The sequence below is a fragment of the Aquarana catesbeiana genome, linkage group LG09 (genome assembly GCF_042186555.1).
Source record: "Aquarana catesbeiana isolate 2022-GZ linkage group LG09, ASM4218655v1, whole genome shotgun sequence".
Taxonomy (NCBI): Eukaryota; Metazoa; Chordata; class Amphibia; order Anura; family Ranidae; genus Aquarana; species Aquarana catesbeiana.
In genome coordinates this window covers 150,474,122-150,576,621 of record NC_133332.1, presented here as the reverse complement: position 1 = coordinate 150,576,621, position 102,500 = coordinate 150,474,122, and the positions used below count along the sequence as shown (strand labels likewise).

At 45.5% G+C, this 102,500-nt stretch overlaps 3 protein-coding genes across 4 annotated transcripts in view; 2 read left to right on the top strand and 1 right to left on the bottom strand.

The window, feature by feature from the left end:
• Nucleotides 1–2,410: 2,410 nt before the first annotated feature.
• Nucleotides 2,411–13,132, top strand: LOC141108062 (protein EOLA1-like). The gene is made up of 2 exons (XM_073599272.1): nt 2,411–2,846; nt 11,009–13,132. Exons 1-2 carry the CDS (start codon nt 2,594–2,596, stop codon nt 11,218–11,220), a joined length of 465 nt encoding a protein of 154 aa, XP_073455373.1. The 5' UTR covers nt 2,411–2,593; the 3' UTR covers nt 11,221–13,132.
• A 6,883-nt stretch (nt 13,133–20,015) lies between these two features.
• Nucleotides 20,016–81,581, bottom strand: TMEM185A (transmembrane protein 185A). Its single transcript, XM_073599271.1, has 7 exons — nt 81,349–81,581; nt 78,412–78,588; nt 61,135–61,345; nt 40,628–40,711; nt 40,313–40,489; nt 39,428–39,551; nt 20,016–22,104 (listed from the first exon to the last, which is right to left on the bottom strand). Exons 1-7 carry the CDS (start codon nt 81,384–81,386, stop codon nt 21,860–21,862), a joined length of 1,056 nt encoding a protein of 351 aa, XP_073455372.1. The 5' UTR covers nt 81,387–81,581; the 3' UTR covers nt 20,016–21,859.
• Nucleotides 81,582–90,499: 8,918 nt separating this feature from the next.
• Nucleotides 90,500–102,500, top strand: part of IDS (iduronate 2-sulfatase) — a 73,785-nt gene continuing 61,784 nt past the window's right edge. The window contains exon 1 of one of the 2 annotated variants that reach the window (XM_073599270.1): nt 90,500–90,686. In XM_073599270.1, coding sequence (XP_073455371.1) covers nt 90,596–90,686 — 91 coding nt within the window. In that variant the 5' untranslated portion in view covers nt 90,500–90,595. Of the gene's footprint in view, nt 90,687–90,737; nt 90,883–102,500 lie in introns of those variants that run through there. The other variant, XM_073599269.1, reaches the window with a different exon arrangement.

Genomic DNA, 102,500 nt, shown 5'->3' with positions numbered 1-102,500 from the left:
GCACCTACATTGACATCTGCGCACCACTGCGGGTGTCAATGTAAAGGTAATGACACCCCCAGATCATTTCACAGATCGCAGTGCGAACTATGTAATGGTGCAGGAATCGGATCGCATGGGTGTTCACACCCATGCGATCCGATTCCAGTGCGGACCAAATAAAGGGTCCTGTACCATTTTGGTGCAAATGCAATATGATTTAGGGCCAGTTCCCACTGCTGCGGTGTCCGAGATCGGATGTGATTCGCACCGCAGTGCAAAATCACATCCGATCTCTGTGCGATGCGATTTCAGCCATACAGATAGTATTGCTAAATTTGCATTGCCCTCGGACCAAACTCTTACAGGACCCTTTTTTTGGTCCACAGCAGAATCGGATTGCATGGGTGTTCACACCCATGCGATTCGATTACTGTCCGAGTTTGCAGATCGCACTGCGATATGCGAACTGATTTGGGGGTGTTAACTTTTAGGCCCAGTTCACACTTGTGCGATGCCGGACATCGCACAGGCATCGCATGTTTTTGCAGCACACTGCCATTCACATTACATGCAATGTCTGTGCGGTGCGATATCAGCTGTACAGATAGTATGGCTGATATCGCACCGCATTCGGTGCAAACACGCACAGGACCCTTTTTTCTGTTCGGACCAGAATCGGATCGCATGTGTGTTCACACATATGCGATCCGATTCATGTCCGAACTGTCAGTTCGCAGTGCGATATGCAAGCTGATCTGGGGGTGTCCTTAACAATGTATTGACACTCCCCAGCGATTCGCATATGGCAGTGTGAACTGACATGCGAGTCGGTGCGATGCGGGAACCCGCAGTGGATTCGCAGTGTTCTCGCATCGCACCAGTTTATCAATTTTTATGTTTATCTATAATGAAATATATTTTATTTTAATTTATTAATAAATATTTATACTTGTATACTTTATTAAAATTATTTTTTTAATGATTATAAATGTATTTTGCATTTATATGAATGGTGTATAGCTGCATTACATATGTGCATTACATTCATTTACTATACACCATTCACATTTAAATAGGGACATGTATGATCTTTAAATATTGATAAAAACAATGTTTTTTTTATAATTAGGTTAATGTATATTGTGTAGGGGGAATTTAACTTTATTATTTTATTAATATGTTGGGGAATAATGTGTGCTGATTTGTGTTAAACTTTTGTATTTTATGGTTCCTCATACTGTAATCCCGCTATATCACACGAGATTACAGTGAGAGGAGCCATTCTCAGGAGTTCCCGGCGTTTGTAGATCGCTCCTCAACTCAACATGAGAAGCGATCTACACACTTTCATAAACAGGCACTCAGAGGAGAGCGATCTCCTCTGAGAATGCCTGAGAACTGAAAAGCGGTATTTTACCGCACTTTCATAAAAGGACACCTAAGTGCCCTGTATTGAAGTGGTTAAAAATACTAATTTCCTGCCTTTGATCCAATACGTTGACCCAATGACTAGGAAGAAATATTCACATAAGGACTTTTCTTATCTGACTCAAAAGTACCATAGCTCCCAACCGTCCCTGATTTCGAGGGACTGTCCCTGATTTGAAGCAATGTCCCTCATCCTCTGTCCCTCATTTTGGTCTGATCTATATAGATGTATATAAAATGCACTTTTTATCTATCAAAAAGTGATTCCAAGTGCTAAACCTTTCATCTGATTTTTAAATTGCTGCATTTGTAAATTCCAAAAGCCCAAATAAAGGAATAATAGTGGTAAAAAAACATTTGTGGGTTTAACCAATCTTGTTTTTTGTGTACAATTCTCCTTTAAGGGGGTGTGGCAAGGGGTGTGTCCTATGCCTGCATACTTTTGCTGATAGGTGTCCCTCATTGCCATCTTAAAAAGTTGAGAGGTATGAAGTACACAAGACAGCAGGTCAGTAATATTAAATATAGTCAGACAAGAAGCATTTTCAACAGATGGCCAGCAATGACAACATCTCTGTTTCTCACAATAAACTGGATCCAAACTTAAAAGAAATACAAAAAAAGACAATAATTCTAAGTCTCTGCTGCCAAACAAATGCAATGACCCTGACCGCATTATGGTAATATACGGCCCGGTTAGGTCTCCAACCCCCATACATAATGATGCAAGCACTGGGAAGTCATGATTAAGGTCCACTTCAAAAGGATCATTGGCTCCTTACAAATCTAACACACCAGGATGAATATCCTTATTCTAGAAAATGAGAGTTATTTTGAGTACAGATTAATACAATTTAGATAAAATGTCTGGAAATAGAGAGCCTTAGGCTGGTGTTAAAGTTTTAAGAATTGAACCTCATGTCTGTTCTATATAATGCTCACATTCCTTGGGTAATAAAGTTTTCTTGTTCAATACAAAAGCAGAGGGAATTTTGGGAAATGTAGTTTCTGCTGATCCCATTCTTAGCCCGCAGATGGCTCTGCAGCGGCAGCCCGTCTCTTCCGGCTATAGCGTGTTCAGGGTAAATTGCTCCATATAGTGTTACAGTGTTAGAGCAGAAGTTTTATAAACTTGTGTACAAACACATAATAATCCTATCGAGCGGGACAGACGCGGCAGGTCATGCAGCTCGGCTGTCTGTCTTTCCGGCAACCCTATGCTGGTTTGCTTTTGAACGGGGTGAAAACTGTGGAAACGCGCTGGCGCCCTCTGCTGGCCGATCATCAGAACAACACTCTAGCCATACACATAGCAGTGAAGGACTGGGATGGCCAGGACTGGAGGGACATTCTGCAGGACAGACTGGGGATGCCCACTGCTCGTGTGCAGCAACTCTTAGATAAAGGGGAGCAGTTTGGCAGGGGAGTCATTGCTGGTATGTATTCCGGTTTTATTTGAACTGCTACCTGATTATCCTTTTTGTACTCCTAATACAAATAGAACCTGTAGGGTAAAGTCTTGCAAGAGTAAAGATGGGTGGAAAAAAAATTACCACTGGAGAAAAAAAAATCTGTTTTGCTTCCAGGTCATGTGACTTAAAGCCTAGGCATTGGAGTGACAGCTGTTTGCATACAGCCGCCTGTACAGATAAGTGACAGGCTGCGCTTGTGCTGGTGTGAGAGCATATCCAAGTGTCTGTATGTAGACAGGGACAGATGATTATCCCTGGAATAAACATTCTGCTCAGATGTGCAATGACACGCATAGAGCTGCAGGCTGTCATTGATTTGTGCAGAACGCTGTATGCAAACATCTGTCACTCCTAGCTGCATAAACCTATGCCTTCTTCATACTGTACAGCCCTCCGCGCCCATGAGAATGAGGCCCCAGCCATATCCAGGGATCTGCGGATCGAAATAAGGGAAATGGAAAAATACAACAATAAAAAGCTGACACAGATTTTAGCATTCTGCTACTTAGGTTTAACCACCTCCAATCCAGGTCATTTCTGACATTTCTTTTATACATGTAAAAATCTGCATTTTGTTACACATATATACACAGAGGCCCTGGAGAATAAAATGGTTGTTGTTGCAATTTGTTATGTTGCACGATATTTGTGCAGCAGGTTATCGAACGGAAATTTTCAGGAGACAATACATTTGAATTATATTTAGTGCACACAAACATAATATAATACCCAATTTTTTGGTAAAATATAAAATATTATGTTACGCCAAGTAAATAGATATCTAACAATGTTGTGCTTTAAAATTGCATACGCAATTTTTTATGACAACTAAAAATCTCCATAAGTGATGCTTTAAAAGACAGGGGTGCATTAATTAATTTATTTTTTGCTTTATTATTTATTTTATTTAAATGTATTTGTTTTACAATGCACCTCTTGTTTTTATTTTTTTTATTAAAAAATGGGCCATGACAGGTGTTTTTTATGGAGAGATCTTGAGTGTATTGGACCCCATATCTTTCCTCTGCCCTCCAAAGCATCTGATCAAACTGAAATCAGTTTGATCGGGTGCTTTACAAGCTGGTAATGGCTTGTAAACAAACAAACTGTAAGTGACAAAATCCTTGTCGCTTTCAGTTTCTGATGTCACAGTGGGTTAGGAACAATGGAAGTTCTTCTCACTCTGTGTAGTGAATCCGGTGTGGCTGGTTTCATCTATATTGCCCCCCCCCCCCAGCAGGACAAAAGAGCCTGGTAAAAGGGGTGGTGGGAGGGGGACCACCTTCTGCTGCCTGTAAAAGTAATGACATGGCTGAGCCACTCGGATCACTTTTACATGAAAGCCCATCAACTGCTCTAAAAAGTGATACCACCACCACCATCATGGCTGCAGCTATGATCGTAATATCACCATTCCCGTCCGAGGAAGTATTTGTACATATGGCAGACAGGAAGAGGTTAAAAGAGCATTATTACTTATGTCTGTATCAGTAATTATTATTATATAGGATTTATATAGCGCCAACAGTTTGCGCAGTGCTTTACAATATAAAGGGTGACAATACACCAACAGTACAATTCACAACAAGAGGATTAGAGGGGCCCTGCCCCTGCAAGCTTACAATCTAAAAGGGAGGGCATGAGCTCATGCTTGTTCAGACACAAAGTCAAACCCATCAGATCTACCCTGCTGGGAAGCTGTCAAATTCGATAGCCAATCATAGTTGGCATAGGCATTCCCCATGCCGCAGACACATTTATACACACCCCTTGCCTATGTGCACATGTGGGGCGAGAAATACCTCCATCGCCTATGATTGGCTGTCGGCTTTGACAGCTTCCCAGTGAGACAACTCAGGCAGGTTCGCACTCCTATCCAAATATGCCTGAGCTCATCCTTCGTCAATGCTGCGGTTAGTGCGGTTCACCCCTAATTCCTGCCCCGTGAACAACCTTTTTACCAGACAGGAAGTGAGGAAATCTCTCCAACACAACCTTCGATTGCAGTAAAACCTGACAGGAGTTCTAATCTTTTCACACTCTATCTAAAATAAAAAAATAAAAATGTTTTGACTACTACACTTTGAGAGGATCAGCTGCTTTCCTGAAGAACTTTCCTTCCAGCAGAGATTACATGATCAAATGCCTAATCTTCTGGTCACATTAGTAGAGCAGGGAGCCAATAGCAACATTTTCTCCAGGATTGGGATTTTAGTCCAATTTCTTTTTTCTCATTCCCAGCAATATAGAAACATACTGTAGCTTTCTGCATGGAAAACTCTATATATACTCAACCAATGAATAGTGGGCACAATAAAGCGCCCGCATCATGGGATTGTGGTCGCCAAAAAAGAAAATTAATTATAAAGTTTTTTAATTTGAAAAAAAAAAAAAAATCTAAAAAAAAAAAAAAAAAGAGGGGGCGGGCTGGTCACGAGGCAAGGAGCGGGAAAAACGTTTTTTCCTCAGACTGAGAGGCTATATAAGCCTCTGCATGACAGACCCGCTCACACTTGCCCTGAGGCGGCTTAAGCTTGAGCTCCGCTGCGCTAACTTGGCTGGCTTGGGCTGTCTCTGGGCATGAAGTCCCTAGTAAGAAGAGTCCTTGAAAGGGCTGAAGCGGAAGGAGGTGACGAATGGCTCCAGCGGTGTTTAGCTCTCTCAGAAACGGACACTCCTGTGGGTAATGTAGCGGAACAGCGAGCTATGGAGCCGCTCTGTGAATCTCGGACAGCTGCCTCTGACTCAGCACAGCGCTCACAGGCTCACAGCATTCAGCGGAGCTTACCCTCACATCGTTCTTTTTTAGAAACAGCAGCGGTGAGTGAAGATAGAATTGTGGCTATAACTGAGCAAGCGGAGTCAGTGCAAGGGGTTAGAAGAAGCAACAGGCGGGGGAAAAGAAGTAGGAGAGTTTTATCCCCTTCTCCAAGCCTCAATAGCCGAGGCAGGGGCAGAACACACATCATCCACACCACTCAGGGAAACTCAGCCCAGGAATGAAGCAGCTTTGCCTAGTTTAACAGATGTTTCTCCGGACTCTCCCCCTGCAAGCCTGGCTTTACCTACAATACAGGAGTCGCCACAGTATGCTGGTAGTCAGTCCAGGCAGATACCTCAGTCAAATGTGGCATCACTTGCATCCAGGCCAGCCAGGCTGGATGCTGTGAGAGCCCCTCTGTCTCTTTCCTCCCTTACAGGTGATATTAGTCAAGCAGCGCCAGGTATACAAATTCCAGTCAGATGCAGTCATTCTGAATACAGTCCAGTCGGTAAATTTCTCAAAAGGAATTAATTAACCAATTACTAGTTTCATTAAATAAATTTAATGAGCATATATTTACTAATAATCCTACATCTGTGCCCACAAATTTATCTCCTTCTCCAGTAGGGCTGCAACTAACGATTATTTTCATAATCGATTAGTTGGCCGATTATTGTTTGGATTAATCGATTAATCGGTTAATAAACTTAAAAAAAGTGTGGTGTATAATTTACGGTAGTTAATACGTAAAGTTTTAAAATAAAGGCAATTTATTCTTAAATATCTCTATGCAGTGGTAAATATAAATATAAATAACCAACTATATGGTTAGAGAGCAAAATATCTAATCCACTCAGAGAATAACAGACAGAAGAGATTGTATATACTATTAGAGGTGATATAATGTATATACTATTAGAAGAGAGATACTGTATATGCTATTAGAGGATATATACTGTACATACTATTAAAGGGTGAATCTGGTAAATATCATCAGACTCAGATATCAAATTTTTTTTATTTTAAAAACAATGTCAAACTTAAAAAAAAAGTAATTTTAACGAAATAGAAATAGAAATAGAAAACTTCTTGGTGAAAGGAATTTTCAAACAGTGTATGTGGTTTTCGTTCAGAAATTAAATTCATTTTAAAAACAGAATGTTAAAAACAAGTGAAAATTTCAAACATTCTTTCATTCAGCGAATGTACAAAGATTTTTTTGTCTCTATATTCTTGTCTGAAAATTGATCGGTGTGGCCAGCATAAGGCTCGGTTCACACCTATGCAGTTTGCTTTTGATCTGTTTATGCAGTGTTTTTTGCTGTGCTTTTTGATTTTTGCACATGTGATTTTGCTGCGATTTGCGTTTTTTTGCTTTTTTTTTTTTGGCCAATTTGTTGTTGGGCAATTAAAAAACACAAATTGCTGCAAAATTGCATTACATGCTTTTCTGCAGCTTCTCCATTGAAGTATATTGAACCAAAAAAAGCACAATTTTGCATTAAACAAAAGTCCCTGACCCTTTCCAAATAAGCAGCGCCTGAAAAAAGCATAGATGTGAATGTGTCCCATAGGAAACCATGTAAATGAACTGTAGGGCGTTTCTGCAAAAAACACATAGATGTGAACCAGGTCTAAGACGTTTATTAACATAATGGGGTAAAAAAAAACTAAAATTAGCCCTTTATAGTACAAAAAAGCAGATAATCACTACTGTAAGGGGCGAATTTTTGGATTTATTATCTTTATTACCTATTGCGAAAGATTTCATAAAAACGGATAAAAGATCTGAGGATAGTATGGAGGATAGACGCCGTCCTGTTTCTAGATCCTTTTTTAATTGGCTGCAGGCATTTTGTATATTCTCTGCAATAATGGGGAAGAAGCATCCAGAGAAATGTACTGGGCTTTTTCAACATTTGGAACATATTCTGGAAGCTTATAAAAGTTTTGGTGGTTTGGGATGGTTTAGTTATGATGAATCTTTCCGTCCAAAAATTGCAATATATCATAATTTAAAATGGGGTAACAAAGATGTGGGGCTATGGATAAACTTAATTATCCCACAGAAGCCCATATATACAAGACCACAGCCCTAGTCAAACTTGACCTCAAATGCGTTAGCATCAGTTTATAAAAAAGGAACATGTTACGCATTTAATGAAAATCAATGCAAATGGTTGAATTCATGTCGTTATCGTCATGAATGTTCTTTTTGTTTTGGTAGCCACCCAGTCTCAAGATGTTCTAAAAGAACATCTAGCAATCAAGTCCTCAGGGATCATACAAAAGGCCTGCACGCCTGTGAGGCTAGTCGAAATGCATCCATGGTTAATGTTATACCTGGACAAGGTGAAAGCTCAATTACTAATTGAAGGTTTTTCAACAGGTTTTAAACTCCCTATTTTACAGGTCCAGGCTGTCATTTATCAAAAAATTTAAAATCAGTTTCCCTCCATACTGAAATAGTTAGGGATAAATTAATAAAAGAAATTGCAGCCAATAGGATTGCTGGCCCCTTTATCTCACCACCGTTTATTAATTTTCGAGTTTCCCGTTAGGTTTAGTACCTAAAAAAGAGCCGAATTCCTACAGGCTCATTCACCATCTATCGTTTCCTGTGGGTCAATCTCTAAATGACGAAATTGATCCATTATCGACTTCGGTCAAGTATGCTACGTTCGATGATGCTATCCAAATTATTCAAAAGTTTGGTCGGGGTGCTTTATTAGCAAAAGCAGACATCCAATCAGCTTTTAGATTATTGCCCATTGCCCCGGAATCTTACAATTCACTGGGTTTTTGTTTGGAAGGTTATTTTTTCTGTGATAAATGCCTTCCAATGGGCTGCTCATTGTCCTGCTATTATTTCGAAGTTTTTGCTTCTTTTCTTCAGTGGGTACTACAATTTGAATCTGGTCATACTGGAATTATTCATTATCTACATGACTTCCTGTTCATTGGCCCACCAAATTCTTTAATATGCACCTTAGTCCTCAGGTTATTTTTCCTTTTAACAAAACACTTCAACATTAGCAATTGAAAAAAATACTTTTCCATCTCCAATCATTGAATGTTTAGGCATTAAGATTGATACGCACTTATTCCAGTTTGAATTACCTGCTCAAAAAATGTATAGGTTACAATCCTTCATTTCATTCTTCCTGCGCAGAAAAAAGATCTTATTAAATATTTCTAGAAGGATATCTTTGGCTATGTCAGGCTTCAAATCCCCTTTTTCCCACATTAGGTTGACTTGTGCTCTTAAAGAGGATTTACTGGTACGGTCCCAATTTCTACAAGAATTTAATGGCAGATCTTTTTTCCAGGAAGACTTTGTTTTCGCAGCAGATTTAGAATTATTCACAGACGCTGCTGGTTCTCAAGGTTTTGCTGCGATTTTTCGTTTCACATTGGTGTTCGGGCTCATGGCCCCCCCTTTGGATTGCTAACAAATTTACAAAGAACATAGTTTTGCTGGAACTCTTTCCAGTTTTAGTTGCTTTGGAAATTTGGGGTGATCAGCTAGCTAACAAAAGAATTATTATCAATACAGATAATAGAGGTGTATTATTTGCTTTAAACTGCCTTTCTTCAAAATCTGTATTAGTCAAAAAACTCTTGCGTTATTTAGTTCTATTATGCTTAAAATTAAACATTTGGAATAAGGCGAAACATATACCAGGCAATCTTAATGTCATCGCTGATGCCTTATCTCGATTCCAGATGGCTCGCTTCAGACAGCTATTACCTCATGCAGATCTGGTTGGGCACCATTGCCCAAGTTATCTTTGGGATTTAATTTAAATCCAGTAATTCAGGTAATAAAGCATTTGATCGCTCCTAAAACATGGACTGATTATTCAGTTGCATGGGAAAGGTGGCTGAATTTCAATAAAGAATTGGGCTCTACGGGTCTACCGCCTTCTGAGAGTTTAATTTTAGCATTTCTGTGTTCATTAATTCAATCGGAATTTTCCTTTTAACCACATTAATAAAATATTAGCTGGAGTCTCTTTTTTTCTTGAAGCTGAATAATTTTCCAGCTTGTAACAGTTTCTTTTCTGTTAGACAAGCTTTAAAGGATTTACGGAAGAAAAACTTGACTCCAGATAGGCGCAGGCCAATTACTGTGGAATTATTATCAAAGCTGTGTTTGGCTACTCCTTTTGTTTGCATCTCAGAGTATGAGGCTATATTATTTCATGCTGCTTTTGTTTTGATGTTTTTTGCTTTTTGGCTTTTCGTATATCTGAGATGTTACCAAATAACAAACACAGTTTAGAAGGTTTGTTTTTATCAGAAGTGTCTTTTTCGGAAGATAAGGTCCTTGTTTTTGTCAGAAAATCCAAAACGGATAGATCAGGTAAAGGTCAATGGCTCAATCTATTTGCTTTTGGGGACTCCATCCCCTGTCCTTTATTAATTAAAAAAAAATACCTTGCTGTCAGACCAGTTTCAGGTCAGCAATTTTTTGTTCATTATGATTCCTCTCCTATGTCAAAATTTTCAGTTTTCAGCAGTATTAAGAAGTTGTTTTTCTTATTTAGGCCTTTCGCTTTTTAAATTTTCTACTCATTCTTTCAGAATTGGAGCTGCTACAGAAGCTGCAAGATTGGGTTTGAGTGATGAGGTCATTATGAGATTGGGTAGATGGGAGTCTAGTAGATTTAACATTTACATCCGACCTAACTTGTCTCTTTGATTCTAGGTGCCAAATCTTGCATATGGATATTTGGCCATTCATACATTTATTGGGCTCATAAGAGAGCCTCACAGCGTTGTTATGGTTCCAACCTATCTTTACCTTCCGATTTAAGAGTAATGTTTCCAAATACTTGTGTTGTTTTCTCTGAGATGGTCTCTCGCTTACATTGGTTGTACTCTAAGGACAACAGACCATTGGAAAAGATAAGACGGAGAATTAATCATTCAATTGAAAAATTTTTACCATCAATTGGGGGGATTACCTTCCGTCACATAGATTTGGAAGGAGGTTTTCCCAGTCTTTACAGACAAGATGGCGTACATCTTTCAGATGTTGGTCTTGACATTTTCAAATTAGGTCTTCAAAATTGCATCGAACAATTGTTTTCAAAACCCGGCTGGTGGGGACTTGGTTTTATTTAAATGATTTATTTATAGCTCGAGTCCTATGACTGAGCGAGTTAGAATTGGTTTGAATTTGAAAGAATATTTATTGATATTTCATTATTTATTTGAATAAAGTTATTTGTTTTAATTCTAACACCAATAAAGGTGCTGCGGCCATTTTCAACACCAACCTGTTGTAGTGTACTTATTTATGAATATACAGTGTGACCTACAATCCCATGTATTTGTTCTCCTCTTCTATAAACAGGTCTTATTGACATCGGAGATACCTGGCAATGTACAGATGATGTGCCCACTGAAGACACCCTGGAACTTGAAAAAAAAGCTCTGCTGATTGGCCTACAAGGGAAATACCTGACTGCTGTTTCCAACCCCAGGTGGTTATTGGAACCAATTCCAGCGAGAGGCGGCAAAGACATTTGGACAGTGACCATCCCCTATCATTTAATACCTTCATAACTGGATGACATTACAGCTTGCAGGTGCTGAAAAAAAACATTTCCACTTTTGTGCTGTATAATTTTGTTGTATTCCAAATGTAAATGAAACATGGACTAAGTGTACTTCACAAACCTTTGGCAAGTAAACAGTTAAATGATGAGGTTGTTCACTAGACTGCCTTTAGACACATACACCAGATACCAGAAAACGAATCGGTAGATTCTTGCGGCTGAGGTGACAGGTGTATGCGAATAGCAGCGGCGCTGTTCGTATATATCTGCACACAAAGCTTTTATCTGCATCCAGAGATGCTCATCTATCCCTAACCACAGACAACGGCTTGGTGTGCAGATACATATGAACAGCGGTGTTGATTCCTGAAGCTGGAATCCGGAGTGTGTGTATATAATCACGCGTGTGAAGGGTGCCTTATGTTAGAACTAAACCCAAGCACTAACTTCTCATAAAAGCGTTCTGGCTATTTTGGCCTCTTTCCCCCAACCTAATCCAATCCCTCATCCTTCTTCACAGAAGCATACCTCAATCCAGCCCAAAGCCTCCAGTTTTTATTTCCATTATTGCAAGTCTTCTTGCCTGTGTATTGCAGTTTCATAGACCTTTATAACTCAGTATTCCAAGGTCAGAGATGGAGGTAAACAAGCCCCAAAAGGAGTCTATGGGAGTTGTAAAGCATAGACACAGCTAGAACACTAAAGACTTGTGGTGCTGAATGTAAACAAACACCAAAGGCCATGGCCACTGGATCAAGGTAAGTATGTATCTGTGGAGGGCAAGGGGAAAAGAGCACTTATCCTTTATGTCTGGAACTTTCATTAAAGTAGAATTCTATGGTAAACCTAACTAATCTTAAAATGCCCCCCCCCCCCCCCCCCCTCCTAACTCGTCTGAATATGCTCCCTCCCCCCTCCTAATATCTATGCTGACTAACCTGTTAAAGAATGATGTATATACTTATCTATTTTCAGGTGGCTCTGGTCCGGTTACATGATCCAGCTCCCCTGTTTCAGTCAGCAGCAACTGTAGGGGAGAGGAGGGAGCTCAAACATTGGATGGGCCACAGTAGTCTATGGGTGACGTCATAGCTCCAGACTTTACTAGCTGTTGTTGAGCACTCTTTTCTCTGCAGCCACCGCTGGCTGACCAGGGGATCATAAATATATGTGTATGATATATATTTATATCTATATCTATACATATATATATATATATATATATATATATATATATATATATATATATAAAAATCTATCCTTCTTACACAGGTTAGTCAGCATAGGTTTTAAGAAGGGAGAAGGAGCATTTTAAGACTAGTTAGGTTTATCCTGGAATTCTACTTTAAAGAATTACTGGAAATCCTGCCATGTCCTTATTCACCACTTCCTGTTATGGGGTGATAGTTATCTCCCAGTTTCCTTGTCACATGCACCTATGGTGAAGATAATAATTAGCTGTAATGACACACTTTGTGCAGGAATGGTCCACTTTCTGGGTGCAAGTTCAGAGCAATTATGGTCATCCACTGCTGAAGTGCAAACAGCATGTGGCTGAAAGAGACTTGAGGAGATTGGCAGCATGGGATGAAAAAAAAAAGGCAATTTCTCATAATATAAGGGGCATTAGCAAACTAAATGTCATCCAGTTAGTATTTATATCTATTTGCCTAACTCCAGCAAAAACTTTTTTAGTTCTGGAAATCAGTAAAATTTTATAACCTCTGTTACAGTTTATATCAGACCTTTTACCAACTTTTTAACTTTATTTCCTTCTTTGCCTCTATTTCTTAATCACTTATTTTGTTGCCATTGGTGGGAATTTCCCTTAATTTCCAGTTTATTTTTCCAATAATAGACATGTAGTAAAGAGATGGTTCCCATATTTAAAAGATTAAAAAACTTGCCAGATGTCCTAACAGTTCACTGCTTTATTAAAATGTTTTGGTGTTTAGATGAATGCATGTATCAAGTTATAAGTGAAAAGATATCTAACAACATCTTGGTTTGCTTTATCAGAATGAACCCTTACAGGTTAATCAGATTACAAAACTGGCAGTTTCTGTTATAAAACATTTCCTGTGTAAGAAACCCTTTCTGATAAGCACATATTTATTGCTTAACTGTTAAAAAAAGGCTTAAAATGCGTGAAACACATTAATAGACAATAAGACAGATTCCTTACCAGTACTGAAACTTAAAGTATGGGACTTTTAGTACTCACGTCAACCTTTGTTCATTAAGGGCCAGTTCTAAAGTGATGTTATAGTTGTATCTTAAATGCATGAAAGTATGTGTAGCACTAGTACATCTAACTGACAAAATCACATAATCATACAATTCAGTGAATAAACAGATTTGTGCAAACATAAAAAAAAAAAAAGTTCCCAGTTTTTAAAGTAAAATGTCTGTGCCGTATCATCCACTTGCTCAGTAACCACTTTATCTCCAACACCTGGTGCTCTGATAATAGTTCTGCTCACTTTGGTACGGACCCCTAACTGAAACAGCGTAAAAAAAATAAATAATAGGATTTTTATAACAGCTTACCTGTAAAATCCTTTTCTTTTGAGGTACATCACGGGACACAGAGTCTCAGTAATTACTGATGGTTTATATAGGGTATCACTAGGTGATTGGACACTGGCACACTGTTCAATCCCCTTACTGGGAGTACCTCAGTTTTGTAGCAAAGCAATATAAGTGTATTAGAAGATGGGAGGGACCTCTGTGTCCTGCGATGTACCTCCACTTTTTCTTTCTTGTACTTCACGGGACACAGAGTCTAGTAATTACTGATGGGATGTCCCAGAGCAATGCTATCTGAGGGGAGGGGAACAACAAGTAGGGTGTAATCAGACCTGAGGACCTTGTACTGCTGCCAGCAGCACACTGCGCCCAAAGGCGATATCCTCATGCCTTCTCATATCCACCTGATAAAATCTGGTGAATGTATGGACTGAAGACCAGGTTGCGGCCTTGCAGATTTGAGCCATAGAGGCCTGGTGATGCACTGCCCACAAAGTACTAATAGCCCTTGTGGAGTCATCCTTGATTTGAAAAGGTGGAACTTTCTGCTTCAAACCATAAGCTTGAACAATAACTTGTCAAATCCATTTAGCAATGGCAGATTTCGACGCTGCCTGTCCTCTATTAGGACCTTCTGGCAACACAAACAAAACATCAGTTTTGCGAATCTGAGCAGTCGCTTCCACATCCAAAGAATGTAGTGACCTTTCTTCCGTAGAACAGGTATCTGGAAAAAAGGAAGGCAGAACAATATCTTGGTTTAGATGAAAACCTGAAACCACCTTCGGTAGAAAGCTAGGATGAGGGCGCAATACCACTCTATCCCTGTGCATGATTAAATATGGCTCTTTACAGGAAAGAGCTGCTAATTCGGATACTCTTCTAGCAGAAGAAATGGCTACCAGAAAAATTAACTTCCTTGTCAACAGGACCAAGGGAATTTGACGTATTGGTTCAAAAGGCTGCTTCTGTAAATCTAACAGAACCAAATTCAAGTCCCAGGGGTTTAGAGGCGCCTTAACCGGAGGATTAAGGTGCGTTACCCCCTGTATAAAGAACAGGACCAAAGAATGCGAAGCAAGCGGATGTGGAAACAATACTGACAAGGCCGAGACCTGGCCCTTGATGGTACTCAAGGCCAGGTTCATTTCTAACCCCATTTGCAGAAAGTCAAGGATTCTACCTATGACATATTTTCTGGGATACCAACCCCTGGATTCACACCAGGAGACATATGCTTTCCCTGGAATAGCAGGTCTGGACGCGACGGTAGGGTCCACGGGGAACCTACCTCCATTTTTACTATTTCTGCATACCAAGCTCTTCTGGGCTATGCTGGAGCCACCAGAAGTACCGACTTCTTTTCCTGCCTGATCCTGCAAAGAAGTTGTGGTAGTAGCAGAATAGGAGGGAATGCATAAATCAGAGAGAACAGATGCCACGGAGTCACCAATGCATCTGTCCAGCATGCAAGAGGATCCCTTGTTCTTGACACAAAGTTGTCGACCTTGTTGAACCTGGACGCAAAGAGATCTACATCCAGAACCCCCCATCTTTGGCATATGGCCAAGAAGATGTTGGGGTGAAGAGACCATTCCCCTGGGACTAACTGCCGGCGACTTAAGTAGTCCGCCTGCCAGTTCTCTACCCCCCGGAATGAAGATTGCCGATATGCACGGCACATGCTTTTTTGCCCAGATTAAGATCTGGTTTACTTCTCCCTGAGTCGCACGACTCCTGGTGCCTCCTTGGTGATTGATATAAGCCACTGCTGTGGCATTGCCAGACTGGATCCTGACAGGACAACCCTGTAACCTGAGCGTCCAGGCCTTTAGGGCTAGATATGCCGCATGGATCTCCAGAATGTTGATGGGCAAGGTCCTCGCTGTCTTGGACCATCTCCCCTGGACAGTCGACTGTTCCAGAACTGCTCCCCAACCCGAAAGACTGCTACGTGTGAGCCGAGGCTCCAATTCTCGGAACAAGCATGGAGGGGAGGCTGGGGCAGAGGAGAGAGGAGGGCAGGTGGATGGGAAGTTGCCGTAATGGCAGCGGGCGGTGCGGTATACTACCACTTCTCTGTGCCTTAAACCTAAGCTGTGGGGGGAGAATAAAGAAAAAAAAACCCCTTCCCACATCCTACCTGGAGTAAGGCTTGGAGGAGCGTACAGTATGGACACCAAGACAGACAGATCAGGCATGAAAAGGTAAGTGCTCTTGACAGCCCCCGGTGGCGACTTTAGGCATAGCATACATTTACTTAAAGGAGAAACCTACTGGAATTCGAAAAATTTTTAAGGAGTCTCCCTTACCTTATCCAGCTGCAGGGTCTGTGTGACAGACCCGATCTTCACCTCTCACGGTGGGCTCAGTTTAGAAAAAACCTTCAGAAACTGGGGCCCCCTTCGTAAAGGGGGATCTGCAGTTCTGGGCCTGTAAAGCACCCCGCCAGGAATATGGCTGAAAAAAACAAAATACTGGATCCCGGGGTCCAGCTCTCTAAAAAAAGGGAAGCGTTACAGGTAAAACCTTGTTTCTTCGGACACGAGGCCCGGGTACCATCCAACTCAGCCTGGAAAAGACACCTTGAATGGATCTGGTTGCATGGCTTGCCCCAGTGAGGATATTCCAGCAGAGCTCAGCACAGCACATCTTTACTCGTGACCAGCACCTAAGACACTGGCGAAAAAACTGAGGTACTCCCAGTAAGGGGAGGGGTTATATAGAGGGTTGAACTTCCTGTCTAGGGTGTGCCAGTGTCCAATCACCTAGTAATACCCTATATAACCCATCAGTAATTACTGAGACTGTGTCCCGTGATGTACAAGAAAAAAAAAAAAATCGCATTATCTGTTGTAACCAGAAGATGGCGCCACCACCTTGCCTAGGGTCGGCAGTAATAAAAGTTGCCTCATCAGTAAGACCCCTTTTACACAATAAGCCCGCTCAGATCCACCTGTCCGTTTTTCAGGCGGATCCCATTGGGCCACCCATTGACTCCTATGGGCAGGCGGATGTCAGCGGAGATGTGTCCGCTGACACCCGTCTTCCATTCAATCAGCTCAAAACAGACGTATGGCGATACGTTCGGCATCCGTCTTGGCAGGTTGGATCTGATGAAAACAGACATGCTGTCCAATCTCCCCATAGAAATCAGTGGGGCACTGACAGGTCCCTCCCTGCTCAGTGAGCAGAGAGGGACCTGTCATCCGCCAGCTCAGCGGAGCAATCTCCCGCTGAACTGGCAGACTCTGCTGCGAGGATCCGCCCTGTGTGAAAGGGGCCTAAATCTTCATGTGAGCCTCAATAAGCCAAATCTAGCGCTATGTGTAGAAGTTAAAAAAAAAAAGACACCTAATAAAATGAATAAAGTGCATGAGTTTACGTAGTGACGTCACCCCGCTCAGACGAGGAAGCGAGCAGCGGGTGTTGTGTGTTTGTGGATGCCTGCAGCCCAACCTGATCTACAGGATATACAACCCAGCTGATGTCTTTTATCTGATATTCACTAAAATAATTTGTTTATGTGAGTAGTTTTTTTTTGCATTGTATTAAATAAAATCCACTTGTAATATATACAGCATTAATTGATCCATTTTACCGGCACCAGATGACGAATACCAACAGTGTATAGTCAGCAGCTGTTGAAACTTATTGTGGTTTACATGTTGGCTATGAGCGAGTCATTTTTGCATCCCAAATGGGCACGTGAGCAGAACGATCGCAGCTGATTCAGAATGACTGAAGGCCAAGGTAATTCTGCACATGTCCTGCCATATGAATGACTCATTCAATGCCACTGGCTACACATTGGTGATCGTATGTTGGCCCTGAGGTGGGGGGCGCCAGAGCTGAAAGTCACCGTTCGGAAAGGCCCAAGGACAGTTCGGCTGACCTCGGCAAACCTCAGAAAGGCTCGTGAAGAGAGTCTTGCCGAGGTCCGCCGAAGTGTCCCTCAGGCCTTTTTCGAAGCTCTTCGGCGCCCCCCGCCTCTGGCCGCATGCGGTATTGCATCCCATTCAAGTCAATGCGGAACTAATTATTTTCGTTTCCATTGAATTCAATGGGAAAACTCGCTTTGATGTGCGAGTACATTGGATTACGAGCATACTCCTGGAACGGATTATGCTCATAATCCGAGGTTCCACTGTACTAATAAGCATACAATATGCTCAGACAAACAAGAATTGAACCTGAATTATTATGGGATTCTGATCTGACATGTTGGAAAGAGATTCAGAAACCGCTTCCACTGAAAGCATGTGAATGGGATGCAGGGACAGTTTAGCCCGCATTCACATTGGGTATGTGTTCATCATAGTTTGTATATGTTAATCCAAAGAGCATGTCAAGCCAAAAGTTTTTTTGTTTTGGATAGCGTAGAGGTTTCTGCTATCCAGGACTCTGCTAGAGGGATTTAATTTCACTTCCTGTCCTGGTTACACTTTTACACACAGAAATGGAGAGAAATTATTGGAGCAGCTTTCTGAAAGCCTGCCTAAAAAAAAAAAAAAAAAAAAAAGCTTCAGTAGGGAATATGGGTTTTTTGACAATAGAAGCTCCTGTGGCATTTGCTCTTAGGAGGCAACTTTCTTTTATTACTTGAAACTTCCGGCAGGTTCCATTTGAAATATAATTAAAGGCAAACTTTTTTTTTTACCTGTTTTGGACAGACTGGAGATGGATTAGAACACCATTAGGTTTTTATTACTGTCTGTACCCCCATTAGGGAGATTCTCCCTCTCTGTTTGTCCCGTTTACCATATTTATTGAAAGTAAAAGAAAATCCCAAATTTTGGGTTGTCCCCAGTAAAGTAATAGAGGAAATATATTTCAATGGGGACACTAGTTCTGGTGGCCTGGGGGTCCTCAAATTCCTTTAATTTGCAGGGATTTCCTATCACTAGGACAAGAAGTTAAGGGAAATCTCCTCAATGGCACAAAGATGGCAAAAATAAACTTTACAGAGGTTATAACCCTCCCTTACGCTATCCAAAAGGAAAAACCAGTTTTGCCTACAGTTCTACTTTAAGACACATCTTCCGCTTGCCGACCGCCCACCGTCATTTGACAGCGGCAGAATGGCTCCCCAGCATGAATCGCCGTATCTGTACGGCGGACACTTTGAGGGATATAGGGGGTGTCACTTAGGAGCCGATGTGCGTGCCCCACACAAATCCCCGTTCTGTCAGGGGTGAAGAGACAGATCTGTTGTTACCAATGCTTAGGAACAACAATTGGTCTCCTCCCCCAGTCAGTCCCATCCCCCCCACAGTTAAAACACATTTAACCCCCTTCCCTGCCAGTGAAAAAAAAAAAAGCACATAAATTGTTTGGGTACGTCGTCGCACGACCACGCAATGGTCAGCTAAAGCGACGCAGTGCCATTTCGCAAAAAATGGCCTGGTCATAAAGGGGGCAAATCCTTCCAGGGCTGAAGTGGTTAAAGTGTAACTCCACTTTTGTGGGGGGGGGGGGTTGGGTGGCAAACAAAGGAAAAAAAAATAAAAGAGTGTGTACAATTGCGATACAAGTCCTGCATGTGTGGTACAGAGGATGCCTGAAATCTGACTTGTAACAAATGTAATTATTGGTAAGATACTCCCAACAGGAACACATCTAAAAAGGGATGCAGGCCCAGCAGCTTTCCTCATTAGTGCTCTGCAGATGCCACAGCTGACTGATAATTATGAAACCACTTCCATTAGACCTACTCAGAACAGAGGCACAGACAAACACACATGGATTTCTTCTGAATAACAAAAACAGGTAGGAATCTGCAACAAAGGTTGTTATAATCCTTGCAATGTACATAGATCACCCAGGGGGAATGTATTTTTCTCAACAAAAGTGGAGTTACGCTTTAAGCGAACACTTACACTTGATGATGGGGATTTTACACAAGATGAAAACTTCTTGAATGACTTGGGTGTTGGAAGTGGGGAATGTGCTGTGCTTCCAGAGCTCCCTGCATATTAATAATATGGATGGTAATGATTACATCAGTTCTCTGGAACTCTATGGGTAAAGCAGTTGCTGCATTGTCTCATTAGCAAACCCATAGCGATCTAGGCTTCCTTTGCCATGCAGAGAGTGTTTCATTTGTAAAAGAAGGCTTGTATACATATAGTGCAAAAAGAAAAAAAAAAGGGATATACACTGCTAATCGAAATAAACAGTGGAATGGTTACTATAGGCAATACCGCTTTACTATGTTCCATTGCTCATCAGCTCTAGTATGTTTGTAAATAACAGTCCAAACACCAAAAGATCTTAAGACATTCAAAGAGTTTACTGAACACTTGCAACAGAAACATGTTAATAAAGGTTGGCCAGTAAACTTTACAAGCAACACTGTTTCAGTGCATAATAATTAACATTCAATTCGGATAGTGATTTTCTAGATCAGTGTGAAAGAAAAAAAAAAAAAAAAAGGAAACCACACGAAAAAGGTACTGGCTTTTTGTTTTGACGATACACATCCGACAGTATTTAAAATGTAAATTATAAATGACAAATCTGGAAACATAAGCTTTATTTTTTTTACAAACAAATCTTATTTAAAAAAATATTTTGTATTTAACAAATTTATACTGTACACAAGTATAATTTGAACAGAATATATTACATTGCTAAAACAATTTTATAAATACTATACAAACAAGCAAGGCTGCAATACCTACAGAAAAAAAAACCCAGAGGGTTAAGATTGGGTCAATGCCTGCTTCTCAAATACTACCATCTTTTTAAGTGTCATCAAAGGGTATTTCTACTTAGAGATGATCAATGAAGAACAAAACGTCATTTTGACAACCAGGGCCTTCTTTTTTTGTTTTGTTTTTTTGGGTGTTGGTTTGCCTTTTTAGGGCCCCCTGACCTTTTGTTGCAGCAAAGTGCTTGAGATTGCTGATAACATTTTAGTGGAGCACTGGAAAGTCAGAGAATGTCATACTTAGAAAGTTAATGGCCCAGAACTTAAACAAAAAAATAAAATAATGGTCTTTTACATTTTAAACTGTCATACAGAAATATGGAACTTGTCATTGCTTATAACCTAAACAATAATAATTGCCTGGCTGTCTGGCTTCAATACGGTCACTGACCCAAAACAAGTATACAGAACAGGATTGGTGACTTTACTGGTGGAATACTACTTAAATAATCTTCCTTCAAGGACCTTACCTATGCAAATTGCATCAAGATGCAGTCACCTACCAGATGCCCAGGGTAGATTGCAAATTCCAAGATAGGCACATAAAAAAAATGGATTTGCCAGGCTAAACTAAAATTTCCTTATTGCTTTTGCCTTCTAAAAAGGGTGAAGGTCAGTCCCTCCACCCCAAATTTCTTTTATGAGCAAAAGCCATCCTCCTATTTATTGTTAAAATTCACTAGGTAGACTGAAGTCGGTTTTTACATATATTAGCACTCATGGAGTGTTTAATTTAAACTGGTTAGCTGCTCTAAATAGGGAGAGATAGCCCGGCCACTGCACACCTTGCCCAGTCTAAGTGGTAAAAGCATGCCTTTAGGGGTCCCCTAAGCATTTCTTGTGGGTCATGGTTGGCTGCTCTATTCAGTTTCTCTAGCAGGTGAAAAGTGGGGTCCTAGTTCCATGAAATGGGAGGCAGGCCAGAATGTTGATCCCCTACTTACTATTACAGAAGCAGTGCTCAGGTTTTTATAGGTCAATATTTCATACATAAAAATATACTAGTGGTATAAAGTAGGTAATGCAATAGTTTTGTCCAAAGCAGAAGGAGCCTTGCATAATAGCTGCACTTCAAACACAAGAATAACCTTTACAGGTATGCCAAATGGCATTTCACAATAACATTAATTTATTCTCTTAGAAGTCCAAGCATGTAATGAGTAGCTACATTGATCGTCTGTTAGCTGAGCTGACATGGTCAGGGAGAGAAGATTTCAATGCAGCAGCACTGATACTGTTATGCTGCATTTTAAAAATAAAGTTTTTAAAAACAAAGCAAAAGAAACAAAAATGAAGTGAGGTCAGTAGCGTATATAGTCTGGTCTCATTGTGAAGAGCTGCTTTTACCCTCGGGCTGGAAACAGGTAAGTGCACCTATGCAAGTTCTTCATGTCTTGAAGTCCCTCTAATCTGGCATATCAATGTTCAGCTTGGGAGGAGGCACAACATATTTGCCTGGGCTTTGTGTAATTACTACGCCAGTCTTTTTTCGAAACATTGGGGCAATTTTGGGAGGTTCTGGTACAGGCGTTTCATCTGCATCTTCACTGTCCTCATGATGAATATCATAGGATATATTGCCGTATTCCCGAAGGAAAGGGAAAATCTCTAGCAGGAACTGACAGAAGTCTTTCCGAATGCCAAACCACCCTAGAAAAAAAATTGCGATTTGTTAGGGTACTGTATAGCCAATACTTTCCTATGCTTCAAATTGTGCTAAGGCACCTCAATCTTTGACAAACTTTCCCAGACCCAGATTATGAATTACCAAATAGATGTTTTGTACTCCCCACACAATTCTTTCCTTGGGAGTTCATTGTGAGACACAGGAAGCCTTAGCCTGTGGGGGATATACCGCCACCTACAAGAAGATTGAACACTTGCAACAAAAAAAGGTGGGCCGGCCCAGGATAATCTCTCCTATTCCCAGCATGCCAATTTTGTAGCAAAGCATTAACAAGAGCAAGATCAAGATCAAAAAACACACACAGGAGTGGGACCTCTGTCCCTCAATGCACTTCAAGAACAGAATTTTATGGAGAGTACCAAAATCCTATTTTCTTGTTCATTCATTGAGGGACATAGGCTATTGAGATGTCCAAAAGCAGAACAACTTTGGGGTGGTTAACAGCCCGAATATCCACCCGGTAGAATGAGAATGTGTGAACAAAAGATCAGGTAACAGCTTGCAAATCTGAGAAACTAGTGGAATGTGCCTTGACAGAAAAAGATGGCACCTGATAAATCTGAAAGATGGCCTGAGTCTGAGTGACCAAGAAGTGGTTGAAAAAGAAGCCAGGTTAACCCTTACAGAAACCCCCAGAAATGACTTGGTCTTTCTGAAGGAAGCAGTGGCTGTGGCGTAGGGTCACTCCCACATCAAACTACTCTAGGCAATCCTCTGATGAACTAGAGCCATAAAAATGAAAGAACAATGTCCTGGTTGAAGCGAGAGGCCAAAACTACTTTTGGTAGGTATGAGGTTGAAGTATGGCCTCATGACCACCTTGTCCTTGTTTAAGACCAGAATTGGTTCTTTACAACAATGTTTCTTAACTCCAGTCCTCAAGTACCCCCTTCAGGGCATGTTTTCAGGCTTTCCATTATTTTGCACAGGTGATTTGATTAGTTTCACTGCCTTGGTAATTACCACAGCCCTTTCATCTGAGGGAAATCCTGAAAACATGACCTGGGGGGTACTTGAGGACTGGAGTTGAGAAACATTGCTTTTACAAAATAAGGCCTAAAGCTCAGACTCTTGCTTCGCAGAATAAGTGGCAACAAGTAATGCAACTTTGTGAATGAAGGTGGACAGTTCAGCATGGATTGGCCGAATTCTGATCCATGTATGAGACGGCCAGTTGTACAGAGGCCGATCTACCAATCAACTTTTGTACACCAGCCGGTCATTTTTTTTTTCCTGAACAATCAGTGCCGCCAGCTATAACCAGCAACACTGATTAGTGTGTTCTGACGGTAAAAAGGGCCCTCGTTGTCAGAACGCAATAGTACAGCGGGAGTGATTCATCAAGTGTGTGGATAGGGGACTCTAATCATCTTTTTTTTCCAACTCGCTGGTTGAATGAAAGAAAATGATTCATGTATGACCAGCTTAACCACTTGCCGACCGCCTCACGTCTATATACGTGAGCAGAGCGGCACGGGCAGGCAAAATCACGTACCTGGTACGTGATTGCCTTCACGCGGGCAGGGGGGTCCCCCCCCCCCGGTGCCATCGGCGGTCGGCATTTGGTTAGGAGCGATGAGGGACGAGGGGGAGACCATCCGATCATGGCCCCCCCCTCGCGATCGCTCCCAGCCAATGAGAAACATCCCCTGCCTCTGTATAGTACACAGAGGCAGAGGATGTGATGTCATCTCTCCTCGGCTGGGCAGTTTCCGTTCCAGCGCCGAGGAGAGACGACATGTAAGTGCACCAACACTCACACACAACACAGTAGAACATGCCAGGCACACTAAACACCCCCGATCGCCCCCAATCACCCCCCCACCCCCCAGTCACAAACTGACACCAGCAGTTTTTTTTTTTTTTCCTGATTACTGCATAGTGTCAGTTTGTGACAGTTACTGTGGTAGGACAGTGAGTGTTAGCCCCCTGTAGGTCTAGGGTACCCCCCTAACCCCCCCTAATAAAGTTTTAACCCCTTGATCACCCCCTGTCGCCAGTGTCGCTAAGCGATCATTTTTCTGATCGCTGTATTAGTGTCACTGGTGACGCTAGTTAGGAACGTAAATATTTAGGTGCGCTGTCAGCGTTTTATAGCGACAGGGACCCCCATATACTATCTAATAAATGTTTTAACCCCTTGATTGCCCCCTAGTTAACCCTTTCACCACTGATCACCGTATAACTGTTACGGGTGACGCTGGTTAGTTCGTTTATTTTTTATAGTGTCAGGGCACCCGCCGTTTATTACCGAATAAAGGTTTAGCCCCCTGATCGCCCGGCGGTGATATGCGTCGCCCCAGGCAGCGTCAGATTAGCGCCAGTACCGCGAACACCCACGCACGCACCGTACACGCACCGTACACCTCCCTTAGTGGTATAGTATCTGAACGCATCAATATCTGATCCGATCAGATCTATACTAGCGTCTCCAGCAGTTTAGGGTTCCCAAAAACGCAGTGTTAGCGGGATCAGCCCAGATACCTGCTAGCACCTGCGTTTTTCCCCTCCGCCCGGCCCAGCTCAGCCCACCCAAGTGCAGTATCGATCGATCACTGTCACTTACAAAACACTAAACGCATAACTGCAGCGTTCGCAGAGTCAGGCCTGATCCCTGCGATCGCTAACAGTTTTCTTGGTAGCATTTTGGTGAACTGGCAAGCACCAGCCCCAGGCAGCGTCAGATTAGCGCCAGTACCGCTAACACCCACGCACGCAGCATACGCCTCCCTTAGTGGTATAGTATCTGATCGGATCAATATCTGATCCGATCAGATCTATACTAGCGTCCCCAGCAGTTTAGGGTACCCAAAAACGCAGTGTTAGCGGGATCAGCCCAGATACCTGCTAGCACCTGCGTTTTGCCCCTCCGCCCGGCCCAGCCCAGCCCACCCAAGTGCAGTATCGATCGATCACTGTCACTTTTTTTTGTAGCGTTTTGGTGAACTGGCAAGCACCAGCGGCCTAGTACACCCCGGTCGTAGTCAAACCAGCACTGCAGTAACACTTGGTGACGTGGCGAGTCCCATAAGTGCAGTTCAAGCTGGTGAGGTGGCAAGCACAAGTAGTGTCCCGCTGCCACCAAAAAGACAAACATAGGCCTGTCGTGCCCATAATGCCCTTCCTGCTGCATTCGCCAATCCTAATTGGGAACCCACCACTTCTGCAGCGCCCGTACTTCCCCCTTTCACATCCCCAACCAAATGCAGTCGGCTGCATGAGAGGCATTTATATGTCCTCCCGAGTACCCCTACCCAACGAACCCCCCCAAAAAAGATGTTGTGTCTGCAGCAAGCGCGGATATAGGCGTGACACCCGCTATTATTGTCCCTCCTGTCCTGACAATCCTGGTCTTTGCATTGGTGAATGTTTTGAACGCTACCATTCACTAGTTGAGTATTAGCGTAGGGTACAGCATTGCACAGACTAGGCACACTTTCACAGGGTCTCCCAAGATGCCATCGCATTTTGAGAGACCCGAACCTGGAACCGGTTACAGTTATAAAAGTTACAGTTACAAAAAAAAGTGTAAAAAAAAAAAAAACACAAACAAAAATAAAAAAAAATAGTTGTCGTTTCATTGTTCTCTCTCTCTCTATTCTCTCTCTATTGTTCTGCTCTTTTTTACTGTATTATATTCTGCAATGTTTTATCATGTTTGCTTTTCAGGTATGCAATTTTTTATACTTTACCGTTTACTGTGCTTTATTGTTAACCATTTTTTTGTCTTCAGGTACGCCATTCACGACTTTGAGTGGTTATACCAGAATGATGCCTGCAGGTTTAGGTATCATCTTGGTATCATTCTTTTTAGCCAGCGGTCGGCTTTCATGTAAAAGCAATCCTAGCGGCTAATTAGCCTCTAGACTGCTTTTACAAGCAGTGGGAGGGAATGCCCCCCGCCCCCCCCCCACCGTCTTCCGTGTTTTTCTCTGGCTCTCCTGTCTCAACAGGGAACCTGAGAATGCAGCCGGTGATTCAGCCAGCTGACCATAGAGCTGATCAGAGACCAGAGTGGCTCCAAACATCTCTATGGCCTAAGAAACCGGAAGCTACGAGCATTTTATGACTTAGATTTCGCCGGATGTAAACAGCGCCATTGGGAAATTGGGGAAGCATTTTATCACACCGATCTTGGTGTGGTCAGATGCTTTGAGGGCAGAGGAGAGATCTAGGGTCTAATAGACCCCAATTTTTTCAAAAAAGAGTACCTGTCACTACCTATTGCTATCATAGGGGATATTTACATTCCCTGAGATAACAATAAAAATGATTTAAAAAAAAAAAATGAAAGGAAAAGTTTAAAAATAAGATAAAAAAGCAAAAAAATAATAAAGAAAAAAAAAAAAAAAAAAAAAAGCACCCCTGTCCCCCCTGCTCTCGCGCTAAGGCGAACGCAAGCGTCGGTCTGGCGTCAAATGTAAACAGCAATTGCACCATGCATGTGAGGTATCACCGCAAAGGTCAGATCGAGGGCAGTAATTTTAGCAGTAGACCTCCTCTGTAAATCTAAAGTGGTAACCTGTAAAGGCTTTTAAAGGCTTTTAAAAATGTATTAATTTTGTTGCCACTGCACGTTTGTGCGCAATTTTAAAGCATGTCATGTTTGGTATCCATGTACTCAGCCTAAGATCATCTTTTTTATTTCATCAAACATTTGGGCCATATAGTGTGTTTTAGTGCATTAAAATTTAAAAAAGTGTGTTTTTTCCACAAAAAATGCGTTTGAAAAATCGCTGCGCAATTACTGTGTGAAAAAAAAAAATGAAACACCCACCATTTTAATCTGTAGGGCATTTGCTTTAAAATAATATATAATGTTTGGGGGTTCAAAGTAATTTTCTTGCAAAAAAAAATAATTTTTTCATGTAATCAAAAAGTGTCAGAAAGGGCTTTGTCTTCAAGTGGTTAGAAGAGTGGGTGATGTGTGACATAAGCTTCTAAATGTCGTGCATAAAATGCCAGGACCGTTCAAACCCCCCCCCCAAATGACCCCATTTTGGAAAGTAGACACCCCAAGCTATTTGCTGAGAGGCATGTCAAGTCCATGGAATATTTTATATTGTGACACAAGTTGCGGGAAAGAGACAAATTTTATTTATTTATTTATTTTTTTTGCACAAAGTTGTCACTAAATGTTATATTGCTCAAACATGCCATGGTGATTTGTGAAATTACACCCCAAAATAAATTCTGTTGCTTCTCCTGAGTACGGGGATACCACATGTGTGAGACTTTTTGGGAGCCTAGCCGCGCACGGGACTCCGAAAACCAAGCACCGCCTTCAGGCTTTCTAAGGCCGTAAATTTTTGATTTCACTCTTCACTGCCTATCACAGTTTCGGAGGCCATGGAATGCCCAGGTGGCACAAAACCCCCCAAATGACCCAATTTTGGAAAGTAGACACCCCAGGCTATTTGCTGAGAGGTATAGTGAGTATTTTGCAGACCTCACTTTTTGTCACAAAGTTTTGAAAATTGAAAAAAGAAAAAAAAAAAAATTTTTTTCTGGTCTTTCTTAATTTTCAAAAACAAATGAGAGCTGCAAAATACTCACCATGCCTCTCAGCAAATAGCTTGGGGTGTCTACTTTCCAAAATTGGGTCATTTGGGGGGGGGTTTGTGCCATCTTGGCATTTTATGGCCTTCAAAACTGTGATAGGTAGTGAGGAGTGAAATCAAAAATGTATGCCCTTAGAAATCCTGAAGGCGGTGATTGGTTTTCGGGGCCCCGTACGCGGCTAGGCTCCCAAAAAGTGCCACACATGTGGTATCCCCGTACTCAGGAGAAGCAGCTGAATGTATTTTGGGGTGCAATTCCACATATGCCCATGGCCTGTGTGAGCAATATATCATTTAGTGACAACTTTTTGTAAATTTTTTTTTTTTTTTTTTTTTTGTCATTATTCAATCACTTGGGACAAAAAAAATAAATATTCAATGGGCTCAACATGCCTCTCAGCAATTTCCTTGGGGTGTCTACTTTCCAAAATGGGGTCATTTGGGGGGGGGGTTGTACTGCCCTGCCATTTTAGCACCTCAAGAAATGACATAGGCGGTCATAAACTAAAAGCTGTGTAAATTCCAGAAAATGTACCCTAGTTTGTAGACGCTATAACTTTTGCGCAAACCAATAAATATACGCTTATTGACATTTTTTTTTACCAAAGACATGTGGCCGAATACATTTTGGCCTAAATGTATGACTAAAATTTAGTTTATTGGATTTTTTTTATAACAAAAAGTAGAAAATATCATTTTTTTTCAAAATTTTCGGTCTTTTTCCGTTTATAGCGCAAAAAATAAAAACGGCAGAGGTGATCAAATACCATCAAAAGAAAGCTCTATTTGTGGGAAGAAAAGGATGCAAATTTCGTTTGGGTACAGCATTGCATGACCGCGCAATTAGCAGTTAAAGCGACGCAGTGCCGAATTGTAAAAAGACCTCTGGTCAGGAAGGGGGTAAATCCTTCCGGGGCTGAAGTGGTTAAGAGTGGAATGGGGAATATCCCTAATAGGTTAAAATTATGTTTTTTGAAATGCTCAGAGAGCCAAATTAAACTCCAGTGGAGTCACAATGGATCCACATGGGGGAAACTCTGCAGAAAAGGTCTTCATTAAATAGTGGGAAGCCATCTAGCAAAGTAACCTGACCCTTAATAGTGCTAAGGCCCAAATGATGCTCCAGAACAATTGGCAAGAGGCCAGGAATCCCACAGAGAATTTCTTGGGAAAAATATATCTTGCCCGCATGCCCAACAGAGTTAGGGAGACTAGGAGGATGGAATAGACTCTGGTGCAGCTCTGTATAGAAAACCAACTTCCGGGGGCGTGGCCTGGACGGGAAACGAGATGGCTGCTTGAACAAGAAGCTCCCGCACTTGGAGGACGATAAACGCCTTATTTGGGGCTCTAAATTCGCTCACCCATGATGGGAAAGCCCAACAGAAGTACCTCAACACCCCGTACACAAAAAGAGCCAGGCACGCAGATCAGCGGAAACATCCCAGAGATTTTCCGGACCAGACAAACGGTGCACCTCGAGGCATCACAGGCCGCACGGGCCTCACACGCTATACAGGCCTCATCCCCGGACTCAATTAGAAGCAGCACGGACCCGACTATGGACAAAGACGACCCTGGAGCTCCGCTGCCAAGCCTACTAGACCTACAAAGAGACCTCCAGAGGGTGGCCCTAGACATCAAACATACCATGATGTCGGCGATTTCAGATCTCAAGGCGGACATTCACGCAATGAACGATCGAATCGCAACAGTGGAGGAGAATACGCGTACACAGGCGACCGCTATCAGGCAAGTACAGAAAACGTATGATGCACAGCTGCCACACTTATTTGAGCTCCACAGACAAGTGGAAGACCTGGACAATAGGGGACGCAGGCACAACGTGAGAGTGAGGGGGGTCCCGGAGGGAATTGACCAGGCCGCACTACAACACACAGTATGTTCCATCTTTAATGACTTATTGGGCCGACCAGCAGACTCCCCCGTAGAGATGGAACGCATACACCGCGCATTAAGACCCCCTCCCTGCGACAATGAACCACCCAGGGACATCATCTGCTGTATTGTCAACTTCCCCTTGAAAGAGGAGATTCTTAAAAAAGCAAGAGATAGAGGCCGCATATTACTCAATGGTACTGAAGTAAAATTGTTTCAGGACCTATCTCAAATCACTCTACAAAACAGACGTACCCTGCGCCCCCTGCTGGAAGTACTTCGCTCGCATAACATCCAGTATAGATGGAAATTCCCGTTCTGCCTGTCAGCATCCACTAGGGGTCGCACTGCCTTTCTTAGAACCCCGGAAGACCTACCCGCCTTCTGCGAACAAATGGACATTCCTCAGATGGACATACCAGAGTGGCATGCTTTCTACTTCCCTGTGGATCCATGGAAGCCAGTCTCATGCGAGTCATCTCCCAAAGCCCAAAGACAACGATCCAGACGACGCAGACTGGACCCTACCTCACCTGGAGATCGTCAGTCCCGCCGTGACCTCTCAGCACGCAGCCCAGGCCTGGCAGGCACTCCTCGTCTGAACCACTAGAAGACATCACCCTCATTTGTACTAACCATATGGTTACTACACAGTAACTCTAACTCTTCCTCCCTTCTAACATACTTCCACCCCCCTTCCCCCCTCCTTTTTTTTTTTTTTTTTTTTTTTTTTTTTTTTTTTTTTTTTTCTTATCCTCCTCTCCGTGTAGCTGAAGAAGCAACACCAGCCTCCTCAAAGACTAACACTGTCAACCCTTCGCTCAGATAAGAGACGCATATACATAATCCTGGCAATCACTTCACCACCTCATCTGGACTTGTGAGTAACGCCTCAGTCAGAGGTGACCGATCAGTTATCTTCTTCAGTCGCAGCACTAACACTAATGCCAGGTCTACACTTGCCTCAGGTGTATCATTTGTTGCCCGAATAGGCCATTTCCTCTTGCTTAAAGCAAAGGGATGTATTTCCATTTCTTTTCTTAGTTATGTTAAAAACGCTTATTTTGTTTGTTTTAAATGGTTAAGACTGTGCGTGTAAGACAACAGTGGGAGCCTGGATCCTTAAACCCTCTACTCTTGCCTAAACATGGGGTAGGGGAGACCTATTTTCGCCAGAACATGCAGTTAATTCTCCCTTCCAATGATATTAATCCTACCTCTTCCAAGCCCTATGAACCTAGATTAAGCACTCTGAAATCCTACGGAACCACTAATTAGAAGGAAATGATGCTAATCCATCCCATTGACAACAAACCCTTATCAATACAAACACCCCTTAGAGTTAAGGTCTGCACCACCTAAGTTTTTAAATACACTTGGCGTGGAGATCCAGGCTCCCACACTAACAGGTTTGCCCCTTTGATAAGGGGAGCAGGAAATTCGTAATGTAAAGGAACACTGAACAAACCTAACTACAATACCACACAGAAGTTTATGAGTAGCAGTTTACTCTCCCTTTTCCTAATGATTGAGCCCCCCAAGAGGTCAGGCTATCATAGGCGGTTATTCTTGTTTATTTTCTACATGTTTACTATGCTTTGAGAGGGAAAGAGAAAGAGAATTTTTTTTTTTTTTTTTTTTCTCTTTTTTTCTTTCTTTGTTGTTAACCTTAGGGATCCTGGGATACTATTATTATTACCAGAAGCAGTACATAAAGTACCACAACTTATACTAACCACAGGAATGAACCAACAGTCTTATGGTCCCGGATCACCCATACATAGACTCCTTTACTGTAGTGTAACGCATAAGTCCACAAGCCCCCAACCACTAACATTCAGCAGGTTTCGTCCTCCATAGTGCTGCAGCACTCCTTCCTACCACAGTTCACTTACCCCACACAGCTGTCCGTACGGACTAGAGCTACTAACCCGGCCATCTACCCCATAGGTGGATAGGCAAACCTACGTCCACCTCCGGTACACCCTATTCGCGTACCCATTCTAATTTTGAGGTACGTCCCCTCACCCCCCAGACTTTAAGTTTACCTAATTTGACTCTCCTTTGCCTCTTCTCCTACCCCCTTCCCCCTCCCCCTCCCGCTCCTTCTACCTCCTACCCTCCCACTTCCTTTTTGCCCCATTATCTCTATTGGGTCTATCCCCCCCTGTCCATTCTGCACTTTCTCTACCTTCCATCCTCTCTACGGGGCGGGGGCCGCCCCTCCTTCCCCCCCTCCAGCCCTCATTTACTCATTGTTCCACCCTACAACACGTGCGCAAGACACGACACTAGCTAGCTCAACTTAGTACCCTCTGATTATATAAACACCCACAATGTCGAAGAAAGCTGCAATCTCTACACAACAACTCTCTCTCAAATGCCTATCACTAAATGTAAAAGGTTTAAATATCCCGGAAAAAAGGACGCAAGTATTATCAGAACTGACAAAACACAAAGCCCACTTCCTCCTACTACAGGAAACACATTTCTGCGCAAAATATATCCCCAAACTGTCGAACCATGTATATAAACAGGCACTCCACGCCACGAACCCAACCTCAAAAACAAAAGGAGTTTCTATCCTTATTTCCAAACACGCTGACTTTCAATTGAAAGACTCCCTGATTGACCAAGAGGGTAGATACATTTTTATCAAAGGCACTTACGCATTAAAACCAATCACAATTGCTAATGTGTACTGCCCAAATGAGCACCAAGTAACTTTCTTCAGACAAATCTGTGACCTCCTATCCACATTTCAAGAGGGTATATTACTTCTTGGTGGCGATTTCAATGTCCCACTAAATCCAAACCTAGATTCCTCCACGGGAACCTCTGTGCTCCCCTATCGGGCATTGCGACAAATTAAACTCCAATTACAGAACTTGACACTCCATGACTCCTGGCGTACCATACACCCGACGGACAAAGATTATACATTCTTCTCCTCCCCACACCAAAAATACTCGAGAATTGACTATATATTTCTATCCCAAACAGACTTAACTCACCTCTCCCACGCCACAATAGAACCTATGTTCCTATCGGACCATCACCCCATCACGATCACTCTAACATTCCCGGACTACAACACTAGAACCAAAACATGGAGACTTAATCCATCCCTCCTTAAAGACCCTGACGTAATAAGACAAATAAACACCCGACTTCAACAGTACTTTCAAGAAAATTCCTCCCCAGAGATAACCCCGGTTACGATCTGGGAAGCCCATAAATGTGTCATAAGGGGGAAACTCATAGCCCTGGCAACAAAAGAGAAGAAAATCAGACAGGCCCATATTGCATCCCTCATCGAAACTATTAATAAACTCGAAAAAACACACAAACAATCCACATCTCAATCCACATTACAGGACCTTCTTTATGCTAGGACCAATCTAATGGAAGAACTAGGAAAACGCACGAGGCGTCAATATGTACTCAGACAAAAAGTTTTTTACGAACACGGTAACAAAAGCGGAAGATTGCTTGCCCGCACTATACAAGCGGCCAAGACTTCTTCCATAATTCACCACCTTCGCACCGACGGGGGTGCGGTGATTTCTAAAAATGAGGACATTGCGGCCCATTTCGAAAGCTTTTACTCTAAACTATATAATCTGCCATCCCATAATACAGACTCACCCAACACCTCTCCTCGCCAATCTCAAATACATGACTTTCTAACCCAATACTGCCCTAAACCAATAACCCCACAACAAGCCGCTAATTTAGAAGGACACATGACCATAGAGGAATTGGGTTTGGCAATAAAACAAATGAAAGTAGGCAAGAGCCCAGGCCCAGACGGTCTACCACTAATTTACTACAAAAGCTTCCTAGAAACGCTCTCACCGCAAATGCTCAAGGCCTTCAATTCCCTAGCGGCCCCTTCCACCTCACCAGGCAATATGCTTGAAGCCCATATAGCAGTTATACCAAAAGCAGATAAGGATCCATCCCTGGCGGCCAATTACAGACCCATCTCATTACTCAATGTGGATATCAAACTGTATGCAAAAATTCTAGCAAATAGACTATTACCCCTGATTCCTGGCCTGATCTCAGCAGACCAGGTGGGTTTTGTCCCGGGACGGGAGGCCAGAGAGAACACCATCCGCACCTTAAACATACACCACTGGCTTACCTCCTCGGGAACGGAGGGATTCCTACTATCTCTCGATGCCGAGAAGGCGTTTGACAGGGTGGCTTGGGATTATATGCGCGCAGTGCTGAAGGGCATTGGTCTACCACCCCACATATATAACTACATCACCGCTTTATACGACAATCCCTCGGCAAAAGTAAAAGCAAACGGCCTCCTGTCAAACGCCTTCCCAATAACCAATGGTACCCGTCAGGGGTGTCCTTTGTCCCCTCTTATTTTTGTATTGTCTCTAGAGCCCCTCCTAAATAGACTACGTGCGAACACGGACATCCAGGGAATAACTATAAATCGGAGGGAATTTAAGGTAGCAGCTTTCGCAGACGATATCCTGCTAACACTCCAATCACCTCACATCACCCTACCCAACTTATTGAAAGACATCAACCACTTTGGGGCCTTATCGAATCTTAAGATAAACTACCCTAAATCACACGCTTTGAACATATCCCTTCCCCCACAGGTGGTCACTCACTGCCAAGACTCATTTCCCTTTCAGTGGAAAAACACCGCCATTACTTACCTAGGCATCCAAATCACCAAACAACTTACAGACCTATATGAGCAGAATTTCCTCCCTGCTCTCTCGAAAATTCAGACGGATCTAAAAGAGTGGGCCACGCTCAACGTTTCGTGGTTCGGACGCTCGGCCTTGATTAAAATGATTGTCCTCCCTCGCCTCCTATATTTAATGCAGACCATCCCAATACATTTACCCCCCGCATTTTTTCACTCATACAAAAAGGCATGTACGACCTTTATCTGGAGGAGCAGCCCTCCAAGAATCAAATACTCTCGTCTGACCTCTAGCAAGACCAAAGGTGGGATTGCACTTCCAGATCTCTACAAATATTACTTAGCCTGCCATTTAACCAGAGTAGTGGACTGGTGTACTACCAGATCAGGGAAACCCTGGGTGACTCTGGAAAATTCCTTGGTACCTGGCCATTTACACTACCTCCCCTGGATCTCATCCAAACACTGGACACAACCAATCAAGAAACACCCTCTCATTTACCCATCACTGCTCGCCCTCAACTCTGCCATGACAACCTCTCAATTATCTTCACGACCAGGGCCTTTGACCTCCCTGAGGGGAAACCCAGATTTCCCCCCGGGGCTGTCAAACACATTCTTAAAACAAGAATGGCCACATGAAGAAGTCCAAGCTCACCATTTCTTCCACGCAGACCGGCTACGAACATATGAAAACCTCAAATCCTTATCCCTCACAAGAAATTTTCCTTTTTGGACATATAGACAGCTGACACACTTTCTCTCTTCTACTACCTCCAATAACACATGGACGAGAAAACTAACCCCACTTGAAACATTATGCACTCAGAACACGTCTCAAAGACACCTAATATCCACCATCTATTCTCTCCTCCAAGAAACACCACACCACTCTCAAACTGAATCCCTTCACTTATCCTGGCACAAAGACCTACACTTAGACCTCACTGAGGAAGACTGGGAGACCATATATATTCATACCCACAAAGGCTCACTAAATGTTGCCATCCAAGAGAATGGGTACAAAATACTTACCAAATGGTACAGAACACCATCTCGCATACATAAATTCGCGCCCTCGATCCCAAATACATGCTGGAGGTGTAATGGTGACGTAGGCTCTATGATCCACATATGGTGGGAATGTCCGACCCTTCAGGTTTTTTGGAGGGAGGTTCACGACATAATACAAAGAGTCACTACTTACACCCTGGACTTCGCTCCAGCACAATATCTCCTCCATCATACAACCCTACCTAAAAGATCTTACCATAAATCACTGGCCATGCATATGGTAAACGCAGCTAGATTATGCATTCCTGTCAAATGGCGCTCAACCAGCCCCCCGACAATCAGAGAATGGCTGACAAAGATTGCTAAAATTGAGGAGATGGAAGAATTGATCTATACCTCACAAGATCGCATACAAAAATTCACCAACATATGGGCCTGCTGGTTTCATTTTAAAACCACTAATTGCTACAAGTCGTACTTCCCAATCTGACATCTTCCCTCCCTTAGGAGGCAAGAGGATCCTCAGGAACCCCCAAATACGAGACAGGCTGGCCGGGAGGGGGGGGCGGCCCTCCTACCCCCTATCCTATCCCCCCTTTCTTACCCTAACATTGTATCTATATCCTTCCCCTACCGTCTCCCTCTTTTCCCCCTTCCTCCCTCTGTTTTTCCCTATACTCACTTCCCCTTCTAAACCTTTATACCACTCCCATATTACCTAAAGTATATTTCCTTTTTACCCGAACCCTTACGTAACCCTCTCGCAATATCAGACTGTGACAACACGACACAGTCCAAGACCTAATAGAGACAAACCTTCTTGCTTTAGTTTCACACAAGTCTCATACCCCCACCCACTATGTTCCGGACTCTGTTGTACTTAAACCACGCAAAGTACTCATGATCTCTATAAGACTTGTATGCAAATACTGTCTCGTAGCAATGTACCTAGAGAGTTCTCCTTTCATGCATTCTTATTCTCCTACCATATGTTTGTACTCCCCATGACATCAGTGACAGTTATACTTTTTGTATCATTATTGTATAAAATGTCATGGAGCACCTGTCAAAATCTGTTCAACTGTCTATATATGTAATTGTGATAACTTCTTAATAAACTCTTTTTTGTGGAAAAAAAAAAAGAAAACCAACTTCCATTTTTTTTGTCAAAGCTTAATTGAACAAGCTGAAGTTAGAAGCCGACTGGCTACCATGCACAGCTGGACCAGATTTTACACTCTCAAGTTTTAGTAAATCAACCCCTGTGTGTCATGCACAACGAGAACAATTAAAGGAGTGTTTATTGGAGTCCACCGGTACAGTGGGACTGACTCTATACATCTAACCAACCAGGCATGTTGCACTGCAAGGTGGAATGCAACATAGCTCCGGTACGAGGGCAAGCCTTAGATACGCACAAGCCCAGCAGATGGGTCAGGCGACCAATGGTGACCAGATAACTGTAAGCAGGAGACAGAAAGGAACCAAAAGAGAATTCCATGTGTGACTTGCAAATGAGATCAGCAGCGATAAGAAGTTTCCACAATGAGGATTACTGGGAAAGAGTACAGAGCAAACACACACACACACACACACAGGACAATCCACACAGCAGATGAACTCAGCACTTGATTTCTCAGCGTTAACCTCTTCCATGCTAAAAACCAGTGGAGAGCAGGAATTTTAAATGGCACCCAGCCATCCTAGTGTCTAACTCTTGGTCCTTAGCCTGAACGTCCTACTCATAAAGTGAGTCTTCAAAGACAGGGTCACACCTGGGACTATGCAAAAGCTGTGGACCGGAAGAGCATTCCACAACTCAAGTCTGGAAAATGCCACAATGCAGAGACCAGTGCCCGAAGGTCACAGTCCAGGCTACTGGGGTCCATGTACTGCTCTGCTGAGGAAAGGCTGGTCTGGATAGTTGCATATACAGTAGAAACCTGCTCAGCAGTCATATGGCAGGAATTTTGATTGAAGAAGAAATAGGAGCTAGCTAGGTTAGTTTTTTCTCAGAAGAGCAGAGAAAAAGGCATCCATCCTCCTAGGACACTAGCAAAAAAAAAAAAAAAAAAAAGGCATGCCGGGAGTTAAATGAGTTATCCTGGGCTAGCCCAAATTTTTTTAGTTTGTTAATGTCCAATCCACCAATAGAGAACAAGATACCCTGACACTCAGTCTTCCTGTGTCCCTCAGTGGGGGGGGGAAAAAAAAAAAAAGGAGAGTTTGATTCCTAAAGCTAGGTACGCACAGGACAAAAACTGTATAAAAACGGTTGCTTCAGAAGGCACCGGCCAACTTTCAGCCCGTGTGTACAGCATCTTGTCCGACAGACGTCAGTCTCACAACTGGCTTCTGAGGAACGAGTATGCTGGAAAACCAGCATCTGATCAGCACGCGCAGCCAATCACTGTGTTCTGGAAGGGGACAGTCCCACTGTCAGAACACAATAGCACAATAGAGAGATCAGGGCACGGCGCGGCCACAATCGCCGCACGCGCGAGAGCAGCCGTATTGGGACGACGTCATATCACCTCGTCCCAGAACGAGAGCCGTCCCGCCGTCATTTGACGGTGGGCAGGCAGTAACTGGTTAAAAGGATAACTTTACCTTTAAAAATAAACAAATGCACATTTTTTGCAGGTAGCTTTGGGTGTACTGTCAGGCTCCTGCAGATAGCCAGGCAGTTACTGAATGACAGGAAGCTCAATGATCTACCCTAGAGCGCTCATCAATGCCCTGGTAGTTCATTAAAGACTACAAGCAGTCAGCCTCAAAGGCTGATGGTAGTTGTAGTTCATTGATTCACAGAACTCTATGAATGAATTTTTTTTTTTTTTAACCACTTCAATACAGGGCACTTATACACCTTCCTGCCCAGACCACTTTTCAGCGCTGTCGCAGTTTGAATGACAATTGCGCAGTCATGCTACACTGTACCCAAACTAAATTTTTATCATTTTGTTCCCACAAATAGAGCTTTCTTTTGGTGGTATTTGATCACCTCTGCGGTTTTTATTTTTTGCGAAACAAATAAAAAAAGACCGAAAATTTTGAAAAAAATAAAAGTTTTGCTTTTGTTCCTGTTAAAAAAATTTGTAAATAAGTAAGTTTTCTCTTTCACTGATGGGCACTGATAAGGCAGCACCAATGAGCGGGCACTGATATGCAGCACTGATGGGCATTGATAGGCAGCACTGAAAGGCTGCAAAGATGGGTTCTTATGGGTGGCACTGATAGGCGGCACTGCTGCGCACTGATACGTGGCACTGATGGGTACTGATACGCAGCAGTGGTAGGCATTGGAGTGGGCACTGATTGGCAGCTGCCTAGGGGGCATACCTGGTGGTCCAGTGTGGATGGTTTCCCTGGTGGTCCTGGGCGGCATCCCTGGTGGTCCTGGGTAGGATCCGAGGGGGGGCTGTGCAATCAGCACAACCCCCGTCAGCACAGACCCCTGTCAGGAGAGCAGCCGATCGGCTCTCCTCTACTCGTGTCTGTCAGATGCGAGTGAGGAAAAGCCGATCAACGGCTCTTCCTATTTACATCGTGATCAGCCGTGATTGGACACGGCTGATCACGTGGTAAAGAGTCTTCGTCAGAGACTCTTTACCTAGATCGGTGTTGTGGGGTGTCAGACTGACACCCCGCAACAACGATCGCCTCGATGCGTGCCCCCGGGGGCGCGCAGCGGCTCAATATCCTGCGAACGTCATATGACGCCCAGTCAGGATATTGAAACCACTTTGCCGCCGTCATTCTGCTATATAGCGGGCGGCAAGTGGTTAATTATTTTTGGGATATTTATTATAGCAAAAGAGTACAAAATATAAAACAATGTGATCAAATACCACCAAAAGCAAGCTGTATTTGTGGGGAAAAAAAAGCACATAAATTTTGTTTGGGTACAACGTCGCACGGCCGCGCTACTGTCGCGAAGCAGTGCTGTATTGCAAAAAATGGCCTAGTCAGGAAGGGGGCAAATCCGGGGCTGAAGTGGTTAAAATTCATCTGTATATCTGAACCCTTAAAAGGTTTACTTCAATTACAAGGGTGACAATCTAAAGCTTCACTGTAGGCCAGGATTTTATATGCTTAAAATTATTTGCTCTACTGATTACTACTCACAGTGATTGCCTCCTTTTTGCCCAAATGTTGTTGCCATCAGAGTGATTAAAGAAAGCCATAAAGGGACAAAGATTGGGATGTAGGAGAACAAGTTATGGTCATCTAGGCGATGTACAAGCAGAATCTAAAAGACAAATATAACAACATATAAAATCATCAGTAAAAGTCAATAACCTCAACTTCTTTTGTCTAAACACAAAATAACACATATGTGAATTTAAAAAGCCAACTCTGGGCTATTTTTTTAACACCCCCCCCCCCCCCCCCCAAGAGGAAAAAACAAAATAAGCAGCTCTCAGTGGAATAGTCACCATCCTGTATAATTCAACCTGGAACACTTAGAAGATACTTTAAGTGCAAGGTGTTCTGGGCTCAGCCCCGGAGGAAACAATGCTACAGCACTGTGCACCCAGTGTAATGATGTAGAGGACAGTCCTGACATCACATCAGTGAAGAACTGCCTCACGGAGGACTGCCTACTATAAAATAGGGTCCAAAGAGCATTCAGAACATTACAGGATGATGGCCTGAGGAAGACCTGAATTGGGCTTTAACATCAGCTGACTTAAAGCAATCCTGTCAGAGAAACAGAGGCTCTGTAACAGCTGACCTCTCTGTTAAAATGCCTGGCAGTCATACTGACATTCTTGCTTCAATGTGCTGGCCCAGACTAAGAATGCAGATTAGAACTTCTGTCTTTTCTCAGATATACCTTATCTGCGTATTTGTTTATGAGCCAGTGACTCAATGTATAAAACACATTGGTTCAAAATAAGCAGGCAAGACCTACAATCCAGCATTTACATGCATTTGGGTAAATGGCATTTAAATGTGACCATATTAGCATTAGAAATATTTTTGTTTGCATTGTCAACTTTAAAATACCTCAAAAGTAAGTAACGGCACAACTATAGCCATCCAACTAACTGCCATGGTGATGTGTGTCCGTCGTTGTTCGGCTATGACATCCATCGATCGCAAGAAAAGGACGGACCACACAATATAATACAAAACCACTAAACACAGGAAGGACATAAGAATCCAGAGGGGCACACACACCACCTAAATAGAAAAGAAATGGTTAAATGACACATTAAAACTACCACATGTAACTAATTAAACCTCAGCTATCCAAGAATGTTAACGCTGTGGCAGACACACATGGCTTAAATCAAAACTAAGGGGGAAAAACATGCTTACCAGCCATGGCCAAGTGATGATGCCGTCAAGTCTTAGTGCAATGAATATGAACTGCAATATATTAACAGAGCACAAGATCTCCAACTGCAAAAGAGGGGAAAACAAAAACATTTTCTATATCTAAATAAGCGTAATGTGAAAGTTTCTGTATATATATTCCACTACCCCCAATTGAGTGAGATACCATCTGTGCGGCCTTTCTCAGAACACCACAGCCACTTATCATAATCGTCCCTGCTGGGCCTGTGCATGTACTCTACAATTGTTATTCAATCCTTTTCATGGACTTTATTGAGGAACACAGGAAATCTTAGACTTTGTTATACTGCAGCCAACAGGGGGATTGGACACTGGCAAGACACTATCCCCCTCCTACTCCCAGAATGCCTTAAGTAAGGGTTTTTTTTTTCCTCCATTCATACTTACCTCGGTGGATGCAGCATGGTTCCGATGCTGCATCTGTCCCCCGTTGCCTCTGCACTGAAAACCGATCATTGCCGATCACTCGGTTTTCACAGCTCCTTGAGCAGAGAGCTGTAGACTGTCACAGCTCTCTGCTCATCTCCCTCAATGCTCATTGAAGTGCAGAGATGTGGAGGGGATGGAGCGGCCGTCTCAGGCTCTCAGCAGCTCGCTGAGAGGCTGAGCAGGGTGATATCCGTGATGTCAGCAGAGAGCAGACTTAGGTCCATAGGAGAAGCCCAGCCAAAATGTGCTTTGGCTGGACTTCTCCTTTAATATTGTAGAAAAAGCAGTACTGAGAGCATGCTCGCAAACACAGAAGGGTGAGAAGTGTGGACTACAAAAAAAGGATTCCACAGTCAGTACAAAAAGGGAGTTATTACCTGTTAACTTTATTTCCAGGAATCTTCCAGGACGGCTTAGAGATATAGGCTCCTCTCACCTGGCACAGGAAACATATGATCCACACCATAAAAGACAGAGCACAGACAGTAGCCCCTCAGTATTAATAAATAACTGAAGGCACAGATAAAACAATAAAAAAACTCCCATTAGTGCAACCAGCTTAGGATTACATCATTAGTCTCATAAAAGCAAGGGAAGGAACTGACGCCGACCTGGAAGATTCCTGGAAAGTGAGTTAACAGGTAATAACTCTTAATTTCCCCAGTCATCTTCCAGGATGGCTTACAGAGAAGACAAAATAGAACTACCTGATCAGGGCGGGACCACAGCATTAAACACCTTCCTCCTGACAGCCTGTACCTGGTTAGAGAACAGGCCCGGTCGGTAATGTTTCATGAAGGTTTGGAAGCTGGACCTGGATGCGGTTCCTCAGATCTAGGGAGGAGAAGCGCTGACCTTTTCAGCCCAAGAAATGGCCCTTGCTCTATCTGAATGAGCATTGATGTTTTCCAGAGAAAACAGCGATGATGCCTGTTAGGCTTCAATCATCGCATGTTTAAATCACCTTGTGATAGTAATATTTTGACGCCCGCTTGTCTTAATCTGGACTCCAGAACAAGCAAACGAGAGGTAGATCTCCAAATGTATAGATCCTTATAGCTCTCATCCTACATAATCTTCATTCAGTGAGATACCTATGGACATTTAGATAATTAGGCCTTTGTATCTATCCAGCGAGATTTCTGCTCCAATGCTATATTTTATATAATAATTTTTTTAAAATAAAAATAAAATCCTCCAAAATGCATATGCCCATACCAATGACCTTTCTCCCCTCTGAGTACTGGTATGACAGCCATGAGTTTTTAGAAAGGAACTGGGTAAAAATGAACCTGACAACTTTATGAATGACCGGAGCTCTGCCCAAAGTTGGAAGTCTTTATATGGCACATTGAGATGCTGGTGTAAGTTATGCAGATCACTGCTTCAGGAGACTGAGCCTTTAGTAGTAACAGAACATTTAGTTTGACTTGCCATAGCTGTTCTGTTAAGAAGGCTGAGTAAGACACATTTCACACTGGGGCGGTTTGCAGGTGGTATTGCGCTAAAAATACCGCCTGCAAACCGCCCCTAAACAGCCTCCGCTATTTGTTCAGTGTGAAAGCCCGAGGGCTTTCACACTGAAGCGGTGCGCAGGCAGGGCGGTGAAAAAAGTCCTGCAAACCGCTTTTTTGGAGCGGTGTATTCACCGCTCCTGCCCATTGAAATCTATGGGACAGCGCGGCTATACTGCGGCAATACCGTGGCTATAGCCGCGCTGTACGAGGGATTTTAACCCTTTTTCGGCCACCAGCGGGGGTTAAAACCGCACCGCTAGCGGCCGAATACCGCTGCAAGAACGACGGTACAGCAGCGCTAAAAATAGCGCTGTTGTACCGCCGACGCCCCCACCGCCCCAGTGTGAAAGGGGCCTATGAGAGAGATGTACTGATGTCTAACATATAGAGAGTACTGAACTTAAAGCAGAACTCTGGGATTCTGACAAGTTCTCCATCAACCTAGACAAAAGCAGCCGTAGTTTTGTGTTGGGGAGGATGGTATAAAATAGGATTAGCAGAGTGCTGAACTATTCAACGAACAGCTGAGAAAGTCTCTACCCAGGTGCGCTTTTCCTCCAACCAGCTGTCTTGGCTATATGCCCAGACTACACTTCCAGTGCTAAACAGAAAGAGAAACTTTCCAACAAGATTTGAACTTTCTAAAGAATACGGTATATAAAGCTGAAAGACAGCAGGTATGCAAGTAAAGTCCACGCAGGGAGATCTGCCTCATCCATGTGCACCATCTGAGGCCGTTCACCTCAATGGGCACCTGCAAGGGTCCGTATCCACTCCAAGTCCTTCCTGGAGGAAGAACACAAAAATACAAGAATATAAAAAAAGAGGGAACCTCCTCAGTTACCTTTCAAATTATTGATTTGCACAGTAGAATTTTTTTACGTATGGCCAGAGAGATTGCATAAACATATCTTGGTAAGGTCTCAACGACCAGAGATTTTCTCTCTAAGCCATTTACACACCTGCTGTCTATAAACATTAATGCATTTAACCACTTCAGCCCCGGAAGGATTTACCCCCTTCCTGACCAGAGCACTTTTTACAATTTGGCACTGCGTCGCTTTAACTGATAATTGCGCGGTCATGCAATGCTGTACCCAAACAAAATTTGCGTCCTTTTCTTCCCACAAATAGAGCTTTCTTTTGATGGTATTTGATCACCTCTGCCGTTTTTATTTTTTGCGCTATACACGGAAAAAGACCGAAAATTTTGGAAAAAAAATGATATTTTCTACTTTTTGTTATAAAAAAAATCCAATAAACTCAATTTTAGTCATACATTTAGGCCAAAATGTATTCGGCCACATGTCTTTGGTAAAAAAAATGTCAATAAGTGTATATTTATTGGTTTGCGCAAAAGTTATAGCACCTACAAACTAGGGTACATTTTCTGGAATTTACACAGTCTTTAATTTATGACTGCCTATGTCATTTCTTGAGGTGCTAAAATGGCAGGGCAGTACAAAACCCCCACAAATGACCCCATTTTGGAAAGTAGACACCCCAAGGAAATTGCTGAGAGGCATGTTGAGCCCATTGAATATTCATTTTTTTTGTCCCAAGTGATTGAATCATGACAAAAAAAAAAAAAAATTACAAAAAGTTGTCACTAAATGATATATTGCTCACACAGGCCATGGGCATATGTGGAATTGCACCCCAAAATATATTCAGCTGCTTCTCCTGAGTACGGGGATACCACATGTGGGGGACTTTTTGGGAGCCTAGCCGCGTACGGGGCCCCGAAAACCAATCACTGCCTTCAGGATTTCTAAGGGCGTAAATTTTTGATTTTACTCCTCACTACCTATCACAGTTTTGAAGGCCATAAAATGCCCAGATGGCATAAAACCCCCCCAACTGACCCCATTTTGGAAAGTAGACACCCCAAGCTATTTGCTGAGAGGCATGTTGAGTCCATGGAATATTTTATATTTTGACACAAGTTGCTGGAAAGTGACAATTTTTTTTTTTTTTTGCACAAAGTTGTCACTAAGTGATATATTGCTCACACAGGCCATGGGCATATGTGGAATTGCACCCCAAAATACATTTAGCTGCTTCTCCTGAGTACGGGGATACCACATGTGTGGGACTTTTTAGGAGCCTAGCCGCGTACGGGGCCCCGAAAACCAATCACCGCCTTCAGGATTTCTAAGGGTGTAAATTTTTGATTTCACTCTTCACTGCCTATCACAGTTTCGGAGGCCATGGAATGCCCAAACGGCACAAACCCCCCCAATGACCCCATTTTGGAAAGTAGACACCCCAAGCTATTTGCTGAGAGGCATGGTGAGTATTTTGCAGCTCTCATTTGTTTTTGAAAATGAAGAAAGACAAGAAAAAAATGTTTTTTTTTCTTTTTTCAATTTTCAAAACTTTGTGACAAAAAGTGAGGTCTGCAAAATACTCACTATACCTCTCAGCAAATAGCTTGGGGTGTCTACTTTCCAAAATGGGGTCATTTGGGGTTTTTTTTTGCCACCTGGGCATTCCATGGCCTCCGAAACTGTGATAGGCAGTGAAGAGTGAAATAAAAAATTTACGCCCTTAGAAAGCCTGAAGGCGGTGCTTGGTTTTCGGGGTCCCGTACGAGGCTAGGCTCCCAAAAAGTCTCACACATGTGGTATCCCTATACTCAAAAGAAGCAACAGAATGTATTTTGGGGTGTTATTTCACATATTTCCATGGCATGTTTGAGCAATATATCATTTAGTGACAACTTTGTGCAAAAAAAAAAAATAAATAAATAAAATTTGTCTCTTTCCCGCAACTTGTGTCACAATATAAAATATTCCATGGACTTGACATGCCTCTCAGCAAATAGCTTGGGGTGTCTACTTTCCAAAATGGGGTCATTTGGGGGGGGGGGTTTGAACGGTCCTGGCATTTTATGCACGACATTTAGAAGCTTATGTCACACATCACCCACTCTTCTAACCACTTGAAGACAAAGCCCTTTCTGACACTTTTTGATTACATGAAAAAATTATTTTTTTTTGCAAGAAAATCACTTTGAACCCCCAAACACTATATATTTTTTAAAGCAAATGCCCTACAGATTAAAATAGTGGGTGTTTCATTTTTTTTTTTCACACAGGATTTGCGCAGCGATTTTTCAAACGCATTTTTTGGGGAAAAAAACACACTTTTTTAAATTTTAATGCACTAAAACACACTATATTGCCCAAATGTTTGATGAAATAAAAAAGATGATCTTAGGCATGCTTTAAAATTGCGCACAAACGTGCAGTGGCAACAAAATTAATACATTTTTAAAAGCCTTTACAGGTTACCACTTTAGATTTACAGAGGAGGTGTACTGCTAAAATTACTGCCCTCGATCTGACCTTCGCGGTGATACCTCACATATGCATGGTGCAATTGCTGTTTACATTTGACGCCAGACCGACGCTTGCGTTCGCCTTGGCGCAAGAGCAGGGGGGACAGGGGTGCTTTTTTTATCTTATTTTTAAACTGTTCCTTTCATTTTTTTCTTAATCATTTTTATTGTTATCTCAGGGAATGTAAATATCCCCTATGATAGCAATAGGTAGTGACAGGTACTCTTTTTTTGAAAAAATTGGGGTCTATTAGACCCTAGATTTCTCCTCTGCCCTCAAAGCATCTGACCACACCAAGATCGGTGTGATAAAATGCTTCCCCAATTTTCCAATGGCGCTGTTTACATCCGGCCAAATCTAAGTCATAAAATGCTCGTAGCTTCCGGTTTCTTAGGCCATAGAGATGTTTGGAGCCACTCTGGTCTCTGATCAGCTCTATGGTCAGCTGGCTGAATCACCGGCTGCATTCTCAGGTTCCCTGTTGAGACAGGAGAGCCAGAGAAAAACACAGAAGACGGTGGGGGGGGGGCATTCCCTCCCACTGCTTGTAAAAGCAGTCTAGAGGATAATTAGCCGCTAGGATTGCTTTTACATGAAAGCCGACCGCTGGCTGAAAAGAATGATACCAAGATGATACCTAAACCTGCAGACATCATTCTGGTATAACCACTCAAAGTCGTGAATGGCGTACCTGAAGACAAAAAAATGGTTAACAATAAAGCACAGTAAACGGTAAAGTATAAAAAAATTGCATACCTGAAAAGCAAACATGATAAAACTTAATAACAATAAAACATTGCAGAATAGAATACAGTAAAAAAGAGCAGAACAATAGAGAGAGAATAGAGAGAGAAAAAAACAATAAAACAACAACTATTTTTTTAAATTTTATATTTGTTTGTTTTTTTTTTTACACTTTTTTTTGTAACTGTAACTTTTATAACTGTAACCGGTTCCAGGTTCGGGTCTCTCAAAATGCGATGGCATCTTGGGAGACCCTGTGAAAGTGTGTCTAGTCTGTGCAATGCTGTACCCTACGCTAATACTCAACTAGTGTATGGTAGCGTTCAAAACATTCACCAATGCAAAGACCAGGATTGTCAGGACAGGAGGGACAATAATAGCGGGTGTCATGCCTATATCCGCGCTTGCTGCAGACACGACATCTTTTTTGGAGGGGGATCGTTGGGTAGGGGTACTCGGGAGGACAAAGAAAACGCCTCTCATGCAGCCGACTGCATTTGGTCGGGGATGTGAATGGGGGAAGTACGGGCGCTGCAGAAGCGGTGGGTTCCCAATTATTAGGATTGGCGAATGCAGCAGGAAGGGCATTATGGGCACGACGGGCCTGTGTTTGTCTTCTTCTTGGTGGCAGCGGGACACTACTTGTGCTTGCCACCTCACCAGCTTGAACTGCACTTATGGGACTCGCCACGTCACCAAGTGTTACTGCAGTGCTGGTTTGACTACGACCGGGGTGTACTAGGCCGCTGGTGCTTGCCAGTTTACCAAAACAATTGTTAGCGATCACAGGGATCAGGCCTGACTCTGCGAACGCTGCAGTTATGCGTTTAGTGTTTTGTAAGTGTCAGTGATCGATCGATACTGCACTTGGGTGGGCTGGACTGGGCAGAGGGGCAAAACGCAGGTGCTAGCAGGTATCTGGGCTGATCCCGCTAACACTGCGTTTTTGGGAACCCTAAACTGCTGGGGACGCTAGTATAGATCTGATCGGATCAGATATTGATCCGTTCAGATACTATACCACTAAGGGAGGCGTATGCTGCGTGCGTGGGTGTTAGCGCTACTGGCGTTAATCTGACGCTGCCTGGGGCGACGCATATCACCGCCGGGCGATCAGGGGGCTAAACTTTTATTCGGTAATAAACGGCGGGTGCCCTGACACTATAAAAAATACACGAACTAACCAGCGTCACCCGTAACAGTTATACGGTGATCAGTGGTGAAAGGGTTAACTAGGGGGCAATCAAGGGGTTAAAACCTTTATTAGGTAGTATATGGGGGTCCCTGTCGCTATAAAACACTGACGGTGAACCTAAATATTTACCTCCCTAACTAGCGTCACCAGTGACACTAATACAGCGATCAGAAAAATGATCGCTTAGCGACACTGGTGACGGGGGGTGATCAAGGGGTTAAAACTTTATTAGGGGGGGTTAGGGGGGTACCCTAGACACTAACTGTCACAAACTGATACCATGCAGTAATCAGAAAAACAAAAAACAAACTGCTTGGTGTCAGTGTGATGGGGGGGGGGAAATCGGGGGTGTAAAATGTGCCTGGCATGTTCTACTGTGTGTGTTGTGTTGTGCAACTCACTCAGATGTCTTCTCTCCTCGGCGCCGGAACAGAAACTGCCGAGCCGAGGAGAGATGACATCACATCCTCTGCCTCTGTGTACTACACAGAGGCAGGGGATGATTCCCATTGGCTGGGAGCGATCACGAGGGGGGGGGGGGGGGCACGAATGGATGGCCTCCCCCTCATCTCTGATCGCTGTCAGACCAAAGCCGACCGCCTCGGGCACCGTGATTTTGCCTGCTCGTGCCATTCTGCCGCAGTATATCTGCGTTGGGCGGTCAGCAACTGGTTAAGACAACCTACTGGAGATTGTACGAGACAATAAAAAAGGTCAGGTAAAAGCCTCCCAATTCATACAGCCACATATACAAATGAGGGCTAAACTTCAAGCCGGTCATTAGAAATATTAGGTTCAGTTTCCACTAGTGCGACACGCCATGTGACCCTGAACACAAAGTCGCATGACAAGTCACGGCCCATCAATTTCAATGGTACGCATTCCAATCCACACAACTCAGTCACAGCAACCTAGAAAAGGTCCCAGCACCACCCTGATGCGACCTCCGATGCAATCACGATCCAGAGGCTGTAAAGTTGGACCAAAGCTGCACTCCAAAGTCGCAACAGAGGAAACATAGCCTCAGAGTCCATACATTAGATCACATGAGGCATGAACCACAATTGGTACCAAAAGAATAGAACCCAAATAACACAAGCATAAGCTCCAGTGTTGTGTATTTATACACAGAGTTATAACATACTTGGAGAAGTGAGAGGTCAGAGACATAGTATACTCGTCTAATAACTAACACACACACACACACACACACACACACACACACAGCAATTCATATGCAATTAATGCCAATGCCACGAAACCAACCATTTGTATAACCACGTCATAGATATAGCCTCTCTGGCTACCAATCTATAATACATCTATTCTGTGGTGGAACCCATAAAAAAAATAAACGACATATTAAAAACAATGTATGTTAACAGAGATTGCTGTACACTTAACTTGCTTTATATAGCCCACACTAAGGTGGGAGACAGACAAAGCCACCCACAGCAACCAGTACCCAAAGAGAGGACATCCTCCTAAGGGTAACCACCTTGTGGCCATCTACCAAAATTAAAACAGGTGTCATGGTGGAACCAGAGTATATGGTGTACCTTTGCAAACCAGATGAAGTCTGCTGTAATACTCCTGGGAAGTTCGAGGTCAGCCTACTGTTCCCTGATCGCGCTCCCTCCCTGGTGAATGTTGATGATTGAACCAGGGCATACTCACAAAACCCCCCTATAGCTGTCCATTCAGGGGGACCTGCAGCATAGCAGGCTGCATACTGTCCTGGCTTACCAACATAGTTCACCTGCCTCTGCAGACGTGTGCTCCTCCCACCATCTGGACCTAGTCAGGGACTCTGGATGTCTCCTTAAATGATCCATCCATATTAATCAGCAAACATCAGGATTTTAGCCAGCAACAGAGGATATGGTGCTTGACCAAATGTTAGGGGGGCTCCACTAGAGCCTCAGCGCCCATGAGGATAGCTGCTTCTCCTCCAGCAAAGAAGGAGCCTTCGTGAAAATCAAGAAAAAAAAGTTTGTCATTTTTTCCCAATGCTCTTTAGGAATCCCACCATTTCAAAGAGCGTTGCAGCACTGGAGCTGGTATCCAGGCAGTAGATAACCTGTACTTGCAGGCTGTGCGCATCCATCCCTTAGGTGGTTCCCCTTTTGCTCACATTCTCTGTCCTAGAGTGAGAGAACACAAGGTGGAATGAGCCTTTTACAAAGAGAGACAAGGTGTAGACGGATCACCCTATGACCAGCACCCATCCACCTAGGGAGACCCAAATGAAGCCCCACCACTAGTGGGGGAAAAAAAAAGGGATACACACACAGCCACTCTTCAGATCAGCCCTGCCGGTCTGTTGATAGTACAGAGAATCATGTCAAAACCCCTGGTGCCCCCTTCACCAGGGAGCAAGAAAAGAGGAACCCCCATTTGCTTCTCTTTTGCCTTAGGGACAGAGCCTGCAGGTGTCCCAGACCTGCTTCCCTGCTTACAGTCTCCTTCCTGGTGACTTACCAGCGCAGGACAAAATGGCTTCCACCATCTTCTCTGAAGCCCTTAAGGGTCAAGCAGCGAGGATCCCGGTCTGGCACTGTGGATCGGATGCCTCCCTGGAACAGTGAATGAGCTTGTAGCCCCAACCACTAGGTCGGTGTTTGCTACCAACATGGCTGCTAAGCCACTTTCTCCGCTCTGCTTTCAAGGTAGGAGCGCAGACCACTACGCTACTGAGCTGAGCACCAAGCATCAGGACACCATAAGTCCACACTGTCACCAGGAAAACTCACTTGAGTCAAACTCCCACACTGCCAGTGTACCTGAAACTACAGGCATGCTGCCGACCAGATTCCTGTGGAGAGAGGGGGTCCCCTGGAGTAAAAATTCAAGACTCCCTTTCCAGGGCAGCCCAAGAAAGCCTAGGCTACCTGTGTCCCCAGGTTCAATGCCCCCGTTCTGGGATGCTGTAGCCAGGAGGCCCCTGCCACCTAGCATGAAGGCCAGAGAAAAATAACACATTTCTTCAGAGTTCCTGTCTGACTGGAGGAAACACAAATACTGAGGGGCTACTGCCTGTGGTCCGTCTTTTATGATGTGGATGCGTTTCCTGTGCTAGGTGGGAGGAGCCTCTCTCTGTAAGCCATCCTGGAAGATTGGGGAAAACACCTTTTTCTTTCTTGTCCATTGAGGAACATAGGAAGTCATATTGTTGGGACATCCAACAATAAGGGGTGGACAACAGCCAACAAAACATGAGCGTTTTGCTGCAAATGGAAGGCACAGTTGCACCATTCAGCCCTGCTGCCAGCAGTCTTCAAAACTCTACGAGAGGCTGAAAGCTGCTGTGGCTGCATGGTGCATTAAGATGCAGACTGTCCAAGTGTTCGCAATTGCCCACAGACGTCCCCACATTTTGGATAGTGGAGGCGCACCCTCATACCAAAGAAGATTTTATCTGCAGGGTGGGGAGATGTAGAAGTCCAAGGCTTGCAGGTTCTAGTCTTGGGTTCGGATTATGACTGAGAACATGCAGCAAACAAAAAGGATTTTTCTGGGCATCTGCCAAGGGGTGAGTAATCCAAGACTGAGCTCCAAATCTTCTTTTTCTGGGGAACTCTTGCCACCCATGGCATTGTCTCTCAAAGATCATGCGATGCAAGCACTTTTTGAATGCAGGCTCTGCAGCCCAACAGAGTCCTCCTCATGTTCACTGACAGAAGAATCACTCTGGAGATGTGGCAGGAGACCTTCAATAACTCACCCAAACTGTAGCTCAAGACTGCAGGCATGAGTTCCACAAGCTCCGTGAGCAAAGGGACCAATTGCCAGAGTGCTTAAATCCCTTCTAACAGCCTTTGACCAGTCAGCTAGGGTTTGACAGATGAGGGTCATAGTCGAGGAAGGTTGTATTGCAGGGCCTGCCAGGGAGAACCAAGCTCTGGAATGGGCCTCTAGCCTTTTGTTAGTGGGGTTTTTAAAGACAGGTGCATCCTCCACTGGGATGGCAGATACCATGTTAAAGTGATAGTAAATTCCTGCATTTGATTCTTATCTACAGGTAAGCTTATAATAAAACTTAAATATAGGTAAAATGAATATTTCTAAATGTGCACCATTTGGTATTCCAGTGAGCAACAGCCGGTGATTTAATTGATGCATGTTGTCTGAAGGAATGGCATACCCGTGCCGTTCCTTCAGAGCTCTGTGCCATGGCCGCGACTCCTGTGCACATGTGCGGGAGTGACATCTTAGCAGCCGCAGCACACAAGTCCGGAGGGAAGACTGAATGAAGATAGAAGCCTCTGCAGTGGTAACATTGCACCACCTGAGGGCTTCATTTCAAGGTAAGTCTTTCATATTGTGCTAGTATGCAATGCATTATTTGTTTTATTTTAAAGTTTTCTACCGATTTAAAGACAGGAGACTGCCAGATCTGATAAAGGAGTCTACTTTTTAACAATATCCTTTTTAAACAGTTACAAGGCTAATGTTGGGGAGGTATGAAATTCATGTCACAAAGAAAAACTGCAAACCGCAGTTGCAGCAGAAAGGTCTTGGTGGACTTGGAAGCCCTAAAGGAGCCCAGAGTAGGGACAGCACTGGTAGAGGCTACCACAAGCTTTAGGATGATGCTTTAAGCAGAAATAAGAGCCAAAATTGTCTTTTTCAGTTTGGGAGTGATGGGAGAACATGGTTTCCTCGGGTGTAAGTTCATCTGTCAGAGACTGTACAGACTCAGACAGATGAAGATAAAGTCTGAAGGTTTAAAGGCTGTAGGCATATCAGATAGAGATTCTGCTTGGGAAGGCACGAAAGTGCACTTATGGCCTCTGTAGCAAAAAACAGCAATCAGTTTTATTTGGTACATAAAATCCTGCATGACTGTAGTGAAATCCTCTATGCATAGAGCAGAGGATGGAGCAAGGGAAGGCTCCAAAGAGGCCATAGACTCTAACAGAGGGGAAAAGTATAGGCCATTGGTGTTGGGTACCTTAGAAGACACACTACAGGCAGCACTAGATAGTGGAGTATAAGCTGGAGGTACCCAGTACAGGCAAGATTTTCCTTAATTCTGAACCTAGAAGGCACTTTGTGTATTGGTAAGTTAGTCGCGATGTTCATGCCCAGTACAGGCCAGTGCCCGAAGGTCACATTCCAGGCTAGCCCCGCACATCCAGCCCAGAGTGGTCCAGGTATAGCACTCCAAAGTCAGGCTTAGGAAAGGCCTAAATGGCTGCATATAGAAACCAGTTCAGTTGCGATGTAGCAGGATTCTTGATCGAAGGAAATATAGCTAGCAAAAAGGTTTGATTTTTCCGTGCAGAGTTGAGGAAAAGAAAAAAAAAAAAAAAAAAAAGTCATTCATCTTCCAAGTCACTAGCAAAAACTTAAAGCATTTTTAGAATAGTAAGGGTTATTCTGGACTGGCCAGCGTTTTTTCTTTTTTGTTTGCCAATGTCAATCATCCTGTAGGTGTCAAGTTGGCAATCTTAGTTGTCTACTGCAGTTATGTTATACAGCAAGGTCACCTACCTTAGGAGAAAAAAAAACAAAGAGAAAAAAAACAAAGAGAAAAAAAACAAAGGGAAAAAAAAAAAAAAAACAAATTTCTGTATATGAAGACAACAAGGAGTGTGCAGAGGTTGTGTGTGGAGAGAAGTGAGATTGTTCAATAAACTTCTATTGAAGTGATATGTTAAAAAAAATTATAGATCAGTGCCTGCCAGCAATTAGTTGCAGGAGGAATCTATTTTATTTTGTTTAGCCACTGGCTGAGTAAAGAAAAAAAAAAAGAAAAAAAGGGGGGGGGGGGGGGGAAACACTGTATGGACATCCTCATTGTCAGAGATTTAAGGAAATGTGCTTCCCCAAATTGAATTCCTGCAATCTTGTCTGGTCTGTGGAGAATCTTACATCTCTAAATCATAATAAGCTAGATTTCTGAACTGCACGATTCTCTGCACTGGAAAATGTTGGCAATATCTGAAACAATTTGTTCATTCTTAGTGAAGAAATCAAGAACCCACAGGTTAAAGTACATAAAACAAATATGCAGGATACCAATAAAAGATTTCAGGGTCATATTCTTCTACTGACCGACTACTAGCTAATAATGGTACTTTTAGCATTTGCTGGTTTTGGAAGAAACCACCACCTACTGGGCATACATGCAGCCATTTTTTAAATAAAATTGAAAATACTATTAATAAAATAAACTTATCCCTCACTTTAAATCAATGCTTACAATGCTTAGTAATTATTGTCCTCATTATGCTAACTTCCTGGTTAGACTATTAAAGTGGAGTTCCAAGGGGCGTGTCCGGATGTGAACGGCGGCGGACGTGTTAGTGAAGAGCTCCGGGAATCCTATTCTCCATCCTAAGCCATCCGTGCATAAACAAACATAAAAACAGCCAGTCCACCTACCTACCTGTCCCTCTCTACATTGTGCCAAGTTCTGGGCCTGTATTGTGGAGGATCCGTCCGCTGCCATCCGAGGGGCCATTGATCCTGTGCGTCCGCGGCCGCCGCCATCTTCCGGGCCTGTGCACTGCTGGAGGGAGCTGTTTTCGGCCTCATCGCGAGGTAAGGGTCTCTCCCCTCGCCATCCTGCCGGCCCATCCATCTGCCTGAGGTGGCCTGGTGGCCGGCCGGGCCGCTGGGACTGTCTTTTGCGGTCGCGGCCTAGTGCGGCCTAGCGAAGCCTACCAGACACCGCTCTTTCCTACGCCGCGGCCCGCGGAGGTGCGGCGCGGGCGGCCGGTCCCGGGCTCCGGAGTGCGGACACTGCTCATCTGCCTCACCAGCCTTAACATTCACCATCCTACCCATTGTGCCCAGCTGCCCTGTGTAAACTGCCGGTGTGAGTTGTTTTGGGGCCCTGTTGCATCATCCTTCCTCTGCCTCTGTCCCTGAGCTCTGGGCCTTCCCTACCTGATATACCCAGCCATCTACCCCCCCTACCTAGAGGGATTGCTGAGAGGTGGAGGGCTGCTGGCGACCAAGACCTGCCTATTTGTGCTGCGACCTCCTGGTGTTCATAGCCTGCTGCAGATCTAGATTACAGCCCCCTGAACGCTGACCTGGAAGTCGATCGCCCGCTATAAGGCTCCCCCCCCCTTGAGACTGACCAGATGTCCTCCTCCTCCTCCAAAAAGGGGAAAAAGAATTCCAAGACCGCGGCAGCCAATTCACCGATCCGGCCACCACCGCCCCCTTCTCCGTTGCAGGATCCCACACTGATCGGACGACTCCGGGTTTTATTGGCCGAAATGGAGATGGATCCTGGGGGGGCCCCGGAGGCGGAAATATCAGCCCCACTGCCTCCTGATAGTACAGCCATGATCCTTGCTGCGATCGAACGGAGCAGGACCTCACTGCTGGTGCGCATCGACCATCTTGCGGAGGAGTGCAACCTTATAAGAAATGACCTCGACAAAATAAGGGGGAGAATGTCCGAAACTGAGTCTAGAATAACAGCCACCGAAGATCTTACAGCCACCCATGCCACCTCCATTGCCGAACTGCAGCGCACAGTACAGTCCCTTGTCGCAAAGTCTGATGACGCTGAAAACCGCCTCAGGCGCAACAACATCAGAGTCCTGGGGCTACCCGAGAAAGAGGAAGGGGATCGCCCGGCTGAATTTGCGGAAGAGTTTTTTAAAAACCTCCTGGGCCTTACAGATGTCCCACCCACCTACGTGGTAGAAAGGGCCCATCGGGTGCCCACGGGCTGTGTTATTCCTGGAAACCCCACCAGGCCTTTTCTGGTCCGCTTCCTTAACTATCGGGACAGGGACAGGATTCTCTCTGAAGCTCGCAAACACCCTGCACTCAAATATGGAAACGCCTCTGTGCTCCTCTTCCCTGATTTTTCGGCTGACTTGCAGCGGAAGAGAAAAACCTTCAATGATGTTCGTAGGCGGCTCAGAGATAGGAACATAAAGTACAGCATGCTCTACCCTAGCCGTCTGCGGGTCCAGCATGACGGAACAATCCGGTTCTTCGACAACCCAGCGGATGCTGATGACTGGCTGATCAAATTGCAATGAAGCACTTTCCCTACAAAAGTTATCTGATGCACGGATTTCCCACATCCTTGCCAACTCTATCCTACCAGACTTCCTGTAAGCACCGGAGCCTCTCCAAGAATACATCGATAAGAGGTTCACACTTGACCCCCACGGCTTCTCTCTAAGAAGCGGAAGACCAGGTGCTTTCCATCAACCTGGAGGAATTACCGCCCGTCCCCTCTCATCGAGAAGGAACGCATGCCCACGGAAATGGCTACCCTACGAGTTTAAGCCACAAATTAAACAAATCTATGGACTCTGATAGAACGCTGTGACTTCAATCCAGGGTCGTGATTCGCTTAGTTTTATGCCCCTTGATTACCATTAAGTCACCAACTTTATTGTTTTAGTTTTGGGATCAAGCTACAAGCCAAGTTATGTTGGGGAATAGGCTGCGTGGCAGGGAGTTTTTTGCTATGTGTAGGGTTGATCTTTTTCCCTACAGTTTAAGTATGCTCACCGCTCTTCTGCTCTCTCTATATACATACTTCAGGATCTATCTGTGTACTAGACCGCCAGAAACTGTCTTACTGCCTTTATTTACTAATCTGATTACTCCTGCTAACAAATTTTTTTCACAGGTGTACTAATGTCTGAAATTACGCTGCTCTCTTGGAATGTACGGGGGCTTAACAACAAATTCAAAAGGTCCTTATTGTTTAAATACCTCAACACACACAAACCTCATATATTGTTTCTTCAGGAAACGCACTTGACTGGCAGTAAAGTCCTAGCCTTGCGCAGGGCATGGGTCCGACAAGCTTTTCACGCTACCTACTCCACCTATGCCCGAGGGGTAGCAATACTCATTAATAAGTCTCTTCCCTGTAAGGTTGTCAGGGTCATTACAGACCCTGGAGGAAGGTATATCATTTTATTGCTGGAAATACATACAGTTTTGTGGGCATTGGTAAATGTCTATCTACCCCCCCCAGTAGACTTCTCCATACTATACACTCTCTATGAGAAACTTGCACCCTTCCAATCTGCTCATGTATTAATTGGGGGGGACTTTAACTCCATTCTAGACGCTGTCCTTGACTCCTCTAACACACAGCGTAAGGGGAACTTGGACCTCAGGCACTGGGCTGACACTTTCGCCCTCACCGAACTCTGGAGATGGAAGCACGCTTCTGCCAAGGCCTTTTCACACTTGTCCTCATCTCATAAATCGAGCTCAAGGATCGACCTGGCGTTTGGCAGTGCTTCTGTTCTCTCAAAGCTATCCGAGACATCCTATCTACCGACGGGGCTATCAGATCATTCCCCCTTGGAGATACGCCTCGGTGTGGGTGGGAAGAATGACCCAGGCACCTGGAGATTGGCTCCGCGGTGGATACAAGATGAAACAGTTGCAGAAATTGTCACTCCATTATTGGACTCTTACTGGCCTGCCAATGAGGATACGGCTTCTGTGGAGACGGTATGGGAAGCTTTTAAAGCGACCACGAGGGGTTACTACATTTCGGCCATCAAAGCGGCAAGGGCCGACTATAAATTCTTGACTTCACAACTCGAAGACCGTGCATCTGAAGCGGCCGACTGCTTCTCACGTAACCCCTCTCCGGAGGCCTATCTGCTATTGGCACAGGCGAGAAGAGAGTTAAACCTCCATTATACCACCTTAACGAACAATGATGTAACTTTATTGGCCGGTAGAATTTTTGAGTCAGGTGACAAGAACGGCAGACTGTTAGCTAATCTAGTTGCTGAACCACGTTACCAGACGGTGGTATCTGAACTACATACACCCGACGGGGAGACGATTATGGGCACGAAAGCCATACTTCAGGAATTTGGGAACTACTTTAGGGAACTGTATAGCCAGTCTCTGCCTGTCTCTTCCGAACTCATGACAGAGGAAATCCGGAGCCTCTCCCTTCCCTCTTTGGAGCGGGAGGATGTGGAGGCTCTGGACGCCCAGATCTCCACCTTGGAGATTGAATTGGCGATCTCATCCCTTCCCCCTGCTAAGACACCGGGCCCAGATGGTCTGCCGGGAGATTGGTATAGGACGTATGCAAAGAGGCTGGCCCCCAGGCTACAAGCCCTCTACACACACTGTCTAGAGAATGGATCTCTTCCACCTACCCTGTATCAGGCCCACATAGTTCTCCTCCCCAAGCCTGGAAAGGACCCAAGACTTTGTGCCTCATATAGGCCCATCTCACTTCTAAATTATGACTTAAAAATCCTGGCCAAGATTCTCACTGCTAGATTGGTTAAAGTATTACCCTCCCTTATCAACATAGATCAGACTGGGTTTATGCATGGAAAATCCACAGACATAAATTTGAGACGAGTGTTGACACATTTGCAGCTTCCTCCAACCTCCTCCCAGACTAGGGTCTTGGTGGCCTTGGATGTGGAGAAGGCTTTTGACACAGTCATTTGGGATTACATGCATATAGTATTACAAGCCTTCGGTTTTGGCCCCACCTTCTGTAAATGGATCGCCATTCTATACAAATCCCCGACAGCACAAATTAAACTAGGGGGCATGCTCTCAGAACAATTCCAGATACAACGGGGAACTAGGCAGGGGTGCCCACTTTCCCCTTTCTTGTTCGCCCTGGTGATGGAACCACTAGCCACTGCCATTCGTAACTCTAATGCTGTGGTAGGCATACAAGTGGGCTCCATAGTTGAAAAATTAGCTTTATACGCCGATGACTTGGTGCTTTTTCTTAATGACCCTGGGCCCTCCCTTCGAGAAGCTCTTAATATTTTTTCTCGTTTTACAATTTTATCGGGACTGAAAGTCAACTGGGAAAAATCCCAACTCCTGCCTATCGACCCAGCGGCTGAGCAGGCGGCGGACCCCTCATTGCCACTGTCCTGGGCCTCAGAGATCCGTTACCTGGGGATCAACATCACCCCCAAGGTGACGGATTTTATTGCCTTGAACCTTACTCCCCTTTTATCAAACCTTAAATCCAAACTGAGAGCGTGGGATAATTTGCCCCTATCTCTTATAGGTAGAATAAACCTATTCAAAATGAAGTGCCTCCCTATTTTTCTATACATCATCAGACACACTCCAGTATGGATACCCAAAAAATTCTTTACACAATTAGATGCCATCCTTTCTTCCTTCCTATGGAGGTCTGGATCCCCCAGGTTTAACAGGTCTATCCTCCGTAGACCCTGGACGGAGGGGGGCCTGGCCTGTCCAGACCTCCAAAAATATTTCTTTGCAGCCCTACTTGTCCACGCACATAATTGGGTAATCTCTGATGATACAAACGCCTCGGTGGTGCTGGAGGCAGCATCGTTGGGGTCCTTTGAATCACTGAGAAATGCACTATACAGAGGTCCCAGAGCGCCAGCGACTCTCACACACTCTATGACTTCAGTGATAAAGGCGTGGCAATTGCAAGTTTGTAAACATAAAACAGAACCAAACAGATGGTCCCCGGATACCCCCTTGTGGCTTAATCCGCTCCTCGCTGAATTTCACACTATACCGGACCCGAGCTTATGGGCAACAAGGGGCATTAGGATACTCGACCATATATGTAAAGACGGGGCTATTCTCCCCTTTGACACTCTCAAACAAAACCATGACCTACCCAATTGTTACTTCTTTAGATATCTACAGCTTAGACATGCCTTCTCTTCCCAATTCAAAACTCAACCACCATTACTCTTTCACTCCACCTTAGAATCCCTCCTCCGGAATGATGAGCTGGTAAAACCCCTATCCACCATATATAAGGCACTATTACCATCAATGCATTTTGGGCTTGAAACTCTCCAAGAAAAATGGAGGGCTGACTTCCCTGAACTAGATACAGAGGACTGGGAGGATATGTGGGAATACCCTTTTCTTCAATTAGTGGCAGTGAAGGACCGTTTAATTCAATTCCGGATTCTACACCGGGTGTATTTAACGCCGCAACGGCTGAACAAAATTTATCCTGGGGCCTACCCTAGCTGTTGGAAATGTGGTGGCGTGGAGGCCGGTTTCTGTCATATGTTGTGGTCCTGTCCCAAAGTACACTCTTTCTGGGTAGAGGTGACGCAATTTATAACCTCACTGTTAACATTCCCAATCCCGCTGACTGTACCGGTCTGCTTGCTTGGCCTGGTGGGCTCTTTAGCTCACCGCACAGCAACTAAGACCCTCATAGGACTTCTACTTTTTTACGCCCGTAAAGCAATATTACTAAAATGGAAAAAACCTGATGCGCCCTCTCTGACCTCTTGGAAAGCCCTGGTCAATTCTACATTACCATTATATAAAGCCACATACCTCTCCCGTGGGTGTACTGCTAAGTTTGACAAAATATGGAAACTATGGCTTGACTCTACCTCCACTAATGCCGCTCAAGAATAGACGGTATATCTGACACCCACTAGCTCCTCCTTCTGTGCTAACACTTGCTAAGTCCCTTGTGACACCCCTATAGTTGAACCTTTAATGTCCTAGGCCTAGTACCAGAATCCCCTCTTGGGAAATCCCACTTTCATCGAAGACGAGTTGCACATTCTCCTTTCATAATCTCTCCAATTAGAGTGGTTGAGCAGTAATATCTAGTTTTTGTTTTGTATTTTAGCTTTTGTTTTGTATTTTATCTGTTTTTCTGTCGAAAACAGCAATGTAATAGGCAGATAACCTGTTGTTAGGTACCGATTTACATGGTACTTTTTGAGCCGGGGAATGCCCCAAGGTTCTGTCTCTGTAAACCTATTAAAATTAATAAAGAGAATTTAAAAAAAAAAAAAAAGTGGAGTTCCACTCAAAAGCGGAACTTCTGCTTATCTGTCTTCTTCCCCCTCTAGTGCCACGTTTGGCAACTTTCGAGGAGGGGGGATGGGTACCTGTTTTAGACAGATCCCCCTTTACCACTTCCAGAGACGACGCTGTCCATCGGAAATTCACTCCCCCTCCTCCGCCACCGGGCCAATTAGAAAGCGCAGGGTGCTTCGCACATATGCAGTAGGGAATCGGTTGTCACTGCCGGCTTCCCTTACCAGGAATGGCAGCGGCAGCAACCGACAGCCGATCAGAAAATCGGCTGGGGTGCCAACATCGTGGGAACCCTGGACAGGTAAGTGACCCAATATTAAAAGTCAGCATCTACAGTATTTGTAGCTGCTGAATTAATTTTTAGTGGGGGGGGGGAACGACATCTCTTTAAGGTAGAAAATAACTATATATAATGCTTTATACTACTAGACCCATTTTACTTTTACTTACTTCTAGAGAACGGTCATGTCGGAACCCCCATACACAAGCGGCAACTGAAACCGGAGACACAAAGAATAGAGGCATAAAGACCAAGAGCCAGAAGTAGTGGTTTCCTCTCTCGATTCGATCACAGACAAGAACTTCAAACATTAGGAGCAGCAGGTGAATCCCCACCGCTATAAGCATTGCTTTAAACTCGACACAGGTTTCACCTTCTGCCCTGCAGAATCAAAGAGAGAAAAAACGTTACAGAAAACACCTGAAGAAGAATAAGACTGCACATTTAATGCACACTGAAAGATCTATTATAGAGAACACATACCGTATTAAAAAACTCATAACTATAAAAATCTTGTGCTTGCCTGTTCTGACCAATGAATACTCTTATCTTTATACTGACTAGAGTTTAACTGGGTTCTGGTAATAGATAATAATAAACTCCATCACATTCCTCTTATCTTAGACATTAATATGAAAATCCATCTTTAAGCCCCGTTCACACCAGTGCGACTTCCAAATCGCATGACAAGTCGCACTCCATTGCCGGCAATGAAACTCATGTCGCAGCAATTATGAAAAAGATTCTTGCACTACTTTTATCCGATTTCAATGCGACTTGCATAGACTTCTGTTGCAGCAGTGTAAAACGCAATAATGTGCCGCTTTGAAATTGCACTGTAGTGTGATTTCAAAGCTGCACTGGAGGGGTCCGTGAGGTCGATCATGCCTGCCATGGATGCACTCCTTTGTCAAAGCTTGACAAAGGAGTGCAGCCGTCATGCCATTCACGGCTTGCTGACTCAGGAAACGCGTCGCATGTGTGTGATGTCATCGCCCCTCGCCTGGATTGCTGTTTGCCTTCCAAGCCTCATTCTGGTATTCCTCCATCATTGCCGGCCGGTGGACACAGTGCATCTGAAAGACCAGTCTGATTACACATCCATGGCAGGGATGATCGAACTCACGGACCCCTCCAGTTACATCTGGGACTCTCATATGCCTTTTTAACTCAACACAAATGTGAGTGCAATCTCTGTTGCTGCTCTTTTTATCAATATTGTTTTAAGTCTGCACCCAGAGGCGCCTCCTTTCTTTTTTTTACAACGCCACACCTTAAAGCCACAATGGGCGAATGGGGCACTGCACCAAAGCACTGTGGGGGTACCTATGCCTAAATAACCAGCCTGTCTCAGCCCGCCTATCTCAGTCACCTGGGATTGTGAAGCTACAAGTGTGGTCAGTTATACAGTCATGGTCAGGGCTAATATACCAAGCAGTACCAAGTATGGAATGTGACCAAAGCCACTGAGGTAAAATCAAGCAATGCAAGTCAAGCAATGTCTGCTAGTCCATGCGGAGATGAAAAGTGAGCACTGTCCATGTAGCTTTAAGGCAGTCTCAATCTAAACGCAGATCATAAATACTGGGCAGTTCATCCGTTATGAGGAAGTGCCAGCAGCAAATAGGATGTGACCAAAGCCACCTCAGTGGCTTTGGTCACATTCCATACTTGGTACTGCTTTGGGTATATTAGCCCTGACCATGACTGTATAACTGACCACACTTGTAGCAACACAACGCCAGGTGACTGGGATAGGCGGGCTGGTTATTTAGGCATATGTACCCCCACATTGCTTTAGTGCAGTGCCATTCGCCCATTGTGGCTTTAGCCAGAGTAGGGTTGTGGTGACATTAGTGTCCCGGGTGGGTGGTCCTTAGGGCAATCTTTTTGGGGGGGCTGCTGGGGAGGTTTAGCCCAACTCCCTTTGTGGGACTGCATCCAATCCTTCTTCCATTTCAGTTGAAGGCTTTTTATTGAGGGTGGGTTTGTACAGGGGAGGTTTTTTTGTAATATCTCTTTAGGGTGGGGGTTTCACTGCAAGGTGAGGTGGAGTTTTTTTTTAGTGGGGTTTTTGATGTTGCTATGTGCCGTTGTCTTGCGACAAGGCGTAGTAAATTATTTTTTGGAGGTAATTCTGATTGGTTGTATTTTGTCTCTTCTACTTTAGTTTTTTCTTATTCTCCATTACTCAATGGCTCCTGTGGCCAGGGATTAAGTTAATCAAACAAACACATCTGCTTTGAACAGCTTCTTTGGGGTCCATAGGTATCCTCAGGAATCTAATAGACCCCTGGGGGCTATGCGACAGCACTGAAGTGAATACAAAACAAAACAAAAAAAACAAAAAAAAAACAAACCCCCAAAAAAACAAAAAAACTAAAATGTCCCCTGTCCCCCATGTACACGGGAACGTAAACGCATGGGACAGGTGCACCTTAGTACAAAAACGATAACTGAGTCACACACTTGACGTACTGGAACGTCGAAGTGAGGGCAATAATTCTAGGGCCACCATTCACGATTTTAAATTATATATATTTTTATATACAAGCCATCTGATTGGCCAAATCGCAGAGATGTCCCTCCCGTGCATGCGTGCGAAGTCCCGGGCACGGTTCCTTCAGAGCGCATGCGCCGGTGACATCGCCGGGTGCTGCTCGCCTAAATATCTCCTAAATGGTGCACGTTCAGGAGATATTTATTTTATCTACAGGTAAGCTTTCTTCTAACCTTACCTAAAAGGTAAAAGTGTCTAGAAAATAATTTACTACCACTTTAAAAGGGATTGTAAAGTTAGAAGGTTTTTTATCCTAATGCATTCTATGCATTGAGATAAAAAACCTGTATGCAGCAGCCCTCCTCAGCTCCCCTAGCACATACACGAGGTCCCTCTCTGTCCAGTGATGTCCACGAGTGTCTCAGCCATCCGAGATTCTCCCTCCTGATTGGCTGAGACACAGCAGCGGCACCATTGGCTCCTGCTGCTGTTAAAGTCAGCTAGCCAATCAGGAGAGAGAGGGGGAGGGGCCAGGGCTCCATGTCTGAATGGACACAGCTGTGACTCGGCTCGGGTGCCCCCATAGCAAGCTGCTTGCTGTGGGGGCACTCAACAGGAGGGAGGGGCCAGGATCACAAAAGAGAGACCTGAGAAGAGGAGGATCCGGGCTGCTCTGTGTTGATTTTTGTTACTTCATGGGCACTTAAAGGGTAACTCCACTTTCATGGGAAAAAAAAATTTTTATTTGCTAAAGACTTAGGTAAGACTTACCGGCGACGGCATTTCTAAGAGCCTTTCAGAACAACCTTGGAGAGAGTCCAGCTCCGCCCATTTTCCAGGAAACACATGCAGCCTTTAAATCTCTTCTCTTCCACCATGGCTTCAGTTATTGTGTGGTCCCCGACATACTGGAAAACAAAGCACAGAAAACCACAAACAACCATGATAGGCACTTAAAACCACTTCTAAGATAAAAGGGAGGGAAGTAGCGGTTGTCCTGAAAGGCTCTTAGAAACACCGTCACCGGTAAGGCTAACTAAGTCTTTCTCAAATCGCCTTTCAGGACAACTTCGGAGAGGATAAGCGAGAAACTTACCCTAGGGTGGGACTACTGCCTGCAGTACATTCCTGCTGAAGGCTGATTTGCGGCGGGCAGCAAGTCCAACCTATAATGTTGGAGAAATGTTGAGTAGTTGGACCAAGTGGCAGCCTTGCAAATTTGTTCAGGCATAGCACTGGCCCTTTTGGCCCAGGAAACTGCCGTTGATCTCGTAGAACGAGCAGCAATACCTGAGGGGGGTATTTCTCCCTTCGCTTTGTAGGCCTCCGTGATTGCCCATTGAAGCCATTTGCCCAGAGTGCTTTTGGAAGCTTTCTCCCCTTTACGTGAGCCTGAGAAAATCACGAAGAGAGCGTTTGATTTTCTGAATTCCTTTGTGACTGTTAGAAAGTGTAGTAGGCACCTCCTCACATCCAATGTGTGGAAAGCTTCTTCTCCTGGGTTGGCAGGAGCTGAGGAGAAAGTGGGCAAGACTATTTCCGGTGAACAGTGAAAGATCGAAGAAACCTTAGGTAGGAGAGCTGGATCTGTTTGAAGGATTACCCTTCTGAAAGAACATTTAGAAAGGGTTCTGTGACTGCCAGGACCTGAAGCTCGCTGACTCTTCTTGCCGATATGATGGATACCAAAAAAATAAATCGTTTTAATGACTAAGTTTTTTAAGGACGCTTCCTGTAAGGGTGCAAACGGAGCTCCCGTGAGACCCTGTAAAACAACAGACAAATCCCAACTGGGAAAAACTTTAAAGGGGAACTGGCCTATTTTGTGCAAGTGTCCTAAAATAAATAAATAAATAAATAAATATCTTGAAATTAAGACCTCTCGATAGTGTCTTCTCAAACAGTCCCTTGGCTTTTAGGAGGTCTTCTTTAGAAACCAAGCAGTTAGATGTAACCGGTCTGCTTCCGGATGATTCACAGACCCCTGCGTTAACAGGTCCTTCCTGGGCGGCAGCTTCCATGGGGGTTTTGCTGCCAGGTTTAGCAGTGTCGCAAACCAGGGTCTTTTTGGCCAAAAAGGAGTGACTAGGATCAGATTGGTATTTTCCTCCCTGAATTTCCTTAGGACCAGTATCAAGGGAAAATCATAGCACAGCTGATAATGCCATGGGTGTGGGAAAACATCTATACCTACAGCCCGGTCTTCTCGGTGGAGTGAGAAGAACTTCTGTACTTTCGCATTCTTTTGGTGACTAGATCTATTTGAGGCTTTCCCCACGCTTCGGCGATCATCAAGAAAACTTCTTGGTTCAGACTCCACTCTGCTTCCACCGCTTTCCTTCTGCTTAGTAGGTCTGCTAGCAGATTCTGGGATCTATTTAGGTGGACCGCTGACAGAGAGGCCACGTTCTCTTCTGCCCAGGCAAGTAGCTGACTGGCTAGTTCCAGGAGTCCTCTGCTCCTTGTTTCAGTACATAAGCTACTGCAGTCGTATTGTCCGAAAGGACCTGAACATGTTGTCCCTTTACCCCTTGTTGAAAGGCTAGGAGACCGAGAAAGATGGCCTTTAGTTCCCGCCAATTTGAGGACTTTCGGGCTTCCACTTTGGACCAAGCCCCTTGAGAGGTTTGGCCGTCCAGATGGGCTCCCCAACCCCAGGAACTTGCGTCTGTTAGACGACTGTCTAGTGTAAAGACTGAGGAGAGACCTCTTCCCAGGTTGTTTGAATTCCTCCACCACCAGAGCGCCCATTTTACGTTTGAGGCAAGTTTGATTTGTTTCTCTAACGACTCCAGGTGTGACCATCTTTGTAAGATATTCATCTGAAGAAATCTGGAATTAAATCTGGCCCACTGTACAGCTGCAATCGACGCTGTGAGAAGTCCTAAGACTGCCATGGCTGATCGAACTGAAATTGAGAGATTGGTTTGAATCGCTCTCACCGCAGATTGGATCTTCTCCATCTTCTCTTGTGGCAGAAAAAAAGTCTTTGAAGCACCAAGTTTATCATATAGCCCAGAAACCTCATCTCCTGCATGAGTTCTAGATTTGATTTTTCTAGATTCAGGAGCCACCCTAGGTTCTTGAGGAGAGTCTGAGACACCTGAAGATTAGTCAAGACTTGTTCTTTGGAGTCCCGTTCCCTCCTAGCTTCAGAGGCTCCAGAGCTTCTGACATTTTTTTAAAGATCCTGGGGAAGGATGAAAGTCCGAATGGCAGAGCTCTGAATTGGAGATGCCAAACTGAAGTCCCCAGGTTGAGGGCTAGGTGGAGAAAGCGTTGGGAAGCTTAAGCTATCGGGACATGTAAATAGGCGCCCCTTAGATCTTGGGATGCCATGAAACAGTCTGGAGTCAGCAACTTTGTTATTAAATGGATCGTGTCCATCCGGAAAGGTTTGTAATGGATCGATCTGTTTAAGATCTTTAAGTTCAGAAATCAACTGATACTTTCCCGAAGGCTTTTTCACCAAGAAGATGTGGGAATAGAAGCCTCTGCCTTCCTGATGTTTTGGGACCTGGATAATCACCTCCTGTTGAATCAGATCCTGTAGCAATCTTATCATTGCAGAAGCTTTTTGTTGATCCTTTGGAAGGGTCGTGACTCGTAACATAAAATCTGCTCGAGGGGGTCTCTGAAAACACCAGACTGTATCCCAGGGAGATGACGTTTTTCACGAACAGGCTTGAAGTTGTTTTGTTCCACTGTAGGTGAAAGGCAGATAATCTTCCCCCTACTGGGGTAAGATCGTCATTTGTTTTTAGGGGGCTGGTCTGGGGGAGATCTAAAGAGAACTCCTCCTCTTCCCTTACCCCTTTGGGAGACCCAGCGGTTTTTGTTGTCTTGATCCCTACTTTTGTGGGGCTGTTGAACAGCACGAAAATTCTTTTTGACCTGTTGTTTCTTTTTGGAAGGGAAAGCCTTTTTCTTATCGGCTATCCTATCCAGGACTGTTTCCATGTCTGGACCGAAAAGAAGATCACCCGAAAAAGGTAGGCCACATAGCTTAATCTTGCAGGCTGTGTCACCAGACCAAGTTTTTAACCAGACAGCACGTCTGGCAGAACTCACCAGCGCTGACGACCTTGCTGACATCTTAACTGATTCGGCTGATGCATCAGCCATCTACTTCACTGCCTTCAGTATCAATGGGAAGGACTCCAGAAGATCTTTCCGCAATGTGCCCACCTCTACGTGGCTCTTCAGCTTCTCTACCTAGCATTCTAGGTTCCTTGCAACAACCGTGGAAGCCATAGCGGGTTTGAGGCTGGCCAATGTGGAATCCCATGCTTTTTTCAAGAGGGAGTCCACTCTCTTATCCATCACATCCTTCAGTGCCCCCATAACCTCGAATGCTAGGTCTGTGCGACGGGAAACCTGCGAGAATGCGGCATCTACCTGGGGTTTCTTATTCTCTTCTCCTAAGGGTCTTGGAAAGAAAGGGCCCCTTTCAGGGTCCTTCCATTCTTTCTTTACCGTGTCCAAGAGGATTCTATGGACTGGGAACACTATGTTTAGTGTCGTCTAGTCCTTGGTACATTTTATCGTGAACTGATAATTGCACCTTTTTCTCCTGGAATCGAGGGTAGTGTAGACCGCTCTCAGAAGGTCGTCCACATCCTCCAAAGATAGTTTGTACTTAGAGGCTCGGCTATCATCTTCCTCTTCCTCCTCGTCTGAATCCCTGAGGGAGGGAAGAGTACTTGCCTCCTCATCTCCACGACTTCTGCTGGTTTAAAGGTGGATGCCCTCCGGCTGGATGGTGGATGCTGAGGCTCCACCTGGCCTGCCAGGCTCTGAACCAGCATGGACTTGAACAAACTCAACGAGTTTGTAAGTTCCCGTACTGAAGAGAAAAAAAATCCTTGTATTGCTGGGATGCTTCCTCTACCAATTCTTTAACACAGGACCTGCACGTTGCCTTCTGCAATGAATCTGTGAGGGGGTTCATGCAGGAAGGACACTTCCTCTGACTTGGTGGGTTTGAATACTTGGATTTTCCTAAAGCCTTTTCCTGTAAAGAGAAAAAATGAAACTCACCTAAGGGCCCTTAGTGCACAACTAGACCACCACCAGACAGAAGGAAACAGTGCCCCGAGCAGTGCAATCTCCCCTGCAAGTCCAGACTGCAGGGTCCGAGCGGAGCAACCTCTGACCATGCAGCCCCAGGCTCTCTGCAGGGAGGATCCAAAAACAAACACAACATAAGCCCATATGGACAAGAATAAAAAGGTACCACTGTACTAGGGCTGCTGAAATTAATCGCAGCATCAATGCATCGCGATTCGGGTGTCCCCGATGCGGCATCGATGCATGCGACCCGAAAAATCAATGTCTTGCCCCGCCCCCTCCCGGGAGAGCCCCCTCCCTGATGTCAGCCCATCATCAGGAGAGACGTGAGAGGAGGGAGGCGCGGCCGAGAGTCACATGAGCGGAATATACACACACTAACAGCTTTACGCACGGAGCGCTCTCCCTGGAGAATTCCCTGCTGACCTCAGGAGAGATGTGGCTGGAATGGAGATCAGGGGGGAGATGGTGAGCAGGCAGATCGCCCTGCTCATTACAGGCTGCCACCAGCACTGGCAGAGCAGCATGTAAGTACAGGGGGGGAGGGGGGGCGCTGTGACAAGTCCATATCATAGAATTGTCTATGTGCCTTCATCACACCACAACTCTTCATTACAGTCTGTGCCCATCTCCTGCGCCATGTCCGCCGCACTCTGTGCCCATCTCCTGTGCCATGTCCGCCGCACTCTGTGCCCATCTCCTGTGCCATGTCCGCCGCACTCTGTGCCCATCTCCTGTGCCATGTCCGCCGCACTCTGTGCCCATCTCCTGTGCCATGTCCGCCGCAGTCTCTGACCATCTCCTGTAGCATGTCCGCCACAGTCTCTGACCATCTCCTGTAGCATGTCCGCCACAGTCTCTGACCATCTCCTGTAGCATGTCCGCCACAGTCTCTGACCATCTCCTGTAGCATGTCCGCCACAGTCTCTGACCATCTCCTGTAGCATGTCCGCCACAGTCTCTGACCATCTCCTGTAGCATGTCCGCCACAGTCTCTGACCATCTCCTGTAGCATGTCCGCCACAGTCTCTGACCATCTCCTGTAGCATGTCCGCCACAGTCTCTGACCATCTCCTGTAGCATGTCCGCCACAGTCTCTGACCATCTCCTGTAGCATGTCCGCCACAGTCTCTGACCATCTCCTGTAGCATGTCCGCCACAGTCTCTGACCATCTCCTGTAGCATGTCCGCCACAGTCTCTGACCATCTCCTGTAGCATGTCCGCAGTCTCTGACCATCTCCTGTAGCATGTCCGCAGTCTCTGACCATCTCCTGTAGCATGTCCGCAGTCTCTGACCATCTCCTGTAGCATGTCCGCAGTCTCTGACCATCTCCTGTAGCATGTCCGCAGTCTCTGACCATCTCCTGTAGCATGTCCGCAGTCTCTGACCATCTCCTGTAGCATGTCCGCAGTTTCTGACCATCTCCTGTAGCATGTCCGCAGTCTCTGACCATCTCCTGTAGCATGTCCGCAGTCTCTGACCATCTCCTGTAGCATGTCCGCAGTCTCTGACCATCTCCTGTAGCATGTCCGCAGTCTCTGACCATCTCCTGTAGCATGTCCGCAGTCTCTGATCATCTCCTGTAGCATGTCCGCAGTCTCTGATCATCTCCTGTAGCATGTCTGCTGTCTCTGATCATCTCCTGTAGCATGTCGGCAGTCTCTGATCATCTCCTGTAGCATGTCGGCAGTCTCTGATCATCTCCTGTAGCATGTCTGCAGTCTGATCATCTCCTGTATTATGTCTGCAGTCTCTGACCATCTCCTTTAGTATTTTGGAAGATAGCCTGGAGCTCCTCTGCTGTCTCTCTTTTTTCTTAAGAACAGATAGAATAAAAAAAATGGAGTTCTCCTGACTACTTGAATTTTTTTTGATGAAAACCATGAGCACTTGCGGACTTGCGCTGTAATCGTGATGCATCGTGATATCGAATCGAATCGCTGACTTGATAATCGTAATCGAATCGAATCGTGAGGCCAGTGAAGATGCGCACCCCTACACTGTACCCCTCATACCTGGGCCTGACCAGTGCCTGGGGCGCCTACTTCCGCCGTAGCTGTCAGTCTCGCCTTCATCTTAGCAGAGAGCGCAGCGGGGTACTGAGAAAAAAAAAAAAACCTGGTTTTTGAATTACGCGGTATCATCGACGAGGGTCGGAACCGGAAGTGCTGGTCGACAGACCCGCCCCCAAGTCTCTGCGTTCCAGGCACTTGGGACAACTTGCGCCACACCCCCGCAGGAAGCCGCATCACTGGACATGACGTCACCCACCGGCTAGGACTCGGAACCGACGCGCGGGATGTGCCGCTGACCAGCAGTGGCACCCGCCCGGCCACCAGTGGACCCCGGGCACATAGACGCCGACGCCTCCTGCGGGCCCTTGCATACCCTGAGCTGGAGAGACCGGGGACTCCGGAACACCCCTCCGCCCGCATGGGATGGTGATATAGAAATGAATGCCCCCTAGTTGGGACTTTGAATGGACCACCAACTCAAAAATTATAAAAATAAATCTTTAATATAATGAAATAAAATAGACCACATATATGAAAGGATGCACGACATGTGCTACTTAAGACAAACCAATGTGTTGTATAAAAACCGCATGCAATATGAATGCCCAAATGTCCGACGCGTTTCCAGTATCAGGTGTTCCTATACCTTCTTCAGGGCCAAGGGTTCAGAAAATTTAGTGTTCAAAATACATTCTAAAATTGCAAAGAGACACTGTCAGATATCACATAACAGTCAGAGTATCTATAAAAATATCACAAATAACTCATATGATCAAAAAGATCAATGGTCAAAGTACAGGAGGTGATAATATTCAGGTGAAAGATGTATATATGAACACAGGACATCAAAGCATATCACGACTAACAGAGATAAGAGCCCAACATACCTGGTGTAAAGATTCAATATCAGAAATACGTATGAGGAACCAGTGAGTATTATATTGGCACTGCACCCCTCGCCATTAGTGGGAATTATGGGTGATTAGTGTGTTCTCTGGGTGAGTGGCACCCGCATAGTCTGCATAGTAAAAATACAATAAAAATGAAAATAGGTGTAAAAAAATTAAATAAGTTAATTCCTTAACAAAGCTCAAAAGTAAGATAGGATAGATGGACATGGGCCCCCCACGGGAGAAGACGCAAATAGACACAGTATCAGAATATCCAGCGAGACCCTATTGCACACCAAAGGAACTTATGTTCAAATAGAGTTCCTGCGGAGGGGGTAATAGAAAGGTGAGGAATAAAAAAGCAATGAATGAAATAAAATCCCAAATTCCCAAATTAAAATCCCCAATTAGAAATCACAAACGGGGTGGGGGGGGGGCAGGGGGAACCCCTCCCCCAACGGAGAAAAGGGGATATCCATAATATGAGGGAGGAACCATGCCTACCTCACGGGGAGTGCTCAAGTTATGGGCTTCTATAAGATAAAACCAGACCGTTCATCAAGGCACTGTAGTAGGGCTACATAGCCCAGGGAACAATGTCCCAATATTCCACCCTAGATGAAACCTATATGTGTGAAGACACAAGGTACATTCAATTCCAAATGGGAAAAAACGTATGATAAAACAAAAAGTGGTATCCAATATGTGCAGAGTTACTTACGGGACTGTCCCTCCTGCGTGCAATGTCAAATCACTGGATGCATGCCTAACAATGAAAACACACACTGCCGTTTAAATAAGCCGGTGATTGAACGCTGGCGCATGTGTGCAACCGCATATGGTGGCGGTGGGTGGGTGGAGCAGGTTGCCGGACAGACGTGTTAGCGTCATTCCCCCTCCTGCAGTGTATAGACCGAGCGTTGTCTGTGCGTGCTTGTGGATACTCCCCCTGGCATTGTCGGAGAATTACCACAGCGTAATTGGCTGTGTGACGGGGGGGAGGCTTTGCAAGGACAAATTAGTTTGAATGAACACACGGGTGTATAACTAGATGGCATTAAATTTCAAATGTGTGTTCTCTGGGTGTATGTCTTTTGCGTCTGCATTTTTTTCATTTTCTTATTTTTTCATTTTTTTCATTCACCTCTTTCCCTATGGACATCTATTTTTAATTTACAACTGAGACATCAGTTCTTGCTTGTCACTACCAGCAGGACATACATGGGTTTGGATTCACGTTATACACCAGTGTGTTCATTCAAACTAATTTGTCCCTACAAAGCCTCCACCCCCGTCACACAGCCAATTACGCTGTGGTAATTCTCTGACAATGCCAGAGGGAGTATCCACAAGCACGCACAGACAATGCTCGGTCTATACACTGCAGGAGGGGGAATGATGCTAACACGTCTGTCCAGCAACCTGCTCCACCCACCCACCGCCACCATATGCGGTTGCACGCATGCGCCGGCATTCAATCACCGGCTTATTTAAACGGCAGTGTGTGTTTTCATTTTTAGGCATGCATCTAGTGATTTGACATTGCACGCAGGAGGGACAGTCCCGTAAGTAACTCTGCACATACTGGATACCACTTTTTGTTTTATCATACGTTTTTTCCCATTTGGAATTGAATGTACCTTGTGTCTTCACACATATAGGTTTCATCTAGGGTGGAATATTGGGACATTGTTCCCTGGGCTATGTAGCCCTACTACAGTGCCTTGATGAATGGTCTGGTTTCATCTTATAGAAGCCTATAACTTGAGCACTCCCCGTGAGGTAGGCATGGTTCCTCCCTCATATTATGGATATCCCCTTTTCTCCGATGGAGGAGGGGTTCCCCCTGTCCCTCCCCTCCCCCCCGTTTGTGATTTCTAATTAGGGATTTTAATTTGGGATTTTATTTCATTCATTGCTTTTTTATTCCTCACCTTTCTATTACCCCCTCCGCAGGAACTCTATTTGAACATTTTCCTTTGGTGTGCAATAGGGTCTCAACTGCATATTCTGATACTGTGTCTATTTGCGTCTTCTCCCGTGGGGGGCCCATGTCCATCTATCCTATCTTACTTTTGAGCTTCGTTAAGGAATTAACTTATTTAATTGTTTTACACCTATTTTCATTTTTATTGTATTTTTACTATGCAGACTATGCGGGTGCCACTCACCCAGAGAACACACTAATCACCCATAATTCCCACTAATGGCGAGGGGTGCAGTGCCAATATAATACTCACTGGTTCCTCATACGTATTTCTGATATTGAATCTTTACACCAGGTATATTGGGCTCTTATCTCTGTTAGTTGTGATATGCTTTGATGTCCTGTGTTCATATATACATCTTTCACCTGAATATTATCACCTCCTGTACTTTGACCATTGATCTTTTTGATTATATGAGTTTTGTGATATTTTTATATATACTCTGACTGTTATGTGATATCTGACAGTGTCTCTTTGCAATTTTAGAATGTATTTTGAACACTAAATTTTCTGAACCCTTGGTCCCTGAAGAAGGTATAGGAACACCTGATACCGGAAACGCGTCGGGCATTTGGGCATTCATATTGCATGCGGTTTTTATACAACACATTGGTTTGTCTTATGTAGCACATGTCGTGCATCCTTTCATACATGTGGTCTATTTTAATTCATTATATTAAAGATTTTTTTATAATTATTGAGTTGGTGGTCCATTCATTTGTATATCTTTATCAGATGATGGGAGTCTCTATTTTGTTTGTATGGGATGGTGACTGCACAACAAAACACAAAAAGGTAAGCCTTCTCTCTCAGCATGCGCTTCCATCATGGCGGAGGAAACACAATAACTGGAGCCATGGTGGAAAAGGGGGGATTTAAAGGCTGCATGTGTTTCCTGAAAAATGGGTGAAGCTGCGCTCTCTCCAAGGTTGTCCTGAAAGGAGATTTGAGAAAATATAGTATATACAATTGCGACACAAGACATATCATTTTTTAATAGCATTCAATTATAATCTTTCCTTTTTAAACTGAAGCTCTGTCATTTTCTGTAAAATGCAATATGGCTACCTGGAGGTGTTCTGTACACAGATGGTGTACAGAATGCCAGCCAGATATGCAATTTCCTGCTTGTGTGATTGGCTTACAGATTTTCCCAGAAGTCTGCACTAAGATACAAATTCGATTTTGAGCATCCCATGGAATTTTTGGTGAGATACTCCGAAAGGAAATCTCGTCTAAAGAGATTCAGACCCTGCAATTTTATTCATTAGAGCCCTGCAGGTGCAGCAGCTGATTGATAATTACAAAACCACACACATACAGATTCACATGGACACAGACTATAAAACTCCTTTTTATCCAGAACAAAACGTAGGAATCTGCAACAAAGTTTGTTACAATCCTTGCCATGTACATAGATTACCTGGAGAGGAATGTTTTTTTCTCAACAAAAGTGGAGTTAAGTTTAAAGAGTAATGTAGGGTACACACTATAAGAAAATGGGGCGAACAATCGTCTGATTTTCCTCGCTGTTTCACAGTAAATTGGAACCAATAAATGAAAATTCTTACGAAAATTCTCGTACAAAAAAAGAAAAGGCTTTTTTTTTTTTGCTGTTTATTGTTTCTAATCATGCGCAGTCTTTCTTTTCTGATTTCTCTTGTACGAAAACGGTACACATTAAACGAAAATCGTTCATTCTGTTCCCCTAGGAGAAAAATTTTGGAGTTTGTCCCTTCGGGCATTTTCGTACAAAAAGTCGGTATCGGCTGTCGAAAATTGTGTACACACTATACGTAAATCATACGAAAGTTTCTCGGACGAAAATATTTGCCCGATTTTCTTATAGTGTGTAAGAGCCTTATCTCCATCTTTGTTAAGAAAAAAAAAAAAAAAACATTCCGCTCTGGTTGATCTATGTACATTGCAGAGATTTTAACAAACTTGCCAATTCCTACCTTTTGTTATTCTGAAGAAAGAACTGCCTCCATGTGCAAATTGAATAGGAGTGATTTTATATTAAATCAGCTGGTGCACTTGCAGGGCTCTAATGATGAAAGTGGTAAATTCTGCATCCCTATAGATGTGATTTCATTTTGGGAGTAGAAGGGGATGTTCAAAATCTGATTTGTATCTTAGTATAGACTTTTGGGAAAAATCAGTAAGCCAATCACACAAGCAGGAAATGATATTTCTGAAGAGCATTCTATAAACCATATGTGTACAGAACGCCTACAGGTAGCCAGATAGCATTGCATTTTATAGAAAACTACAGCACTGCAGATTGAGAAGGAAATATCATTTTAATTTTAATATTCCATTATATGCCATATTTTTTTTTTAGTTGCTATTTTTCCCCCCCACAAAAGTTGAGTTACCTTTTAAGTCTTTACATATTTGGTATCTATTTACTCGACACAACCTCTTTTATAATTCACTAAAAAAAAAAAAAGTGGACAATATAGCAGGGTTGAATTACTAAAGGCAAATTTTCCCCAGAGACTACTTAGGCCGGGTTCACACTAGTGCAACAAACGCTCCGACATTGGGAGCTCTTGTCGCATGACGTGTGAAAATCAATGTTTCCCTATGGGAGCCGTCCTAACTGGTCCGACACAAGTCGGTCCGACTTTGAAAATGCTCCCTGTACTACTTTGGTCCGACTTTGATCCTACTTCAGCCCATTGACTATAATTGAAGTCGGATCAAAGTCGGATCGCCGTCTTGCATGATCCGACTTTGGCATGTGACTTGTGCTCAGATGATCTTGAGGGGGAACTCCGCGCCAAATTTTTAATTAAAAAATGGCATGGGTTCCCCCTCCAAGAGCATACCAGGCCCTTGGGTCTGGTATGGATTTTAAGGGGAACCCCCTACGCCGAAAAAACGGCATGGGGGTCCCCCCCAAATCCATACCAGACCCTTATCCAAGCGCAGCCCAGCCGGTCAGGAAAGGGGATGGGGACGAGCGAGCGCCCCCCCCCCCCCCTCCTGAACCATACCAGGCCGCATGCCCTCAACATGGGGGGGGTGTATGCTTTGGAGCAGGGGCCCCCACCCCAAAGCACCTTGTCCCCATGTTGATGAGGACAAAGGCCTCTTCCCGACAACCCTGGCTGTTGGTTGTCGGGGTCTGCGGGGGGGCTTATCGGAATCCAGGAGCCCCCTTTAATAAGGGGGCCCCCAGATCCCGGCCCCCACCCTATGTGAATGAGTATGGGGTACCATTCACCTAGGAAGTGTCAATAAAAGAAAAAAAAAAAAAACCACACAACACACACTAGACAGGTTTTGCGACTTCGGGGGTCTCTTCCGACTTCTCCACGCTCTCCAGTTCTTCTCCCGCTCTCTGGTATCTTCTGCCGGGCTCCTCCGCTATCTTCTGCTCTTTTGCTAGCGGTGGGCTGGTCTTCTCCACCGTCTTCTTCCAATGTTGACACGACGCTCTTTCCCGCTGTAATGCCGTGTGCGTGGTGCGCAATGACTTATATAGGGATGGGGCGTTGTTACCGGGTGATGTCATTCTGTGTCTCCGTCCATTATGACGTCACCATCCCATCATGTACCGGGTGGTGACGGCATAATGGGCGGAGTCACCGAATGACATCACCCGGTGACCACACCCCATCCCTATATAAGTCGCTGCGCACCTCGCACTCGGCATTACAGAGGGAGAGAGCGTCGTGTCAACATCGGAAGAAGACGACGGAGAAGACCGGGCCACCGCTAGCAAAAGTGCAGAAGATAGTGGAGAAGAGGCCGGAGAAGAGGCCAGAGAGCGCGGAGGAGTCGGAAGAGACCCCCGAAGTCGAAAGAAGACCCCTGGAGCTGCCTAATAAATTACTTTAAAAACCTGTCTAGTGTGTTTTTTAATTGACACTTTTTTTCCTAGGTGAATGGGTAGGGGTATGATATACCCCATACTCATTCACATAGGGTGGGGTGCCGGGATCTGGGGGCCCCCTTATTAAAGGGGGCTCCCGGATTTTGATAAGCCCCCCACCCCGACAACCAACGGCCAGGGTTGTCGGGAAGAGGCCCTTGTCCTCATCAACATGTGGACAAGGCGCTTTGGGGTGGGGGGCCACAGGGCGCCCCTCTGCCCCAAACCATCCACCCCCCCCCCCATGTTGAGGGCATGCGGCCTGGTACGGTTCGGGGGGGGAGGGTGCTCGCTCGTCCCCATCCCTTTTCCTGACGGGCTGGGCTGCGTGCTCGGATAAGGGTCTAGTATGGATTTTGGGGGGACCCCCATGCCGTATTTTTGGCCTAGGGGGTTCCCCTTTAAATCCATATCAGACCGAAGGGCCTGGTATGCTCTTGGAAGGGGAACCCATGCCGGTTTTTTATTTAAAATTTGGCGTGGATTTCCCCATCAAGATTCAAATCAAGCACAGTGCCTGGTATTGGCAGGGATCAAAGTTGGATCCCTGTTCATTAAAAGTCGGACGTATGTCGGCTTCAAGTCGCAGGGCAAAGTCGGGTCCAAAGTAGGACAGCTGTCGGGTCCAAAGTAGGACAGCTGTCGTGTCGCACCAGTGTGAACCTGGCCTAAATGCGATAAAGCTTTATTTTGTAAAGAATAAGGTGCAAAAAAAAAAAAAATAAAGACAGCATTTTTGCTTGCACATGATTGGATGATGGAAATCAGCAGAGGTTTACCACATTTGTTAAGCTCTGGGGAAAATTAGTGCAACTGCACTTGTACAGAGTACAGTCTATTCACCTTTATTTAATTAACCCATTGTGTTTATGTGCACTAAAATAGTGTAATTTGTACTTAAAACATGCATTTTGATAAATATGTGCACTCCATTTTATTCTCTAGTGTATTTGCATTCTGAAAATAGATAATGTTTGGAGGAGATTTTAACTAATCTTCAGGCCTGCAACTGCACATTTTAAAATGTATGCACAAACTAAAAAAAAAAAAAAAAAAGAAGATCTGGCGGAATAGTGGTAAATAGCTGCTATTACAATACCTGTACTGAGGGTTTCGTGCCCATACTCCAGTTCCGACAGAGGCTCCAACAATTACCATTAGTTTCCATAGCCATATTGGTGCAAACACTGCCCAGTAGCTCCACTGTATAATACCATCGAGGCGCAGGGAGAGGAGAACAGAAAACAGCAACAAGCAGGCGTAGATGAGAAATTTACTGCAAAACAGAAGACAGTAAATATTACAAGACAACCATTACCAGCAATAGTGTATTCAATCCATGAAGATGAAGCAATGTCCACTGTATAAAAACAAAGGAAGGCTTCTCAATTCCGCATCTCATAACAGTTTTGTTTACATTGTGATACCCCGACCGCTTTACCGCCAACACTAATTTGTTGTGTCCGGTAGACACAGCAGTCACAGGAGCAGCATGTACATGTATGCCTGGTTGTGCCGCCCACTTGCAGTAAAAGTACTGTGGGTGGGACGGCATGTGGTTAAAAGAAACTAAGAGGGGTCTATAAAGGCTGCTGTTGACATGCTGCTGAAAATGGCCAGAGGTCTCTGGTCTCAAAACTTTCTGAGCCAAAAACCTAAATGATTCTTCAGTACCAGTTTGACCTCCCCTTCCCAAGTTAATGCCCAGTTAAATCAGGCATGAAGGAGCTTGTGACTCTCTACTTGTACCAACGATGCAGAGCCAGGTGTGTCAGATCTCTGGGCCCTCCTGGTGTGCTATGGATCCTTCTTCTGCTTCCTACAAGACTATGAGTGTAGTATAGGACTGTCATTCCACCACAGCAAACTGATCTCTACAAGACATGGAGGATCTGTGTCATTACTGGCAGAAGAGAACAGACCTCCATACCAGCCAAGTTACCAAGCTTCCTTCACCCCTTCCAGGGCACCCACTCCCCAATATCAGGGCATCCGGCCCCCGGCTTCCTTCCCCCCCATACCAGGGCACCCGGCCCCTGTCCCCTCCCATACCAGGGCACCCGGCCCCCTTCACCCCATATTAGGGTACCTGCCCCCCATATCAGGGCACCCGGCCCCCTTCACCCCATATCAGAGCACCTGGCCCCCTTCGCCCCATATCAGGGCACCCGGCCCCCTTCCCCCCCATATCAGAGCACCCACCCCCCACCCCCCTTCCCCCATATCAGGGTACCTGCCCCCCATATCAGAGCACCCGGCCCCCTTCCCCCCATCAGGGAACCGGCCCCTGCCCCCCCCTATCAATGCACCCGGCCCCCTTCCCCCCATATCAGGGTACCTGCCCCCCATATAAGAGCACCCGGCCCCCTTCCCCCACATATCAGGGTACCTGGCCCCATTCCCCCCCATATCAGGGTACCTGCCCCCCATATCAGAGCACCCAGCCCCCTTCCCCCCATATCAGGGTACCTGCCCCCCATATCAGGGCACCCGGCTCCCTTCCCCCCATATCAGGGTACCTGCCCCCCCATATCAGGGCACCCAGCCCCCTTCCCCCCCCCATATCAGGGCACCCAGCCCCCTTCCCCCCATATCAGGGCACCTGCCCCCCATATCAGACCACCCGGCCCCCTTCCCCCCATATCAGGGTACCTGCCCCCCATATCAGAGCACCCGGCCCCTGTCCCCTCATATCAGGGAACCTGCCCCCCATATCAGAGCACCCGGCCCCCTTCCCCCCACATCAGGGTACCCAGCCCCCTCCCCCCCCCCCCATATCAGGGCACCCAGCCCCCTTCCCCCCATATCAGGGTACCTGCCCCCCATATCAGACCACCCGGCCCCCTTCCCCCCATATCAGGGTACCTGCCCCCCATATCAGACCACCCGTCCCCCTTCCCCCCATATCAGAGCACCCGGCCCCTGTCCCCTCATATCAGGGAACCTGCCCCCCATATCAGAGCACCCGGCCCCCTTCCCCCCATATCAGGGTACCCAGCCCCCTTCCCCCCCCCCATATCAGGGCACCCAGCCCCCTTCCCCCCATATCAGGGTACCTGCCCCCCCATATCAGACCACCCGGCCCCTGTCCCCTCATATCAGGGAACCTGCCCCCCATATCAGAGCACCCGGCCCCCTTCCCCCCATATCAGGGTACCCCGGCCCCTGTCCCCTCCCTATCAGGGCACCTGGCCCCCTTCGCCCCATATCAGGGTACCTGGCCCCCTTTCCCCCCCATATTAGAGCACCCGGCCCCCTTCCCCCCCATATCAGAGCACCCAGCCCCCTTCTCCCCCACATCAGAGCACCCGGCCCCCTTCCCCCCCACATCAGGGTACCCGGTCCCTGCCCCCTCCCTATCAGGGCACCCGGCCCCCTTCCCCCCATATCAGAGCACCCGGCCCCCCATATCAGAGAACCCGGCCCCCTTCCCCCCATATCAGGGTACCCGGCCCCTGTCACCTCCCTATCAGGGCACTCGGCCCCCTTCCCCCCATATCAGGGTACCTGCCCCCCATATCAGAGCACCCATCCCCCTTCCCCCCCCATATCAGGGTACCTGCCCCCCATATCAGAGCACCCATCCCCCTTCCCCCCCCATATCAGGGTACCTGCCCCCCATATCAGAGCACCCGGCCCCCTTCCCCCCATATCAGGGAACCTGCCCCTCATATCAGAGCACCCGGCCCCCTCCCCCCCCTATATCAGGGTAACAGCCCCTCATATCAGAGCACCCGGCCCCCTTCCCCCCATATCAGGGCACCCGGCCCCCTTCCCCCCATATCAGGGTACATGCCCCTCATATCAGGGCACCCAGCCCCCTCCCCCCCCCATATCAGGGCACCCGGCCCCCTTCCCCCCATACCAATGTACCCGGCCCCCTTCCCTTGTATCAGGCATTACAGGCCCCGTCTAGTCGGTCCACTCCCCCCAGCCATTTCCTTCCCCTGACTAGGCCTCAGACTCCTCGGATCCGCTCTCCGCACACTCCGAGTCCCGGCTCTCCTCCCTCTCAGCTCCGTACAGAGCGGCTCACCTGGGGTTGAAGTCCTGGAAGAGGCCCCGGAGATTCATAGTGCCCCCCTTCCTCTCCGGGCTCTACACACAGGACATGTCCACCGACACCGACACCGCCGCCTTCTCCCTACAACATGCGCACACACCCGGAGCAGTCTGACTCTCCGGCCTGCTCTATATCGGTCATTACGGTACAGGGACCTGCGAGCTGCAGTAGGCGGAGGAAGAGAGTTGTCACTGAAGTTTATCACCGAGGACACCGGGGGAGGGGAGGGGGTTATAAGTGATCAGTGCTGGAGATGGGGGGGTGATCAGGGGACACAGTACTGGAGATGGGGGGTTATCAGTGATCAGAGGACACAGTACTGGAGATGGGGAGGTTATCAGTGATCAGGGGACACAGTGCTGGAGATGGGGGGTTATCAGTGATCAGGGGACACAGTGCTGTAGATGGGGGGTTATCAGTGATCAGCGGACACAGTGCTGGAGATGGGGGGTTATCAGTGATCAGGGGACACAGTGATGGAGATGGGGGGTTATCAGTGATCAGGGGACACAGTGCTGGAGATGGGGGGTTATCAGTGATCAGGGGACACAGTGCTGAAGATGGGGAGGTTATCAGTGATCAGGGGACACAGTGCTGGAGATGGGGGGTTATCAGTGATCAGAGGACACAGTGCTGGAGATGGGGGGTTATCAGTGATCAGGGGACACAGTGCTGGAGATGGGGGGGTTATCAGTGATCAGAGGACACAGTGCTGGAGATGGGGGGTTATCAGTGATCAGGGGACACAGTGCTGGAGATGGGAGGTTATCAGTGATCAGGGGACACAGTACTGGAGATGGGGGGTTATCAGTGATCAGGGGACACAGTACTGGAGATGGGGGGGTTATCAGTGATCAGAGGACACAGTGCTGGAGATGGGGGGGTTATCAGTGATCAGAGGACACAGTGCTGGAGATGGGGGGGTTATCAGTGATCAGAGGACACAGTACTGGAGATGGGGAGGTTATCAGTGATCAGGGGACACAGTGCTGGAGATGGGGGGTTATCAGTGATCAGGGGACACAGTACTGGAGATGGGGGGTTATCAGTGATCAGGGGACACAGTACTGGAGATGGGGGGTTATCAGTGATCAGGGGACACAGTGCTGGAGATGGGGGGTTATCAGTGATCAGGGGACACAGTGCTGGAGATGGGGGGGTTATCAGTGATCAGGGGACACAGTGCTGGAGATGGGGGGTTATCAGTGATCAGGGGACACAGTGCTGTAGATGGGGGGTTATCAGTGATCAGCGGACACAGTGCTGGAGATGGGGGGTTATCAGTGATCAGGGGACACAGTGATGGAGATGGGGGGTTATCAGTGATCAGGGGACACAGTGCTGGAGATGGGGGGTTATCAGTGATCAGGGGACACAGTGCTGAAGATGGGGAGGTTATCAGTGATCAGGGGACACAGTGCTGGAGATGGGGGGTTATCAGTGATCAGGGGACACAGTACTGGAGATGGGGAGGTTATCAGTGATCAGGGGACACAGTGCTGGAGATGGGGGGTTATCAGTGATCAGAGGACACAGTGCTGGAGATGGGGGTTATCAGTGATCAGGGGACACAGTGCTGGAGATGGGGAGGTTATCAGTGATCAGGGGACACAGTGCTGGAGATGGGGGGTTATCAGTGATCAGGGGACACAGTACTGGAGATGGGGAGGTTATCAGTGATCAGGGGACACAGTGCTGGAGATGGGGGGTTATCAGTGATCAGAGGACACAGTGCTGGAGATGGGGGTTATCAGTGATCAGGGGACACAGTGCTGGAGATGGGGAGGTTATCAGTGATCAGGGGACACAGTGCTGGAGATGGGGGGTTATCAGTGATCAGGGGACACAGTGCTGGAGATGGGGGGTTATCAGTGATCAGGGGACACAGTGCTGGAGATGGGGGGTTATCAGTGATCAGAGGACACAGTGCTGGAGATGGGGGGTTATCAGTGATCAGGAGACACAGTGCTGGACATGGGGGGTTATCAGTGATCAGGAGACACAGTGCTGGAGATGGGGGGTTATCAGTGATCAGGAGACACAGTGCTGGAGATGGGGAGGTTATCAGTGATCAGGGGACACAGTGCTGGAGATGGGGGGTTATCAGTGATCAGAGGACACAGTGCTGGAGATGGGGGGTTATCAGTGATCAGGGGACACAGTGCTGGAGATGGGGGGTTATCAGTGATCAGGGGACACAGTGCTGGAGATGGGGGGTTATCAGTGATCAGGGGACACAGTGCTGGAGATGGGGGGTTATCAGTGATCAGCGGACACAGTGCTGGAGATGGGGGGTTATCAGTGATCAGGGGACACAGTGCTGGAGATGGGGGGTTATCAGTGATCAGGGGACACAGTGCTGGAGATGGGGGGTTATCAGTGATCAGGGGACACAGTGCTGGAGATGGGGAGGTTATCAGTGATCAGGGGACACAGTGCTGGAGATGGGGGGTTATCAGTTATCAGGGGACACAGTGCTGGAGATGGGGGGTTATCAGTGATCAGGGGACACAGTGCTGGAGATGGGGGGTTATCAGTGATCAGAGGACACAGTGCTGGAGATGGGGGGTTATCAGTGATCAGGGGACACAGTGCTGGAGATGGGGGGTTATCAGTGATCAGGGGACACAGTGCTGAAGATGGGGAGGTTATCAGTGATCAGGGGGCACAGTGCTGGAGATGGGGGGGTTATCAGTGATCAGAGGACACAGTGCTGAAGATGGGGGGTTATCAGTGATCAGGGGACACACTGCTGGAGATGGGGAGGTTATCAGTGATCAGGGGACACAGTGCTGGAGATGGGGGGTTATCAGTGATCAGGGGACACAGTGCTGGAGATGGGGGGTTATCAGTGATCAGGGGACACAGTGCTGGAGATGGGGGGTTATCAGTGATCAGGGGACACAGTGCTGGAGATGGGGAGGTTATCAGTGATCAGGGGACACAGTGCTGGAGATGGGGGGTTATCAGTTATCAGGGGACACAGTGCTGGAGATGGGGGGTTATCAGTGATCAGGGGACACAGTGCTGGAGATGGGGGGTTATCAGTGATCAGAGGACACAGTGCTGGAGATGGGGGGTTATCAGTGATCAGGGGACACAGTGCTGGAGATGGGGGGTTATCAGTGATCAGGGGACACAGTGCTGAAGATGGGGAGGTTATCAGTGATCAGGGGGCACAGTGCTGGAGATGGGGGGGTTATCAGTGATCAGAGGACACAGTGCTGAAGATGGGGGGTTATCAGTGATCAGGGGACACACTGCTGGAGATGGGGAGGTTATCAGTGATCAGGGGACACAGTGCTGGAGATGGGGGGTTATCAGTGATCAGGGGACACAGTGCTGGAGATGGGGGGTTATCAGTGATCAGGGGACACAGTGCTGGAGATGGGGGGTTATCAGTGATCAGGAGACACAGTGCTGGAGATGGGGGGTTATCAGTGATCAGGAGACACAGTGCTGGAGATGGGGGGTTATCAGTGATCAGGAGACACAGTGCTGGAGATGGGGAGGTTATCAGTGATCAGGGGACACAGTGCTGGAGATGGGGGGTTATCAGTGATCAGAGGACACAGTGCTGGAGATGGGGGGTTATCAGTGATCAGGGGACACAGTGCTGGAGATGGGGGGTTATCAGTGATCAGAGGACACAGTGCTGGAGATGGGGGGTTATCAGTGATCAGGGGACACAGTGCTGGTGATGGGGGGTTATCAGTGATCAGGGGACACAGTGCTGGAGATGGGGGGTTATCAGTGATCAGGGGACACAGTGCTGGAGATGGGGGGTTATCAGTGATCAGAGGACACAGTGCTGGAGATGGGGGGTTATCAGTGATCAGAGGACACAGTGCTGGAGATGGGGGGTTATCAGTGATCAGGGGACACAGTGCTGGTGATGGGGGGTTATCAGTGATCAGGGGACACAGTGCTGGAGATGGGGGGTTATCAGTGATCAGAGGACACAGTGCTGGAGATGGGGGGTTATCGGTGATCAGGGGACACAGTGCTGGAGATGGGGGGTTATCAGTGATCAGGGGACACAGTGCTGGAGATGGGGGGTTATCAGTGATCAGGGGACACAGTGCTGGAGATGGGGGGTTATCAGTGATCAGAGGACACAGTGCTGGAGATGGGGGGTTATCAGTGATCAGAGGACACAGTGCTGGAGATGGGGGGTTATCGGTGATCAGGGGACACAGTGCTGGAGATGGGGGGTTATCAGTGATCAGGGGACACAGTGCTGGAGATGGGGGGTTATCAGTGATCAGGGGACACAGTACTGGAGATGGGGGTTATCAGTGATCAGGGGACACAGTGCTGGAGATGGGGGGTTATCAGTGATCAGGGGACACAGTGCTGGAGATGGGGAGGTTATCAGTGATCAGGGGACACAGTGCTGGAGATGGGGAGGTGATCAGGGGACACAGTGCTGGAGATGGGGAGGTTATCAGTGATCAGGGGACACAGTGGTGGAGATGGGGGGTTATCAGTGATCAGGGGACACAGTGCTGGAGATGGGGAGGTTATCAGTGATCAGGAGACACAGTGCTGGAGATGGGGGGTTATCAGTGATCAGGGGACACAGTGCTGGATATGGGGGGTTATCAGTGATCAGGGGACACAGTGCTGGAGATGGGGGGTTATCAGTGATCAGGGGACACAGTGCTGGAGATGGGGGGTTATCAGTGATCAGGGGACACAGTGCTGGAGATGGGGGGTTATCAGTGATCAGTGGACACAGTGCTGGAGATGGGGAGGTTATCAGTGATCAGGGGACACAGTGCTGGAGATGGGGAGGTGATCAGGGGACACAGTGCTGGAGATGGGGGGTTATCAGTGATCAGGGGACACAGTGCTGACGATGGGGGGGTTATCAGTGATCAGGGGACACAGTGCTGGAGATGGGGAGGTTATCAGTGATCAGGGGACACAGTGCTGGAGATGGGGGGGTTATCAGTGATCAGGGGACACAGTGCTGGAGATGGGGGGTTATCAGTGATCAGGGGACACAGTGCTGAAGATGGGGGGTTATCAGTGATCAGGGGACACAGTGCTGGAGATGGGGGGTTATCAGTGATCAGGGGACACAGTGCTGGAGATGGGGAGGTTATCAGTGATCAGGGGACACAGTGCTGGAGACGGGGAGGTTATCAGTGATCAGGGGACACAGTGCTGGAGATGGGGGGTTATCGGTGATCAGGGGACACAGTACTGGAGATGGGGGGTTATCAGTGATCAGGGGACACAGTGCTGGAGATGGGGGGTTATCAGTGATCGGGGGACACAGTGCTGGAGATGGGGAGGGTATCAGTGATCGGGGGACACAGTGCTGGAGATGGGGGGTTATCAGTGATCAGAGGACACAGTGCTGGAGATGGGGGGTTATCAGTGATCAGGGGACACAGTGCTGGAGATGGGGAGGTTATCAGTGATCAGGGGACAAGTGCTTGAGATGGGGGGTTATCAGTGATCAGAGGACACAGTGCTGGAGATGGGGGGTTATCAGTGATCAGGGGACACAGTGCTGAAGATGGGGGGTTATCAGTGATCAGAGGACACAGTGCTGGAGATGGGGGGTTATCAGTGATCAGGGGACACAGTGCTGGTGATGGGGGGTTATCAGTGATCAGGGGACACAGTGCTGGAGATGGGGGGTTATCAGTGATCAGGGGACACAGTGCTGGAGATGGGGGGGGTTATCAGTGATCAGGGGACACAGTGCTGGAGATGGGGGGTTATCAGTGATCAGGGGACACAGTGCTGAAGATGGGGGGTTATCAGTGATCAGGGGACACAGTGCTGGAGATGGGGGGTTATCAGTGATCAGAGGACACAGTGCTGGAGATGGGGGGTTATCAGTGATCAGGGGACACAGTGCTGGAGATGGGGGGTTATCAGTGATCAGAGGACACAGTGCTGGAGATGGGGGGTTATCAGTGATCAGGGGACACAGTGCTGGTGATGGGGGGTTATCAGTGATCAAGGGACACAGTGCTGGAGATGGGGAGGTTATCAGTGATCAGGGGACACAGTGCTGGAGATGGGGGGTTATCAGTGATCAGGGGACACAGTGCTGGAGATGGGGGGTTATCAGTGATCAGGGGACACAGTGCTGGAGATGGGGGGTTATCAGTGATCAGAGGACACAGTGCTGGAGATGGGGGGTTATCAGTGATCAGGAGACACAGTGCTGGAGATGGAGGGTTATCAGTGATCAGAGGACACAGTGCTGGAGATGGGGGGTTATCAGTGATCAGGGGACACAGTGCTGGAGATGGGGGGTTATCAGTGATCAGAGGACACAGTGCTGGAGATGGGGGGTTATCAGTGATCAGGGGACACAGTGCTGGTGATGGGGGGTTATCAGTGATCAGGGGACACAGTGCTGGAGATAGGGAGGTTATCAGTGATCAGGGGACACAGTGCTGGAGATGGGGGGTTATCAGTGATCAGGGGACACAGTGCTGGTGATGGGGGGGGGGGTTATCAGTGATCAGGGGACACAGGGCTGGAGATGGGGGGGTTATCAGTGATCAGGGGACACGGGGCTGGAGATGGGGGGGTTATCAGTGATCAGGGGACACAGTGCTGGAGATGGGGGGGTTATCAGTGATCAGGGGACACAGTGCTGGAGATGGGAGGTTATCAGTGATCAGGTGACACAGTGCTGGAGATGGGGGATTATCAGTGATCAGAGGACACAGTGCTGGAGATGGGGGGGTTATCAGTGATCAGGGGACACAGTGCTGGAGATGGGGGGTTATCAGTGATCAGGGGACACAGTGCTGGAGATGGGGGGTTATCAGTGATCAGGGGACACAGTGCTGGAGATGGGGGGTTATCAGTGATCAGGGGACACAGTGCTGGAGATGGGGGGGTTATCAGTGATCAGGGGACACAGTGCTGGAGAAGGGGGTTATCAGTGATCAGGGGACACAGTGCTGGAGATGGGAGGTTATCAGTGATCAGGGGACACAGGGCTGGAGATGGGGGGTTATCAGTGATTAGAGGACACAGTGCTGGAGATGGGGGGGTTATCAGTGATCAGGGGACACAGTGCTGGAGATGGGGAGGTTATCAGTGATCAGGGGACACAGTGCTGGAGATGGGGGGGTTATCAGTGATCAGAGGACACAGTGCTGGAGATGGGGGGTTATCAGTGATCAGGGGACACAGTGCTGGAGAAGGGGGTTATCAGTGATCAGGGGACACAGTGCTGGAGATGGGAGGTTATCAGTGATCAGGGTACACAGGGCTGGAGATGGGGGGTTATCAGTGATCAGGGGACACAGTGCTGGAGATGGGGAGGTTATCAGTGATCAGGGGACACAGTGCTGGAGATGGGGGGTTATCAGTGATCAGAGGACACAGTGCTGGAGATGGGGAGGTTATCAGTGATCAGAGGACACAGTGCTGGAGATGGGGAGGTTATCAGTGATCAGGGGACACAGTGCTGGAGATGGGGGGTTATCAGTGATCAGGGGACACAGTGCTGGAGATGGGGAGGTTATCAGTGATCAGGGGACACAGTGCTGGAGATGGGGGGTTATCAGTGATCAGGGAACACAGTGCTGGTAATGGGGGGTTATCAGTGATCAGGGGACACAGGGCTGGAGATGGGGGGGTTATCAGGGGACACAGGGCTGGAGATGGGGGGGTTATCAGTGATCAGGGGACACAGTGCTGGAGATGGGGGGTTATCAGTGATCAGGGGACACAGTGCTGGAGATGGGAGGTTATCAGTGATCAGGGGACACAGGGCTGGAGATGGGGGGTTATCAGTGATCAGAGGACACAGTGCTGGAGATGGGGGGGGTTATCAGTGATCAGGGGACACAGTGCTGGAGATGGGAGGTTATCAGTGATCAGGGGACACAGTGCTGGAGATGGGGGGTTATCAGTGATCAGGGGACACAGTGCTGGAGATGGGGGGGGGGGGGTTATCAGTGATCAGGGGACACAGTGCTGGAGATGGGGGGTTATCAGTGATCAGAGGACACAGGGCTGGAGATGGGGGGTTATCAGTGATCAGAGGACACAGTGCTGGAGATGGGGGGTTATCAGTGATCAGGGGACACAGTGCTGTAGATGGGAGGTTATCAGTGATCAGGGGACACAGTGCTGGAGATGGGGGGGTTATCAGTGATCAGGGGACACAGTGCTGGAGATGGGGGGTTATCAGTGATCAGGGGACACAGTGCTGGAGAAGGGGGTTATCAGGGGACACAGTGCCAGGGACATGAAGGATGCTGAGCCACGGCTGGGAATGATCTGGGGACAGGTTTGGTGGACAGGAAGGAACATGCACCTGCCTTTACACAAACATGAACTTTAATGGAACCCCAGTCTTAGTCCGTAGGGTTCAATACCGAGTTGGCCCACCCTTTGCAGCTATAACAACTTTAACCCTTCTGGGAAGGCTGTCCACAAGGTTTAGGAGTGTGTCTATGGGAATGTTTGACCATTCTTCCAGAAGTGCATTTGTGAGGTCAGGCACTGATGTTGGATGAGAAGGCCTGGCTCGCAGTCTCTGCTCTAATTCATACCAAAGGTGTTCTATTGGGTTGAGGTCAGGACTCTGTGCAGGCCAGTCAAGTTCCTCCACCCCAAACTCGCTCATCCATGTCGTTATGGACCTTGCTTTGTGCACTGGTCCAAATCATTTGGTGGAGATGACCTCACAAATGCACTTCTAGAAGAATGGTCAAACATTCCCATAGACACACTCCTAAACCTTGTGGACAGCCTTCCCAGAAGAGTTGAAGCTGTTATAGCTGCAAAGGGTGGGCCGACTCGATATTGAACCCTACGGACTAAGACTGGGGTTCCATTAAAGTTCATGTGTGTGGAAAGGCAGGTGTCCCAATACTTTTGGCAATATAGTGTATAATTCTTGAATCAAGAAAATCACACTTCTATTAAACTGCATAACAAAAAGATAGATATCTTTTATTAAATTTTATTTTTGATATAGTCTCCTTTATCAGATTTATTGTTTGTAATCCGGCGAATAAGAACATACATGAGCTTGTCCTCTTTAGTAGAGCCATTAGGATGGACCAATGAATATCTCCCATACATCAGTCAGCATACCGAAGCAGCCAATCAGAGGAGGTTTGAGTGATGGACCAGGAAGTGCAGTACTCCTGTGGATGGGGTCATGTGATGAGGTGTGGATGGTGATGACATACGGAGGGATACCTCCTCAGTCTCCTCTAACATGAATCCCCCGACATGTTACTTCTTCCTTCTTCTGCTCGGTCACTCTGCTTCCTCCATTGTAGGCGGAGAACAGCTGGAATATGCTCCAGGTTGTATCACAGAGACAGGCGCTTTATACAGTATATATATAGTGTACTCATAACCCTGTATGTATTCTATGATGGAACACTCTGTCCGTTCTTATGGGTCGGATTTCACACACCGGAAGCTGTGTGTCCGCTCAGCAATGTGTTTATTTTGTACTCACACCTTCTGCCATCATGTGGCCGAACACCAGAACTGCATGTAAGCGGCTTCTATCTACTCTCACTCTCCCTGTATGATTATTAGAACACAGGATTTATATGTATTATTATAATACAAGATTTATATAGCGCCAACAGTTTATGCAGCATTGATGGAGTTATAACTCCAATTAGTAACTGAAACACGTTTTTCTCATTTTAAATTATTTCAGCTGTTCACATTGACTGCAGCTTTGAAATCGTGCATCTTCATCTAAAATGGTACGATTTCAAAGCTGCATGTCAGTGCGACTTGGAAGACCTCTGTACGGCTTCATGCACAGATGTCTATTCAAGTCGCAACCGAAATCACCAAAAGTAGTGAAGAAACTACTTTTTTGAATCATTGAGGCAACGCAAAGTCGGCGTCGCACCGATTTGAACAGTGCGATTGCTGGCAATGGGATATGACTTGTCATGCAATTTTACCTGTCAAATCGCATGACAAGTCACTCCAATGTGAACAAGGGCTTAAAGTGTTGCTAAACCCAGGACCCTGCATTCACTTTATCTGGTCTCCCACAGTACACGGAACATGCAACTTCCTCTTTAACCACTTGCTTACTGGGCACTTAAACCCCCCTCCTGCCCAGACCAATTTTCAGCTTTCAGTGCTCTCACACTTTAAATGACAATTACTCAGTCATGCAACACTGTACCCAAATGATTTTTTGTCCTTTTTTTCATACAAATAGAGCTTTCATTTGGTGGTATTTGATCACCTCTGGGTTTTTTAATTTTTGCGCTATAAATGAAAAAAGACTGAAAATTTTGAAAAAAAATGCTTTTTTCTTTGTTTCTGTGATAAAATTTTGCAAATTAGCAAATTTTCTTCATAAATGTTGGCCACAATTTATACTGCTACATATCTTTGGTAAAAATAACCCAAATTAGTGGATATTATGTGGTCTGTGTGAAATTTATAGAGTCTACAAACTATGGTGCCAATCATAAAAAAATGATCACATCTGATCACACCTGATGTACTGAGGCCCATCTCATTTCTTGAGACCCTAACAAGCCAGGAAAGTACAAATGCCCCCCAAATGACCCCTTTTTGGAAAGTAGACATTCCAGGGTATTTAGTAAGAGGCATGGTGAGTTATTTGAAGTTTGACATTGTGCACAATAATAAGATGTGTCTCTTCTGACTCCTGCTCTGGTACACACCTTCCATCTTTTTTGGCGTCTTTGGCTTGTCGATTTGGGAGGGAGTTTATCTGGAAAGTGGCGTTTGGAGAGTCGACTAACAACATCTGATCGGATGTTTTCTGGTGGGCCGTTTGGGAATATAAGGGCAGTGTAAATTTCCTCCTGGTAGCCAAGGAAGGGTTGGGGGTTTTGGGTGGAGTTGTGTGGTAAATGATATTGGAATTGAATATGGCCAATTGAAAAAAATAAATTGCTACTTTTTTGTACCAATGGTATGTCCGTCTTGTGGCAAGGTATGGTTCCAGCATTTGATCGTTTGAAGTCGACTCCCCCCATAAACAAATTGTATTCATGGATGCATGTTGGTTTCTGGATGGGGCCATTCCTTCTGAGGATTTCCACATAGTTGTTATTGTGGATGGAAGACAACATGTACACATCCCTTCTGTTCCTCCACTTCACTGCCAGAATCTCTTTGTTACGCAGACTTGCCATTTCTTCTTTTCTCAACTTCTTATTAACAAGACTTTGAGGAAAGCCCTTCCGATTCTTTTTTACGGTGCCACATGCTGGCATCTTCTTCCGATGAAGGTTGTGGAACAGGGGCAGAGAAGTGTAGAAGTTGTCTACATACAGGTGGTATCCTTTGTCGAGTAGGGGGTATATGAGGTCCCAAACAACTTTCCCGCTGGATCCCAAGTAGTCCGGGCAATTAGGGGCTGCAGCTGGGTGTCCTTCCCTTCGTACACTATGAAGGAATATGTGTACCCTGTGGCTCAGTCACATAGTTTGTACACCTTCACCCCATAGCGGGCCCTTTTGCTTGGGATAAATTGCTTAATTTTAAGCCTGCCGCTAAATTTAACAAGGGACTCATCCACACATATGTGTTGGTCGGGGTGAACAGCTGGGGGAATACTTCAGAAAAATAATTTAATATTGGCCGAATTTTGTAAAGCCTGTCATAATTTGGATCATTTCGGGGAGGGCACTGGGTATTGTTGCTGAAATGTAGGAACCTCATTATCATCAGATACCTGGTTCTGGGCATTACCGCGGAGAAGAGCGGCATGTGGTGGAGGGGGTGGGTTGACCAATAGGAACGGAATTCATTTTTTGGTGAGCCCCATATTAAATGTGAGGCCCAAAAAAAACCTTGAACTCCTCCACTGTCAGGTCTCTCCACTCATAGGGATGGGCATAATATGATGTGGGATTTTGCAAAATAAATTGCTGTGCATACAGGTTGCACTGGGTAACAATTGACGCCAACATGTCCTCCGTAAAAATTAAATTAAAAAAATTAATTGGGGTAAAATTCTCTGTATCCACCTGGACGGGCAGTGAAAGGGGGAACGCTAGCTTCTCCTGAATTTAGGAGGAAGCCACAAGAGGTTCTGAAGGGCATAGGGAAGGCTGGCATGGGACCTAACCCTTTGGGGCTGAGGTGACACCCCACTCGTACTTGGCCTTTCTTGCTGAGGCACTGCGGTGCTGGTGGATGCCACTGCGGTGCTGGTGGATGCCACTGCGATGCTGGTGGATGCCACTGCCTCCTCACTATAACACCTTCGTTTGGTGGGCCGAGTTTCTTCCTCCTCTGAGTCCTTTAGTGTTCCACTACTGAGGACTGGCTCGTAATTTACGTCAGAATCCGAATTGGTAAGGGAATCCGAAAAAGAGAGCTCACTGTTGCTCTCGTCGGCCGTGGAAAGAATTTGGTATGCCTCCTCGGCAGAAAAGCTTTTTTTGGACATGGCTGCTGGTGGTTATGAGATTGCACAGGTGTGTGCTAAGCCTGCACTGATGAGGTTGCACTGATTGATGGCACAGATGTGCACTGATGAGGCGGCACAAATGGGCACTGATGAGGCGGCACAGATGGGCACTGAGGCAGCACAGATGGGCACTGAGGAAGCAGCACAGATGTGCACTGATTGCACAGATTTACACTAATGAGGCGGCACAGGTGGGCACAGATATGCACTGATGTGGCACTGGTGAGGTGGCACAGATGGGCACTGATGAGGCACCACAGATGGGCACTGATGAGGCAGCACAGATGGGCACTGATTGGTACAGATGGGCACTGATGAGGTGGCACAGATGGGCACTGAAGAGGTGGCACAGACGGGCACAGACGATGCACTGATGGCACAAGTGGGCACTGATGGGCACAGATGGCAATAGATAGATGTCGCTGTGGGCACTGTTGGGCACTTTTTGGGCACACTTCGCTTTTATACTTTCAAAAATTTACTCACAGAAGCTCTCTCTCCTCACACGCTGTCTCTGTGTGAGGAGAGAGAGCCGGCAATGAGAGATGATCTCAATTGTTTACATTTCAGATAATCTCTCATTGGAGGTGGCGATCGCGCTGTAAACGGCCACTGTGATTGGCCGTTAAAATAATAGTGCCACATCATTGGTGTTCCTGGCGGGGTTTCTTGTACTATAAACCCCATCATGACAGGATAGCTGTATATGACCTGTGTATACCTGTGTAACACAACGTTTTTTTCATTATTATTTTAAATAAACGAAAAAAATGGCATATTACGTTTTTTTGTATGATTTTTTTCCGATTAACCACTTCAGCCCCAGAAGATTTGGCTGCTGAATGACCAGGCCATTTTTTGCAATACGGCACTGCGTCGCTTTAACTGACAATTGCGTGGTCTCACGATGCTGTACCAAAACAAAATTGATGTCCTTTTTTCCCCACAATTAGAGATTTCTTTTGGTGGTATTTGATCACCTTTGCAGTTTTTATTTTTTGTGCTATAAGCGACAATTTTGAAAAAAACACAATATCTTTTACTTTTTGCTATAATAAATATCCCAAATTTAAAAAAACAAAAACACATTTTTTCCTCAGTTCAGGCCGATATGTATTCTTCTACATGTTTTTGGTAAAAAAAATCGCAATAAGCGTATATTGATTGGTTTGCGCAAAAGTTATAGCGGCTACAAAATAGGGGATAGATTTGTGGCATTTTTATTATTATTATTTTTACTAGTAATGGCGGTGATCTGCGTTTTTTATCGGGACTGTGATATTGCGGCGGACAAATTGGACACCTTTGACACTTTTTGAGACCATTATAAAATGGTTTATAGGCCGCTATAAAAATGCACTGTATTACTGTATAAATGTCACTTGCAGGGAAGGGGTTACCACTAGGGGGCAATCAAGGGGTTAACTGTGTTCCCTAGGTGTGTTCTAACTGTAGGGGGGATGGGAGTGACTAGGGGAGGAGACCGGTCGGTGTTCATACTTAGTATGAGCACACAATCTTTCTCCTCTCCCCTGAGAGAACAGGGAGTTGTGTGTTTACAAATACAGATTCCGGTTCTCGCTCTGTCATGAGCGATTGCGGGTGCCCGGCGGTCATCGCGCGTGGCACGCATGCGCACCTTCTACAGTGTTTTAAAGGGCGGACATAGAGTTATGGCGGCTCGCCCAGGGGAGCCAACCTTCCACAGTACAGCTGCGGCGGCCGGTCGGGAACCGATTAATCGACAAAATAATCGGCCAACTAATCGATATGAAAATAATCGTTAGTTGCAGCCCTAAACTGAAAAACTAGTGGAACTCCACTTTAAGGGCCAGTTCACACCACATGCAGTCCAGTGCATTTTGTTTCAGCATCAGAACAGCATGGATAGTAGGTTATATGGTTTCCAGTGGCATAGTTCACACCAGTGTGGTTAGTTCCAGTTTCAGAAAAAAAGGAGAATATGCTGCATTTTTTCTGCACTGAACTGTACTGGAACGCGTAAAACACATCAAAAGCACACTGGAATGCACCAAAAACGCACCAAAACGCACATGTCCCCATTGAAGGTAAAGAAGAAAAGAGGGGGAAAAATGCACTGGAAAACATTAGAAATGCGTCAAAAACAAGCATGCAGAAACGCTTCCGGACTGTATTTCTATGATGTAAACTGGCCCTTAGTAAATATAAACTGCTAAATACCTTTTCTCATCAGCAGTATATAGCAGTCTTGTAACTTCTATCAGTTCCTGGTTAAAGCTTGTAGGAGGAGTTTTCATACTGCACTGAGCTGTCTTATCAGGATCCAGGACCCCTGACCCTCTGGCTGGACAGTGCTGATTGGCCCTGTGCTGATCACATGCACTCTCCCAAGAAAAAAAAAAACTCTATAGCAATACACACCAAACTGAGCATGTGCAGCTTGACTTCAGTAAGTCTGACTTATTCAGTAATGTTTGGGAGTCAGTGGAAAAAGAGGAGGATTTGTGCATACAGGATCAAGCAACTTTTTTACACAATGCAGAGTAAATCCCACAGTGATTAGAACAAGCATGCTTTACTGCATATACACACTGGTTTTACTGTTGTGGGTTTAGTAACACTTTAAGGCTAAAGTTTTTCTTAAATCTTACTGCATTTTCTACATTACGCTAAAAAACTTTCTGTTTACAGCCTCTCCCTCTAGCTCCCCCTTTTACTTACCTGAGCCTGATCTTGATCCAGTGCTGTGCACAAGAGAAATGGCAGTCTCCCTCCTCATTGGCTCAGACACAGCAGCAGAAGCTATTGGTTCCTGCTGCTGTCAATCACAGCCAGTGAGGTGGCGCTCGTGTGCCCCCATTCCAAGCCACTTGCTATGGTGGCACGCAGTGGAGGGGAGCCAGGAGAGCCAGCAGGGGACCCAAAAAGAGCAGGTAATCATTATTTTTTTTTTAATTAAAATAATAAACAAGAAAAAGAACCTTTACCACTTCAACACCAGGCACTTCCTGCCCAGGCCAATTTTTCATCTTTCAGCTCTGTCACAATTTAAATGACAATTACGCGGCCATGCAACGCTGTACCCATATGAAATTTTTATCATTTTATTTCACACAAATAGAGCTTTCTTTTGGTGGTATTTATTCACCACTGGGTTTTTTTATTTTTTGCAAAAAAAAAAAGAATTGAAAGTTGGAAAAAAACCTGCATTTTCTTTGTTTCTGTTATACAAATTAGCAAATAAATAATTTTTCTTCATAAATTAAAGGTCAAAATGTATTGCACTACATTTCTTTGGTGAAAATAACTCAAATCAGTGTATATTATTCAGTCTGAAGTAAAGTTATATATTCCACAAACTAACAAATATATTTGAAAATTGATGAATCCTGATGTACTGATGGCCTATCTCATTTCTTGAGGCCCGAAAATGCCAGGAGAGTACAAATATCCCTCAAATTACCCCTTCTTTGGAAAGTAGATAGTCAAAGGTATTTAGTACAGGAATGGACTGGATTACACAAGTGTCAAAATACTCCAATTATGGATTGGAATCGGACTTGGCTTACCCAATAAATCTTTCCGCCCTCCTTCATAGCTCGCTGCATCGGATCCCGATTCATATCAAACAAAATCTGCTGTTCAGAGACACAATAATAGCATGGAGAGAAGCGAGGAAAAAACTGGGTCTTTTACCTTACGTCTCCAGGTTTCTTCCAATCCATGGCAACCCTATGTTCCCACTTAGTCTCCAGTACGAAACTTTCTCTAAATGGAGAGACAAAGGATTAATCAATGCTCGCTCTCTATACCATGGCGCAAATGGCTCTCTCAAACCTTTCCACCTCATCATGGAAGAGTTCAGTCTTTCTACCCACCACTTTCTCCATGTGTCGCAATGCTCAAATTTCATTGCCAAAACCTGTCCGAAGAAAAGCATCAGGTTCCAACAATCATTCTTAGACAAGCTAATAGCGGAACAGAGCTACTCCATATCAGATATTTACCACCCTCTCAACGGGAAGTTCACTAAATACAAAATACCTACATCACATCCTGGTCAGTAGACTTACCGGGCCAAGTCGACATAGACAATATCATAGTAGGATATAAGATTACAAGAAGCATTATACCAAATGAGTCTTGGAGGGAAACTCAATTAAAGCTAATGCACAGGGCTTACTACCCTTTCTCTACGAAACACCCCTCCACTTCAGGGTCCTTATGCCCATGGTGCTCCCTTCATAAACCCTCTTTAATCCACCGCTTATGGCTCTGTCCACAGATAGCTACCTTCTGGTCCACAATCCTTAACCTTATCCAAAAAGTGACTGATTTCACTCTGGAGAAAGACCCCATGCTTTTGCTATTTGGATACCCACCAAAAATCAGTACAACAGCAGCCACCTCCAAGCCACTACCCCGGAAAAACCTTCAATGGACTCTCCTGACTCTCCTCCTAGCTCAAAGGACTATACTTAATCATTGGATCTCCACCACTCCTCCGACCGTTTCTGAAACCGTAAAATCTCTCAAAACTCTACTATTCCAAGAAAAATTAGATGCTTTGCTCCACAAAAACTGGCCCAATACCAAACTCAAAAAACGATGGGCATCTTTCATCGATCACTGCCTGACAACGTCAGAAAAAGCCATCTTAACTGCACCTCATTTTTCATACAATGCAAGGAAACCTTTATCCAACTGCAAGTCCACCATAGCGCTAATCGATCCTACACACCTGCCATCGACATCCTTAAAGAGAATCTTTAATCTTTTGCTGTTCAGATGCCAAAAACACTCACAAGAGTACGTTCTACTAGAATCGGTACATTTGCAGTCCTCGGATGCCCTTTCTCTATCTCCCTTCTCCCCTCCTCCCTACAATTCCCACAACTCGCTCGCATCCTTTCTTCTGCTTCTGGTCTATAGCTCCCCCTTTTCTCTCTCTTTTTCCCAAACTCTCTCTACCCCACCCTTCTTATACTATAAAGGATGGTAGGAATCTTCAGTACAAAGCCTGTATGTATTACTTCAGGACATTGTTTGTCAACTATTCTTTGTTACAATCTAATAAATTATATTTGAAAGTAAAAAAAAAAAGGTATTTAGTAAGAGACATGCCAAGTTTTTTTTTTTTTCAGTTGTACTTTTTTGTTACAATTATTTGAAAATTAAGAAATAAAATAACCAGTGCAGTACAGCGTTCTCATATAACTGGCGTGTGGTAGTGATCAGTAGAGCTGCACGATTCTGGCTAAAATGAGAATCACAATTTTTTTGCTTAGAAGATAGATCACGATTCTCGCGGCGTAACATCATCTTTCACATTAAAACAAACAAAAAAATAAATGGGCTAAATTTAGTGTTTCGTTTTTTTTTTTTTTTTTTTTTTATTCATTGAAGTGTATTTTTTCCCCAAAAATTGCATTTGAAAGACCGCTGGGCAAATACAGTGTGACATAAAATATTGCAGCAATTAACATTTTATTCCCTAGGGTCTCTGCTAAAATATATATAATGTTTGGGGGTAATTTCTAGCAAAAAATATTGATTTTAACTTAAGAAACAAGTGTCAGAAACTTCCTGCATTTACACATTGTTAAAAACTTGACAGACTGCCTGGATTTTTTCTTTACACACAGAAGTTTATCCTTTTGATCTAAGAAAGAAGAGTTAGTTACAATGTTTCATGTTAAAAACTTGGCAGACTGCCCAGATGTTTTCTTTTGACAGCTGAGTGAGCAGATAAGTCTCTCCACTTGTTATATGAAAGAATCAGCAAACTCTGCAATAGAGATTGTCAGGGGGGTTGAATCAAGATCACAATTTTTTAACGATTAATTGTGCAGCTCTAGTGAGCAGGGACACTGACAGTATAATAAAAAAATAATAAGAAGAAGAATTACAATTTTTTTTTTTTTTTTTTTTTTTTTAGTACATTTTTTTTAAACAATTTTCTTTTCTAACACACTGTGACCAGAGCAATACAGTGTTACCATAGTAACACTGTACCACTCTGGGAAAGTGATTGGTATAAGTAACCATTTTAACTGAATAAATTGGTTACTGGTTTATTCAGTGTCTCTTGTTGTGATTAGCTGTGATAGGCCTGTCTGTACCATGTGTTCACTGTGACCAATCACAGCTAGCAACACAATTGTATACAATAGATGGCATGAAAGGAAGCCATTCATTGTTTACAATTGTCATGTGATGTGCTGTGATTGGTCACAGCAATCACATGACACTAGCAGCAGGCCGGTACACTGATCAGTCATCGGCTGTGTTTGGTGGACACAGCCAGTGAAAGACCGCGCCGCTGCACGGCCGTGCGAGAGGCAGGCTCTGGGAGGACATCTTATGATGTCCTCCCATAACAACAGTGCTCTCACCAGGCCATTGTTTCTAGGCATTAAGGTAACAAACCTTCTGTGTGCAGCCCCCACTCGATCCAGTGATGTGCATGAGAGCAGTGGCTCTCCAAAGTCTCTTAATCATAAACTGAGACAGCAGCCATTGGCCCCCGCTGCTGCCTATCACTGCCAGTGAGCCAATGAGGAGAGAGCCAGAGCAGGGCCGAACCATGCTCCGTGTATGAATGGACACACAGAGCAGCGGTTCTGGGACGCTCTTTGCAAAACCACTTTTTTTTTTTTCTACATAGTACAGCTATAGTGGATATATTTAAGGTGTAGCTTAACCCAAAAAACAATAATGTATTATATTACATCCTCCCAGTTGGCGGAGAGCGTTTACCAAAGTGTTCTGGCGGAGGGCCATCCCCGTCACAACACGATAGATCAGTGGGGGAGATTGCTGTACTAACATCAGATCGTTAGTACAGAGGCTCCAACCGGAGCTGTCAGTTTTGAAAAAAAAACTGCTAGTGTGTACAAGGCTTTAGGCTTTTTTTTCTTTCTTTTGATCTGGGAATCCTGTAAATAACACACTTTCTGTCCCTGGGTGGCTATGTTTGCCTTTGCACATTTCCTTTACATGGGGGTTGATGGAATTAGTAGATTACAGAAGGAAGATAAGCTTGTTTTCATTTTCTGTTCATCTCACAGGAAGTGACAAGAACACTGCATTTCTATGGACTCATGCACACTGCAGCTAAAAAAAAAAGCTGCTTTAACCACTAGCCGACCAGCGCACGACGATGTACGTCAGCACAATCACACGGCTGGGCAAATGGGCGTATGGGTACGTCCCCTTTAAATTGCGGCATTGTGGGCGTGCCCGCAATGCCCGGCGGTGGCCCGCAATCGTGTCATGGAGCGGAAAGAACGGGGAGATGCCTTTGTAAACAAGCCATTTCCCCGTTCTGCCTAGTGACATGACAGGGATCTACTGCTCCCTGTCATCAGGAGCAGTGATCGCTGTCATGTCAGTGGTAGCCCATCCCCCCCACAGTTTTGCCCTGTACACACGGTCGGATTTTCTGACGGAAAATGTGTGATAGGACCTTGTCGGAAATTCCGACCGTGTGTAGGCTCCATCACACATTTTCCATCGGAATTTCCGACACACAAAGTTTGAGAGCTTGCTATAAAATTTTCCGACAACAAAATCCATTGTCGGAAATTCTGATCGTGTGTACACAAATCCGATGCACAAAGTGCCCCGCATGCTCAGAATAAATTGAGAGACGAAAGCTATTGGCTACTGCCCCGTTTGTAGTCCCGACGTACGTGTTTTACGTCACCGCGTTTAGAAAGATCGGATTTTCTGACAACTTTGTGTGACCGTGTGTATGCAAGACAAGTTTGAGCCAACATCCGTCGTAAAAAATCCATGGATTTTGTTGGAATGTCCGATCAATGTCCGACCATGTGTACAGGGCATTAGAATCACTCCCTGGGACACACTTAACCCCTTGATCGCCCCCTAGTGTTTAACCCCTTCCCTGCCATTGTCATTTACACAGTAATCAGTGCATTTTTATAGCACTGATCGCTGTATAAATGACAATGGTCCCAAAATGGTGTCAAAAGTGTCCGATGTGTCCGCCAGAATGTTGCAGTCATGATAAAAATTGTAGATCGCCGCCATTACAAAAAAAAAAAAAAAAAATTAATAATAAAAATGCCATAAATCTATTTCCTATTTTGTAGCTACTTTTGCACAAACCAATCAATATACGCTTATTGCGATTTTTTTTTTTTTTTTAATTTTTTTTTTTACCAAAAATATGTAGAAGAATACATATCGGCCTAAACTGAGAAAAAAAAAATATTTTTTTTATATATTTTTTGGGGATATTTATTATAGCAAAAAGTAAAAAATATTGCTTATTTGTCAAAATTGTCGCTTTTTTTTGTTTATAGCGCAAAAAATAAAAACCACATAGGTGATCAAATACCACCAAAAGAAAGCTCTATTTGTGGGGAAAAAAAGGAAGTCAATTTTGTTTGGGTGCCACATCGCACAACCGCGCAATTGCCAGTTAATGCGACACCGTGCCATATCGCAAAAAGTGCTCTGGTCAGGACGAGGGTAAATTCTTCCGTGGCTGAAGTGGTTAACAGGCATTTGAGCTTGTGCTTTTTTGTGATCTTTTGCATGTTTTTATTGAGGTTCTTTGAGCATAAGCGTTTTTTATTTTTCACAAACCCTCCCCTCAGTTAACTCTACCTTTTTATTTTTTGTGCATTTTCAAACTTTTATGAGCTTTTTTGAGCTTTTTCACGCACTTATGCCCTGT

Coding starts and splice junctions, on each gene's coding strand:
- LOC141108062 (XM_073599272.1), top strand. CDS start 2,594: ATGCAGCTCGGCTGTCTGTCTTTCCGGCAACCCTATGCTGGTTTGCTT. Junction 2,847..11,008: donor TGGCAGGGGAGTCATTGCTG/GTATGTATTCCG, acceptor TTCTATAAACAG/GTCTTATTGACATCGGAGAT.
- TMEM185A (XM_073599271.1), bottom strand. CDS start 81,386: ATGAATCTCCGGGGCCTCTTCCAGGACTTCAACCCCAG. Junction 78,589..81,348: donor TTCCAGGACTTCAACCCCAG/GTGAGCCGCTCT, acceptor TCTGTTTTGCAG/TAAATTTCTCATCTACGCCT. Junction 40,490..40,627: donor TCATCACTTGGCCATGGCTG/GTAAGCATGTTT, acceptor TTTTCTATTTAG/GTGGTGTGTGTGCCCCTCTG.